Source organism: Telmatherina bonti (assembly GCF_933228915.1).
Source record: "Telmatherina bonti genome assembly, chromosome: 17".
Taxonomy (NCBI): Eukaryota; Metazoa; Chordata; class Actinopteri; order Atheriniformes; family Telmatherinidae; genus Telmatherina; species Telmatherina bonti.
Window position 1 is genome coordinate 39,362,900 of NC_136615.1, and position 144,179 is coordinate 39,507,078.

Consider the following 144,179-nt stretch of genomic DNA (forward strand, 5'->3'; position numbering starts at 1 on the left):
AGAATCTCCCGTTCCACCACATCATGATGAGAATCTCCCGTTCCACCACATCATGATGAGAATCTCCCGTTCCACCTCATCACCATGAGAATCTCCCGTTCCACCTCATCACCATGAGAATCTCCCGTTCCACCACATCATGATGAGAATCTCCCGTTCCACCTCATCACCATGAGAATCTCCCGTTCCACCACATCACCATGAGAATCTCCCGTTCCACCACATCATGATGAGAATCTCCCGTTCCACCACATCACCATGAGAATCTCCCGTTCCACCACATCATGAGAATCTCCCATTCCACCACATCATGATGAGAATCTCCCGTTCCACCTCATCACCATGAGAATCTCCCGTTCCACCACATCATAATGAGAATCTCCCGTTCCACCTCATCACCATGAGAATCTCCCGTTCCACCATATCACCATGAGAATCTCCCGTTCCACCACATCATGATGAGAATCTCCCATTCCACCACATCATGATGAGAATCTCCCGTTCCACCTCATCACCATGAGAATCTCCCGTTCCACCACATCACCATGAGAATCTCCCGTTCCACCACATCATGATGAGAATCTCCCGTTCCACCACATCATGATGAGAATCTCCCGTTCCACCACATCATGATGAGAATCTCCCGTTCCACCACAACATGATGAGAATCTCCCATTCCACCTCATCAACATGAGAATCTCCCGTTCCACCACATCATGATGAGAATCTCCCGTTCCACCTCATCACCATGAGAATCTCCCGTTCCACCACATCACCATGAGAATCTCCCGTTCCACCTCATCATGATGAGAATCTCCCGTTCCACCACATCATGATGAGAATCTCCCGTTCCACCACAACATGATGAGAATCTCCCGTTCCACCTCATCAACATGAGAATCTCCCGTTCCACCTCATCACCATGAGAATCTCCCGTTCCACCTCATCATGATGAGAATCTCCCGTTCCACCTCATCATGATGAGAATCTCCCGTTCCACCACATCATGATGAGAATCTCCCGTTCCACCTCATCACCATGAGAATCTCCCGTTCCACCACATCATGATGAGAATCTCCCGTTCCACCACATCATGATGAGAATCTCCCGTTCCACCTCATCACCATGAGAATCTCCCGTTCCACCACATCATGATGAGAATCTCCCGTTCCACCACATCATGATGAGAATCTCCCGTTCTACCTCATCATGATGAGAATCTCCCGTTCCACCACATCATAATGAGAATCTCCCGTTCCACCTCATCACCATGAGAATCTCCCGTTCCACCATATCACCATGAGAATCTCCCGTTCCACCACATCATGATGAGAATCTCCCGTTCCACCTCATCACCATGAGAATCTCCCGTTCCACCACATCACCATGAGAATCTCCCGTTCCACCTCATCATGATGAGAATCTCCCGTTCCACCACATCATGATGAGAATCTCCCGTTCCACCACAACATGATGAGAATCTCCCGTTCCACCTCATCAACATGAGAATCTCCCGTTCCACCTCATCACCATGAGAATCTCCCGTTCCACCTCATCATGATGAGAATCTCCCGTTCCACCTCATCACCATGAGAATCTCCCGTTCCACCACATCATGATGAGAATCTCCCGTTTCACCACATCATGATGAGAATCTCCCGTTCCACCTCATCACCATGAGAATCTCCCGTTCCACCACGTCATGATGAGAATCTCCCGTTCCACCACATCATGATGAGAATCTCCCGTTCCACCTCATCACCATGAGAATCTCCCGTTCCACCACATCATGATGAGAATCTCCCGTTCCACCACATCATGATGAGAATCTCCCGTTCTACCTCATCATGATGAGAATCTCCCGTTCCACCTCATCACCATGAGAATCTCCCGTTCCACCTCATCACCATGAGAATCTCCCGTTCCACCACATCACCATGAGAATCTCCCGTTCCACCTCATCATGATGAGAATCTCCCGTTCCACCTCATCACCATGAGAATCTCCCGTTCCAACTCATCACCATGAGAATCTCCCGTTCCACCTCATCACCATGAGAATCTCCCGTTCCACCACATCACCATGAGAATCTCCCGTTCCACCTCATCACCATGAGAATCTCCCGTTCCACCACATCACCATGAGAATCTCCCGTTCCACCACATCATGATGAGAATCTCCCGTTCCACCACATCACCATGAGAATCTTCCGTTCCACCACATCATGATGAGAATCTCCCATTCCACCACATCATGATGAGAATCTCCCGTTCCACCTCATCACCATGAGAATCTCCCGTTCCACCACATCATAATGAGAATCTCCCGTTCCACCTCATCACCATGAGAATCTCCCGTTCCACCACATCACCATGAGAATCTCCCGTTCCACCTCATCACCATGAGAATCTCCCGTTCCACCACATCATGATGAGAATCTCCCGTTCCACATCATCACCATGAGAATCTCCCGTTCCACCACATCATGATGAGAATCTCCCGTTCCACCTCATCACCATGAGAATCTCCCGTTCCACCTCATAACCATGAGAATCTCCCATTCCACCACATCATGATGAGAATCTCCCGTTCCACCACATCATGATGAGAATCTCCCGTTCCACATCATCACCATGAGAATTTCCCGTTCCACCACATCATCACCATGAGAATTTCCCGTTCCACCACATCATGATGAGAATCTCCCGTTCCACCACATCATGATGAGAATCTCCCGTTCCACCTCATCACCATGAGAATCTCCCGTTCCACCTCATCACCATGAGAATCTCCCGTTCCACCTCATAACCATGAGAATCTCCCGTTCCACCACATCATGATGAGAATCTCCCGTTCCACCACATCATGATGAGAATCTACCGTTCCACATCATCACCATGAGAATCTCCCGTTCCACCACATCATGATGAGAATCTCCCGTTCCACCTCATCACCATGAGAATCCCCCGTTCCACCTCATCACCATGAGAATCTCCCGTTCCACCTCATCACCATGAGAATCTCCCGTTCCACCACATCATGATGAGAATCTCCCGTTCCACCACATCATGATGAGAATCTCCCGTTCCACCTCATCATGATGAGAATCTCCCGTTCCACCACATCATGATGAGAATCTCCCGTTCCACCTCATCACCATGAGAATCTCCCGTTCCACCACATCATGATGAGAATCTCCCGTTCCACCTCATCACCATGAGAATCTCCCGTTCCACCTCATCATGATGAGAATCTCCCGTTCCACCACATCATGATGAGAATCTCCCGTTTCACATCATCACCATGAGAATCTCCCATTCCACCACATCATGATGAGAATCTCCCGTTCCACCACATCATGACGAGAATCTCCCGTTCCACCTCATCACCATGAGAATCTCCCGTTCCACCTCATCACCATGAGAATCTCCCGTTCCACCTCATCACCATGAGAATCTCCCGTTCCACCACATCATGATGAGAATCTCCCGTTCCACCACATCATGATGAGAATCTACCGTTCCACATCATCACCATGAGAATCTCCCGTTCCACCACATCATGATGAGAATCTCCCGTTCCACCACATCTTGATGAGAATCTCCCGTTCCACCTCATCACCATGAGAATCTCCCGTTCCACCTCATCACCATGAGAATCTCCCGTTCCACCTCATCACCATGAGAATCTCCCGTTCCACCTCATCACCATGAGAATCTCCCGTTCCACCACATCATGATGAGAATCTCCCGTTCCACCACATCATGATGAGAATCTCCCGTTCCACCTCATCATGATGAGAATCTCCCGTTCCACCTCATCACCATGAGAATCTCCCGTTCCACCACATCATGATGAGAATCTCCCGTTCCACCTCATCACCATGAGAATCTCCCGTTCCACCTCATCATGATGAGAATCTCCCGTTCCACCTCATCATGATGAGAATCTCCCGTTCCACCACATCATGATGAGAATCTCCCGTTCCACCACATCATGATGAGAATCTCCCGTTCCACCACATCATGATGAGAATCTCCCGTTCCACCACATCATAATGAGAATCTCCCGTTCCACCACATCATGATGAGAATCTCCCGTTCCACCACATCACCATGAGAATCTCCCGTTCCACCTCATCACCATGAGAATCTCCCGTTCCACCACATCATGATAAGAATCTCCCGTTCCACCACATCATGATGAGAATCTCCCGTTCCACATCATCACCATGAGAATCTCCCGTTCCACCACATCATGATGAGAATCTCCCGTTCCACCACATCATGACGAGAATCTCCCGTTCCACCTCATCACCATGAGAATCTCCCGTTCCACCTCATCACCATGAGAATCTCCCGTTCCACCTCATAACCATGAGAATCTCCCGTTCCACCACATCATGATGAGAATCTCCCGTTCCACATCATCACCATGAGAATTTCCCGTTCCACCACATCATGATGAGAATCTCCCGTTCCACCACATCATTATGAGAATCTCCCGTTCCACCTCATCACCATGAGAATCTCCCGTTCCACCTCATCACCATGAGAATCTCCCGTTCCACCTCATCACCATGAGAATCTCCCGTTCCACCACATCACCATGAGAATCTCCCGTTCCACCACATCATGATGAGAATCTCCCGTTCCACCACATCATGATGAGAATCTCCCGTTCCACCACATCATGATGAGAATCTCCCGTTCCACCACAACATGATGAGAATCTCCCATTCCACCTCATCAACATGAGAATCTCCCGTTCCACCACATCATGATGAGAATCTCCCGTTCCACCTCATCACCATGAGAATCTCCCGTTCCACCACCACACCATGAGAATCTCCCGTTCCACCTCATCATGATGAGAATCTCCCGTTCCACCACATCATGATGAGAATCTCCCGTTCCACCACAACATGATGAGAATCTCCCGTTCCACCTCATCAACATGAGAATCTCCCGTTCCACCTCATCACCATGAGAATCTCCCGTTCCACCTCATCATGATGAGAATCTCCCGTTCCACCTCATCATGATGAGAATCTCCCGTTCCACCACATCATGATGAGAATCTCCCGTTCCACCTCATCACCATGAGAATCTCCCGTTCCACCACATCATGATGAGAATCTCCCGTTCCACCACATCATGATGAGAATCTCCCGTTCCACCTCATCACCATGAGAATCTCCCGTTCCACCACATCATGATGAGAATCTCCCGTTCCACCACATCATGATGAGAATCTCCCGTTCTACCTCATCATGACGAGAATCTCCCGTTCCACCTCATCACCATGAGAATCTCCCGTTCCACCTCATCACCATGAGAATCTCCCGTTCCACCACATCACCATGAGAATCTCCCGTTCCACCTCATCATGATGAGAATCTCCCGTTCCACCTCATCACCATGAGAATCTCCCGTTCCACCTCATCACCATGAGAATCTCCCGTTCCACCTCATCACCATGAGAATCTCCCGTTCCACCACATCATGATGAGAATCTCCCGTTCCACCTCATCACCATGAGAATCTACCGTTCCACCACATCACCATGAGAATCTCCCGTTCCACCACATCATGATGAGAATCTCCCGTTCCACCACATCACCATGAGAATCTCCCGTTCCACCACATCATGAGAATCTCCCATTCCACCACATCATGATGAGAATCTCCCGTTCCACCTCATCACCATGAGAATCTCCCGTTCCACCACATCATAATGAGAATCTCCCGTTCCACCTCATCACCATGAGAATCTCCCGTTCCACCATATCACCATGAGAATCTCCCGTTCCACCACATCATGATGAGAATCTCCCGTTCCACCTCATCACCATGAGAATCTCCCGTTCCATCACATCACCATGAGAATCTCCCGTTCCACCTCATCATGATGAGAATCTCCCGTTCCACCACTTCATGATGAGAATCTCCCGTTCCACCACAACATGATGAGAATCTCCCGTTCCACCTCATCAACATGAGAATCTCCCGTTCCACCTCATCACCATGAGAATCTCCCGTTCCACCTCATAATGATGAGAATCTCCCGTTCCACCTCATCACCATGAGAATCTCCCGTTCCACCACATCATGATGAGAATCTCCCGTTCCACCACATCATGATGAGAATCTCCCGTTCCACCTCATCACCCTGAGAATCTCCCGTTCCACCACATCATGATGAGAATCTCCCGTTCCACCACATCATGATGAGAATCTCCCGTTCCACCTCATCACCATGAGAATCTCCCGTTCCACCACATCATGATGAGAATCTCCCGTTCCACCACATCATGATGAGAATCTCCCGTTCTACCTCATCATGATGAGAATCTCCCGTTCCACCTCATTACCATGAGAATCTCCCGTTCCACCTCATCACCATGAGAATCTCCCGTTCCACCACATCACCATGAGAATCTCCCGTTCCACCTCATCATGATGAGAATCTCCCGTTCCACCTCATCACCATGAGAATCTCCCGTTCCAACTCATCACCATGAGAATCTCCCGTTCCACCTCATCACCATGAGAATCTCCCGTTCCACCACATCACCATGAGAATCTCCCGTTCCACCTCATCACCATGAGAATCTCCCGTTCCACCACATCACCATGAGAATCTCCCGTTCCACCACATCATGATGAGAATCTCCCGTTCCACCACATCACCATGAGAATCTTCCGTTCCACCACATCATGATGAGAATCTCCCATTCCACCACATCATGATGAGAATCTCCCGTTCCACCTCATCACCATGAGAATCTCCCGTTCCACCACATCATAATGAGAATCTCCCGTTCCACCTCATCACCATGAGAAGCTCCCGTTCCACCACATCACCATGAGAATCTCCCGTTCCACCTCATCACCATGAGAATCTCCCGTTCCACCTCATCACCATGAGAATCTCCCGTTCCACCACATCATGATGAGAATCTCCCGTTCCACATCATCACCATGAGAATCTCCCGTTCCACCACATCATGATGAGAATCTCCCGTTCCACCTCATCACCATGAGAATCTCCCGTTCCACCTCATAACCATGAGAATCTCCCGTTCCACCACATCATGATGAGAATCTCCCGTTCCACCACATCATGATGAGAATCTCCCGTTCCACATCATCACCATGAGAATTTCCCGTTCCACCACATCATCACCATGAGAATTTCCCGTTCCACCACATCATGATGAGAATCTCCCGTTCCACCACATCATGATGAGAATCTCCCGTTCCACCTCATCACCATGAGAATCTCCCGTTCCACCTCATCACCATGAGAATCTCCCGTTCCACCTCATAACCATGAGAATCTCCCGTTCCACCACATCATGATGAGAATCTCCCGTTCCACCACATCATGATGAGAATCTACCGTTCCACATCATCACCATGAGAATCTCCCGTTCCACCACATCATGATGAGAATCTCCCGTTCCACCTCATCACCATGAGAATCCCCCGTTCCACCTCATCACCATGAGAATCTCCCGTTCCACCACATCATGATGAGAATCTCCCGTTCCACCACATCATGATGAGAATCTCCCGTTCCACCTCATCATGATGAGAATCTCCCGTTCCACCACATCATGATGAGAATCTCCCGTTCCACCTCATCACCATGAGAATCTCCCGTTCCACCACATCATGATGAGAATCTCCCGTTCCACCTCATCACCATGAGAATCTCCCGTTCCACCGCATCATGATGAGAATCTCCCGTTCCACATCATCACCATGAGAATCTCCCGTTCCACCACATCACCATGAGAATCTCCCGTTCCACCTCATCATGATGAGAATCTCCCGTTCCACCTCATCACCATGAGAATCTCCCGTTCCAACTCATCACCATGAGAATCTCCCGTTCCACCTCATCACCATGAGAATCTCCCGTTCCACCACATCACCATGAGAATCTCCCGTTCCACCTCATCACCATGAGAATCTCCCGTTCCACCACATCACCATGAGAATCTCCCGTTCCACCACATCATGATGAGAATCTCCCGTTCCACCACATCACCATGAGAATCTTCCGTTCCACCACATCATGATGAGAATCTCCCATTCCACCACATCATGATGAGAATCTCCCGTTCCACCTCATCACCATGAGAATCTCCCGTTCCACCACATCATAATGAGAATCTCCCGTTCCACCTCATCACCATGAGAATCTCCCGTTCCACCACATCACCATGAGAATCTCCCGTTCCACCTCATCACCATGAGAATCTCCCGTTCCACCTCATCACCATGAGAATCTCCCGTTCCACCACATCATGATGAGAATCTCCCGTTCCACATCATCACCATGAGAATCTCCCGTTCCACCACATCATGATGAGAATCTCCCGTTCCACCTCATCACCATGAGAATCTCCCGTTCCACCTCATAACCATGAGAATCTCCCGTTCCACCACATCATGATGAGAATCTCCCGTTCCACCACATCATGATGAGAATCTCCCGTTCCACATCATCACCATGAGAATTTCCCGTTCCACCACATCATCACCATGAGAATTTCCCGTTCCACCACATCATGATGAGAATCTCCCGTTCCACCACATCATGATGAGAATCTCCCGTTCCACCTCATCACCATGAGAATCTCCCGTTCCACCTCATCACCATGAGAATCTCCCGTTCCACCTCATAACCATGAGAATCTCCCGTTCCACCACATCATGATGAGAATCTCCCGTTCCACCACATCATGATGAGAATCTACCGTTCCACATCATCACCATGAGAATCTCCCGTTCCACCACATCATGATGAGAATCTCCCGTTCCACCTCATCACCATGAGAATCCCCCGTTCCACCTCATCACCATGAGAATCTCCCGTTCCACCACATCATGATGAGAATCTCCCGTTCCACCACATCATGATGAGAATCTCCCGTTCCACCTCATCATGATGAGAATCTCCCGTTCCACCACATCATGATGAGAATCTCCCGTTCCACCTCATCACCATGAGAATCTCCCGTTCCACCACATCATGATGAGAATCTCCCGTTCCACCACATCATGATGAGAATCTCCCGTTCCACCACATCATGATGAGAATCTCCCGTTCCACCTCATCACCATGAGAATCTCCCGTTCCACCACATCATGATGAGAATCTCCCGTTCCACCACATCATGATGAGAATCTCCCGTTCCACCTCATCATGATGAGAATCTCCCGTTCCACCACATCATAATGAGAATCTCCCGTTCCACCTCATCACCATGAGAATCTCCCGTTCCACCATATCACCATGAGAATCTCCCGTTCCACCACATCATGATGAGAATCTCCCGTTCCACCTCATCACCATGAGAATCTCCCGTTCCATCACATCACCATGAGAATCTCCCGTTCCACCTCATCATGATGAGAATCTCCAGTTCCACCACATCATGATGAGAATCTCCCGTTCCACCACAACATGATGAGAATCTCCCGTTCCACCTCATCAACATGAGAATCTCCCGTTCCACCTCATCACCATGAGAATCTCCCGTTCCACCTCATCATGATGAGAATCTCCCGTTCCACCACATCATGATGAGAATCTCCCGTTCCACCTCATCACCCTGAGAATCTCCCGTTCCACCACATCATGATGAGAATCTCCCGTTCCACCACATCATGATGAGAATCTCCCGTTCCACCTCATCACCATGAGAATCTCCCGTTCCACCACATCATGATGAGAATCTCCCGTTCCACCACATCATGATGAGAATCTCCCGTTCTACCTCATCATGATGAGAATCTCCCGTTCCACCTCATTACCATGAGAATCTCCCGTTCCACCTCATCACCATGAGAATCTCCCGTTCCACCACATCACCATGAGAATCTCCCGTTCCACCTCATCATGATGAGAATCTCCCGTTCCACCTCATCACCATGAGAATCTCCCGTTCCAACTCATCACCATGAGAATCTCCCGTTCCACCTCATCACCATGAGAATCTCCCGTTCCACCACATCACCATGAGAATCTCCCGTTCCACCTCATCACCATGAGAATCTCCCGTTCCACCACATCACCATGAGAATCTCCCGTTCCACCACATCATGATGAGAATCTCCCGTTCCACCACATCACCATGAGAATCTTCCGTTCCACCACATCATGATGAGAATCTCCCATTCCACCACATCATGATGAGAATCTCCCGTTCCACCTCATCACCATGAGAATCTCCCGTTCCACCACATCATGATGAGAATCTCCCGTTCCACATCATCACCATGAGAATTTCCCGTTCCACCACATCATCACCATGAGAATTTCCCGTTCCACCACATCATGATGAGAATCTCCCGTTCCACCACATCATGATGAGAATCTCCCGTTCCACCTCATCACCATGAGAATCTCCCGTTCCACCTCATCACCATGAGAATCTCCCGTTCCACCTCATAACCATGAGAATCTCCCGTTCCACCATATCATGATGAGAATCTCCCGTTCCACCACATCATGATGAGAATCTACCGTTCCACATCATCACCATGAGAATCTCCCGTTCCACCACATCATGATGAGAATCTCCCGTTCCACCTCATCACCATGAGAATCCCCCGTTCCACCTCATCACCATGAGAATCTCCCGTTCCACCACATCATGATGAGAATCTCCCGTTCCACCACATCATGATGAGAATCTCCCGTTCCACCTCATCATGATGAGAATCTCCCGTTCCACCACATCATGATGAGAATCTCCCGTTCCACCTCATCACCATGAGAATCTCCCGTTCCACCACATCATGATGAGAATCTCCCGTTCCACCTCATCACCATGAGAATCTCCCGTTCCACCTCATCATGATGAGAATCTCCCGTTCCACCTCATCACCATGAGAATCTCCCGTTCCACCACATCACCATGAGAATCTCCCGTTCCACCTCATCATGATGAGAATCTCCCGTTCCACCTCATCACCATGAGAATCTCCCGTTCCAACTCATCACCATGAGAATCTCCCGTTCCACCTCATCACCATGAGAATCTCCCGTTCCACCACATCACCATGAGAATCTCCCGTTCCACCTCATCACCATGAGAATCTCCCATTCCACCACATCACCATGAGAATCTCCCGTTCCACCACATCATGATGAGAATCTCCCGTTCCACCACATCACCATGAGAATCTTCCGTTCCACCACATCATGATGAGAATCTCCCATTCCACCACATCATGATGAGAATCTCCCGTTCCACCTCATCACCATGAGAATCTCCCGTTCCACCACATCATAATGAGAATCTCCCGTTCCACCTCATCACCATGAGAATCTCCCGTTCCACCACATCACCATGAGAATCTCCCGTTCCACCTCATCACCATGAGAATCTCCCGTTCCACCTCATCACCATGAGAATCTCCCGTTCCACCACATCATGATGAGAATCTCCCGTTCCACATCATCACCATGAGAATCTCCCGTTCCACCACATCATGATGAGAATCTCCCGTTCCACCTCATCACCATGAGAATCTCCCGTTCCACCTCATAACCATGAGAATCTCCCGTTCCACCACATCATGATGAGAATCTCCCGTTCCACCACATCATGATGAGAATCTCCCGTTCCACATCATCACCATGAGAATTTCCCGTTCCACCACATCATCACCATGAGAATTTCCCGTTCCACCACATCATGATGAGAATCTCCCGTTCCACCACATCATGATGAGAATCTCCCGTTCCACCTCATCACCATGAGAATCTCCCGTTCCACCTCATCACCATGAGAATCTCCCGTTCCACCTCATAACCATGAGAATCTCCCGTTCCACCACATCATGATGAGAATCTCCCGTTCCACCACATCATGATGAGAATCTACCGTTCCACATCATCACCATGAGAATCTCCCGTTCCACCACATCATGATGAGAATCTCCCGTTCCACCTCATCACCATGAGAATCCCCCGTTCCACCTCATCACCATGAGAATCTCCCGTTCCACCACATCATGATGAGAATCTCCCGTTCCACCACATCATGATGAGAATCTCCCGTTCCACCTCATCATGATGAGAATCTCCCGTTCCACCACATCATGATGAGAATCTCCCGTTCCACCTCATCACCATGAGAATCTCCCGTTCCACCACATCATGATGAGAATCTCCCGTTCCACCACATCATGATGAGAATCTCCCGTTCCACCACATCATGATGAGAATCTCCCGTTCCACCTCATCACCATGAGAATCTCCCGTTCCACCACATCATGATGAGAATCTCCCGTTCCACCACATCATGATGAGAATCTCCCGTTCTACCTCATCATGATGAGAATCTCCCGTTCCACCACATCATAATGAGAATCTCCCGTTCCACCTCATCACCATGAGAATCTCCCGTTCCACCATATCACCATGAGAATCTCCCGTTCCACCACATCATGATGAGAATCTCCCGTTCCACCTCATCACCATGAGAATCTCCCGTTCCATCACATCACCATGAGAATCTCCCGTTCCACCTCATCATGATGAGAATCTCCCGTTCCACCACATCATGATGAGAATCTCCCGTTCCACCACATCATGATGAGAATCTCCCGTTCCACCACATCATGACGAGAATCTCCCGTTCCACCTCATCACCATGAGAATCTCCCGTTCCACCTCATCACCATGAGAATCTCCCGTTCCACCTCATCACCATGAGAATCTCCCGTTCCACCACATCATGATGAGAATCTCCCGTTCCACCACATCATGATGAGAATCTCCCGTTCCACCTCATCACCATGAGAATCTCCCGTTCCACCACATCATGATGAGAATCTCCCGTTCCACCACATCATGATGAGAATCTCCCGTTCCACCTCATCACCATGAGAATCTCCCGTTCCACCTCATCACCATGAGAATCTCCCGTTCCACCTCATAACCATGAGAATCTCCCGTTCCACCACATCATGATGATAATCTCCCGTTCCACCACATCATGATGAGAATCTACCGTTCCACATCATCACCATGAGAATCTCCCGTTCCACCACATCATGATGAGAATCTCCCGTTCCACCACATCTTGATGAGAATCTCCCGTTCCACCTCATCACCATGAGAATCTCCCGTTCCACCTCATCACCATGAGAATCTCCCGTTCCACCTCATCACCATGAGAATCTCCCGTTCCACCTCATCATGATGAGAATCTCCCGTTCCACCTCATCACCATGAGAATCTCCCGTTCCACCACATCATGATGAGAATCTCCCGTTCCACCTCATCACCATGAGAATCTCCCGTTCCACCTCATCATGATGAGAATCTCCCGTTCCACCTCATCATGATGAGAATCTCCCGTTCCACCACATCATGATGAGAATCTCCCGTTCCACCACATCATGATGAGAATCTCCCATTCCACCACATCATGATGAGAATCTCCCGTTCCACCACATCATAATGAGAATCTCCCGTTCCACCACATCATGATGAGAATCTCCCGTTCCACCACATCACCATGAGAATCTCCCGTTCCACCTCATCACCATGAGAATCTCCCGTTCCACCACATCATGATAAGAATCTCCCGTTCCACCACATCATGATGAGAATCTCCCGTTCCACATCATCACCATGAGAATCTCCCGTTCCACCACATCATGATGAGAATCTCCCGTTCCACCACATCATGACGAGAATCTCCCGTTCCACCTCATCACCATGAGAATCTCCCGTTCCACCTCATCACCATGAGAATCTCCCGTTCCACCTCATAACCATGAGAATCTCCCGTTCCACCACATCATGATGAGAATCTCCCGTTCCACCACATCATGATGAGAATCTCCCGTTCCACATCATCACCATGAGAATCTCCCGTTCCACCACATCATGATGAGAATCTCCCGTTCCACCACATCATTATGAGAATCTCCCGTTCCACCTCATCACCATGAGAATCTCCCGTTCCACCTCATCACCATGAGAATCTCCCGTTCCACCTCATCACCATGAGAATCTCCCGTTCCACCACAGCATGATGAGAATCTCCCGTTCCACCACATCATGATGAGAATCTCCCGTTCCACCTCATCACCATGAGAATCTCCCGTTCCACCACATCATGATGAGAATCTCCTGTTCCACCTCATCACCATGAGAATCTCCCGTTCCACCACATCATGATGAGAATCTCCCGTTCCACCACATCATGATGAGAATCTCCCGTTCCACCTCATCACCATGAGAATCTCCCGTTCCACCTCATCACCATGAGAATCTCCCGTTCCACCTCATAACCATGAGAATCTCCCGTTCCACCACATCATGATGAGAATCTCCCGTTCCACCACATCATCATGAGAATCTACCGTTCCACATCATCACCATGAGAATCTCCCGTTCCACCACATCATGATGAGAATCTCCCGTTCCACCTCATCACCATGAGAATCTCCCGTTCCACCTCATCACCATGAGAATCTCCCGTTCCACCTCATAACCATGAGAATCTCCCGTTCCACCACATCATGATGAGAATCTCCCGTTCCACCACATCATGATGAGAATCTACCGTTCCACATCATCACCATGAGAATCTCCCGTTCCACCACATCATGATGAGAATCTCCCGTTCCACCACATCATGATGAGAATCTCCCGTTCCACCACATCATAATGAGAATCTCCCGTTCCACCACATCATGATGAGAATCTCCCGTTCCACCACATCACCATGAGAATCTCCCGTTCCACCTCATCACCATGAGAATCTCCCGTTCCACCACATCATGATGAGAATCTCCCGTTCCACCACATCATGATGAGAATCTCCCGTTCCACATCATCACCATGAGAATCTCCCGTTCCACCACATCATGATGAGAATCTCCCGTTCCACCACATCATGACGAGAATCTCCCGTTCCACCTCATCACCATGAGAATCTCCCGTTCCACCTCATCACCATGAGAATCTCCCGTTCCACCTCATAACCATGAGAATCTCCCGTTCCACCACATCATGATGAGAATCTCCCGTTCCACCACATCATGATGAGAATCTCCCGTTCCACATCATCACCATGAGAATTTCCCGTTCCACCACATCATGATGAGAATCTCCCGTTCCACCACATCATTATGAGAATCTCCCGTTCCACCTCATCACCATGAGAATCTCCCGTTCCACCTCGTCACCATGAGAATCTCCCGTTCCACCACATCATGATGAGAATCTCCCGTTCCACCACATCATGATGAGAATCTCCCGTTCCACCTCATCACCATGAGAATCTCCCGTTCCACCACATCATGATGAGAATCTCCCGTTCCACCTCATCACCATGAGAATCTCCTGTTCCACCACATCACGATGAGAATCTCCCGTTCCACCACATCATGATGAGAATCTCCCGTTCCACCTCATCACCATGAGAATCTCCCGTTCCACCTCATCACCATGAGAATCTCCCGTTCCACCTCATAACCATGAGAATCTCCCGTTCCACCACATCATGATGAGAATCTCCCGTTCCACCACATCATGATGAGAATCTACCGTTCCACATCATCACCATGAGAATCTCCGGTTCCACCACATCATGATGAGAATCTCCCGTTCCACCACATCTTGATGAGAATCTCCCGTTCCACCTCATCACCATGAGAATCTCCCGTTCCACCTCATCACCATGAAAATCTCCCGTTCCACCACATCATGATGAGAATCTCCCGTTCCACCACATCATGATGAGAATCTCCCGTTCCACCTCATCACCATGAGAATCTCCCGTTCCACCACATCATGATGAGAATCTCCCGTTCCACCTCATCACCATGAGAATCTACCGTTCCACCACATCATGATGAGAATCTCCCTTTCCACCACATCATGATGAGAATCTCCCGTTCCACCTCATCACCATGAGAATCTCCCGTTCCACCTCATCACCATGAGAATCTCCCGTTCCACCTCATCATGATGAGAATCTCCCGTTCCACCACATCATGATGAGAATCTCCCGTTCCACCACATCATGATGAGAATCTCCCGTTCCACCTCATCACCATGAGAATCTCCCGTTCCACCTCATCACCATGAGAATCTCCCGTTCCACCTCATCACCATGAGAATCTCCCGTTCCACCTCATAACCATGAGAATCTCCCGTTCCACCACATCATGATGAGAATCTCCCGTTCCACCACATCATGATGAGAATCTACCGTTCCACATCATCACCATGAGAATCTCCCGTTCCACCACATCATGATGAGAATCTCCCGTTCCACCACATCTTGATGAGAATCTCCCGTTCCACCTCATCACCATGAGAATCTCCCGTTCCACCTCATCACCATGAGAATCTCCCGTTCCACCTCATCACCATGAGAATCTCCCGTTCCACCACATCATGATGAGAATCTCCCGTTCCACCACATCATGATGAGAATCTCCCGTTCCACCTCATCACCATGAGAATCTCCCGTTCCACCACATCATGATGAGAATCTCCCGTTCCACCTCATCACCATGAGAATCTCCCGTTCCACCACATCATGATGAGAATCTCCCGTTCCACCTCATCACCATGAGAATCTCCCGTTCCACCTCATCATGATGAGAATCTCCCGTTCCACCTCATCATGATGAGAATCTCCCGTTCCACCTCATCATGATGAGAATCTCCCGTTCCACCACATCATGATGAGAATCTCCCGTTCCACCTCATCACGATGAGTATCTCCCGTTCCACCTCATCACGATGAGTATCTCCTGTTCCACCTCATCACCATGAGAATCTCCCGTTCCACCTCATCACCATGAGAATCTCCTGTTCCACCACATCACCATGAGAATCTCCCGTTCCACCTCATCATGATGAGAATCTCCCGTTCCACCTCATCACCATGAGAATCTCCCGTTCCACCTCATCATGATGAGAATCTCCCGTTCCACCACATCATGATGAGAATCTCCGGTTCCACCTCATCACCATGAGAATCTCCCATTCCACCACATCATGATGAGAATCTCCCGTTCCACCACATCATGATGAGAATCTCCCGTTCCACCTCATCATGATGAGAATCTCCCGTTCCACCTCATCACCATGAGAATCTCCCGTTCCACCTCATCATGATGAGAATCTCCCGTTCCACCACATCATGATGAGAATCTCCCGTTCCACCACATCATGATGAGAATCTCCCGTTCCACCACATCACCATGAGAATCTCCCGTTCCACCTCATCACCATGAGAATCTCCCGTTCCACCTCATCACCATGAGAATCTCCCGTTCCACCTCATCACCATGAGAATCTCCCGTTCCACCTCATCACCATGAGAATCTCCCGTTCCACCTCATCACCATGAGAATCTCCCGTTCCACCACATCATGATGAGAATCTCCCGTTCCACCACATCATGATGAGAATCTCCCGTTCCACCTCATCACCATGAGAATCTCCCGTTCCACCACATCATGATGAGAATCTCCCGTTCCACCTCATCACCATGAGAATCTCCCGTTCCACCACATCATGATGAGAATCTCCCGTTCCACCTCATCACCATGAGAATCTCCCGTTCCACCTCATCATGATGAGAATCTCCCGTTCCACCTCATCATGATGAGAATCTCCCGTTCCAACTCATCATGATGAGAATCTCCCGTTCCACCACATCATGATGAGAATCTCCCGTTCCACCACATCATGATGAGAATCTCCCGTTCCACCTCATCACGATGAGAATCTCCTGTTCCACCTCATCACCATGAGAATCTCCCGTTCCACCTCATCACCATGAGAATCTCCTGTTCCACCACATCACCATGAGAATCTCCCGTTCCACCTCATCATGATGAGAATCTCCCGTTCCACCTCATCACCATGAGAATCTCCCGTTCCACCTCATCATGATGAGAATCTCCCGTTCCACCACATCATGATGAGAATCTCCGGTTCCACCTCATCACCATGAGAATCTCCCATTCCACCACATCATGATGAGAATCTCCCGTTCCACCACATCATGATGAGAATCTCCCGTTCCACCTCATCATGATGAGAATCTCCCGTTCCACCTCATCACCATGAGAATCTCCCGTTCCACCTCATCATGATGAGAATCTCCCGTTCCACCACATCATGATGAGAATCTCCCGTTCCACCACATCATGATGAGAATCTCCCGTTCCACCTCATCACCATGAGAATCTCCCGTTCCACCTCATCACCATGAGAATCTCCTGTTCCACCTCATAACCATGAGAATCTCCCGTTCCACCACATCATGATGAGAATCTCCTGTTCCACCACATCATGATGAGAATCTACCGTTCCACCTCATCACCATGAGAATCTCCCGTTCCACCTCATCACCATGAGAATCTCCCGTTCCACCTCATCACCATGAGAATCTCCCGTTCTACCTCATCATGATGAGAATCTCCCGTTCCACCTCATTACCATGAGAATCTCCCGTTCCACCTCATCACCATGAGAATCTCCCGTTCCACCACATCACCATGAGAATCTCCCGTTCCACCTCATCATGATGAGAATCTCCCGTTCCACCTCATCACCATGAGAATCTCCCGTTCCAACTCATCACCATGAGAATCTCCCGTTCCACCTCATCACCATGAGAATCTCCCGTTCCACCACATCACCATGAGAATCTCCCGTTCCACCTCATCACCATGAGAATCTCCCGTTCCACCACATCACCATGAGAATCTCCCGTTCCACCACATCATGATGAGAATCTCCCGTTCCACCACATCACCATGAGAATCTTCCGTTCCACCACATCATGATGAGAATCTCCCATTCCACCACATCATGATGAGAATCTCCCGTTCCACCTCATCACCATGAGAATCTCCCGTTCCACCACATCATGATGAGAATCTCCCGTTCCACATCATCACCATGAGAATTTCCCGTTCCACCACATCATCACCATGAGAATTTCCCGTTCCACCACATCATGATGAGAATCTCCCGTTCCACCACATCATGATGAGAATCTCCCGTTCCACCTCATCACCATGAGAATCTCCCGTTCCACCTCATCACCATGAGAATCTCCCGTTCCACCTCATAACCATGAGAATCTCCCGTTCCACCATATCATGATGAGAATCTCCCGTTCCACCACATCATGATGAGAATCTACCGTTCCACATCATCACCATGAGAATCTCCCGTTCCACCACATCATGATGAGAATCTCCCGTTCCACCTCATCACCATGAGAATCCCCCGTTCCACCTCATCACCATGAGAATCTCCCGTTCCACCACATCATGATGAGAATCTCCCGTTCCACCACATCATGATGAGAATCTCCCGTTCCACCTCATCATGATGAGAATCTCCCGTTCCACCACATCATGATGAGAATCTCCCGTTCCACCTCATCACCATGAGAATCTCCCGTTCCACCACATCATGATGAGAATCTCCCGTTCCACCTCATCACCATGAGAATCTCCCGTTCCACCTCATCATGATGAGAATCTCCCGTTCCACCTCATCACCATGAGAATCTCCCGTTCCACCACATCACCATGAGAATCTCCCGTTCCACCTCATCATGATGAGAATCTCCCGTTCCACCTCATCACCATGAGAATCTCCCGTTCCAACTCATCACCATGAGAATCTCCCGTTCCACCTCATCACCATGAGAATCTCCCGTTCCACCACATCACCATGAGAATCTCCCGTTCCACCTCATCACCATGAGAATCTCCCATTCCACCACATCACCATGAGAATCTCCCGTTCCACCACATCATGATGAGAATCTCCCGTTCCACCACATCACCATGAGAATCTTCCGTTCCACCACATCATGATGAGAATCTCCCATTCCACCACATCATGATGAGAATCTCCCGTTCCACCTCATCACCATGAGAATCTCCCGTTCCACCACATCATAATGAGAATCTCCCGTTCCACCTCATCACCATGAGAATCTCCCGTTCCACCACATCACCATGAGAATCTCCCGTTCCACCTCATCACCATGAGAATCTCCCGTTCCACCTCATCACCATGAGAATCTCCCGTTCCACCACATCATGATGAGAATCTCCCGTTCCACATCATCACCATGAGAATCTCCCGTTCCACCACATCATGATGAGAATCTCCCGTTCCACCTCATCACCATGAGAATCTCCCGTTCCACCTCATAACCATGAGAATCTCCCGTTCCACCACATCATGATGAGAATCTCCCGTTCCACCACATCATGATGAGAATCTCCCGTTCCACATCATCACCATGAGAATTTCCCGTTCCACCACATCATCACCATGAGAATTTCCCGTTCCACCACATCATGATGAGAATCTCCCGTTCCACCACATCATGATGAGAATCTCCCGTTCCACCTCATCACCATGAGAATCTCCCGTTCCACCTCATCACCATGAGAATCTCCCGTTCCACCTCATAACCATGAGAATCTCCCGTTCCACCACATCATGATGAGAATCTCCCGTTCCACCACATCATGATGAGAATCTACCGTTCCACATCATCACCATGAGAATCTCCCGTTCCACCACATCATGATGAGAATCTCCCGTTCCACCTCATCACCATGAGAATCCCCCGTTCCACCTCATCACCATGAGAATCTCCCGTTCCACCACATCATGATGAGAATCTCCCGTTCCACCACATCATGATGAGAATCTCCCGTTCCACCTCATCATGATGAGAATCTCCCGTTCCACCACATCATGATGAGAATCTCCCGTTCCACCTCATCACCATGAGAATCTCCCGTTCCACCACATCATGATGAGAATCTCCCGTTCCACCACATCATGATGAGAATCTCCCGTTCCACCACATCATGATGAGAATCTCCCGTTCCACCTCATCACCATGAGAATCTCCCGTTCCACCACATCATGATGAGAATCTCCCGTTCCACCACATCATGATGAGAATCTCCCGTTCTACCTCATCATGATGAGAATCTCCCGTTCCACCACATCATAATGAGAATCTCCCGTTCCACCTCATCACCATGAGAATCTCCCGTTCCACCATATCACCATGAGAATCTCCCGTTCCACCACATCATGATGAGAATCTCCCGTTCCACCTCATCACCATGAGAATCTCCCGTTCCATCACATCACCATGAGAATCTCCCGTTCCACCTCATCATGATGAGAATCTCCCGTTCCACCACATCATGATGAGAATCTCCCGTTCCACCACATCATGATGAGAATCTCCCGTTCCACCACATCATGACGAGAATCTCCCGTTCCACCTCATCACCATGAGAATCTCCCGTTCCACCTCATCACCATGAGAATCTCCCGTTCCACCTCATCACCATGAGAATCTCCCGTTCCACCACATCATGATGAGAATCTCCCGTTCCACCACATCATGATGAGAATCTCCCGTTCCACCTCATCACCATGAGAATCTCCCGTTCCACCACATCATGATGAGAATCTCCCGTTCCACCACATCATGATGAGAATCTCCCGTTCCACCTCATCACCATGAGAATCTCCCGTTCCACCTCATCACCATGAGAATCTCCCGTTCCACCTCATAACCATGAGAATCTCCCGTTCCACCACATCATGATGATAATCTCCCGTTCCACCACATCATGATGAGAATCTACCGTTCCACATCATCACCATGAGAATCTCCCGTTCCACCACATCATGATGAGAATCTCCCGTTCCACCACATCTTGATGAGAATCTCCCGTTCCACCTCATCACCATGAGAATCTCCCGTTCCACCTCATCACCATGAGAATCTCCCGTTCCACCTCATCACCATGAGAATCTCCCGTTCCACCTCATCATGATGAGAATCTCCCGTTCCACCTCATCACCATGAGAATCTCCCGTTCCACCACATCATGATGAGAATCTCCCGTTCCACCTCATCACCATGAGAATCTCCCGTTCCACCTCATCATGATGAGAATCTCCCGTTCCACCTCATCATGATGAGAATCTCCCGTTCCACCACATCATGATGAGAATCTCCCGTTCCACCACATCATGATGAGAATCTCCCATTCCACCACATCATGATGAGAATCTCCCGTTCCACCACATCATAATGAGAATCTCCCGTTCCACCACATCATGATGAGAATCTCCCGTTCCACCACATCACCATGAGAATCTCCCGTTCCACCTCATCACCATGAGAATCTCCCGTTCCACCACATCATGATAAGAATCTCCCGTTCCACCACATCATGATGAGAATCTCCCGTTCCACATCATCACCATGAGAATCTCCCGTTCCACCACATCATGATGAGAATCTCCCGTTCCACCACATCATGACGAGAATCTCCCGTTCCACCTCATCACCATGAGAATCTCCCGTTCCACCTCATCACCATGAGAATCTCCCGTTCCACCTCATAACCATGAGAATCTCCCGTTCCACCACATCATGATGAGAATCTCCCGTTCCACCACATCATGATGAGAATCTCCCGTTCCACATCATCACCATGAGAATCTCCCGTTCCACCACATCATGATGAGAATCTCCCGTTCCACCACATCATTATGAGAATCTCCCGTTCCACCTCATCACCATGAGAATCTCCCGTTCCACCTCATCACCATGAGAATCTCCCGTTCCACCTCATCACCATGAGAATCTCCCGTTCCACCACAGCATGATGAGAATCTCCCGTTCCACCACATCATGATGAGAATCTCCCGTTCCACCTCATCACCATGAGAATCTCCCGTTCCACCACATCATGATGAGAATCTCCTGTTCCACCTCATCACCATGAGAATCTCCCGTTCCACCACATCATGATGAGAATCTCCCGTTCCACCACATCATGATGAGAATCTCCCGTTCCACCTCATCACCATGAGAATCTCCCGTTCCACCTCATCACCATGAGAATCTCCCGTTCCACCTCATAACCATGAGAATCTCCCGTTCCACCACATCATGATGAGAATCTCCCGTTCCACCACATCATCATGAGAATCTACCGTTCCACATCATCACCATGAGAATCTCCCGTTCCACCACATCATGATGAGAATCTCCCGTTCCACCTCATCACCATGAGAATCTCCCGTTCCACCTCATCACCATGAGAATCTCCCGTTCCACCTCATAACCATGAGAATCTCCCGTTCCACCACATCATGATGAGAATCTCCCGTTCCACCACATCATGATGAGAATCTACCGTTCCACATCATCACCATGAGAATCTCCCGTTCCACCACATCATGATGAGAATCTCCCGTTCCACCACATCATGATGAGAATCTCCCGTTCCACCACATCATAATGAGAATCTCCCGTTCCACCACATCATGATGAGAATCTCCCGTTCCACCACATCACCATGAGAATCTCCCGTTCCACCTCATCACCATGAGAATCTCCCGTTCCACCACATCATGATGAGAATCTCCCGTTCCACCACATCATGATGAGAATCTCCCGTTCCACATCATCACCATGAGAATCTCCCGTTCCACCACATCATGATGAGAATCTCCCGTTCCACCACATCATGACGAGAATCTCCCGTTCCACCTCATCACCATGAGAATCTCCCGTTCCACCTCATCACCATGAGAATCTCCCGTTCCACCTCATAACCATGAGAATCTCCCGTTCCACCACATCATGATGAGAATCTCCCGTTCCACCACATCATGATGAGAATCTCCCGTTCCACATCATCACCATGAGAATTTCCCGTTCCACCACATCATGATGAGAATCTCCCGTTCCACCACATCATTATGAGAATCTCCCGTTCCACCTCATCACCATGAGAATCTCCCGTTCCACCTCGTCACCATGAGAATCTCCCGTTCCACCACATCATGATGAGAATCTCCCGTTCCACCACATCATGATGAGAATCTCCCGTTCCACCTCATCACCATGAGAATCTCCCGTTCCACCACATCATGATGAGAATCTCCCGTTCCACCTCATCACCATGAGAATCTCCTGTTCCACCACATCACGATGAGAATCTCCCGTTCCACCACATCATGATGAGAATCTCCCGTTCCACCTCATCACCATGAGAATCTCCCGTTCCACCTCATCACCATGAGAATCTCCCGTTCCACCTCATAACCATGAGAATCTCCCGTTCCACCACATCATGATGAGAATCTCCCGTTCCACCACATCATGATGAGAATCTACCGTTCCACATCATCACCATGAGAATCTCCGGTTCCACCACATCATGATGAGAATCTCCCGTTCCACCACATCTTGATGAGAATCTCCCGTTCCACCTCATCACCATGAGAATCTCCCGTTCCACCTCATCACCATGAAAATCTCCCGTTCCACCACATCATGATGAGAATCTCCCGTTCCACCACATCATGATGAGAATCTCCCGTTCCACCTCATCACCATGAGAATCTCCCGTTCCACCACATCATGATGAGAATCTCCCGTTCCACCTCATCACCATGAGAATCTACCGTTCCACCACATCATGATGAGAATCTCCCTTTCCACCACATCATGATGAGAATCTCCCGTTCCACCTCATCACCATGAGAATCTCCCGTTCCACCTCATCACCATGAGAATCTCCCGTTCCACCTCATCATGATGAGAATCTCCCGTTCCACCACATCATGATGAGAATCTCCCGTTCCACCACATCATGATGAGAATCTCCCGTTCCACCTCATCACCATGAGAATCTCCCGTTCCACCTCATCACCATGAGAATCTCCCGTTCCACCTCATCACCATGAGAATCTCCCGTTCCACCTCATAACCATGAGAATCTCCCGTTCCACCACATCATGATGAGAATCTCCCGTTCCACCACATCATGATGAGAATCTACCGTTCCACATCATCACCATGAGAATCTCCCGTTCCACCACATCATGATGAGAATCTCCCGTTCCACCACATCTTGATGAGAATCTCCCGTTCCACCTCATCACCATGAGAATCTCCCGTTCCACCTCATCACCATGAGAATCTCCCGTTCCACCTCATCACCATGAGAATCTCCCGTTCCACCACATCATGATGAGAATCTCCCGTTCCACCACATCATGATGAGAATCTCCCGTTCCACCTCATCACCATGAGAATCTCCCGTTCCACCACATCATGATGAGAATCTCCCGTTCCACCTCATCACCATGAGAATCTCCCGTTCCACCACATCATGATGAGAATCTCCCGTTCCACCTCATCACCATGAGAATCTCCCGTTCCACCTCATCATGATGAGAATCTCCCGTTCCACCTCATCATGATGAGAATCTCCCGTTCCACCTCATCATGATGAGAATCTCCCGTTCCACCACATCATGATGAGAATCTCCCGTTCCACCTCATCACGATGAGTATCTCCCGTTCCACCTCATCACGATGAGTATCTCCTGTTCCACCTCATCACCATGAGAATCTCCCGTTCCACCTCATCACCATGAGAATCTCCTGTTCCACCACATCACCATGAGAATCTCCCGTTCCACCTCATCATGATGAGAATCTCCCGTTCCACCTCATCACCATGAGAATCTCCCGTTCCACCTCATCATGATGAGAATCTCCCGTTCCACCACATCATGATGAGAATCTCCGGTTCCACCTCATCACCATGAGAATCTCCCATTCCACCACATCATGATGAGAATCTCCCGTTCCACCACATCATGATGAGAATCTCCCGTTCCACCTCATCATGATGAGAATCTCCCGTTCCACCTCATCACCATGAGAATCTCCCGTTCCACCTCATCATGATGAGAATCTCCCGTTCCACCACATCATGATGAGAATCTCCCGTTCCACCACATCATGATGAGAATCTCCCGTTCCACCACATCACCATGAGAATCTCCCGTTCCACCTCATCACCATGAGAATCTCCCGTTCCACCTCATCACCATGAGAATCTCCCGTTCCACCTCATCACCATGAGAATCTCCCGTTCCACCTCATCACCATGAGAATCTCCCGTTCCACCTCATCACCATGAGAATCTCCCGTTCCACCACATCATGATGAGAATCTCCCGTTCCACCACATCATGATGAGAATCTCCCGTTCCACCTCATCACCATGAGAATCTCCCGTTCCACCACATCATGATGAGAATCTCCCGTTCCACCTCATCACCATGAGAATCTCCCGTTCCACCACATCATGATGAGAATCTCCCGTTCCACCTCATCACCATGAGAATCTCCCGTTCCACCTCATCATGATGAGAATCTCCCGTTCCACCTCATCATGATGAGAATCTCCCGTTCCAACTCATCATGATGAGAATCTCCCGTTCCACCACATCATGATGAGAATCTCCCGTTCCACCACATCATGATGAGAATCTCCCGTTCCACCTCATCACGATGAGAATCTCCTGTTCCACCTCATCACCATGAGAATCTCCCGTTCCACCTCATCACCATGAGAATCTCCTGTTCCACCACATCACCATGAGAATCTCCCGTTCCACCTCATCATGATGAGAATCTCCCGTTCCACCTCATCACCATGAGAATCTCCCGTTCCACCTCATCATGATGAGAATCTCCCGTTCCACCACATCATGATGAGAATCTCCGGTTCCACCTCATCACCATGAGAATCTCCCATTCCACCACATCATGATGAGAATCTCCCGTTCCACCACATCATGATGAGAATCTCCCGTTCCACCTCATCATGATGAGAATCTCCCGTTCCACCTCATCACCATGAGAATCTCCCGTTCCACCTCATCATGATGAGAATCTCCCGTTCCACCACATCATGATGAGAATCTCCCGTTCCACCACATCATGATGAGAATCTCCCGTTCCACCTCATCACCATGAGAATCTCCCGTTCCACCTCATCACCATGAGAATCTCCTGTTCCACCTCATAACCATGAGAATCTCCCGTTCCACCACATCATGATGAGAATCTCCTGTTCCACCACATCATGATGAGAATCTACCGTTCCACATCATCATCATGAGAATCTCCCGTTCCACCACCTCATGATGAGAATCTCCCGTTCCACCACATCATGATGAGAATCTCCCGTTCCATCACATCATGATGAGAATCTCCCGTTCCACCTCATCATGATGAGAATCTCCTGTTCCACCTCATCACCATGAGAATCTCCCGTTCCACCTCATCACCATGAGAATCTCCTGTTCCACCACATCACCATGAGAATCTCCCGTTCCACCACATCATGATGAGAATCTCCCGTTCCACCACATCACCATGAGAATCTCCCGTTCCACCACATCATGATGAGAATCTCCCATTCCACCACATCATGATGAGAATCTCCCGTTCCACCTCATCACCATGAGAATCTCCAGTTCCACCACATCATAATGAGAATCTCCCGTTCCACCACATAATGATGAGAATCTCCCGTTCCACATCATCACCATGAGAATCTCCCGTTCCACCACATCATGATGAGAATCTCCCGTTCCACCACATCATGACGAGAATCTCCCGTTCCACCTCACCACCATGAGAATCTCCCGTTCCACCACATCACCATGAGAATCTCCCGTTCCACCTCATAACCATGAGAATCTCCCGTTCCACCACATCATGATGAGAATCTCCCGTTCCACCACATCATGATGAGAATCTCCCGTTCCACCTCATCACCATGAGAATCTCCCATTCCACCACATCATGATGAGAATCTCCCGTTCCACCTCATCACCATGAGAATCTCCCGTTCCACCACATCATGATGAGAATCTCCCGTTCCACCTCATCACCATGAGAATCTCCCGTTCCACCTCATCATGATGAGAATCTCCCGTTCCACCTCATCATGATGAGAATCTCCCGTTCCACCTCATTATGATGAGAATCTCCCGTTCCACCTCATCATGATGAGAATCTCCCATTCCACCACATCATGATGAGAATCTCCCGTTCCACCTCATCACCATGAGAATCTCCCGTTCCACCACATCATGATGAGAATCTCCCGTTCCACCTCATCACCATGAGAATCTCCCGTTCCACCACATCATAATGAGAATCTCCCGTTCCACCACATCATGATGAGAATCTCCCGTTCCACCACATCACCATGAGAATCTCCCGTTCCACCTCATCACCATGTGAATCTCCCGTTCCACCACATCATGATGAGAATCTCCCGTTCCACCACATCATGATGAGAATCTCCCGTTCCACATCATCACCATGAGAATCTCCCGTTCCACCACATCATGATGAGAATCTCCCGTTCCACCACATCATGACGAGAATCTCCCGTTCCACCTCATCACCATGAGAATCTCCCGTTCCACCTCATCACCATGAGAATCTCCCGTTCCACCTCATAACCATGAGAATCTCCCGTTCCACCACATCATGATGAGAATCTCCCGTTCCACCACATCATGATGAGAATCTCCCGTTCCACCACATCATGATGAGAATCTCCCGTTCCACCTCATCACCATGAGAATCTCCCGTTCCACCTCATCACCATGAGAATCTCCCGTTCCACCACATCATGATGAGAATCTCCCGGTCCACCACATCATGATGAGAATCTCCCGTTCCACCTCATCACCATGAGAATCTCCCGTTCCACCACATCATGATGAGAATCTCCCGTTCCACCACATCATGATGAGAATCTCCCTTTCCACCACATCATGATGAGAATCTCCCGTTCCACCTCATCATGCTGAGAATCTCCCGTTCCACCTCATCACCATGAGAATCTCCCGTTCCACCTCATCATGATGAGAATCTCCCGTTCCACCACATCATGAGAATCTACCGTTCCACATCATCACCATGAGAATCTCCCGTTCCACCACATCATGATGAGAATCTCCCGTTCCACCACATCATGATGAGAATCTCCCGTTCCACCTCATCACCATGAGAATCTCCCGTTCCACCTCATCACCATGAGAATCTCCCGTTCCACCTCATCACCATGAGAATCTCCCGTTCCACCTCATCACCATGAGAATCTCCTGTTCCACCTCATCATGATGAGAATCTCCCGTTCCAGCTCATCACCATGAGAATCTCCCGTTCCACCTCATCACCATGAGAATCTCCCGTTCCACCTCATCACCATGAGAATCTCCCGTTCCACCACATCATGATGAGAATCTCCCCTTCCACCACATCATGATGAGAATCTCCCGTTCCACCTCATCACCATGAGAATCTCCCGTTCCACCACATCATGATGAGAATCTCCCGTTCCACCTCATCACCATGAGAATCTCCCGTTCCACCACATCATGATGAGAATCTCCCGTTCCACCTCATCACCATGAGAATCTCCCGTTCCACCTCATCATGATGAGAATCTCCCGTTCCACCACATCATGATGAGAATCTCCCGTTCCACCTCATCATGATGAGAATCTCCCGTTCCACCTCATCATGATGAGAATCTCCCGTTCCACCTCATCATGATGAGAATCTCCCGTTCCACCACATCATGATGAGAATCTCCCGTTCCACCACATCATGATGAGAATCTCCCGTTCCACCTCATCATGATGAGAATCTCCTGTTCCACCTCATCACCATGAGAATCTCCCGTTCCACCTCATCACCATGAGAATCTCCTGTTCCACCACATCACCATGAGAATCTCCCGTTCCACCTCATCATGATGAGAATCTCTCGTTCCACCTCATCACCATGAGAATCTCCCGTTCCACCTCATCATGATGAGAATCTCCCGTTCCACCACATCATGATGAGAATCTCCCGTTCCACCACATCATGATGAGAATCTCCCGTTCCACCACATCATGATGAGAATCTCCCGTTCCACCTCATCACCATGAGAATCTCCCGTTCCACCTCATCACCATGAGAATCTCCCGTTCCACCACATCACCATGAGAATCTCCCGTTCCACCACATCACCATGAGAATCTCCCGTTCCACCTCATCACCATGAGAATCTCCCATTCCACCACATCATGATGAGAATCTCCCGTTCCACCACATCATGAGAATCTCCCGTTCCACCTCATCACCATGAGAATCTCCCGTTCCACCTCATCACCATGAGAATCTCCCGTTCCACCTCATAACCATGAGAATCTCCCGTTCCACCACATCATGATGAGAATCTCCCGTTCCACCACACCATGATGAGAATCTCCCGTTCCACCTCATCACCATGAGAATCTCCCGTTCCACCTCATCATGATGAGAATCTCCCGTTCCACCTCATCACCATGAGAATCTCCCGTTCCACCTCATCACCATGAGAATCTCCCGTTCCACCTCATCACCATGAGAATCTCCCGTTCCACCTCATCACCATGAGAATCTCCTGTTCCACCTCATCATGATGAGAATCTCCCGTTCCAGCTCATCACCATGAGAATCTCCCGTTCCACCTCATCACCATGAGAATCTCCCGTTCCACCTCATCACCATGAGAATCTCCCGTTCCACCACATCATGATGAGAATCTCCCCTTCCACCACATCATGATGAGAATCTCCCGTTCCACCTCATCACCATGAGAATCTCCCGTTCCACCACATCATGATGAGAATCTCCCGTTCCACCTCATCACCATGAGAATCTCCCGTTCCACCACATCATGATGAGAATCTCCCGTTCCACCTCATCACCATGAGAATCTCCCGTTCCACCTCATCATGATGAGAATCTCCCGTTCCACCACATCATGATGAGAATCTCCCGTTCCACCTCATCATGATGAGAATCTCCCGTTCCACCTCATCATGATGAGAATCTCCCGTTCCACCTCATCATGATGAGAATCTCCCGTTCCACCACATCATGATGAGAATCTCCCGTTCCACCACATCATGATGAGAATCTCCCGTTCCACCTCATCATGATGAGAATCTCCTGTTCCACCTCATCACCATGAGAATCTCCCGTTCCACCTCATCACCATGAGAATCTCCTGTTCCACCACATCACCATGAGAATCTCCCGTTCCACCTCATCATGATGAGAATCTCTCGTTCCACCTCATCACCATGAGAATCTCCCGTTCCACCTCATCATGATGAGAATCTCCCGTTCCACCACATCATGATGAGAATCTCCCGTTCCACCACATCATGATGAGAATCTCCCGTTCCACCACATCATGATGAGAATCTCCCGTTCCACCTCATCACCATGAGAATCTCCCGTTCCACCTCATCACCATGAGAATCTCCCGTTCCACCACATCACCATGAGAATCTCCCGTTCCACCACATCACCATGAGAATCTCCCGTTCCACCTCATCACCATGAGAATCTCCCATTCCACCACATCATGATGAGAATCTCCCGTTCCACCACATCATGAGAATCTCCCGTTCCACCTCATCACCATGAGAATCTCCCGTTCCACCTCATCACCATGAGAATCTCCCGTTCCACCTCATAACCATGAGAATCTCCCGTTCCACCACATCATGATGAGAATCTCCCGTTCCACCACACCATGATGAGAATCTCCCGTTCCACCTCATCACCATGAGAATCTCCCGTTCCACCTCATCATGATGAGAATCTCCCGTTCCACCTCATCACCATGAGAATCTCCCGTTCCACCTCATAACCATGAGAATCTCCCGTTCCACCACATCATGATGAGAATCTCCCGTTCCACCACATCATGATGAGAATCTCCCGTTCCACCTCATCACCATGAGAATCTCCCGTTCCACCTCATCATGATGAGAATCTCCCGTTCCACCTCATCACCATGAGAATCTCCCGTTCCACCACATCACCATGAGAATCTCTTGTTCCACCTCATCATGATGAGAATCTCCCGTTCCACCTCATCATGATGAGAATCTCCCGTTCCACCTCATCACCATGAGAATCTCCTGTTCCACCTCATCATGATGAGAATCTCCCGTTCCACCACACCATGATGAGAATCTCCCGTTCCACCTCATCACCATGAGAATCTCCCGTTCCACCTCATCATGATGAGAATCTCCCGTTCCACCTCATCACCATGAGAATCTCCCGTTCCACCTCATAACCATGAGAATCTCCCGTTCCACCACATCATGATGAGAATCTCCCGTTCCACCACATCATGATGAGAATCTCCCGTTCCACCTCATCACCATGAGAATCTCCTGTTCCACCTCATCACCATGAGAATCTCCCGTTCCACCTCATCATGATGAGAATCTCCCGTTCCACCTCATCACCATGAGAATCTCCCGTTCCACCACATCACCATGAGAATCTCTTGTTCCACCTCATCATGATGAGAATCTCCCGTTCCACCTCATCATGATGAGAATCTCCCGTTCCACCTCATCACCATGAGAATCTCCTGTTCCACCTCATCATGATGAGAATCTCCCGTTCCACCTCATTATATTGAGAATCTACCTTTCTGCCACATCGTGATGAGAATCTTCCGTTTTACCATATCCCAAAGCTGCATAATGGACTGAGATGTGGTGAATGGGGTGGCCATTGAAGTACAATGAACTCAAAGTTTTTCTATGTTAGAGTCCAGGAAATTCATCACCAGGAAGTTAGTAACTTTTTGTTTATACAGTCCACCTTTTTGTCTAGTTTTTCTATAATCTGCTTTGCTGCACTGTTGTTGATGCCACTGTTGCTGGCTGTGGTATCAAATTTGAAGAGGTTTACGGTCAATCCTCTGAAACATCATCTTCATCCACCAGCACCCCTGTCTACTGAGACATCCTCTGCCTCCACCTCTAGTTTTTCTGTCTACTCATCAAATTTCATACACATACTCCTCTAGTCATCCTGAAATGATATCTGGAATATAGTAATGATTGGGGAAAGTAGGCCTGGTTTGTGAGCGGATGAAAATGGTTCCACCTCCAAATTAGGATAATCAGTGAATATTTTGATGAATTTGCCCCTCCATGAGTCACCAACTTTCTTTGGTGGAGGGGTTTATGTTTCCTAAAGATCCTTGTAGTTATGTTGGCAGGGACTTTATGCCCCTGGTAGGGTCACTATTGGAAATGCTGACTATTACTAATGTGAAATTCCTCAATTAATTGTTGAAACTCGATAATTATTTTGAACCTTGAATTTCCCCTTGGGGGATAAATAAAGCATTTTTGATTTGATTTAATTTGATTTTTGAGTTTTGTATAAAATGATGTGGATGAATGACATCGTTGTTTTCCCATGATATAAATTTCAATGATTTCCTTTTTATTGTGAAATCTGGATTATTTCCAGATTGGTGAATTAGTAGGAGGTGAAGCAGTGGAGCCTTTAATTTGGAGTGTTTCCCACCATGCTGTCAGAGCAGAAGCTATGGAAACATTTTTGAAACAGGTCTTGTGCCTAATTGCTTGACTGATAGATGGGAGATCTGTAAGTTTTATATCTGAGAAAGAACAGTGGATTTAGTTAAGTTAATAGTGTAATTGGAGAGTGTTGAGAATGATTTTATAACTGTCTCGCATTCATGTAAAGATGAATGAGGTTTCTGAAGGAGGATCAACACATCATCTGAATGGAGGATTATTTTGTGTTTTGTAGATAATGATGTGATTCCTTTAATATTATTGTTTTGACAAGTGGCTCTAAGAAAATTGCAAAGAGTGATGGCGAGAGGGGGCATCCTTGTCTGAAGCGTGAATTGTTGGGAAATGATTCCATTAGTCATGATTGTGGCTGTTGGTGAGGTTTAGAGGGCCCTAACCCAGTTAAAGAATGACTCTCCAAATCTGAATATATGTAAAGTTGCAAAAAGAAATGACCAGTTAACTCTGTCAGATGCCTTCTGTGCATCTAATGAGAAAATAATTGTTTGATGTGTTTGGTCTGTTGTGACTTTAGTTAGTTTCTGGAGATGTCAATATGGAAGTATGGACTTCAGCATAATTTCAGTGTATTTTTGGATGGGAGAATGTAATTTGGGTCAAGTTTCTCTACAAAATTCCTTAAACTGTCAATGTCAACAATTAAAAAGGGTTGTGAGTCCAATTAGGTCAAGTTGACCAGTGCCTCATAGTAAAAACCCACAGTAGTTTCAGTACCAACTGGAACACCGTTTTGATCACTACTGTACCTGTTCTCGGTGAATCCTGACCCCTTTCCCTAGGTTTCCTGTTTCCCTAGCATTTTCCTAATTTCCATCCTCATGGCTCTTCTTCATGTTTTGGATCTTGGACTGTTCTTGGATTCTGATTTTGGACTTATCCTGTTTGTCTCTGGTGAGAAGAGTTATTCCTCCTTTAACATTTGATTCAAATACTCTGTGTGCCACTCTGCTAAGCTTATCGTCTTCAGCTGCTTTCTTTTGTGGATTTCTTCTTCAAGGAAGGATTGTTTCCATTCCTCTGAAGAACTGGCTGCCAGCGTCCTGGGCTCCTGTCTTTGTGAATTATTCTACCTGATCCTGAGCTTTGATTTGTTTTTGGGTTCCACTCTCTGAGGCGTTACATTTTAATTTGATCCAGGTGTGTTGAAGCATGAATACATGGAAAACCTGCTGCCCTTGGAGAACCAAGTTTATTACCTGGTCTCGGTCCTATTATGCTAATTCAAGTTTTCTGAGCTTTCTACAGTGTTACAGTGTTGAATCTCATCAGATATGTGAACAGCACCGTGTTTTATCACCTAAACGCAGGTTTGAGTTTTCCAGCACACCCTCCGTTCGGTTTCCATGGCGACAAAAATGCATTGTTTTAGAGAGTTTTTTCTACTTCGAGATTCTAGTTACATCCCAGGGAGAGGACTCAGTGATTGGTCATCTTCTCTAGGATGTGCACGTTCACGAGAAGAAAACCACGCTCACCTTCACGGCTCAGTATAAGAGGGAAGAAGCTAAAGCGATGGTTAACATTCTTAATGCTAACATGTCGCACAAGAAATGTTTAGACAGTGCATGAGCTGAAGCTAACTGCTGCTAACATGACCGTGCTAAAACCATCCTGGTGATAATCTATGTAAAACAATAGATCTATAAGGAGGGATGTTATAAACGTGATGAGTCATCTCTGATGACCATGCTAAAAACATCCAGGTGATTAGCCACTTTAAAACAAGATGTAAACGGGGAAAAAAGTGATCATCACCGTAGTTCTAATTGCCGGCCTGTCCCATTTAATAGGACAACACAAAGCTAGGTCTTCTTTCAATCAGACATGGTCTTCAGAATGATTTATCACTTCTGGACCGGCGAATTTGTTGTCCATGCTGTCTAAACTTTCCATAAATTTTAAATATTATTTTCAGAGTACTTGTGGGACACAAAAACATTCCCAAACATGGCATGACACGCTGAACTTCCACATACTGTGTGTGTTGCATCACAGCTTTCTGTGGCAAAGAAGTCTGTCGGGAGTTCCAACCTGACATTATTCACATCTGTAGCAACACAGTTATCTCTTAGAACCTTCATAGTCCATGTATGCAGTAAAGGTTAGGATTATAGATGTTACAGAACTTGATTATTTTAAATATTTTTACAGCAATCTATGAAGAACTATATTTACATGTTTGTATTGACCAGGAAGCCAGGCTACTGCTGTGACTGCCAGTGCTGGTAGAGACAAACAAATGAAAACCTTTGGGACAGTTCTCGTCCCCTCCAGCCAAGCCGTCCACATCAGGACTAAAACCAGCAGAAAGGCCACGCATAGATTATTATAAAACTTTTACTTTTATAAGTTATGTTGTTGTGGGAAAAAAAGTAAACAAAGTGCACTCAGCACTACAAACTTTTATTTTTTAGGGTATGTCAGTGAGCTGATGAGGCTTTTCTTCATGCTGCATCTGTGGAGGAGCTGAAGAAGTTCCAGTTCCAGAAGACCTCAGTGCTCAGTATAGGAGAGGCCACCAAAGGCAGAAGTCATCATGAGGCGGTTGTCACGTTTCAGTAGAGTGCCAGCTGGAACCCGGCGTAGCTCCGTCCTGATCAGGAAACTCCTGGAGTATCTGGAACCCGGCGTAGCTCCGTCCTGATCAGGAAACTCCTGGAGTATCTGGAACCCGTTGTAGCTCCGTCCTGATCAGGAAACTCCTGGAGTATCTGGAACCCGTTGTAGCTCCGTCCTGATCAGGAAACTCCTGGAGTATCTGGAACCCGGCGTAGCTCCGTCCTGATCAGGAAACTCCTGGAGTATCTGGAACCCGGCGTAGCTCCGTCCTGATCAGGAAACTCCTGGAGTATCTGGAACCCGTTGTAGCTCCGTCCTGATCAGGAAACTCCTGGAGTATCTGGAACCCGTTGTAGCTCCGTCCTGATCAGGAAACTCCTGGAGTATCTGGAACCCGTTGTAGCTCCGTCCTGATCAGGAAACTCCTGGAGTATCTGGAACCCGTTGTAGCTCCGTCCTGATCAGGAAACTCCTGGAGTATCTGGAACCCGTTGTAGCTCCGTCCTGATCAGGAAACTCCTGGAGTATCTGGAACCCGTTGTAGCTCCGTCCTGATCAGGAAACTCCTGGAGTATCTGGAACCCGGCGTAGCTCCGTCCTGATCAGGAAACTCCTGGAGTATCTGGAACCCGGCGTAGCTCCGTCCTGATCAGGAAACTCCTGGAGTATCTGGAACCCGTTGTAGCTCCGTCCTGATCAGGAAACTCCTGGAGTATCTGGAACCCGGCGGAGCTCCGTCCTGATCAGGAAACTCCTGGAGTAGCTGGAACCCGGCGGAGCTCCGTCCTGATCAGGAAACTCCTGGAGTATCTGGAACCCGGCGGAGCTCCGTCCTGATCAGGAAACTCCTGGAGTATCTGGAACCCGGCGTAGCTCCGTCCTGATCAGGAAACTCCTGGAGTATCTGGAACCCGGCGTAGCTCCGTCCTGATCAGGAAACTCCTGGAGTATCTGGAACCCGGCGGAGCTCCGTCCTGATCAGGAAACTCCTGGAGTATCTGGAACCCGTTGTAGCTCCGTCCTGATCAGGAAACTCCTGGAGTATCTGGAACCCGGCGTAGCTCCGTCCTGATCAGGAAACTCCTGGAGTATCTGGTCTACAACACATGACAAGATGACCATCCTGGTGTGTCGTCCCAGGGATTTCCAGCACCAGTAACAAAGCTGCAGTCCGCAGGACACCCACAGCCTTTGCAGGGGAAGAATATTATACCAGGTGTTGGGAAGCGATCCTGGTTGGAGCACATTGTATATATTTTATTTATCTTGTTAATTTTGTTCACTTGGAAAAGAAAAACTCTGTTCTACTGTTTTACTGTGAAACTGCAGTAAAATGTTGACAAAAGTGACGGGTTTCCCTGGTATTGTACAGGAAAGGAAAACTTTATGTTTCACTGAACTCACTCTGCCTCAGTTCTCCTGAGTTGGTCCATAGTCTGCTGTGTATGTATTGTTTATGTTTTGTCGTGTGTAAATGTTGATGCAGTTGGTTTCTAGTCCTGGACGGTCAGTCCTGCAAACTGGTGGGCTTTGGACCTGGTTCATACATCTTCTAACCTTTGTATATCCAAGAAAAAAATAAATACATGTCAGTTTTTTAAATAGTTTTAGATTCTAAATTATATTAAAACATGTCTGTGACACAATAGTTGCATTGTCATTGCAACAACTTGTGGTAGATGGTGGCTGAGCCCAAATGTCCACACTATTCTCCAGTGCTTGCGGCATTTGCTAAGGATGTCTAATGTCCAGAGAGAAAAAAGTAGTGCACTCAAAATTACCCACAATGCATCTTGAAAGGTAGTGAGCATCGATGGTTGCTAGACGGGTCAATATGAATCACAATGAACTGCATTATTACCATATCCTTTTCTTGTTGCTGAGTTGTTCAGTTTTCAGGGACCAATTCGGGCCGGAACATGTATAACTGTTGACATAATTGAGTAGCTACTCTGGTTTGTTTACCAGTTCTGTAAACAAAACAGCTTATGTGCGCGCCCTGACAATACTCCTAGCAGCTGACCAATCAGACGCAGCCTGCTGGACAGAGGGCGGAGCTTTCTCTGTTCGCCTGTTTCTGGCAGAGGCTGATCTGACCAATCAGACGCAGCCTGCTGGACAGAGGGCGGAGCTTTCTCTGTTCGCCTGTTTCTGGCTGAGGGTGATCTGACCAATCAGACGCAGCCTGTAGGACAGAGGGCGGAGCTTTCTCTGTTCGCCTGTTTCTGGCTGAGGCTGAGCTGACCAATCAGACGCAGCCTGCTGGACAGAGGGCGGAGCTTTCTCTGTTCGCCTGTTTCTGGCTGAGGCTGATCTGACCAATCAGACGCAGCCTGCTGGACAGAGGGCGGAGCTTTCTCTGTTCGCCTGTTTCTGGCTGAGGCTGATCTGACCAATCAGACGCAGCCTGCTGGACAGAGGGCGGAGCTTTCTCTGTTCGCCTGTTTCTGGCTGAGGCTGATCTGACCAATCAGACGCAGCCTGCTGGACAGAGGGCGGAGCTTTCTCTGTTCGCCTGTTTCTGGCTGAGGCTGATCTGACCAATCAGACGCAGCCTGCTGGACAGAGGGCGGAGCTTTCTCTGTTCGCCTGTTTCTGGCTGAGGCTGATCTGACCAATCAGACGCAGCCTGTAGGACAGAGGGCGGAGCTTTCTCTGTTCGCCTGTTTCTGGCTGAGGCTGATCTGACCAATCAGACGCAGCCTGTAGGACAGAGGGCGGAGCTTTCTCTGTTCGCCTGTTTCTGGCTGAGGCTGAGCTGACCAATCAGACGCAGCCTGTAGGACAGAGGGCGGAGCTTTCTCTGTTCGCCTGTTTCTGGCTGAGGCTGATCTGACCAATCAGACGCAGCCTGTAGGACAGAGGGCGGAGCTTTCTCTGTTCGCCTGTTTCTGGCTGAGGCTGAGCTGACCAATCAGACGCAGCCTGTAGGACAGAGGGCGGAGCTTTCTCTGTTCGCCTGTTTCTGGCTGAGGCTGATCTGACCAATCAGACGCAGCCTGTAGGACAGAGGGCGGAGCTTTCTCTGTTCGCCTGTTTCTGGCTGAGGCTGATCTGACCAATCAGACGCAGCCTGTAGGACAGAGGGCGGAGCTTTCTCTGTTCGCCTGTTTCTGGCTGAGGCTGAGCTGACCAATCAGACGCAGCCTGTAGGACAGAGGGCGGAGCTTTCTCTGTTCGCCTGTTTCTGGCTGAGGCTGAGCTGACCAATCAGACGCAGCCTGTAGGACAGAGGGCGGAGCTTTCTCTGTTCGCCTGTTTCTGGCTGAGGCTGAGCTGACCAATCAGACGCAGCCTGTAGGACAGAGGGCGGAGCTTTCTCTGTTCGCCTGTTTCTGGCTGAGGCTGATCTGACCAATCAGACGCAGCCTGTAGGACAGAGGGCGGAGCTTTCTCTGTTCGCCTGTTTCTGGCTGAGGCTGATCTGTGAGAATCATTACAAAATAAGTGAGGGGGTTTGTGAAAAATGCTTGATTATTTCTTGCCCTTCTGGACTTGCTTATAAAAATAAATTAGACTGAAATCTGCATATTATAGCCACTTTAAGGAAAGATTACATTTCCAATGTGGATGTGCCATTTAACAAAATGAAAGTATAACTTTTAGAATGTAAGAAATCACTCAAAATGGCCAGTTTAGTCTTGGGTTTCTGGCCGAAACTGTCTTGACCAGTGTCTGTGTGTACACCGTTGGGTCCACGGGGCTGGATGAGGTGTTGGCCAGGGAGGGTGTTGCATTGAGGGTTTGGACGCCATTATACTCATTGTAATTCTAGTTTTTACTATTTTTTTACATTTGCATGTCCATTCGTTGTAAATCTTACTGGTGTTGTTTTTTTTAGCTCAATAGTTGGACTCCAGTGAGTATCAAATTACTGGACCATCTAAACATGGCAGTCACATCTCATGACAACACAATGCCAGTCAGGGTTTCCAGGTAATTTTTATTATGAGAAGGTAGAACTCCTGTCCATCAACCATCTTCATTCATATATATTTAGAAACAGAATTGGTAAACAGTTATGTGTCATTGTGGTTCCCAACCTGGAGTCCATGAACCCCCATGGGGTCCTCAAAGGTGGTATGGGTGGCTAAAATAAACTATGTCAGTCAGTTCTAAAAACTGCATGAATATATATCATTAAAATGGATGTTCCACCCTGTGTTAACTTCCTTAGTTTGACACTGCCACTCGCACCCCCTATAGGCTATTGGCAGACTCCTTACTGAGAGGCTATGTATGGAATAGGAGATGACCCAGCATAAATTGGTCTGCACTTCAGTGTGGTGAGAGGGTTGCAGGATAGGCTTGTTTGGAATTCAAGCTGTATCACTGGGCATTTGTTTAAAAAAATCTGAGGTGTTGGTTTGATGTTAACAATGTTGCTTGGAAAGGCACAGAGCAGAAGCTGTTGAAGTTGAAGGACATCCTTTTGAGCTCTAAAAAGTGTGGTTTGTATTACAGCCCAATTATATCGCATATGCTTCACGTTTTCAGGGCTGCTGAGAAATATTTAAAAGATGACTCATTAAAAACCCAAATCATCAGTATATTGAATTTCCCTTTGGGGATTAATAAAGTATTTTTCATTTTTCATTCATTTTCATTCATTATTCATCCTAAATTTTTGCCACAGAGCAAATATAACGCCTTATTTTAGATATATGATGGTATTAAGTCCAGATCCATATTGTCTGTATGTCTGCACATAATGATTGTTATTATGTAATTGAACTATTATTGTTATTGAATCTAAGCTAAAAACTTAATTTGGAAAAAAGGTGGAACAGGTGCTCAGTAAGGGTTTGTTGTCACAGAACTTCAGTGATTGTTAATATTACGGCAATTTCTTTGGGTACGACTTCAGAAAACTACACCCTCCGATAAAAGTTCTCCATTATTGTAATGTTATTGCTGGAAAAATCTAATGAGATTTATTAATCTAAAATAGGAATGAAAACTATATGTCACAGTTTTCTTGCTAGAGAGAATGTGGGGTGGTCTGTGTAGAGGGGAGAGTTTAGGTAGTTTATGTATTTATGTAACAATTTTTTACGATTTGACGGGGCGTCGCGCCCTCTTGCCCCTGCCTAAAGCCAGCCTCGCGTAGAAGCAGAAAGTAAAAGTCCTGTCTGGCAGCTCTTTCCAACCGGCCACTAAACCGGCTCCAGTGCAGGTAGATGAGCCTGTTAGTGAAAACACCTGTTCTAAATGCATCAGTTGATCCAAAATCATTGCAGAAATTATACTTTATTTTTACTTCTACTTTTACTTTACACACCTCTGCCAGTTTTAGAAATTAATAATATCGTGTAAGTTTCAATAAAATACATTTTGGCCACCATTTTGGTTTTGTTTCCCTATGTGGGAAGATTTTTGTAAGACAGTGTTTCTGTTGAAAAACTTTGAAAGTTCTATTAATTTTTTTCTTGAAAAGTGAACATGACAAATTCAACACTCGTTCAAATACTTAGAAGTCCTCTTCCCAAAACTGCTTTAAAAAAAAACAAAAAACAACAACTTGCACTGTTCGCAAATATTTCAGTCAGCTATATTCCCAATAAAAATGATGACTTATGTGATTATTTAAACTGTTGGATGGCATGATGTTACTGCACTTATGGGTAAAAGATTTTTTTTTTTTTTTTTTTTACCATATCCTAGATATTTGGAACCTAAGGGTTTTATTTAAAGGTCAGTTTTCAATGTTCTGATAATTACAAATAAAATTGATGAGGTCAGTTCCTTTCTTTGAACAGTGAGATTGATCATTTATTCCCCTTTTTGGTCATTGGTAGAAAAGTAAGTTTATCTCTCAATAACTTTTTATAAAAACATGGGGGTTTTGTTTTCTGGTTCTTTGCTCCTATAGTTCAATCAGCTTGAGTCTTGAATTAAAAATGCCAAAAATTTTAATAATTCAAATTATTTTAACACTTTAAAAGGCCTCCATACAGTATATTTTGGGTGTCCAAATTTTATGTTAAAGTTAGTCTTAGTTTATTCCACAAATAAAATTGCCCCTCTTCCAACTGACATTTAATGGGATAAAGAACTTGAATCATTACATACTTATTTAGTAGTTCTGTTCAGGACTGAAGCTGACTGAAAGATCTGAATAAAGAAACTTTAAACTTTTTTTGGGAGGATCATTTTGTTCAGTAACGCCCTACTGATGATATTTATTTAGCATAAGTGGTGCCAGAGCAATCTTTATCCTTTTATAATTAATGTATTTTAATTCAATATATATTCATTTATGATAACATTCCAACCTGTTTGGTCTTTCTTGGACTTCATAATGTTGTTTGCTACTCAGTTTTTTCTCTAACAAACAAAATAATCAAACAAGAACTGTATTATAATAATATAATAATAATATACTATACCTCAGGAAGGGGCACTTGTAGGTTTCTATTTGTGAAATAAATGAGATTTTGTATAAATTTTCTTTGTGCCACTTTGTGTTGATCTTTGAAAAAATGTTTTAATATAATACATTTAAGCTTGTGGTTGTAAAGTATTTCTGCGTGACACTGTATACGGAAATAAATTATATTTGTTTTGTTTTTCCATAACTGTATAATTTAAATAATTACATGTTTGGTATTTCTGAATAGAATAAAATGGACTGAAAGATGTGAAAAGAAAAAAGGGGAAACATTAATTTGTTGCGTATCAGTAACAGTTCTTCGGTTCATGAATTACTTTGAAACGACTCTAAATCTGACGTTACATCACGTCACTTGTACACTCCTAGTGTAGAAAGTATTTGGTCCTTTCTGGGTCAAGCGTCCATCCATCTGTGTTTATGATGAAGTCCTGTTATACCCCACCTGTGCGTGTTTTTCCTGCCAAAGCTCTGCCAACTGCATCCGGGATGCAAACGTACTTGCCTTTGAGCCAAGGCACATTTTGTGTTGCTTCTGGTCCAGATTAAGGTCACACTGAACTGGATGGTAAATGTGGATGATTCCCGGTTCTTGAGTGCGCAGCGGTTTCAAACCAGAGTTAATAACTTTGGTGAAGAAGTCAACGTCCTCTAAACCCCAGCCTAAGATGGAGGTGTCAAAGCCCCCGGTCCGCAGCAGATCACTTTTGAAAACGCATGTGATTCCAAAGCCGTAATCTCTCCAGAAGCCACTTTTTCTAGTCAGCACAAATTTGTTTTGCTTTGGGGCCTTTTGGCTGTAGACTACCTTGGGATTGTACTGGCTGAAGAGGATGGGGAAGTAGACCTGGTTCCCCTGAACAGCGTTTTCTCTGCAGCGCTGCAAGGCGTCACCACTGAAGATGAGATCAACGTCGCAGAAGAAGAGCAGTGTGTCGTTGTGGAGCTGAGACGAGCCCAGCTCCAGAGCCAACCCTCGGGAAAAGTTGCCTGTCATAGGGATGACAGATAGGTCGGCTTTAGAATGTTTTCTGGTGTAATCCCTGACTAATTGAAGGTGCTTTTGTTTGTTCTCCTTGCCCTTGTCCACCAGAATGATGGAGAGCTTGACATTTTGTTTGGGTATTAGACAGACTTTCTCATAGTTCTCCATGAAGCTGGCGAAGGTGTCGTATCGACCTGCCAATGGGACGAGAATATGAACCTTTCTCTGACTTTGCTCCCGCATTTCCTGAGTTGATTCATAAAACTGAAATGGTGACAGAAAGTTCAAGGAGTTGGACAAGAAAGACAGAGATTTGAACTCGGAGTTAATGGCTGCCACAAGTTCAGTCACTTCTAAAGGTTTGGTTTCACTAAAGAATGGCTGGCTGAAGGACTGCTGGAGGTACGCATGGCGCCTCACCGGAACCGTGACTTTGCGTCCCTTGTGCTTCTTGTACAGAAGCAGTAAGTCTAAGATGTACTCTACACCATGTACTGGATCCACCCTGTAATACCCATACTGGACTTCCTTAAAGTCAATGACACGACCTCGAGTTTTTGATTTGTCATTAATCATTTCCATAACCTGCAGGATTACTTCTTCCAGAGCAGTCCGTAGCGAGCTGCCAAGGCTTTGCCGGGCCATCTTGTTTTCATGAGGAGAATAAAGATAGCGGCCTGTCAGGTAGTCCCACTCGATGACATCACTTCTCTGTTTTGGCTGGTAGCGCAACAAAGAAGGAGGAGACCCCAGCTGTTTGTCCTCCCACAGAACTTCAGAGTCACTGAGGTAGCTCATAACTAGTGCTTCCCTGTGTAGCTGGATGGTGCGATAGCGGAGCTTGGAGATGTCCTGGCTGAGCATGAAGCTATGCAGCCGGTACTGGTAGGCCGGCTTCTTGTTGGGGTGCAACGTGATGGCATTCTGGATTTTGCTGCTGTGCAGTTCTTCAATGAAACCTTTCTTGTGTTCGTAGTTCTCATAGAATAACTGCTGCATCTGTGGAAAGAAGAGAATAAACAACCTTCATCATACCCCTCACCACACAAGATGTCATCACATTATATTTTAAACTGAGCGGTGAGGTCCAAGGGCGTAGCCATCATTTTAGAAGTAAGGGGGACAAATTGCTGAGATCAATAAACTGATTTATCATCCTCTCGCTTTCAATCAATCAATGAAAACCTTATTGTAGAGCACTTTCACATACCACCAGGTAACCTGCTGTACAGGTAAAATAAAATAAATCAACATTAATAGCATAAAAATAAAAACAGTTGAAAGACAATAAGTTCAAAAGACAATAAAAGACAGAAAAGACCTTGTGGTCCTGCTCTCTGCAGATAAAAGTCAACGTAATCAGATGAGTTTTTAAAAGAGACTTCATCTATCCTTAGCGGTTAAAGAACCACATAAATACAAACAGCACAGGACCCAGAAACCAACTTTAGTTCTTTAGGATGATATATTATCAAACTCTAAAGTCAAAATCTAGAATCTAAAGCTGCTAAACTGGTTGAGTTGACAGAGAATGACCCTGGAGCGTCTACAGGGAGAGGAGGCAGATTATTATGGTCCAAATGACGAGACTGAAAACAAAACGTTCCTCTTTAAATATATCAGTGTAAAATTCATCAGTTCAACAGCATATGATGAGCAATCCCTGCTGCCTGATACAGCAGTCAGATTATATTTGCAAATGAATGGATAATAAACAAGTATTGTCTCTGAAATGACAGATAAACTACATCTGTGTGAGTATTTCCTTATTGAACCGATGGAATCAAAGACAACAGGCTCGCCTAAAAAACTATATTCCAAAATAATATCATGAGCTCTACAATTAATTTTACACTCAAGCAGAAACAGTAATGTAAGATAAATAAATAACATGTTAATGTTTGGGGGGGGAAATCCATAAACAAAATAAAAATGAATGAACTACATACATACAGTAGTAAAAGTAAAATTGTTGTCGAATTTAATCCCAAAATCTCTTTGATGCCAAAAATATTTCCTCTTCGTCTAACAGAGTCGTTCTACGGCAGGACTTTAGATATAATTCCTCCTGCTGTGAAGACCGTCCATGTCCATCCTGCTGCTGGTCTCTGGACCACTGTCTCCACCCTGCTGCTGGTCTCTGGACCACTGTCTCCATCCTGCTGGTCTCTGGACCACTGTCTCCACCCTGCTGGTCTCTGGACCACTGTCTCCACCCTGCTGCTGGTCTCTGGACCACTGTCTCCACCCTGCTGGTCTCTGGACCACTGTCTCCATCCTGCTGGTCTCTGGACCACTGTCTCCACCCTGCTGGTCTCTGGACCACTGTCTCCACCCTGCTGGTCTCTGGACCACTGTCTCCATCCTGCTGGTCTCTGGACCACTGTCTCCACCCTGCTGGTCTCTGGACCACTGTCTCCATCCTGCTGGTCTCTGGACCACTGTCTCCACCCTGCTGGTCTCTGGACCACTGTCTCCACCCTGCTGGTCTCTGGACCACTGTCTCCACCCTGCTGGTCTCTGGACCACTGTCTCCATCCTGCTGGTCTCTGGACCACTGTCTCCACCCTGCTGGTCTCTGGACCACTGTCTCCACCCTGCTGGTCTCTGGACCACTGTCTCCACCCTGCTGGTCTCTGGACCACTGTCTCCACCCTGCTGGTCTCTGGACCACTGTCTCCATCCTGCTGGTCTCTGGACCACTGTCTCCACCCTGCTGGTCTCTGGACCACTGTCTCCACCCTGCTGGTCTCTGGACCACTGTCTCCACCCTGCTGGTCTCTGGACCACTGTCTCCATCCTGCTGGTCTCTGGACCACTGTCTCCATCCTGCTGGTCTCTGGACCACTGTCTCCATCCTGCTGGTCTCTGGACCACTGTCTCCATCCTGCTTCTGGTCTCTGGACCACTGTCTCCACCCTGCTGGTCTCTGGACCACTGTCTCCACCCTGCTGCTGGTCTCTGGACCACTGTCTCCACCCTGCTGGTCTCTGGACCACTGTCTCCACCCTGCTGGTCTCTGGACCACTGTCTCCACCCTGCTGGTCTCTGGACCACTGTCTCCATCCTGCTGGTCTCTGGACCACTGTCTCCACCCTGCTGGTCTCTGGACCATTGTCTCCATCCTGCTGGTCTCTGGACCACTGTCTCCATCCTGCTGGTCTCTGGACCACTGTCTCCATCCTGCTGGTCTCTGGACCACTGTCTCCACCCTGCTGCTGGTCTCTGGACCACTGTCTCCATCCTGCTGGTCTCTGGACCACTGTCTCCACCCTGCTGGTCTCTGGACCACTGTCTCCATCCTGCTGGTCTCTGGACCACTGTCTCCATCCTGCTGGTCTCTGGACCACTGTCTCCATCCTGCTGGTCTCTGGACCACTGTCTCCACCCTGCTGCTGGTCTCTGGACCACTGTCTCCACCCTGCTGCTGGTCTCTGGACCACTGTCTCCATCCTGCTGGTCTCTGGACCACTGTCTCCATCCTGCTGGTCTCTGGACCACTGTCTCCATCCTGCTGGTCTCTGGACCACTGTCTCCATCCTGCTGGTCTCTGGACCACTGTCTCCACCCTGCTGGTCTCTGGACCACTGTCTCCATCCTGCTGGTCTCTGGACCACTGTCTCCATCCTGCTGCTGGTCTCTGGACCACTGTCTCCATCCTGCTGCTGGTCTCTGGACCACTGTCTCCACCCTGCTGGTCTCTGGACCACTGTCTCCATCCTGCTGGTCTCTGGACCACTGTCTCCACCCTGCTGGTCTCTGGACCACTGTCTCCATCCTGCTGGTCTCTGGACCACTGTCTCCATCCTGCTGGTCTCTGGACCACTGTCTCCATCCTGCTGCTGGTCTCTGGACCACTGTCTCCATCCTGCTGGTCTCTGGACCACTGTCTCCACCCTGCTGCTGGTCTCTGGACCACTGTCTCCACCCTGCTGGTCTCTGGACCACTGTCTCCACCCTGCTGGTCTCTGGACCACTGTCTCCATCCTGCTGGTCTCTGGACCACTGTCTCCATCCTGCTGGTCTCTGGACCACTGTCTCCATCCTGCTGCTGGTCTCTGGACCACTGTCTCCACCCTGCTGGTCTCTGGACCACTGTCTCCATCCTGCTGGTCTCTGGACCACTGTCTCCACCCTGCTGCTGGTCTCTGGACCACTGTCTCCACCCTGCTGGTCTCTGGACCACTGTCTCCATCCTGCTGGTCTCTGGACCACTGTCTCCATCCTGCTGGTCTCTGGACCACTGTCTCCATCCTGCTGGTCTCTGGACCACTGTCTCCATCCTGCTGCTGGTCTCTGGACCACTGTCTCCACCCTGCTGGTCTCTGGACCACTGTCTCCACCCTGCTGGTCTCTGGACCACTGTCTCCATCCTGCTGGTCTCTGGACCACTGTCTCCATCCTGCTGCTGGTCTCTGGACCACTGTCTCCATCCTGCTGCTGGTCTCTGGACCACTGTCTCCACCCTGCTGCTGGTCTCTGGACCACTGTCTCCATCCTGCTGGTCTCTGGACCACTGTCTCCATCCTGCTGGTCTCTGGACCACTGTCTCCATCCTGCTGGTCTCTGGACCACTGTCTCCATCCTGCTGGTCTCTGGACCACTGTCTCCATCCTGCTGGTCTCTGGACCACTGTCTCCATCCTGCTGGTCTCTGGACCACTGTCTCCATCCTGCTGGTCTCTAGACCACTGTCTCCATCCTGCTGGTCTCTGGACCACTGTCTCCATCCTGCTGGTCTCTGGACCACTGTCTCCATCCTGCTGCTGGTCTCTGGACCACTGTCTCCATCCTGCTGCTGGTCTCTGGACCACTGTCTCCATCCTGCTGGTCTCTGGACCACTGTCTCCACCCTGCTGGTCTCTGGAACACTGTCTCCATCCTGCTGCTGGTCTCTGGACCACTGTCTCCATCCTGCTGGTCTCTGGACCACTGTCTCCACCCTGCTGGTCTCTGGACCACTGTCTCCACCCTGCTGGTCTCTGGACCACTGTCTCCTTCCTGCTGCTGGTCTCTGGACCACTGTCTCCATCCTGCTGGTCTCTGGACCACTGTCTCCATCCTGCTGCTGGTCTCCGGACCACTGTCTCCATCCTGCTGGTCTCTGGACCACTGTCTCCATCCTGCTGGTCTCTAGACCACTGTCTCCATCCTGCTGCTGGTCTCTGGACCACTGTCTCCATCCTGCTGGTCTCTGGACCACTGTCTCCATCCTGCTGCTGGTCTCTGGACCACTGTCTCCTTCCTGCTGCTGGTCTCTGGACCAGTGTCTCCACCCTGCTGCTGGTCTCTGGACCACTATCTCCACCCTGCTGCTGGTCTCTGGACCACTGTCTCCATCCTTCTGGTCTCTGGACCACTGTCTCCATCCTGCTGGTCTCTGGACCACTGTCTCCACCCTGCTGATGGTCTCTGGACCACTGTCTCCATCCTGCTGGTCTCTGGACCACTGTCTCCACCCTGCTGGTCTCTGGACCACTGTCTCCACCCTGCTGGTCTCTGGACCACTGTCTCCATCCTGCTGGTCTCTGGACCACTGTCTCCATCATGCTGGTCTCTGGACCACTGTCTCCACCCTGCTGCTGGTCTCTGGACCACTGTCTCCATCCTGCTGGTCTCTGGACCACTGTCTCCATCCTGCTGGTCTCTGGACCACTGTCTCCATCCTGCTGGTCTCTAGACCACTGTCTCCATCCTGCTGGTCTCTGGACCACTGTCTCCATCCTGCTGGTCTCTGGACCACTGTCTCCATCCTGCTGGTCTCTGGACCACTGTCTCCACCCTGCTGGTCTCTGGACCACTGTCTCCTTCCTGCTGCTGGTCTCTGGACCACTGTCTCCATCCTGCTGCTGGTCTCTGGACCACTGTCTCCATCCTGCTGCTGGTCTCTGTACCACTGTCTCCATCCTGCTGCTGGTCTCTGGACCACTGTCTCCATCCTGCTGGTCTCTGGACCACTGTCTCCATCCTGCTGGTCTCTAGACCACTGTCTCCATCCTGCTGCTGGTCTCTGGACCACTGTCTCCATCCTGCTGCTGGTCTCTGGACCACTGTCTCCATCCTGCTGCTGGTCTCTGGACCACTGTCTCCTTCCTGCTGGTCTCTGGACCACTGTCTCCATCCTGCTGGTCTCTGGACCACTGTCTCCATCCTGCTGGTCTCTGGACCACTGTCTCCATCCTGCTGGTCTCTGGACCACTGTCTCCATCCTGCTGGTCTCTGGACCACTGTCTCCATCCTGCTGCTGGTCTCTGGACCACTGTCTCCTTCCTGCTGCTGGTCTCTGGACCACTGTCTCCACCCTGCTGCTGGTCTCTGGACCACTATCTCCACCCTGCTGCTGGTCTCTGGACCACTGTCTCCATCCTGCTGGTCTCTGGACCACTGTCTCCATCCTGCTGCTGGTCTCTGGACCACTGTCTCCACCCTGCTGGTCTCTGGACCACTGTCTCCATCCTGCTGGTCTCTGGACCACTGTCTCCACCCTGCTGGTCTCTGGACCACTGTCTCCATCCTGCTGGTCTCTGGACCACTGTCTCCATCCTGCTGCTGGTCTCTGGACCACTGTCTCCATCCTAGTGCTGGTCTCTGGACCACTGTCTCCATCCTGCTGGTCTCTGGACCACTGTCTCCACCCTGCTGGTCTCTGGACCAGTGTCTCCATCCTGCTGCTGGTCTCTGGACCACTGTCTCCATCCTGCTGGTCTCTGGACCACTGTCTCCACCCTGCTGGTCTCTGGACCACTGTCTCCACCCTGCTGGTCTCTGGACCACTGTCTCCATCCTGCTGCTGGTCTCTGGACCACTGTCTCCACCCTGCTGGTCTCTGGACCACTGTCTCCACCCTGCTGGTCTCTGGACCACTGTCTCCATCCTGCTGGTCTCTGGACCACTGTCTCCATCCTGCTGGTCTCTGGACCACTGTCTCCATCCTGCTGGTCTCTGGACCACTGTCTCCACCCTGCTGGTCTCTGGACCACTGTCTCCATCCTGCTGGTCTCTGGACCACTGTCTCCACCCTGCTGGTCTCTGGACCACTGTCTCCACCCTGCTGCTGGTCTCTGGACCACTGTCTCCATCCTGCTGGTCTCTGGACCACTGTCTCCATCCTGCTGGTCTCTGGACCACTGTCTCCATCCTGCTGGTCTCTGGACCACTGTCTCCATCCTGCTGGTCTCTGGACCACTGTCTCCATCCTGCTGGTCTCTGGACCACTGTCTCCACCCTGCTGGTCTCTGGACCACTGTCTCCACCCTGCTGGTCTCTGGACCACTGTCTCCATCCTGCTGGTCTCTGGACCACTGTCTCCACCCTGCTGGTCTCTGGACCACTGTCTCCATCCTGCTGGTCTCTGGACCACTGTCTCCATCCTGCTGGTCTCTGGACCACTGTCTCCATCCTGCTGGTCTCTGGTCCACTGTCTCCACCCTGCTGGTCTCTGGACCACTGTCTCCACCCTGCTGGTCTCTGGACCACTGTCTCCATCCTGCTGGTCTCTGGACCACTGTCTCCACCCTGCTGGTCTCTGGACCACTGTCTCCACCCTGCTGCTGGTCTCTGGACCACTGTCTCCACCCTGCTGGTCTCTGGACCACTGTCTCCACCCTGCTGGTCTCTGGACCACTGTCTCCATCCTGCTGGTCTCTGGACCACTGTCTCCATCCTGCTGGTCTCTGGACCACTGTCTCCACCCTGCTGGTCTCTGGACCACTGTCTCCACCCTGCTGCTGGTCTCTGGACCACTGTCTCCACCCTGCTGCTGGTCTCTGGACCACTGTCTCCACCCTGCTGGTCTCTGGACCACTGTCTCCATCCTGCTGGTCTCTGGACAACTGTCTCCATCCTGCTGGTCTCTGGACCACTGTCTCCATCCTGCTGCTGGTCTCTGGACCACTGTCTCCATCCTGCTGGTCTCTGGACCACTGTCTCCATCCTGCTGCTGGTCTCTGGACCACTGTCTCCACCCTGCTGGTCTCTGGACCAGTGTCTCCACCCTGCTGGTCTCTGGACCACTGTCTCCATCCTGCTGGTCTTTGGACCACTGTCTCCATCCCTGCAGCTGGTCTCTGGACCACTGTCTCCATCCTGCTGGTCTCTGGACCACTGTCTCCATCCTGCTGGTCTCTGGACCACTGTCTCCATCCTGCTGGTCTCTGGACCACTGTCTCCACCCTGCTGGTCTCTGGACCACTGTCTCCATCCTGCTGCTGGTCTCTGGACCACTGTCTCCTTCCTGCTGCTGGTCTCTGGACCACTGTCTCCACCCTGCTGCTGGTCTCTGGACCACTATCTCCACCCTGCTGCTGGTCTCTGGACCACTGTCTCCATCCTGCTGGTCTCTGGACCACTGTCTCCATCCTGCTGCTGGTCTCTGGACCACTGTCTCCACCCTGCTGGTCTCTGGACCACTGTCTCCATCCTGCTGGTCTCTGGACCACTGTCTCCACCCTGCTGGTCTCTGGACCACTGTCTCCATCCTGCTGGTCTCTGGACCACTGTCTCCATCCTGCTGCTGGTCTCTGGACCACTGTCTCCATCCTAGTGCTGGTCTCTGGACCACTGTCTCCATCCTGCTGGTCTCTGGACCACTGTCTCCACCCTGCTGGTCTCTGGACCAGTGTCTCCATCCTGCTGCTGGTCTCTGGACCACTGTCTCCATCCTGCTGGTCTCTGGACCACTGTCTCCACCCTGCTGGTCTCTGGACCACTGTCTCCACCCTGCTGGTCTCTGGACCACTGTCTCCATCCTGCTGCTGGTCTCTGGACCACTGTCTCCACCCTGCTGGTCTCTGGACCACTGTCTCCACCCTGCTGGTCTCTGGACCACTGTCTCCATCCTGCTGGTCTCTGGACCACTGTCTCCATCCTGCTGGTCTCTGGACCACTGTCTCCATCCTGCTGGTCTCTGGACCACTGTCTCCACCCTGCTGGTCTCTGGACCACTGTCTCCACCCTGCTGGTCTCTGGACCACTGTCTCCATCCTGCTGGTCTCTGGACCACTGTCTCCACCCTGCTGGTCTCTGGACCACTGTCTCCACCCTGCTGCTGGTCTCTGGACCACTGTCTCCATCCTGCTGGTCTCTGGACCACTGTCTCCATCCTGCTGGTCTCTGGACCACTGTCTCCATCCTGCTGGTCTCTGGACCACTGTCTCCATCCTGCTGGTCTCTGGACCACTGTCTCCATCCTGCTGGTCTCTGGACCACTGTCTCCACCCTGCTGGTCTCTGGACCACTGTCTCCACCCTGCTGGTCTCTGGACCACTGTCTCCATCCTGCTGGTCTCTGGACCACTGTCTCCACCCTGCTGGTCTCTGGACCACTGTCTCCATCCTGCTGGTCTCTGGACCACTGTCTCCATCCTGCTGGTCTCTGGACCACTGTCTCCATCCTGCTGGTCTCTGGACCACTGTCTCCACCCTGCTGGTCTCTGGACCACTGTCTCCACCCTGCTGCTGGTCTCTGGACCACTGTCTCCACCCTGCTGGTCTCTGGACCACTGTCTCCACCCTGCTGGTCTCTGGACCACTGTCTCCATCCTGCTGGTCTCTGGACCACTGTCTCCATCCTGCTGGTCTCTGGACCACTGTCTCCACCCTGCTGGTCTCTGGACCACTGTCTCCACCCTGCTGCTGGTCTCTGGACCACTGTCTCCACCCTGCTGCTGGTCTCTGGACCACTGTCTCCACCCTGCTGGTCTCTGGACCACTGTCTCCATCCTGCTGGTCTCTGGACAACTGTCTCCATCCTGCTGGTCTCTGGACCACTGTCTCCATCCTGCTGCTGGTCTCTGGACCACTGTCTCCATCCTGCTGGTCTCTGGACCACTGTCTCCATCCTGCTGCTGGTCTCTGGACCACTGTCTCCACCCTGCTGGTCTCTGGACCAGTGTCTCCACCCTGCTGGTCTCTGGACCACTGTCTCCATCCTGCTGGTCTTTGGACCACTGTCTCCATCCCTGCAGCTGGTCTCTGGACCACTGTCTCCATCCTGCTGGTCTCTGGACCACTGTCTCCATCCTGCTGGTCTCTGGACCACTGTCTCCATCCTGCTGGTCTCTGGACCACTGTCTCCACCCTGCTGGTCTCTGGACCACTGTCTCCATCCTGCTGGTCTCTGGACCACTGTCTCCATCCTGCTGGTCTCTGGACCACTGTCTCCACCCTGCTGGTCTCTGGACCACTGTCTCCATCCTGCTGCTGGTCTCTGGACCACTGTCTCCATCCTGCTGGTCTCTGGACCACTGTCTCCATCCTGCTGGTTTCCGGACCACTGTCTCCACCCTGCTGGTCTCTGGACCACTGTCTACATCCTGCTGGTCTCTGGACCACTGTCTCCATCCTGCTGGTCTCTGGACCACTGTCTACATCCTGCTGGTCTCTGGACCACTGTCTCCATCCTGCTGGTCTCTGGACCACTGTCTCCATCCTGCTGGTCTCTGGACCACTGTCTCCATCCTGCTGGTCTCTGTACCACTGTCTACATCCTGCTGGTCTCTGGACCACTGTCTCCATCCTGGTGGTCTCTGGACCACTGTCTACATCCTGCTGGTCTCTGGACCACTGTCTCCATCCTGGTGGTCTCTGGACCACTGTCTCCATCCCTGCAGCTGGTCTCTGGACCACTGTCTCCATCCTGCTGGTCTCTGGACCACTGTCTCCATCCTGCTGGTCTCTGGACCACTGTCTCCATCCCTGCAGCTGGTCTCTGGACCACTGTCTCCATCCTGCTGGTCTCTGGACCACTGTCTCCATCCTGCTGGTCTCTGGACCACTGTCTCCACCCTGCTGGTCTCTGGACCACTGTCTCCATCCTGCTGGTCTCTGGACCACTGTCTCCATCCTGCTGGTCTCTGGACCACTGTCTCCATCCCTGCTGCTGGTCTCTGGACCACTGTCTCCATCCTGCTGGTCTCTGGACCACTGTCTCCATCCCTGCTGCTGGTCTCTGGACCACTGTCTCCATCCTGCTGGTCTCTGGACCACTGTCTCCATCCTGCTGGTCTCTGGACCACTGTCTACATCCTCCTGGTGTCTGGACCACTGTCTCCATCCTGCTGGTCTCTGGACCACTGTCTCCATCCTGCTGGTCTCTGGACCACTGTCTCCACCATGCTGTTCTCTGGACCACTGTGTCCATCCTGCTGGTCTCTGGACCACTGTCTCCATCCTGCTGGTCTCTGGACCACTGTCTCCACCATGCTGTTCTCTGGACCACTGTGTCCATCCTACTGGTCTCTGGACCACTGTCTACATCCTGCTGGTCTCTGGACCACTGTCTCCATCCTGCTGGTCTCTGGACCACTGTCTACATCCTCCTGGTGTCTGGACCACTGTCTCCATCCTGCTGGTCTCTGGACCACTGTCTCCATCCTGCTGGTCTCTGGACCACTGTCTCCATCCTGCTGGTCTCTGGACCACTGTCTACATCCTCCTGGTGTCTGGACCACTGTCTCCATCCTGCTGGTCTCTGGACCACTGTCTCCATCCTGCTGGTCTCTGGACCACTGTCTCCACCATGCTGTTCTCTGGACCACTGTGTCCATCCTGCTGGTCTCTGGACCACTGTCTCCACCATGCTGTTCTCTGGACAACTGTGTCCATCCTACTGGTCTCTGGACCACTGTCTACATCCTGCTGGTCTCTGGACCACTGTCTCCATCCTGCTGGTCTCTGGACCACTGTCTCCACCATGCTGGTCTCTGGACCACTGTCTCCATCCTGCTGGTCTCTGGACCACTGTCTCCACCCTGCTGGTCTCTGGACCACTGTCTCCATCCCTGCTGCTGGTCTCTGGACTACTGTCTCCACCCTGCTGGTCTCTGGACCACTGTCTCCATCCTGCTGGTCTCTGGACCACTGTGTCCATCCTACTGGTCTCTGGACCACTGTCTCCATCCTGCTGGTCTCTGGACCACTGTCTCCACCCTGCTGGTCTCTGGACCACTGTCTCCATCCTGCTGCTGGTCTCTGGACCACTGTCTCCATCCTGCTGGTCTCTGGACCACTGTCTCCATCCCTGCTGCTGGTCTCTGGACTACTGTCTCCACCCTGCTGGTCTCTGGACCACTGTCTCCATCCTGCTGGTCTCTGGACCACTGTCTCCATCCTGCTGGTCTCTGGACCACTGTCTCCATCCTGCTGGTCTCTGGACCACTGTCTCCATCCTGCTGCTGGTCTCTGGACCACTGTCTCCACCCTGCTGGTCTCTGGACCACTGTCTCCACCCTGCTGGTCTCTGGACCACTGTCTCCATCCTGCTGGTCTCTGGACCACTGTCTCCATCCTGCTGCTGGTCTCTGGACCACTGTCTCCATCCTGCTGCTGGTCTCTGGACCACTGTCTCCACCCTGCTGCTGGTCTCTGGACCACTGTCTCCATCCTGCTGGTCTCTGGACCACTGTCTCCATCCTGCTGGTCTCTGGACCACTGTCTCCACCCTGCTGGTCTCTGGACCAGTGTCTCCATCCTGCTGCTGGTCTCTGGACCACTGTCTCCATCCTGCTGGTCTCTGGACCACTGTCTCCACCCTGCTGGTCTCTGGACCAGTGTCTCCACCCTGCTGGTCTCTGGACCAGTGTCTCCACCCTGCTGGTCTCTGGACTAGTGTCTCCACCCTGCTGGTCTCTGGACCACTGTCTCCATCCTGCTGCTGGTCTCTGGACCACTGTCTCCATCCTGCTGCTGGTCTCTGGACCACTGTCTCCATCCTGCTGGTCTCTGGACCACTGTCTCCACCCTGCTGGTCTCTGGAACACTGTCTCCATCCTGCTGGTCTCTGGACCACTGTCTCCACCCTGCTGGTCTCTGGACCACTGTCTCCATCCTGCTGGTCTCTGGACCACTGTCTCCATCCTGCTGCTGGTCTCTGGACCACTGTCTCCATCCTAGTGCTGGTCTCTGGACCACTGTCTCCATCCTGCTGGTCTCTGGACCACTGTCTCCACCCTGCTGGTCTCTGGACCAGTGTCTCCATCCTGCTGCTGGTCTCTGGACCACTGTCTCCATCCTGCTGGTCTCTGGACCACTGTCTCCACCCTGCTGGTCTCTGGACCACTGTCTCCACCCTGCTGGTCTCTGGACCACTGTCTCCATCCTGCTGCTGGTCTCTGGACCACTGTCTCCACCCTGCTGGTCTCTGGACCACTGTCTCCACCCTGCTGGTCTCTGGACCACTGTCTCCATCCTGCTGGTCTCTGGACCACTGTCTCCATCCTGCTGGTCTCTGGACCACTGTCTCCATCCTGCTGGTCTCTGGACCACTGTCTCCACCCTGCTGGTCTCTGGACCACTGTCTCCACCCTGCTGGTCTCTGGACCACTGTCTCCATCCTGCTGGTCTCTGGACCACTGTCTCCACCCTGCTGGTCTCTGGACCACTGTCTCCACCCTGCTGCTGGTCTCTGGACCACTGTCTCCATCCTGCTGGTCTCTGGACCACTGTCTCCATCCTGCTGGTCTCTGGACCACTGTCTCCATCCTGCTGGTCTCTGGACCACTGTCTCCATCCTGCTGGTCTCTGGACCACTGTCTCCATCCTGCTGGTCTCTGGACCACTGTCTCCACCCTGCTGGTCTCTGGACCACTGTCTCCACCCTGCTGGTCTCTGGACCACTGTCTCCATCCTGCTGGTCTCTGGACCACTGTCTCCACCCTGCTGGTCTCTGGACCACTGTCTCCATCCTGCTGGTCTCTGGACCACTGTCTCCATCCTGCTGGTCTCTGGACCACTGTCTCCATCCTGCTGGTCTCTGGTCCACTGTCTCCACCCTGCTGGTCTCTGGACCACTGTCTCCACCCTGCTGGTCTCTGGACCACTGTCTCCATCCTGCTGGTCTCTGGACCACTGTCTCCACCCTGCTGGTCTCTGGACCACTGTCTCCACCCTGCTGCTGGTCTCTGGACCACTGTCTCCACCCTGCTGGTCTCTGGACCACTGTCTCCACCCTGCTGGTCTCTGGACCACTGTCTCCATCCTGCTGGTCTCTGGACCACTGTCTCCATCCTGCTGGTCTCTGGACCACTGTCTCCACCCTGCTGGTCTCTGGACCACTGTCTCCACCCTGCTGCTGGTCTCTGGACCACTGTCTCCACCCTGCTGCTGGTCTCTGGACCACTGTCTCCACCCTGCTGGTCTCTGGACCACTGTCTCCATCCTGCTGGTCTCTGGACAACTGTCTCCATCCTGCTGGTCTCTGGACCACTGTCTCCATCCTGCTGCTGGTCTCTGGACCACTGTCTCCATCCTGCTGGTCTCTGGACCACTGTCTCCATCCTGCTGCTGGTCTCTGGACCACTGTCTCCACCCTGCTGGTCTCTGGACCAGTGTCTCCACCCTGCTGGTCTCTGGACCACTGTCTCCATCCTGCTGGTCTTTGGACCACTGTCTCCATCCCTGCAGCTGGTCTCTGGACCACTGTCTCCATCCTGCTGGTCTCTGGACCACTGTCTCCATCCTGCTGGTCTCTGGACCACTGTCTCCATCCTGCTGGTCTCTGGACCACTGTCTCCACCCTGCTGGTCTCTGGACCACTGTCTCCATCCTGCTGCTGGTCTCTGGACCACTGTCTCCTTCCTGCTGCTGGTCTCTGGACCACTGTCTCCACCCTGCTGCTGGTCTCTGGACCACTATCTCCACCCTGCTGCTGGTCTCTGGACCACTGTCTCCATCCTGCTGGTCTCTGGACCACTGTCTCCATCCTGCTGCTGGTCTCTGGACCACTGTCTCCACCCTGCTGGTCTCTGGACCACTGTCTCCATCCTGCTGGTCTCTGGACCACTGTCTCCACCCTGCTGGTCTCTGGACCACTGTCTCCATCCTGCTGGTCTCTGGACCACTGTCTCCATCCTGCTGCTGGTCTCTGGACCACTGTCTCCATCCTAGTGCTGGTCTCTGGACCACTGTCTCCATCCTGCTGGTCTCTGGACCACTGTCTCCACCCTGCTGGTCTCTGGACCAGTGTCTCCATCCTGCTGCTGGTCTCTGGACCACTGTCTCCATCCTGCTGGTCTCTGGACCACTGTCTCCACCCTGCTGGTCTCTGGACCACTGTCTCCACCCTGCTGGTCTCTGGACCACTGTCTCCATCCTGCTGCTGGTCTCTGGACCACTGTCTCCACCCTGCTGGTCTCTGGACCACTGTCTCCACCCTGCTGGTCTCTGGACCACTGTCTCCATCCTGCTGGTCTCTGGACCACTGTCTCCATCCTGCTGGTCTCTGGACCACTGTCTCCATCCTGCTGGTCTCTGGACCACTGTCTCCACCCTGCTGGTCTCTGGACCACTGTCTCCACCCTGCTGGTCTCTGGACCACTGTCTCCATCCTGCTGGTCTCTGGACCACTGTCTCCACCCTGCTGGTCTCTGGACCACTGTCTCCACCCTGCTGCTGGTCTCTGGACCACTGTCTCCATCCTGCTGGTCTCTGGACCACTGTCTCCATCCTGCTGGTCTCTGGACCACTGTCTCCATCCTGCTGGTCTCTGGACCACTGTCTCCATCCTGCTGGTCTCTGGACCACTGTCTCCATCCTGCTGGTCTCTGGACCACTGTCTCCACCCTGCTGGTCTCTGGACCACTGTCTCCACCCTGCTGGTCTCTGGACCACTGTCTCCATCCTGCTGGTCTCTGGACCACTGTCTCCACCCTGCTGGTCTCTGGACCACTGTCTCCATCCTGCTGGTCTCTGGACCACTGTCTCCATCCTGCTGGTCTCTGGACCACTGTCTCCATCCTGCTGGTCTCTGGACCACTGTCTCCACCCTGCTGGTCTCTGGACCACTGTCTCCACCCTGCTGCTGGTCTCTGGACCACTGTCTCCACCCTGCTGGTCTCTGGACCACTGTCTCCACCCTGCTGGTCTCTGGACCACTGTCTCCATCCTGCTGGTCTCTGGACCACTGTCTCCATCCTGCTGGTCTCTGGACCACTGTCTCCACCCTGCTGGTCTCTGGACCACTGTCTCCACCCTGCTGCTGGTCTCTGGACCACTGTCTCCACCCTGCTGCTGGTCTCTGGACCACTGTCTCCACCCTGCTGGTCTCTGGACCACTGTCTCCATCCTGCTGGTCTCTGGACAACTGTCTCCATCCTGCTGGTCTCTGGACCACTGTCTCCATCCTGCTGCTGGTCTCTGGACCACTGTCTCCATCCTGCTGGTCTCTGGACCACTGTCTCCATCCTGCTGCTGGTCTCTGGACCACTGTCTCCACCCTGCTGGTCTCTGGACCAGTGTCTCCACCCTGCTGGTCTCTGGACCACTGTCTCCATCCTGCTGGTCTTTGGACCACTGTCTCCATCCCTGCAGCTGGTCTCTGGACCACTGTCTCCATCCTGCTGGTCTCTGGACCACTGTCTCCATCCTGCTGGTCTCTGGACCACTGTCTCCATCCTGCTGGTCTCTGGACCACTGTCTCCACCCTGCTGGTCTCTGGACCACTGTCTCCATCCTGCTGGTCTCTGGACCACTGTCTCCATCCTGCTGGTCTCTGGACCACTGTCTCCACCCTGCTGGTCTCTGGACCACTGTCTCCATCCTGCTGCTGGTCTCTGGACCACTGTCTCCATCCTGCTGGTCTCTGGACCACTGTCTCCATCCTGCTGGTTTCCGGACCACTGTCTCCACCCTGCTGGTCTCTGGACCACTGTCTACATCCTGCTGGTCTCTGGACCACTGTCTCCATCCTGCTGGTCTCTGGACCACTGTCTACATCCTGCTGGTCTCTGGACCACTGTCTCCATCCTGCTGGTCTCTGGACCACTGTCTCCATCCTGCTGGTCTCTGGACCACTGTCTCCATCCTGCTGGTCTCTGTACCACTGTCTACATCCTGCTGGTCTCTGGACCACTGTCTCCATCCTGGTGGTCTCTGGACCACTGTCTACATCCTGCTGGTCTCTGGACCACTGTCTCCATCCTGGTGGTCTCTGGACCACTGTCTCCATCCCTGCAGCTGGTCTCTGGACCACTGTCTCCATCCTGCTGGTCTCTGGACCACTGTCTCCATCCTGCTGGTCTCTGGACCACTGTCTCCATCCCTGCAGCTGGTCTCTGGACCACTGTCTCCATCCTGCTGGTCTCTGGACCACTGTCTCCATCCTGCTGGTCTCTGGACCACTGTCTCCACCCTGCTGGTCTCTGGACCACTGTCTCCATCCTGCTGGTCTCTGGACCACTGTCTCCATCCTGCTGGTCTCTGGACCACTGTCTCCATCCCTGCTGCTGGTCTCTGGACCACTGTCTCCATCCTGCTGGTCTCTGGACCACTGTCTCCATCCCTGCTGCTGGTCTCTGGACCACTGTCTCCATCCTGCTGGTCTCTGGACCACTGTCTCCATCCTGCTGGTCTCTGGACCACTGTCTACATCCTCCTGGTGTCTGGACCACTGTCTCCATCCTGCTGGTCTCTGGACCACTGTCTCCATCCTGCTGGTCTCTGGACCACTGTCTCCACCATGCTGTTCTCTGGACCACTGTGTCCATCCTGCTGGTCTCTGGACCACTGTCTCCATCCTGCTGGTCTCTGGACCACTGTCTCCACCATGCTGTTCTCTGGACCACTGTGTCCATCCTACTGGTCTCTGGACCACTGTCTACATCCTGCTGGTCTCTGGACCACTGTCTCCATCCTGCTGGTCTCTGGACCACTGTCTACATCCTCCTGGTGTCTGGACCACTGTCTCCATCCTGCTGGTCTCTGGACCACTGTCTCCATCCTGCTGGTCTCTGGACCACTGTCTCCATCCTGCTGGTCTCTGGACCACTGTCTACATCCTCCTGGTGTCTGGACCACTGTCTCCATCCTGCTGGTCTCTGGACCACTGTCTCCATCCTGCTGGTCTCTGGACCACTGTCTCCACCATGCTGTTCTCTGGACCACTGTGTCCATCCTGCTGGTCTCTGGACCACTGTCTCCACCATGCTGTTCTCTGGACCACTGTGTCCATCCTACTGGTCTCTGGACCACTGTCTACATCCTGCTGGTCTCTGGACCACTGTCTCCATCCTGCTGGTCTCTGGACCACTGTCTCCACCATGCTGGTCTCTGGACCACTGTCTCCATCCTGCTGGTCTCTGGACCACTGTCTCCACCCTGCTGGTCTCTGGACCACTGTCTCCATCCCTGCTGCTGGTCTCTGGACTACTGTCTCCACCCTGCTGGTCTCTGGACCACTGTCTCCATCCTGCTGGTCTCTGGACCACTGTGTCCATCCTACTGGTCTCTGGACCACTGTCTCCATCCTGCTGGTCTCTGGACCACTGTCTCCACCCTGCTGGTCTCTGGACCACTGTCTCCATCCTGCTGCTGGTCTCTGGACCACTGTCTCCATCCTGCTGGTCTCTGGACCACTGTCTCCATCCCTGCTGCTGGTCTCTGGACTACTGTCTCCACCCTGCTGGTCTCTGGACCACTGTCTCCATCCTGCTGGTCTCTGGACCACTGTCTCCATCCTGCTGGTCTCTGGACCACTGTCTCCATCCTGCTGGTCTCTGGACCACTGTCTCCATCCTGCTGCTGGTCTCTGGACCACTGTCTCCACCCTGCTGGTCTCTGGACCACTGTCTCCACCCTGCTGGTCTCTGGACCACTGTCTCCATCCTGCTGGTCTCTGGACCACTGTCTCCATCCTGCTGCTGGTCTCTGGACCACTGTCTCCATCCTGCTGCTGGTCTCTGGACCACTGTCTCCACCCTGCTGCTGGTCTCTGGACCACTGTCTCCATCCTGCTGGTCTCTGGACCACTGTCTCCATCCTGCTGGTCTCTGGACCACTGTCTCCACCCTGCTGGTCTCTGGACCAGTGTCTCCATCCTGCTGCTGGTCTCTGGACCACTGTCTCCATCCTGCTGGTCTCTGGACCACTGTCTCCACCCTGCTGGTCTCTGGACCAGTGTCTCCACCCTGCTGGTCTCTGGACCAGTGTCTCCACCCTGCTGGTCTCTGGACTAGTGTCTCCACCCTGCTGGTCTCTGGACCACTGTCTCCATCCTGCTGCTGGTCTCTGGACCACTGTCTCCATCCTGCTGCTGGTCTCTGGACCACTGTCTCCATCCTGCTGGTCTCTGGACCACTGTCTCCACCCTGCTGGTCTCTGGAACACTGTCTCCATCCTGCTGGTCTCTGGACCACTGTCTCCACCCTGCTGGTCTCTGGACCACTGTCTCCATCCTGCTGGTCTCTGGACCACTGTCTCCATCCTGCTGCTGGTCTCTGGACCACTGTCTCCATCCTAGTGCTGGTCTCTGGACCACTGTCTCCATCCTGCTGGTCTCTGGACCACTGTCTCCACCCTGCTGGTCTCTGGACCAGTGTCTCCATCCTGCTGCTGGTCTCTGGACCACTGTCTCCATCCTGCTGGTCTCTGGACCACTGTCTCCACCCTGCTGGTCTCTGGACCACTGTCTCCACCCTGCTGGTCTCTGGACCACTGTCTCCATCCTGCTGCTGGTCTCTGGACCACTGTCTCCACCCTGCTGGTCTCTGGACCACTGTCTCCACCCTGCTGGTCTCTGGACCACTGTCTCCATCCTGCTGGTCTCTGGACCACTGTCTCCATCCTGCTGGTCTCTGGACCACTGTCTCCATCCTGCTGGTCTCTGGACCACTGTCTCCACCCTGCTGGTCTCTGGACCACTGTCTCCACCCTGCTGGTCTCTGGACCACTGTCTCCATCCTGCTGGTCTCTGGACCACTGTCTCCACCCTGCTGGTCTCTGGACCACTGTCTCCACCCTGCTGCTGGTCTCTGGACCACTGTCTCCATCCTGCTGGTCTCTGGACCACTGTCTCCATCCTGCTGGTCTCTGGACCACTGTCTCCATCCTGCTGGTCTCTGGACCACTGTCTCCATCCTGCTGGTCTCTGGACCACTGTCTCCATCCTGCTGGTCTCTGGACCACTGTCTCCACCCTGCTGGTCTCTGGACCACTGTCTCCACCCTGCTGGTCTCTGGACCACTGTCTCCATCCTGCTGGTCTCTGGACCACTGTCTCCACCCTGCTGGTCTCTGGACCACTGTCTCCATCCTGCTGGTCTCTGGACCACTGTCTCCATCCTGCTGGTCTCTGGACCACTGTCTCCATCCTGCTGGTCTCTGGTCCACTGTCTCCACCCTGCTGGTCTCTGGACCACTGTCTCCACCCTGCTGGTCTCTGGACCACTGTCTCCATCCTGCTGGTCTCTGGACCACTGTCTCCACCCTGCTGGTCTCTGGACCACTGTCTCCACCCTGCTGCTGGTCTCTGGACCACTGTCTCCACCCTGCTGGTCTCTGGACCACTGTCTCCACCCTGCTGGTCTCTGGACCACTGTCTCCATCCTGCTGGTCTCTGGACCACTGTCTCCATCCTGCTGGTCTCTGGACCACTGTCTCCACCCTGCTGGTCTCTGGACCACTGTCTCCACCCTGCTGCTGGTCTCTGGACCACTGTCTCCACCCTGCTGCTGGTCTCTGGACCACTGTCTCCACCCTGCTGGTCTCTGGACCACTGTCTCCATCCTGCTGGTCTCTGGACAACTGTCTCCATCCTGCTGGTCTCTGGACCACTGTCTCCATCCTGCTGCTGGTCTCTGGACCACTGTCTCCATCCTGCTGGTCTCTGGACCACTGTCTCCATCCTGCTGCTGGTCTCTGGACCACTGTCTCCACCCTGCTGGTCTCTGGACCAGTGTCTCCACCCTGCTGGTCTCTGGACCACTGTCTCCACCCTGCTGGTCTCTGGACCAGTGTCTCCACCCTGCTGGTCTCTGGACCACTGTCTCCATCCTGCTGCTGGTCTCTGGACCACTGTCTCCATCCTGCTGGTCTCTGGACCACTGTCTCCATCCTGCTGGTCTCTGGACCACTGTCTCCACCCTGCTGGTCTCTGGACCACTGTCTCCATCCTGCTGGTCTCTGGACCACTGTCTCCATCCTGCTGGTCTCTGGACCAGTGTCTCCATCCTGCTGCTGGTCTCTGGACCACTGTCTCCATCCTGCTGGTCTCTGGACCACTGTCTCCACCCTGCTGGTCTCTGGACCACTGTCTCCACCCTGCTGGTCTCTGGACCACTGTCTCCATCCTGCTGCTGGTCTCTGGACCACTGTCTCCACCCTGCTGGTCTCTGGACCACTGTCTCCACCCTGCTGGTCTCTGGACCACTGTCTCCATCCTGCTGGTCTCTGGACCACTGTCTCCATCCTGCTGGTCTCTGGACCACTGTCTCCATCCTGCTGGTCTCTGGACCACTGTCTCCACCCTGCTGGTCTCTGGACCACTGTCTCCACCCTGCTGGTCTCTGGACCACTGTCTCCATCCTGCTGGTCTCTGGACCACTGTCTCCACCCTGCTGGTCTCTGGACCACTGTCTCCACCCTGCTGCTGGTCTCTGGACCACTGTCTCCATCCTGCTGGTCTCTGGACCACTGTCTCCATCCTGCTGGTCTCTGGACCACTGTCTCCATCCTGCTGGTCTCTGGACCACTGTCTCCATCCTGCTGGTCTCTGGACCACTGTCTCCATCCTGCTGGTCTCTGGACCACTGTCTCCACCCTGCTGGTCTCTGGACCACTGTCTCCACCCTGCTGGTCTCTGGACCACTGTCTCCATCCTGCTGGTCTCTGGACCACTGTCTCCACCCTGCTGGTCTCTGGACCACTGTCTCCATCCTGCTGGTCTCTGGACCACTGTCTCCATCCTGCTGGTCTCTGGACCACTGTCTCCATCCTGCTGGTCTCTGGTCCACTGTCTCCACCCTGCTGGTCTCTGGACCACTGTCTCCACCCTGCTGGTCTCTGGACCACTGTCTCCATCCTGCTGGTCTCTGGACCACTGTCTCCACCCTGCTGGTTTCTGGACCACTGTCTCCACCCTGCTGCTGGTCTCTGGACCACTGTCTCCACCCTGCTGGTCTCTGGACCACTGTCTCCACCCTGCTGGTCTCTGGACCACTGTCTCCATCCTGCTGGTCTCTGGACCACTGTCTCCATCCTGCTGGTCTCTGGACCACTGTCTCCACCCTGCTGGTCTCTGGACCACTGTCTCCACCCTGCTGCTGGTCTCTGGACCACTGTCTCCACCCTGCTGCTGGTCTCTGGACCACTGTCTCCACCCTGCTGGTCTCTGGACCACTGTCTCCATCCTGCTGGTCTCTGGACAACTGTCTCCATCCTGCTGGTCTCTGGACCACTGTCTCCATCCTGCTGCTGGTCTCTGGACCACTGTCTCCATCCTGCTGGTCTCTGGACCACTGTCTCCATCCTGCTGCTGGTCTCTGGACCACTGTCTCCACCCTGCTGGTCTCTGGACCAGTGTCTCCACCCTGCTGGTCTCTGGACCACTGTCTCCATCCTGCTGGTCTTTGGACCACTGTCTCCATCCCTGCAGCTGGTCTCTGGACCACTGTCTCCATCCTGCTGGTCTCTGGACCACTGTCTCCATCCTGCTGGTCTCTGGACCACTGTCTCCATCCTGCTGGTCTCTGGACCACTGTCTCCACCCTGCTGGTCTCTGGACCACTGTCTCCATCCTGCTGGTCTCTGGACCACTGTCTCCATCCTGCTGGTCTCTGGACCACTGTCTCCACCCTGCTGGTCTCTGGACCACTGTCTCCATCCTGCTGCTGGTCTCTGGACCACTGTCTCCATCCTGCTGGTCTCTGGACCACTGTCTCCATCCTGCTGGTTTCCGGACCACTGTCTCCACCCTGCTGGTCTCTGGACCACTGTCTACATCCTGCTGGTCTCTGGACCACTGTCTCCATCCTGCTGGTCTCTGGACCACTGTCTACATCCTGCTGGTCTCTGGACCACTGTCTCCATCCTGCTGGTCTCTGGACCACTGTCTCCATCCTGCTGGTCTCTGGACCACTGTCTCCATCCTGCTGGTCTCTGTACCACTGTCTACATCCTGCTGGTCTCTGGACCACTGTCTCCATCCTGGTGGTCTCTGGACCACTGTCTACATCCTGCTGGTCTCTGGACCACTGTCTCCATCCTGGTGGTCTCTGGACCACTGTCTCCATCCCTGCAGCTGGTCTCTGGACCACTGTCTCCATCCTGCTGGTCTCTGGACCACTGTCTCCATCCTGCTGGTCTCTGGACCACTGTCTCCATCCCTGCAGCTGGTCTCTGGACCACTGTCTCCATCCTGCTGGTCTCTGGACCACTGTCTCCATCCTGCTGGTCTCTGGACCACTGTCTCCACCCTGCTGGTCTCTGGACCACTGTCTCCATCCTGCTGGTCTCTGGACCACTGTCTCCATCCTGCTGGTCTCTGGACCACTGTCTCCATCCCTGCTGCTGGTCTCTGGACCACTGTCTCCATCCTGCTGGTCTCTGGACCACTGTCTCCATCCCTGCTGCTGGTCTCTGGACCACTGTCTCCATCCTGCTGGTCTCTGGACCACTGTCTCCATCCTGCTGGTCTCTGGACCACTGTCTACATCCTCCTGGTGTCTGGACCACTGTCTCCATCCTGCTGGTCTCTGGACCACTGTCTCCATCCTGCTGGTCTCTGGACCACTGTCTCCACCATGCTGTTCTCTGGACCACTGTGTCCATCCTGCTGGTCTCTGGACCACTGTCTCCATCCTGCTGGTCTCTGGACCACTGTCTCCACCATGCTGTTCTCTGGACCACTGTGTCCATCCTACTGGTCTCTGGACCACTGTCTACATCCTGCTGGTCTCTGGACCACTGTCTCCATCCTGCTGGTCTCTGGACCACTGTCTCCACCATGCTGGTCTCTGGACCACTGTGTCCATCCTACTGGTCTCTGGACCACTGTCTCCATCCTGCTGGTCTCTGGACCACTGTCTCCACCCTGCTGGTCTCTGGACCACTGTCTCCATCCTGCTGCTGGTCTCTGGACCACTGTCTCCATCCTGCTGGTCTCTGGACCACTGTCTCCATCCCTGCTGCTGGTCTCTGGACCACTGTCTCCATCCTGCTGGTTTCCGGACCACTGTCTCCACCCTGCTGGTCTCTGGACCACTGTCTACATCCTGCTGGTCTCTGGACCACTGTCTCCATCCTGCTGGTCTCTGGACCACTGTCTACATCCTGCTGGTCTCTGGACCACTGTCTCCATCCTGCTGGTCTCTGGACCACTGTCTCCATCCTGCTGGTCTCTGGACCACTGTCTCCATCCTGCTGGTCTCTGGACCACTGTCTCCATCCTGCTGGTCTCTGGACCTCTGTCTACATCCTGCTGGTCTCTGGACCACTGTCTCCATCCTGGTGGTCTCTGGACCACTGTCTCCATCCTGCTGGTCTCTGGACCACTGTCTCCATCCTGCTGGTCTCTGGACCACTGTCTCCATCCTGCTGCTGGTCTCTGGACCACTGTCTCCACCCTGCTGGTCTCTGGACCACTGTCTCCATCCCTGCTGCTGGTCTCTGGACCACTGTCTCCATCCTGCTGGTCTCTGGACCACTGTCTCCATCCCTGCTGCTGGTCTCTGGACCACTGTCTCCATCCTGCTGGTCTCTGGACCACTGTCTCCATCCCTGCTGCTGGTCTCTGGACCACTGTCTCCATCCTGCTGGTCTCTGGACCACTGTCTCCACCCTGCTGGTCTCTGGACCACTGTCTCCATCCTGCTGGTCTCTGGACCACTGTCTCCACCCTGCTGCTGGTCTCTGGACCACTGTCTACATCCTCCTGGTGTCTGGACCACTGTCTCCATCCTGCTGGTCTCTGGACCACTGTCTCCATCCTGCTGGTCTCTGGACCACTGTCTCCATCCTGCTGGTCTCTGGACCACTGTCTCCATCCTGCTGGTTTCTGGACCACTGTCTCCACCATGCTGTTCTCTGGACCACTGTGTCCATCCTGCTGGTCTCTGGACCACTGTCTCCATCCTGCTGGTCTCTGGACCACTGTCTCCATCCTGCTGGTCTCTGGACCACTGTGTCCATCCTGCTGGTCTCTGGACCACTGTCTCCATCCCTGCTGCTGGTCTCTGGACCACTGTCTCCATCCTGCTGGTTTCCGGACCACTGTCTCCACCCTGCTGGTCTCTGGACCACTGTCTACATCCTGCTGGTCTCTGGACCACTGTCTCCATCCTGCTGGTTTCCGGACCACTGTCTCCATCCTGCTGGTCTCTGGACCACTGTCTACATCCTGCTGGTCTCTGGACCACTGTCTCCATCCTGCTTGTCTCTGGACCACTGTCTACATCCTGCTGGTCTCTGGACCACTGTCTCCATCCTGCTGGTCTCTGGACCACTGTCTCCATCCTGCTGGTCTCTGGACCACTGTCTCCATCCTGCTGGTCTCTGGACCACTGTCTACATCCTGCTGGTCTCTGGACCACTGTCTCCATCCTGGTGGTCTCTGGACCACTGTCTACATCCTGATGGTCTCTGGACCACTGTCTCCATCCTGCTGGTCTCTGGACCACTGTCTCCATCCTGCTGCTGGTCTCTGGACCACTGTCTCCACCCTGCTGGTCTCTGGACCACTGTCTCCATCCTGCTGGTCTCTGGACCACTGTCTCCATCCTGCTGGTCTCTGGACCACTGTCTCCATCCCTGCTGCTGGTCTCTGGACCACTGTCTCCATCCTGCTGGTCTCTGGACCACTGTCTCCATCCTGCTGGTCTCTGGACCTCTGTCTACATCCTGCTGGTCTCTGGACCACTGTCTCCATCCTGGTGGTCTCTGGACCACTGTCTCCATCCTGCTGGTCTCTGGACCACTGTCTCCATCCTGCTGGTCTCTGGACCACTGTCTCCATCCTGCTGCTGGTCTCTGGACCACTGTCTCCACCCTGCTGGTCTCTGGACCACTGTCTCCATCCCTGCTGCTGGTCTCTGGACCACTGTCTCCATCCTGCTGGTCTCTGGACCACTGTCTCCATCCCTGCTGCTGGTCTCTGGACCACTGTCTCCATCCTGCTGGTCTCTGGACCACTGTCTCCATCCCTGCTGCTGGTCTCTGGACCACTGTCTCCATCCTGCTGGTCTCTGGACCACTGTCCCCACCCTGCTGGTCTCTGGACCACTGTCTCCATCCTGCTGGTCTCTGGACCACTGTCTCCACCCTGCTGCTGGTCTCTGGACCACTGTCTACATCCTCCTGGTGTCTGGACCACTGTCTCCATCCTGCTGGTCTCTGGACCACTGTCTCCATCCTGCTGGTCTCTGGACCACTGTCTCCATCCTGCTGGTCTCTGGACCACTGTCTCCATCCTGCTGGTTTCTGGACCACTGTCTCCACCATGCTGTTCTCTGGACCACTGTGTCCATCCTGCTGGTCTCTGGACCACTGTCTCCATCCTGCTGGTCTCTGGACCACTGTCTCCATCCTGCTGGTCTCTGGACCACTGTGTCCATCCTGCTGGTCTCTGGACCACTGTCTCCATCCCTGCTGCTGGTCTCTGGACCACTGTCTCCATCCTGCTGGTTTCCGGACCACTGTCTCCACCCTGCTGGTCTCTGGACCACTGTCTACATCCTGCTGGTCTCTGGACCACTGTCTCCATCCTGCTGGTTTCCGGACCACTGTCTCCACCCTGCTGGTCTCTGGACCACTGTCTACATCCTGCTGGTCTCTGGACCACTGTCTCCATCCTGCTTGTCTCTGGACCACTGTCTACATCCTGCTGGTCTCTGGACCACTGTCTCCATCCTGCTGGTCTCTGGACCACTGTCTCCATCCTGCTGGTCTCTGGACCACTGTCTCCATCCTGCTGGTCTCTGGACCACTGTCTACATCCTGCTGGTCTCTGGACCACTGTCTCCATCCTGGTGGTCTCTGGACCACTGTCTACATCCTGATGGTCTCTGGACCACTGTCTCCATCCTGCTGGTCTCTGGACCACTGTCTCCATCCTGCTGCTGGTCTCTGGACCACTGTCTCCACCCTGCTGGTCTCTGGACCACTGTCTCCATCCTGCTGGTCTCTGGACCACTGTCTCCATCCTGCTGGTCTCTGGACCACTGTCTCCATCCCTGCTGCTGGTCTCTGGACCACTGTCTCCATCCTGCTGGTCTCTGGACCACTGTCTCCATCCCTGCTGCTGGTCTCTGGACCACTGTCTCCATCCTGCTGGTCTCTGGACCACTGTCTCCATCCTGCTGGTCTCTGGACCACTGTCTACATCCTCCTGGTGTCTGGACCACTGTCTCCATCCTGCTGGTCTCTGGACCACTGTCTCCATCCTGCTGGTCTCTGGACCACTGTCTCCACCATGCTGTTCTCTGGACCACTGTGTCCATCCTGCTGGTCTCTGGACCACTGTCTCCATCCTGCTGGTCTCTGGACCACTGTCTCCATCCTGCTGGTCTCTGGACCACTGTCTCCACCATGCTGTTCTCTGGACCACTGTGTCCATCCTACTGGTCTCTGGACCACTGTCTACATCCTGCTGGTCTCTGGACCACTGTCTCCATCCTGCTGGTCTCTGGACCACTGTCTCCACCATGCTGGTCTCTGGACCACTGTGTCCATCCTACTGGTCTCTGGACCACTGTCTACATCCTGCTGGTCTCTGGACCACTGTCTCCACCCTGCTGGTCTCTGGACCACTGTCTCCATCCTGCTGGTCTCTGGACCACTGTCTCCACACTGCTGGTCTCTGGACCACTGTCTCCATCCTGCTGGTCTCTGGACCACTGTCTCCATCCCTGCTGCTGGCCTCTGGACCACTGTCTCCATCCCTGCTGCTGGTCTCTGGACCACTGTCTCCATCCTGCTGGTCTCTGGACCACTGTCTCCATCCTGCTGGTCTCTGGACCACTGTCTCCATCCTGCTGGTCTCTGGACCACTGTCTCCACCCTGCTGCTGGTCTCTTGACCACTGTCTCCATCCTGCTGGTCTCTGGACCACTGTCTCCATCCCTGCTGCTGGTCTCTGGACCACTGTCTCCATCCTGCTGGTCTCTGGACCACTGTCTCCATCCTGCTGGTCTCTGGACCACTGTCTCCATCCTGATGGTCTCTGGACCACTGTCTCCATCCCTGCTGGTCTCTGGACCACTGTCTCCATCCTGCAGCTGGTCTCTGGACCACTGTCTCCATCCCTGCAGCTGGTCTCTGGACCACTGTCTCCATCCTGCTGGTCTCCTGACCACTGTCTACATCCTGCTGGTCTCTGGACCACTGTCTCCATCCTGGTGGTCTCTGGACCACTGTCTCCACCCTGCTGGTCTCTGGACCACTGTCTCCATCCTGCTGGTCTCTGGACCACTGTCTCCATCCTGCTGGTCTCTGGACCACTGTCTCCACCCTGCTGGTCTCTGGACCACTGTCTCCATCCTGCTGGTCTCTGGACCACTGTCTCCATCCTGCTGGTCTCTGGACCACTGTCTCCATCCCTGCTGCTGGTCTCTGGACCACTGTCTCCATCCTGCTGGTCTCTGGACCACTGTCTCCATCCCTGCTGCTGGTCTCTGGACCACTGTCTCCATCCTGCTGGTCTCTGGACCACTGTCTCCATCCTGCTGGTCTCTGGACCACTGTCTACATCCTCCTGGTGTCTGGACCACTGTCTCCATCCTGCTGGTCTCTGGACCACTGTCTCCATCCTGCTGGTCTCTGGACCACTGTCTCCACCATGCTGTTCTCTGGACCACTGTGTCCATCCTGCTGGTCTCTGGACCACTGTCTCCATCCTGCTGGTCTCTGGACCACTGTCTCCATCCTGCTGGTCTCTGGACCACTGTCTCCACCATGCTGTTCTCTGGACCACTGTGTCCATCCTGCTGGTCTCTGGACCACTGTCTACATCCTGCTGGTCTCTGGACCACTGTCTCCATCCTGCTGGTCTCTGGACCACTGTCTCCACCATGCTGGTCTCTGGACCACTGTGTCCATCCTACTGGTCTCTGGACCACTGTCTACATCCTGCTGGTCTCTGGACCACTGTCTCCACCCTGCTGGTCTCTGGACCACTGTCTCCATCCTGCTGGTCTCTGGACCACTGTCTCCACACTGCTGGTCTCTGGACCACTGTCTCCATCCTGCTGGTCTCTGGACCACTGTCTCCATCCCTGCTGCTGGCCTCTGGACCACTGTCTCCATCCTGCTGCTGGTCTCTGGACCACTGTCTCCATCCCTGCTGCTGGTCTCTGGACCACTGTCTCCATCCTGCTGCTGGTCTCTGGACCACTGTCTCCATCCCTGCTGGTCTCTGGACCACTGTCTCCATCCTGCTGGTCTCTGGACCACTGTCTCCATCCTGCTGGTCTCTGGACCACTGTCTCCATCCTGCTAGTGTCTGGACCACTGTCTCCATCTTGCTGCTGGTCTCTGGACCACTGTCTCCATCCTGCTGCTGGTCTCTGGACCACTGTCTCCATCCTGCTGGTCTCTGGACCACTGTCTCCATCCTGCTGGTCTCTGGACCACTGTCTCCACCCTGCTGGTCTCTGGACCACTGTCTCCTCCCTGCTGCTGGTCTCTGGACCACTGTCTCCATCCTGCTGGTCTCTGGACCACTGTATCAATCCTGCTGCTGGTCTCTGGACCACTGTCTCCTCCCTGCTGCTGGTTTCTGGACCACTGTCTCCATCCTGCTGGTCTCTGGACCACTGTCTCCACCCTGCTGGTCTCTGGACCACTGTCTCCACCCTGCTGGTCTCTGGACCACTGTCTCCATCCTGCTGGTCTCTGGACCACTGTCTCCATCCCCACTGCTGGTCTCTGGACCACTGTCTCCATCCTGCTGGTCTCTGGACCACTGTCTCCACCCTGCTGGTCTCTGGACCACTGTCTCCATCCTGCTGGTCTCTGGACCACTGTCTCCATCCTGCTGGTCTCTGGACCACTGTCTCCACCCTGCTGGTCTCTGGACCACTGTCTCCATCCTGCTGGTCTCTGGACCACTGTCTCCACCCTGCTGGTCTCTGGACCACTGTCTCCATCCTGCTGGTCTCTGGACCACTGTCTCCATCCCCACTGCTGGTCTCTGGACCACTGTCTCCACCCTGCTGGTCTCTGGACCACTGTCTCCATCCTGCTGGTCTCTGGACCACTGTCTCCACCCCGCTGGTCTCCGGACCACTGTCTCCATCCTGCTGTTCTCTGGACCACTGTCTCCATCCTGCTGGTCTCTGGACCACTGTCTCCATCCTGCTGGTCTCTGGACCACTGTCTCCATCCTGCTGGTCTCTGGACCACTGTATCCACCCTGCTGGTCTCTGGACCACTGTCTCCACCCTGCTGGTCTCTGGACCACTGCCTCCATCCTGCTGGTCTCTGGACCACTGTCTCCATCCCTGCTGCTGGTCTCTGGACCACTGTCTCCATCCTGCTGGTCTCTGGACCACTGTCTCCACCCTGCTGGTCTCTGGACCACTGTCTCCATCCTGCTGGTCTCTGGACCACTGTCTCCATCCTGCTGGTCTCTGGACCACTGTCTCCATCCTGCTGGTCTCTGGACCACTGTCTCCACCCTGCTGGTCTCTGGACCACTGTCTCCATCCTGCTGGTCTCTGGACCACTGTCTCCATCCTGCTGGTCTCTGGACCACTGTCTCCATCCTGCTGGTCTCTGGACCACTGTCTCCACCCTGCTGGTCTCTGGACCACTGTCTCCATCCTGCTGGTCTCTGGACCACTGTCTCCATCCTGCTGGTCTCTGGACCACTGTCTCCATCCCTGCTGCTGGTCTCTGGACCACTGTCTCCATCCTGCTGGTCTCTGGACCACTGTCTCCATCCCTGCTGCTGGTCTCTGGACCACTGTCTCCATCCTGCTGGTCTCTGGACCACTGTCTCCATCCTGCTGGTCTCTGGACCACTGTCTCCACCCTCCTGGTCTCTGGACCACTGTGTCCATCCTACTGGTCTCTGGACCACTGTCTCCATCCTGCTGGTCTCTGGACCACTGTCTCCATCCTGCTGGTCTCTGGACCACTGTGTCCATCCTACTGGTCTCTGGACCACTGTCTACATCCTGCTGGTCTCTGGACCACTGTCTCCACCCTGCTGTTCTCTGGACCACTGTGTCCATCCTACTGGTCTCTGGACCACTGTCTCCACCATGCTGTTCTCTGGACCACTGTGTCCATCCTACTGGTCTCTGGACCACTGTCTCCATCCTGCTGGTCTCTGGACCACTGTCTCCATCCTGCTGGTCTCTGGGCCACTGTCTCCACCAAGCTGTTCTCTGGACCACTGTGTCCATCCTACTGGTCTCTGGACCACTGTCTACATCCTGCTGGTCTCTGGACCACTGTCTCCATCCTGCTGGTCTCTGGACCACTGTCTCCACCATGCTGGTCTCTGGACCACTGTGTCCATCCTACTGGTCTCTGGACCACTGTCTACATCCTGCTGGTCTCTGGACCACTGTCTCCACCCTGCTGGTCTCTGGACCACTGTCTCCACCCTGCTGGTCTCTGGACCACTGTCTCCATCCTGCTGGTCTCTGGACCACTGTCTCCATCCTGCTGGTCTCTGGACCACTGTCTCCATCCCTGCTGCTGGTCTCTGGACCACTGTCTCCATCCTGCTGGTCTCTGGACCACTGTCTCCATCCTGCTGGTCTCTGGACCACTGTCTCCACCCTGCTGGTCTCTGGACCACTGTCTCCATCCCTGCTGCTGGTCTCTGGACCACTGTCTCCATCCTGCTGGTCTCTGGACCACTGTCTCCATCCCTGCTGCTGGTCTCTGGACCACTGTCTCCATCCCTGCTGCTGGTCTCTGGACCACTGTCTCCATCCTGCTGGTCTCTGGACCACTGTCTCCATCCCTGCTGCTGGTCTCTGGACCACTGTCTCCATCCTGCTGCTGGTCTCTGGACCACTGTCTCCATCCTGCTGGTCTCTGGACCACTGTCTCCATCCTGCTGGTCTCTGGACCACTGTCTCCATCCTGCTGGTCTCTGGACCACTGTCTCCACCCTGCTGGTCTCTGGACCACTGTCTCCATCCTGCTGGTCTCTGTACCACTGTCTCCATCCTGCTGCTGGTCTCTGGACCACTGTCTCCACCCTGCTGGTCTCTGGACCACTGTCTCCATTCTGCTGGTCTCTGGACCACTGTCTCCATCCTGCTGGTCTCTGGACCACTGTCTCCATCCCTGCTGCTGGTCTCTGGACCACTGTCTCCATCCTGCTGGTCTCTGGACCACTGTCTCCATCCCTGCTGCTGGTCTCTGGACCACTGTCTCCATCCTGCTGGTCTCTGGACCACTGTATCCATCCTGCTGGTCTCTGGACCACTGTCTCCACCCTGCTGGTCTCTGGACCACTGTCTCCATCCTGCTGGTCTCTGGACCACTGTCTCCACCCTGCTGGTCTCTGGACCACTGTCTCCACCCTGCTGGTCTCTGGACCACTGTCTACATCCTGCTGGTGTCTGGACCACTGTCTCCATCCTGCTGGTCTCTGGACCACTGTCTCCATCCTGCTGGTCTCTGGACCACTGTCTCCACCATGCTGTTCTCTGGACCACTGTCTCCATCCTGCTGGTCTCTGGACCACTGTCTCCATCCTGCTGGTCTCTGGACCACTGTCTCCACCAAGCTGTTCTCTGGACCACTGTGTCCATCCTACTGGTCTCTGGACCACTGTCTACATCCTGCTGGTCTCTGGACCACTGTCTCCATCCTGCTGGTCTCTGGACCACTGTCTCCACCATGCTGGTCTCTGGACCACTGTGTCCATCCTACTGGTCTCTGGACCACTGTCTCCACCCTGCTGGTCTCTGGACCACTGTCTCCATCCTGCTGGTCTCTGGACCACTGTCTCCATCCTGCTGGTCTCTGGACCACTGTCTCCATCCCTGCTGCTGGTCTCTGGACCACTGTCTCCATCCTGCTGGTCTCTGGACCACTGTCTCCACCCTGCTGGTCTCTGGACCACTGTCTCCATCCCTGCTGCTGGTCTCTGGACCACTGTCTCCATCCTGCTGGTCTCTGGACCACTGTCTCCATCCTGCTGGTCTCTGGACCACTGTCTCCATCCTGCTGGTCTCTGGACCACTGTCTCCATCCTGCTGGTCTCTGGACCACTGTCTCCATCCTGCTGGTCTCTGGACCACTGTCTCCATCCCTGCAGCTGGTCTCTGGACCACTGTCTCCATCCCTGCTGCTGGTCTCTGGACCACTGTCTCCATCCCTGCTGCTGGTCTCTGGACCACTGTCTCCATCCCTGCTGCTGGTCTCTGGACCACTGTCTCCACCCTGCTGGTCTCTGGACAACTGTCTCCATCCTGCTGGTCTCTGGACCACTGTCTCCATCCCTGCTGCTGGTCTCTGGACCACTGTCTCCATCCTGCTGGTCTCTGGACCACTGTCTCCATCCTGCTGGTCTCTGGACCACTGTCTCCACCCTGCTGCTGGTCTCTGGACCACTGTCTCCACCCTGCTGGTCTCTGGACCACTGTCTCCATCCTGCTGGTCTCTGGACCACTGTCTCCATCCTGCTGGTCTCTGGACCACTGTCTCCATCCTGCTGGTCTCTGGACCACTGTCTCCACCCTGCTGGTCTCTGGACCACTGTCTCCATCCTGCTGCTGGTCTCTGGACCACTGTCTCCATCCTGCTGGTCTCTGGACCACTGTCTCCACCCTGCTGCTGGTCTCTGGACCACTGTCTCCATCCTGCTGGTCTCTGGACCACTGTCTCCATCCTGCTGGTCTCTGGACCACTGTCTCCACCATGCTGGTCTCTGGACCACTGTGTCCATCCTACTGGTCTCTGGACCACTGTCTACATCCTGCTGGTCTGTGGACCACTGTCTCCACCCTGCTGCTGGTCTCTGGACCACTGTCTCCACCCTGCTGGTCTCTGGACCACTGTCTCCATCCTGCTGGTCTCTGGACCACTGTCTCCACCCTGCTGGTCTCTGGACCACTGTCTCCACCAAGCTGTTCTCTGGACCACTGTGTCCATCCTACTGGTCTCTGGACCACTGTCTACATCCTGCTGGTCTCTGGACCACTGTCTCCATCCTGCTGGTCTCTGGACCACTGTCTCCACCATGCTGGTCTCTGGACCACTGTGTCCATCCTACTGGTCTCTGGACCACTGTCTACATCCTGCTGGTCTCTGGACCACTGTCTCCACCCTGCTGGTCTCTGGACCACTGTCTCCATCCTGCTGGTCTCTGGACCACTGTCTCCATCCTGCTGGTCTCTGGACAACTGTCTCCATCCCTGCTGCTGGTCTCTGGACCACTGTCTCCATCCTGCTGGTCTCTGGACCACTGTCTCCATCCTGCTGGTCTCTGGACCACTGTCTCCACCCTGCTGGTCTCTGGACCACTGTCTCCATCCCTGCTGCTGGTCTCTGGACCACTGTCTCCATCCTGCTGGTCTCTGGACCACTGTCTCCATCCTGCTGGTCTCTGGACCACTGTCTCCACCCTGCTGGTCTCTGGACCACTGTCTCCATCCTGCTGGTCTCTGGACCACTGTCTCCATCCTGCTGCTGGTCTCTTGACCACTGTCTCCATCCTGCTGGTCTCTGGACCACTGTCTCCATCCCTGCTGCTGGTCTCTGGACCACTGTCTCCATCCTGCTGGTCTCTGGACCACTGTCTCCATCCCTGCTGGTCTCTGGACCACTGTCTCCATCCTGCTGGTTTCTGGACCACTGTCTCCATCCTGCTGGTCTCTGGACCACTGTCTCCATCCCTGCTGGTCTCTGGACCACTGTCTCCATCCTGCTGTTTGTCTCTGGACCACTGTCTCCACCCTGCTGGTCTCTGGACCACTGTCTCCATCCTGCTGGTCTCTGGACCACTGTCTCCACCCTGCTGGTCTCCGGACCACTGTCTCCATCCCTGCTGCTGGTCTCTGGACCACTGTCTCCATCCCTGCTGCTGGTCTCTGGACCACTGTCTCCATCCTGCTGGTCTCTGGACCACTGTCTCCATCCTGCTGGTCTCTGGACCACTGTCTCCACCCTGCTGGTCTCTGGACCACTGTCTCCACTCTGCTGGTCTCTGGACCACTGCCTCCATCCTGCTGGTCTCTGGACCACTGTCTCCATCCTGCTGGTCTCTGGACAACTGTCTCCACCCTGCTGGTCTCTGGACCACTGTCTCCATCCTGCTGGTCTCTGGACCACTGTCTCCATCCTGCTGGTCTCTGGACCACTGTCTCCATCCTGCTGGTCTCTGGACCACTGTCTCCACCCTGCTGGTCTCTGGACCACTGTCTCCATCCTGCTGGTCTCTGGACCACTGTCTCCATCCTGCTGCTGGTCTCTGGACCACTGTCTCCACCCTGCTGGTCTCTGGACCACTGTCTCCATTCTGCTGGTCTCTTGACCACTGTCTCCATTCTGCTGGTCTCTGGACCACTGTCTCCATCCTGCTGGTCTCTGGACCACTGTCTCCATCCCTGCTGCTGGTCTCTGGACCACTGTCTCCATCCTGCTGGTCTCTGGACCACTGTCTCCATCCCTGCTGCTGGTCTCTGGACCACTGTCTCCATCCTGCTGGTCTCTGGACCACTGTCTCCATCCTGCTGGTCTCTGGACCACTGTCTCCACCCTGCTGGTCTCTGGACCACTGTCTCCATCCTGCTGGTCTCTGGACCACTGTCTCCACCCTGCTGGTCTCTGGACCACTGTCTCCACCCTGCTGGTCTCTGGACCACTCTCTACATCCTGCTGGTGTCTGGACCACTGTCTCCACCCTGCTGTTCTCTGGACCACTGTGTCCATCCTACTGGTCTCTGGACCACTGTCTCCATCCTGCTGGTCTCTGGACTACTGTCTCCATCCTGCTGGTCTCTGGACCACTGTCTCCACCAAGCTGTTCTCTGGACCACTGTGTCCATCCTACTGGTCTCTGGACCACTGTCTACATCCTGCTGGTCTCTGGACCACTGTCTCCATCCTGCTGGTCTCTGGACCACTGTCTCCACCATGCTGGTCTCTGGACCACTGTGTCCATCCTACTGGTCTCTGGACCACTGTCTCCACCCTGCTGGTCTCTGGACCACTGTCTCCATCCTGCTGGTCTCTGGACCACTGTCTCCATCCTGCTGGTCTCTGGACCACTGTCTCCATCCCTGCTGCTGGTCTCTGGACCACTGTCTCCACCATGCTGGTCTCTGGACCACTGTGTCCATCCTACTGGTCTCTGGACCACTGTCTCCACCCTGCTGGTCTCTGGACCACTGTCTCCATCCTGCTGGTCTCTGGACCACTGTCTCCACCCTGTTGGTCTCTGGACCACTGTCTCCATCCCTGCTGCTGGTCTCTGGACCACTGTCTCCATCCTGCTGGTCTCTGGACCACTGTCTCCATCCTGCTGGTCTCTGAACCACTGTCTCCATCCTGCTGGTCTCTGGACCACTGTCTCCATCCTGCTGGTCTCTGGACCACTGTCTCCATCCCTGCAGCTGGTCTCTAGACCACTGTCTCCATCCCTGCTGCTGGTCTCTGGACCACTGTCTCCATCCCTGCTGCTGGTCTCTGGACCATTGTCTCCACCCTGCTGGTCTCTGGACCACTGTCTCCATCCTGCTGGTCTCTGGACCACTGTCTCCATCCTGCTGGTCTCTGGACCACTGTCTCCACCCTGCTGGTCTCTGGACCACTGTCTCCATCCTGCTGCTGGTCTCTGGACCACTGTCTCCACCCTGCTGGTCTCTGGACCACTGTCTCCACCCTGCTGCTGGTCTCTGGACCACTGTCTCCATCCTGCTGGTCTCTGGACCACTGTCTCCACCCTGCTGCTGGTCTCTGGACCACTGTCTCCACCCTGCTGGTCTCTGGACCACTGTCTCCACCCTGCTGCTGGTCTCTGGACCACTGTCTCCATCCTGCTGCTGGTCTCTGGACCACTGTCTCCATCCTGCTGGTCTCTGGACCACTGTCTCCACCCTGCTGCTGGTCTCTGGACCACTGTCTCCATCCTGCTGGTCTCTGGACCACTGTCTCCATCCCTGCTGCTGGTCTCTGGACCACTGTCTCCATCCTGCTGGTCTCTGGACCACTGTCTCCACCCTGCTGCTGGTCTCTGGACCACTGTCTCCATCCTGCTGCTGGTCTCTGGACCACTGTCTCCATCCTGCTGGTCTCTGGACCACTGTCTCCATCCTGCTGGTCTCTGGACCACTGTCTCCACCCTGCTGGTCTCTGGACCACTGTCTCCATCCTGCTGCTGGTCTCTGGACCACTGTCTCCACCCTGCTGGTCTCTGGACCACTGTCTCCACCCTGCTGCTGGTCTCTGGACCACTGTCTCCATCCTGCTGCTGGTCTCTGGACCACTGTCTCCATCCTGCTGGTCTCTGGACCACTGTCTCCACCCTGCTGCTGGTCTCTGGACCACTGTCTCCATCCTGCTGGTCTCTGGACCACTGTCTCCACCCTGCTGCTGGTCTCTGGACCACTGTCTCCACCATGCTGGTCTCTGGACCACTGTCTCCACCATGCTGGTCTCTGGACCACTGTCTCCATCCCTGCTGCTGGTCTCTGGACCACTGTCTCCATCCTGCTGGTCTCTGGACCACTGTCTCCACCCTGCTGGTCTCTGGACCACTATCTCCATCCTGCTGGTCTCTGGACCACTGTGTCCATCCTGCTGGTCTCTGGACCACTGTCTCCATCCTGCTGGTCTCTGGACCACTGTCTCCATCCTGCTGGTCTCTGGACCACTGTCTCCACCCTGCTGGTCTCTGGACCACTGTCTCCATCCTGCTGCTGGTCTCTGGACCACTGTCTCCATCCTGCTGCTGGTCTCTGGACCACTGTCTCCACCATGCTGGTCTCTGGACCACTGTCTCCACCATGCTGGTCTCTGGACCACTGTCTCCATCCCTGCTGCTGGTCTCTGGACCACTGTCTCCATCCTGCTGGTCTCTGGACCACTGTCTCCACCCTGCTGGTCTCTGGACCACTATCTCCATCCTGCTGGTCTCTGGACCACTGTGTCCATCCTGCTGGTCTCTGGACCACTGTCTCCATCCTGCTGGTCTCTGGACCACTGTCTCCATCCTGCTGGTCTCTGGACCACTGTCTCCACCCTGCTGGTCTCTGGACCACTGTCTCCACCCTGCTGGTCTCTGGACCACTGTCTCCATCCTGCTGGTCTCTGGACCACTGTCTCCACCCTGCTGGTCTCTGGACCACTGTCTCGACCCTGCTGGTCTCTGGACCACTGTCTCCATCCTGCTGGTCTCTGGACCACTGTCTCCACCCTGCTGCTGGTCTCTGGACTACTGTCTCCATCCTGCTGCTGGTCTCTGGACCACTGTCTCCATCCTGCTGGTCTCTGGACCACTGTCTCCATCCTGCTGGTCTGTGGACCACTGTCTCCACCCTGCTGCTGGTCTCTGGACCACTGTCTCCACCCTGCTGGTCTCTGGACCACTGTCTCCATCCTGCTGGTCTCTGGACCACTGTCTCCATCCTGCTGGTCTCTGGACCACTGTCTCCACCCTGCTGGTCTCTGGACCACTGTCTCCATCCTGCTGTTGGTCTCTGGACCACTGTCTCCATCCTGCTGCTGGTCTCTGGACCACTGTCTCCACCATGCTGGTCTCTGGACCACTGTCTCTACCATGCTGGTCTCTGGACCACTGTCTCCATCCTGCTGGTCTCTGGACCACTGTCTCCATCCTGCTGGTCTATGGACCACTGTCTCCATCCTGCTGGTCTCTGGACCACTGTCTCCATCCTGCTGGTCTCTGGACCACTGTCTCCATCCCTGCTGCTGGTCTCTGGACCACTGTCTCCATCCCTGCTGCTGGTCTCTGGACCACTGTCTCCATCCCTGCTGCTGGTCTCTGGACCACTGTCTCCATCCCTGCTGCTGGTCTCTGGACCACTGTCTCCTCCCTGCTGCTGGTCTCTGGACCACTGTCTCCATCCTGCTGGTCTCTGGACCACTGTCTCCATCCTGCTGGTCTCTGGACCACTGTCTCCATCCTGATGGTCTCTGGACCACTGTCTCCACCCTGCTGGTCTCTGGACCACTGTCTCCATCCTGCTGGTCTCTGGACCACTGTCTACATCCTGCTGGTCTCTGGACCACTGTCTCCATCCTGCTGGTCTCTGGACCACTGTCTCCATCCTGCTGGTCTCTGGACCACTGTCTCCACCCTGCTGGTCTCTGGACCACTGTCTACATCCTGCTGGTCTCTGGACCACTGTCTCCACCCTGCTGGTCTCTGGACCACTGTCTACATCCTGCTGGTCTCTGGACCACTGTCTACATCCTGCTGGTCTCTGGACCACTGTCTCCATCCTGCTGGTCTCTGGACCACTGTCTCCATCCTGCTGGTCTCTGGACCACTGTCTCCACCCTGCTGGTCTCTGGACCACTGTCTACATCCTGCTGGTCTCTGGACCACTGTCTACATCCTGCTGGTCTCTGGACCACTGTCTACATCCTGCTGGTCTCTGGACCACTGTCTACATCCTGCTGGTCTCTGGACCACTGTCTCCACCCTGCTGGTCTCTGGACCACTGTCTACATCCTGCTGGTCACTGGACCACTGTCTCCATCCTGCTGGTCTCTGGACCACTGTCTCCACCATGCTGGTCTCTGGACCACTGTCTCCATCCTGCTGGTCTCTGGACCACTGCCTACATCCTGCTGGTCTCTGGACCACTGTCTACATCCTGCTGGTCTCTGGACCACTGTCTCCACCCTGCTGGTCTCTGGACCACTGTCTCCATCCTGCTGGTCTCTGGACCACTGTCTCCATCCTGCTGGTCTCTGGACCACTATCTCCACCCTGCTGGTCTCTGGACCACTGTCTACATCCTGCTGGTCTCTGGACCACTGTCTCCATCCTGCTGGTCTCTGGACCACTGTCTCCATCCTGCTGGTCTCTGGACCACTGTCTCCACCCTGCTGGTCTCTGGACCACTGTCTCCACCCTGCTGGTCTCTGGACCACTGTCTCCATCCTGCTGGTCTCTGGACCACTGTCTCCATCCTGCTGGTCTCTGGACCACTGTCTCCACCCTGCTGGTCTCTGGACCACTGTCTACATCCTGCTGGTCTCTGGACCACTGTCTCCATCCCTGCTGGTCTCTGGACCACTGTCTACATCCTGCTGGTCTCTGGACCACTGTCTCCATCCTGCTGGTCTCTGGACCACTGTCTCCATCCCTGCTGCTGGTCTCTGGACTACTGTCTCCATCCTGCTGCTGGTCTCTGGACCACTGTCTCCATCCTGCTGCTGGTCTCTGGACCACTGTCTCCATCCTGCTGGTCTCTGGACCACTGTCTCCATCCTGCTGGTCTCTGGACCACTGTCTCCATCCTGCTGGTCTGTGGACCACTGTCTCCACCCTGCTGGTCTCTGGACCACTGTCTACATCCTGCTGGTCTCTGGACCACTGTCTACATCCTGCTGGTCTCTGGACCACTGTCTCCATCCTGCTGGTCTCTGGACCACTGTCTCCACCCTGCTGGTCTCTGGACCACTGTCTCCATCCTGCTGCTGGTCTCTGGACCACTGTCTCCATCCTGCTGGTCTCTGGACCACTGTCTCCACCCTGCTGGTCTCTGGACCACTGTGTCCATCCTGCTGGTCTCTGGACCACTGTCTCCATCCTGCTGGTCTCTGGACCACTGTCTCCACCCTGCTGGTCTCTGGACCACTGTCTCCATCCTGCTGGTCTCTGGACCACTGTCTCCATCCTGCTGGTCTCTGGACCACTGTCTCCACCCTGCTGGTCTCTGGACCACTGTCTCCACCCTGCTGGTCTCTGGACCACTGTCTCCATCCTGCTGGTCTCTGGACCACTGTCTCCACCCTGCTGGTCTCTGGACCACTGTCTCCATCCTGCTGGTCTCTGGACCACTGTCTCCATCCTGCTGCTGGTCTCTGGACCACTGTCTCCATCCTGCTGCTGGTCTCTGGACCACTGTCTCCACCCTGCTGGTCTCTGGACCACTGTCTCCACCCTGCTGGTCTCTGGACCACTGTCTACATCCTGCTGGTCTCTGGACCACTGTCTCCACCCTGCTGGTCTCTGGACCACTGTCTCCATCCTGCTGGTCTCTGGACCACTGTCTCCATCCTGCTGGTCTCTGGACCACTGTCTCCATCCTGCTGGTCTCTGGACCACTGTCCCCACCCTGCTGGTCTCTGGACCACTGTCTCCATCCTGCTGCTGGTCTCTGGACCACTGTCTCCACCCTGCTGGTCTCTGGACCACTGTCTCCACCCTGCTTGTCTCTGGACCACTGTCTCCATCCTGCTGGTCTATGGACCACTGTCTCCATCCTGCTGGTCTCTGGACCACTGTCCCCACCCTTCTGGTCTCTGGACCACTGTCTCCACCCTGCTGGTCTCTGGACCACTGTCTCCATCCCTGCTGCTGGTCTCTGGACCACTGTCTCCATCCCTGCTGCTGGTCTCTGGACCACTGTCTCCACCCTGCTTGTCTCTGGACCACTGTCTCCATCCTGCTGGTCTCTGGACCACTGTCTCCATCCTGCTGGTCTCTGGACCACTGTCTCCATCCTGCTGGTCTGTGGACCACTGTCTCCACCCTGCTGCTGGTCTCTGGACCACTGTCTCCATCCTGCTGTTCTCTGGACCACTGTCTCCATCCCTGCTGCTGGTCTCTGGACCACTGTCTCCATCCCTGCTGCTGGTCTCTGGACCACTGTCTCCATCCTGCTGCTGGTCTCTGGACCACTGTCTCCATCCTGCTGGTCTCTGGACCACTGTCTCCATCCTGCTGGTCTCTGGACCACTGTCTCCACCCTGCTGGTCTCTGGACCACTGTCTCCATCCTGCTGCTGGTCTCTGGACCACTGTCTCCATCCTGCTGCTGGTCTCTGGACCACTGTCTCCACCATGCTGGTCTCTGGACCACTGTCTCCATCCCTGCTGCTGGTCTCTGGACCACTGTCTCCATCCTGCTGGTCTCTGGACCACTGTCTCCACCCTGCTGGTCTCTGGACCACTGTCTCCACCCTGCTGGTCTCTGGACCACTGTCTCCACCCTGCTGGTCTCTGGACCACTGTCTCCATCCTGCTGGTCTCTGGACCACTGTCTCCATTCTCCTGCTGGTCTCTGGACCACTGTCTCCATTCTCCTGCTGGTCTCTGGACCACTGTCTCCATTCTCCTGCTGGTCTCTGGACCACTGTCTCCATTCTCCTGCTGGACTCTGGACCACTGTCTCCATTCTCCTGCTGGTCTCTGGACCACTGTCTCCATCCTGCTGGTCTCTGGACCACTGTCTCCACCCTGCTGGTCTCTGGACCACTGTCTCCATCCTGCTGGTCTCTGGACCACTGTCTCCACCCTGCTGGTCTCTGGACCACTGTCTCCATCCTGCTGGTCTCTGGACCACTGTCTCCATCCTGCTGGTCTCTGGACCACTGTCTCCACCATGCTGGTCTCTGGACCACTGTCTCCATCCTGCTGGTCTCTGGACCACTGTCTCCACCCTGCTGGTCTCTGGACCACTGTCTCCATCCTGCTGGTCTCTGGACCACTGTCTCCACCCTGCTGCTGGTCTCTGGACCACTGTCTCCATCCTGCTGGTCTCTGGACCACTGTCTCCACCCTGCTGGTCTCTGGACCACTGTCTCCATCCTGCTGGTCTCTGGACCACTGTCTCCACCCTGCTGGTCTCTGGACCACTGTCTCCATCCTGCTGCTGGTCTCTGGACCACTGTCTCCACCCTGCTGGTCTCTGGACCACTGTCTTCACCCTGCTGGTCTCTGGACCACTGTCTCCACCATGCTGGTCTCTGGACCACTGTCTCCATCCCTGCTGCTGGTCTCTGGACCACTGTCTCCATCCTGCTGGTCTCTGGACCACTGTCTCCACCCTGCTGGTCTCTGGACCACTATCTCCATCCTGCTGGTCTCTGGACCACTGTGTCCATCCTGCTGGTCTCTGGACCACTGTCTCCATCCTGCTGGTCTCTGGACCACTGTCTCCATCCTGCTGGTCTCTGGACCACTGTCTCCACCCTGCTGGTCTCTGGACCACTGTCTCCACCCTGCTGGTCTCTGGACCACTGTCTCCATCCTGCTGGTCTCTGGACCACTGTCTCCACCCTGCTGGTCTCTGGACCACTGTCTCGACCCTGCTGGTCTCTGGACCACTGTCTCCATCCTGCTGGTCTCTGGACCACTGTCTCCACCCTGCTGCTGGTCTCTGGACTACTGTCTCCATCCTGCTGCTGGTCTCTGGACCACTGTCTCCATCCTGCTGGTCTCTGGACCACTGTCTCCATCCTGCTGGTCTGTGGACCACTGTCTCCACCCTGCTGCTGGTCTCTGGACCACTGTCTCCACCCTGCTGGTCTCTGGACCACTGTCTCCATCCTGCTGGTCTCTGGACCACTGTCTCCATCCTGCTGGTCTCTGGACCACTGTCTCCACCCTGCTGGTCTCTGGACCACTGTCTCCATCCTGCTGTTGGTCTCTGGACCACTGTCTCCATCCTGCTGCTGGTCTCTGGACCACTGTCTCCACCATGCTGGTCTCTGGACCACTGTCTCTACCATGCTGGTCTCTGGACCACTGTCTCCATCCTGCTGGTCTCTGGACCACTGTCTCCATCCTGCTGGTCTATGGACCACTGTCTCCATCCTGCTGGTCTCTGGACCACTGTCTCCATCCTGCTGGTCTCTGGACCACTGTCTCCATCCCTGCTGCTGGTCTCTGGACCACTGTCTCCATCCCTGCTGCTGGTCTCTGGACCACTGTCTCCATCCCTGCTGCTGGTCTCTGGACCACTGTCTCCATCCCTGCTGCTGGTCTCTGGACCATTGTCTCCACCCTGCTGGTCTCTGGACCACTGTCTCCATCCTGCTGGTCTCTGGACCACTGTCTCCATCCTGCTGGTCTCTGGACCACTGTCTCCATCCTGATGGTCTCTGGACCACTGTCTCCACCCTGCTGGTCTCTGGACCACTGTCTCCATCCTGCTGGTCTCTGGACCACTGTCTACATCCTGCTGGTCTCTGGACCACTGTCTCCATCCTGCTGGTCTCTGGACCACTGTCTCCATCCTGCTGGTCTCTGGACCACTGTCTCCACCCTGCTGGTCTCTGGACCACTGTCTACATCCTGCTGGTCTCTGGACCACTGTCTCCACCCTGCTGGTCTCTGGACCACTGTCTACATCCTGCTGGTCTCTGGACCACTGTCTACATCCTGCTGGTCTCTGGACCACTGTCTCCATCCTGCTGGTCTCTGGACCACTGTCTCCATCCTGCTGGTCTCTGGACCACTGTCTCCACCCTGCTGGTCTCTGGACCACTGTCTACATCCTGCTGGTCTCTGGACCACTGTCTACATCCTGCTGGTCTCTGGACCACTGTCTACATCCTGCTGGTCTCTGGACCACTGTCTACATCCTGCTGGTCTCTGGACCACTGTCTCCACCCTGCTGGTCTCTGGACCACTGTCTACATCCTGCTGGTCTCTGGACCACTGTCTCCATCCTGCTGGTCTCTGGACCACTGTCTCCACCATGCTGGTCTCTGGACCACTGTCTCCATCCTGCTGGTCTCTGGACCACTGCCTACATCCTGCTGGTCTCTGGACCACTGTCTACATCCTGCTGGTCTCTGGACCACTGTCTCCACCCTGCTGGTCTCTGGACCACTGTCTCCATCCTGCTGGTCTCTGGACCACTGTCTCCATCCTGCTGGTCTCTGGACCACTATCTCCACCCTGCTGGTCTCTGGACCACTGTCTACATCCTGCTGGTCTCTGGACCACTGTCTCCATCCTGCTGGTCTCTGGACCACTGTCTCCATCCTGCTGGTCTCTGGACCACTGTCTCCACCCTGCTGGTCTCTGGACCACTGTCTCCACCCTGCTGGTCTCTGGACCACTGTCTCCATCCTGCTGGTCTCTGGACCACTGTCTCCATCCTGCTGGTCTCTGGACCACTGTCTCCACCCTGCTGGTCTCTGGACCACTGTCTACATCCTGCTGGTCTCTGGACCACTGTCTCCATCCCTGCTGGTCTCTGGACCACTGTCTACATCCTGCTGGTCTCTGGACCACTGTCTCCATCCTGCTGGTCTCTGGACCACTGTCTCCATCCCTGCTGCTGGTCTCTGGACTACTGTCTCCATCCTGCTGCTGGTCTCTGGACCACTGTCTCCATCCTGCTGCTGGTCTCTGGACCACTGTCTCCATCCTGCTGGTCTCTGGACCACTGTCTCCATCCTGCTGGTCTCTGGACCACTGTCTCCATCCTGCTGGTCTGTGGACCACTGTCTCCACCCTGCTGGTCTCTGGACCACTGTCTACATCCTGCTGGTCTCTGGACCACTGTCTACATCCTGCTGGTCTCTGGACCACTGTCTCCATCCTGCTGGTCTCTGGACCACTGTCTCCACCCTGCTGGTCTCTGGACCACTGTCTCCATCCTGCTGCTGGTCTCTGGACCACTGTCTCCATCCTGCTGGTCTCTGGACCACTGTCTCCACCCTGCTGGTCTCTGGACCACTGTGTCCATCCTGCTGGTCTCTGGACCACTGTCTCCATCCTGCTGGTCTCTGGACCACTGTCTCCACCCTGCTGGTCTCTGGACCACTGTCTCCATCCTGCTGGTCTCTGGACCACTGTCTCCATCCTGCTGGTCTCTGGACCACTGTCTCCACCCTGCTGGTCTCTGGACCACTGTCTCCACCCTGCTGGTCTCTGGACCACTGTCTCCATCCTGCTGGTCTCTGGACCACTGTCTCCACCCTGCTGGTCTCTGGACCACTGTCTCCATCCTGCTGGTCTCTGGACCACTGTCTCCATCCTGCTGCTGGTCTCTGGACCACTGTCTCCATCCTGCTGCTGGTCTCTGGACCACTGTCTCCACCCTGCTGGTCTCTGGACCACTGTCTCCACCCTGCTGGTCTCTGGACCACTGTCTACATCCTGCTGGTCTCTGGACCACTGTCTCCACCCTGCTGGTCTCTGGACCACTGTCTCCATCCTGCTGGTCTCTGGACCACTGTCTCCATCCTGCTGGTCTCTGGACCACTGTCTCCATCCTGCTGGTCTCTGGACCACTGTCTCCATCCTGCTGGTCTCTGGACCACTGTCCCCACCCTGCTGGTCTCTGGACCACTGTCTCCATCCTGCTGCTGGTCTCTGGACCACTGTCTCCACCCTGCTGGTCTCTGGACCACTGTCTCCACCCTGCTTGTCTCTGGACCACTGTCTCCATCCTGCTGGTCTATGGACCACTGTCTCCATCCTGCTGGTCTCTGGACCACTGTCCCCACCCTTCTGGTCTCTGGACCACTGTCTCCACCCTGCTGGTCTCTGGACCACTGTCTCCATCCCTGCTGCTGGTCTCTGGACCACTGTCTCCATCCCTGCTGCTGGTCTCTGGACCACTGTCTCCACCCTGCTTGTCTCTGGACCACTGTCTCCATCCTGCTGGTCTCTGGACCACTGTCTCCATCCTGCTGGTCTCTGGACCACTGTCTCCATCCTGCTGGTCTGTGGACCACTGTCTCCACCCTGCTGCTGGTCTCTGGACCACTGTCTCCATCCTGCTGTTCTCTGGACCACTGTCTCCATCCCTGCTGCTGGTCTCTGGACCACTGTCTCCATCCCTGCTGCTGGTCTCTGGACCACTGTCTCCATCCTGCTGCTGGTCTCTGGACCACTGTCTCCATCCTGCTGGTCTCTGGACCACTGTCTCCATCCTGCTGGTCTCTGGACCACTGTCTCCACCCTGCTGGTCTCTGGACCACTGTCTCCATCCTGCTGCTGGTCTCTGGACCACTGTCTCCATCCTGCTGCTGGTCTCTGGACCACTGTCTCCACCATGCTGGTCTCTGGACCACTGTCTCCATCCCTGCTGCTGGTCTCTGGACCACTGTCTCCATCCTGCTGGTCTCTGGACCACTGTCTCCACCCTGCTGGTCTCTGGACCACTGTCTCCACCCTGCTGGTCTCTGGACCACTGTCTCCACCCTGCTGGTCTCTGGACCACTGTCTCCATCCTGCTGGTCTCTGGACCACTGTCTCCATTCTCCTGCTGGTCTCTGGACCACTGTCTCCATTCTCCTGCTGGTCTCTGGACCACTGTCTCCATTCTCCTGCTGGTCTCTGGACCACTGTCTCCATTCTCCTGCTGGACTCTGGACCACTGTCTCCATTCTCCTGCTGGTCTCTGGACCACTGTCTCCATCCTGCTGGTCTCTGGACCACTGTCTCCACCCTGCTGGTCTCTGGACCACTGTCTCCATCCTGCTGGTCTCTGGACCACTGTCTCCACCCTGCTGGTCTCTGGACCACTGTCTCCATCCTGCTGGTCTCTGGACCACTGTCTCCATCCTGCTGGTCTCTGGACCACTGTCTCCACCATGCTGGTCTCTGGACCACTGTCTCCATCCTGCTGGTCTCTGGACCACTGTCTCCACCCTGCTGGTCTCTGGACCACTGTCTCCATCCTGCTGGTCTCTGGACCACTGTCTCCACCCTGCTGCTGGTCTCTGGACCACTGTCTCCATCCTGCTGGTCTCTGGACCACTGTCTCCACCCTGCTGGTCTCTGGACCACTGTCTCCATCCTGCTGGTCTCTGGACCACTGTCTCCACCCTGCTGGTCTCTGGACCACTGTCTCCATCCTGCTGCTGGTCTCTGGACCACTGTCTCCACCCTGCTGGTCTCTGGACCACTGTCTTCACCCTGCTGGTCTCTGGACCACTGTCTCCATCCTGCTGGTCTCTGGACCACTGTCTCCACCCTGCTGGTCTCTGGACCACTGTCTCCATCCTGCTGGTCTCTGGACCACTGTCTCCATCCTGCTGGTCTCTGGACCACTGTCTCCATCCTGCTGGTCTCTGGACCACTGTCTCCACCCTGCTGGTCTCTGGACCACTGTCTCCATTCTGCTGCTGGTCTCTGGACCACTGTGTCCATCCTGCTGGTCTCTGGACCACTGTCTCCATCCCTGCTGGTCTCTGGACCACTGTGTCCATCCCTGCTGGTCTCTGGACCACTGTCTCCATCCTGCTGGTCTCTGGACCACTGTCTCCACCATGCTGGTCTCTGGACCACTGTCTCCATCCTGCTGGTCTCTGGACCACTGTCTCCATCCCTGCTGGTCTCTGGACCACTGTCTCCACCCTGCTGGTCTCTGGACCACTGTCTCCATCCCTGCTGGTCTCTGGACCACTGTGTCCATCCCTGCTGGTCTCTGGACCACTGTCTCCACCAAGCTGGTCTCTGGACCACTGTCTCCACCATGCTGGTCTCTGGACCACTGTCTCCATCCTGCTGGTCTCTGGACCACTGTCTCCACCCTGCTGGTCTCTGGACCACTGTCTACATCCTGCTGGTCTCTGGACCACTGTCTCCATCCTACTGGTCTCTGGACCACTGTCTCCATCCTGCTGGTCTCTGGACCACTGTCTCCACCATGCTGGTCTCTGGACCACTGTCTCCATCCTGCTGGTCTCTGGACCACTGTCTCCACCATGCTGGTCTCTGGACCACTGTCTCCATCTTGCTGGTCTCTGGACCACTGTCTCCATCCTGCTGGTCTCTGGACCACTGTCTCCATCCTGCTGGTCTCTGGACCACTGTCTCCATCCTGCTGGTCTCTGGACCACTGTCTCCATCCTGCTGGTCTCTGGACCACTGTCTCCACCCTGCTGGTCTCTGGACCACTGTCTCCATCCTGCTGGTCTCTGGACCACTGTCTCCACCCTGCTGGTCTCTGGACCACTGTCTCCATCCTGCTGGTCTCTGGACCACTGTCTCCATCCTGCTGGTCTCTGGACCACTGTCTCCATCCCTGCTGGTCTCTGGACCACTGTCTCCATCCTGCTGGTCTCTGGACCACTGTCTCCATCCTGCTGGTCTCTGGACCACTGTCTCCACCCTGCTGGTCTCTGGACCACTGTCTCCATCCTGCTGGTCTCTGGACCACTGTCTCCATCCTGCTGCTGGTCTCTGGACCACTGTCTCCACCCTGCTGGTCTCTGGACCACTGTCTCCATCCTGCTGGTCTCTGGACCACTGTCTCCATCCTGCTGGTCTCTGGACCACTGTCTCCATCCTGCTGGTCTCTGGACCACTGTCTCCATCCTGCTGGTCTCTGGACCACTGTCTCCATCCTGCTGGTCTCTGGACCACTGTCTCCACCCTGCTGCTGGTCTCTGGACCACTGTCTCCACCCTGCTGCTGGTCTCTGGACCACTGTCTCCATCCTGCTGGTCTCTGGACCACTGTCTCCATCCTGCTGCTGGTCTCTGGACCACTGTCTCCACCATGCTGGTCTCTGGACCACTGTCTCCATCCTGCTGGTCTCTGGACCACTGTCTCCATCCTGCTGGTCTCTGGACCACTGTCTCCACCCTGCTGCTGGTCTCTGGACCACTGTCTCCACCCTGCTGCTGGTCTCTGGACCACTGTCTCCATCCTGCTGGTCTCTGGACCACTGTCTCCATCCTGCTGCTGGTCTCTGGACCACTGTCTCCACCCTGCTGCTGGTCTCTGGACCACTGTCTCCACCCTGCTGCTGGTCTCTGGACCACTGTCTCCATCCTGCTGGTCTCTGGACCACTGTCTCCATCCTGCTGGTCTCTGGACCACTGTCTCCACCCTGCTGGTCTCTGGACCACTGTCTCCATTCTGCTGCTGGTCTCTGGACCACTGTCTCCATCCTGCTGGTCTCTGGACCACTGTCTCCATCCTGCTGGTCTCTGGACCACTGTCTCCATCCTGCTGGTCTCTGGACCACTGTCTCCATCCCTGCTGGTCTCTGGACCACTGTCTCCACCCTGCTGGTCTCTGGACCACTGTCTACATCCTGCTGGTCTCTGGACCACTGTCTCCATCCTGCTGGTCTCTGGACCACTGTCTCCATCCTGCTGGTCTCTGGACCACTGTCTCCATCCTGCTGGTCTCTGGACCACTGTCTCCATCCTGCTGGTCTCTGGACCACTGTCTCCACCATGCTGGTCTCTGGACCACTGTCTCCATCCTGCTGGTCTCTGGACCACTGTCTCCACCCTGCTGGTCTCTGGACCACTGTCTCCATCCTGCTGGTCTCTGGACCACTGTCTCCATCCTGCTGGTCTCTGGACCACTGTCTCCATCCTGCTGCTGGTCTCTGAACCACTGTCTCCATCCTGCTGGTCTCTGGACCACTGTCTCCACCCTGCTGGTCTCTGGACCACTGTCTCCACCCTGCTGGTCTCTGGACCACTGTCTCCATCCTGCTGGTCTCTGGACCACTGTCTCCACCCTGCTGGTCTCTGGACCACTGTCTCCATCCTGCTGGTCTCTGGACCACTGTCTCCACCCTGCTGGTCTCTGGACCACTGTCTCCATCCTGCTGGTCTCTGGACCACTGTCTCCACCCTGCTGGTCTCTGGACCACTGTCTCCATCCTGCTGGTCTCTGGACCACTGTCTCCACCCTGCTGGTCTCTGGACCACTGTCTCCATCCTGCTGCTGGTCTCTGGACCACTGTCTCCACCCTGCTGGTCTCTGGACCACTGTCTCCACCCTGCTGGTCTCTGGACCACTGTCTCCATCCTGCTGGTCTCTGGACCACTGTCTCCATCCTGCTGGTCTCTGGACCACTGTCTCCATCCTGCTGGTCTCTGGACCACTGTCTCCATCCCTGCTGGTCTCTGGACCACTGTCTCCACCCTGCTGGTCTCTGGACCACTGTCTCCATCCCTGCTGGTCTCTGGACCACTGTCTCCATCCCTGCTGCTGGTCTCTGGACCACTGTCTGCACCCTGCTGGTCTCCATGGTAACAGGGAACAGGGAAACATCTTAGAAAATGATCTATATGATGTAAATAAAGGAAGTGGTATATGAAGGCTTTCAGTTCTTTACAACATGTTTAAAGTGGCCCTAGAACACACATTTTAGGCTCATTTATTATAACATAAATTATAATAAATAATTTGCCAGAAGGGCAAAAAATAATCAAGCATTTTTCACAAACCCATTCATTAATTTTATATTGATCCTCCCAGATGTGCATCTGCCAGAAACAAGCAGAAAGGGACGGCTCCACCGGAAGGCCCCATGCAGGCTGGGAGACTGCTGGGAGTGGATGTGCTACTTCTAACTAAAATGCTCACTGGAAATAACGTCTGCACCAAACATCCAGTCGGACATGTTTGAGTCTGAATCGAGAGCGAAAAACTCAGCAACATATCTGGTAAATACTCCGAAATAACCTTGTTTGTCACGTTTTACTCGCCTTTTCTCATCATAAATGTCCGTTAGAAGGCTCCATGTGTCAGCTGTACCACAATGCCATCTACATCTACTGTTTCACCGGGATGTGTTTAGCTTAATGGAAGCCAAATGGAGAGACGTGTTGGAAAACTCATAGTAGAAAGAGTAAAGAGCTCTTCAGGTTTGGTCTGCAGACTCATCCCCAGCTCTTTAGAACTTGTTTGGTCCTACACAAGGCATACACATTCAACAAACCGAACTCAGCCTGTCAGGTTTTCCAGAAGTTGGATGGAAACTATGAAGGAGAAAAACTATTCTGCATGAACACCAGATACATCGCTCATTTCTGCGTGAAAAGATGAACTCAGTCCTCACCTCATAAGACCAAACACACTGCGTTCCTCCGAAACGACGCACACAACGGCCCACCTCCACATCCTCATGAGTGGTGTACATCTCTGTGAGACAGGTGCTGATGTGAGGGACCATCTGGCGCAGCACCTCTCTGCTGAAGATCATCCCTGGACCTCCCATGCAGAAGTTCTCTCCAGGCTCCAAGGCCAGTCGGCCCAGCTCCTCAGGCATCCCCAGACCCGTCTGGCCCAGGTAATACGACTTACTGCTGTTCAGCGAGCGCAGGAACTCCTCCATCTTTTCTCCTGGTGGAGGGAAATGAGGGGAATCAGCTTGTTATTGGTGTTTCACGGCTTTCTTGGTGGAAAAATGTCTCAGACTTCATTTCAAACAGAAAACAAGCAGGAACTTTGGGAAAGGATGCTTGGAAAGGTCCTGCTGTATGATGCAGCCGGGACATGTCACACAGGAGAAAAGCAGTACTTTAGACTGTATAACATAGTACTTTCAGACAGTAGAAGTATTTCAGACTGTATAACGTAGTACTTTCAGGCAGTAGAAGTATTTCAGACTGTATAACGTAGTACTTTCAGACAGTAGAAGTACTTTAGACTGTATAACGTAGTACTTTCAGACAGTAGAAGTATTTCAGACTGTATGACTTAGTACTTTCAGACAGTAGAAGTATTTCAGACTGTATAACTTAGTACTTTCAGACAGTAGAAGTATTTCAAACTGTATAACGTAGTACTTTCAGACAGTAGAAGTATTTCAGACTGTATGACTTAGTACTTTCAGACAGTAGAAGTATTTCAGACTGTATAACTTAGTACTTTCAGACAGTAGAAGTATTTCAGACTGTATAACGTAGTACTTTCAGACAGTAGAAGTAATTCAGACTGTATAACGTAGTACTTTCAGACAGTAGAAGTATTTCAGACTGTATAACGTAGTACTTTCAGACAGTAGAAGTACTTTAGACTGTATAACGTAGTACTTTCAGACAGTAGAAGTATTTCAGACTGTATGACTTAGTACTTTCAGACAGTAGAAGTATTTCAGACTGTATAACTTAGTACTTTCAGACAGTAGAAGTATTTCAGACTGTATAACGTAGTACTTTCAGACAGTAGAAGTATTTCAGACTGTATAACGTAGTACTTTCAGACAGTAGACGTATTTCAGACTGTATAACGTAGTACTTTCAGACAGTAGAAGTATTTCAAACTGTATAACTTAGTACTTTCAGACAGTAGAAGTATTTCAGACTGTATAACATAGTACTTTCAGACAGTAGAAGTACTTTAGACTGTATAACATAGTACTTTCAGACAGTAGAAGTACTTTAGACTGTATAACATAGTACATTCAGGCAGTAGAAGTATTTCAGACTGTATAACATAGTACTTTCAGACAGTAGAAGTACTTTAGACTGTATAACATAGTACATTCAGACAGTAGAAGTATTTCAGACTGTATAACTTAGTACTTTCAGACAGTAGAAGTATTTCAGACTGTATAACATAGTACTTTCAGACAGTAGAAGTATTTCAGACTGTATAACGTAGTACTTTCAGACAGTAGAAGTATTTCAGACTGTATAACGTAGTACTTTCAGACAGTAGAAGTATTTCAGACTGTATAACTTAGTACTTTCAGACAGTAGAAGTATTTCAGACTGTATAACTTAGTACTTTCAGACAGTAGAAGTATTTCAGACTGTATAACATAGTACTTTCAGACAGTAGAAGTATTTCAGACTGTATAACGTAGTACTTTCAGACAGTAGAAGTATTTCAGACTGTATAACATAGTACTTTCAGACAGTAGAAGTATTTCAGACTGTATAACGTAGTACTTTCAGACAGTAGAAGTATTTCAGACTGTATAACGTAGTACTTTCAGACAGTAGAAGTATTTCAAACTGTATAACTTAGTACTTTCAGACAGTAGAAGTATTTCAGACTGTATAACTTAGTACTTTCAGACAGTAGAAGTATTTCAGACTGTATAACATAGTACTTTCAGACAGTAGAAGTATTTCAGACTGTATAACGTAGTACTTTCAGACAGTAGAAGTATTTCAAACTGTATAACTTAGTACTTTCAGACAGTAGAAGTATTTCAGACTGTATAACATAGTACTTTCAGACAGTAGAAGTATTTCAGACTGTATAACGTAGTACTTTCAGACAGTAGAAGTATTTCAGACTGTATAACGTAGTACTTTCAGACAGTAGAAGTATTTCAGACTGTATAACATAGTACTTTCAGACAGTAGAAGTATTTCAGACTGTATAACTTAGTACTTTCAGACAGTAGAAGTATTTCAGACTGTATAACGTAGTACTTTCAGACAGTAGAAGTATTTCAGACTGTATAACATAGTACTTTCAGACAGTAGAAGTATTTCAGACTGTATAACGTAGTACTTTCAGACAGTAGAAGTATTTCAGACTGTATAACATAGTACTTTCAGACAGTAGAAGTATTTCAGACTGTATAACGTAGTACTTTCAGGCAGTAGAAGTATTTCAGACTGTATAACGTAGTACTTTCAGACAGTAGAAGTATTTCAGACTGTATAACGTAGTACTTTCAGACAGTAGAAGTATTTCAGACTGTATAACTTAGTACTTTCAGGCAGTAGAAGTATTTCAGACTGTATAACGTAGTACTTTCAGACAGTAAAAGTGTTTCAGACTGTATAACGTAGTACTTTCAGACAGTAGAAGTATTTCAGACTGTATAACATAGTACTTTCAGACAGTAGAAGTATTTCAGACTGTATAACTTAGTACTTTCAGGCAGTAGAAGTATTTCAGACTGTATAACGTAGTACTTTCAGACAGTAGAAGTATTTCAGACTGTATAACATAGTACTTTCAGACAGTAGAAGTATTTCAGACTGTATAACATAGTACTTTCAGACAGTAGAAGTATTTCAGACTGTATAACGTAGTACTTTCAGACAGTAGAAGTATTTCAAACTGTATAACTTAGTACTTTCAGACAGTAGAAGTATTTCAGACTGTATAACATAGTACTTTCAGACAGTAGAAGTATTTCAGACTGTATAACGTAGTACTTTCAGACAGTAGATGTATTTCAGACTGTATAACATAGTACTTTCAGACAGTAGAAGTATTTCAGACTGTATAACGTACTTTCAGGCAGTAGAAGTATTTCAGACTGTATAACGTAGTACTTTCAGACAGTAGAAGTATTTCAGACTGTATAACGTAGTACTTTCAGACAGTAGAAGTATTTCAGACTGTATAACTTAGTACTTTCAGGCAGTAGAAGTATTTCAGACTGTATAACGTAGTACTTTCAGACAGTAGAAGTATTTCAGACTGTATAACGTAGTACTTTCAGACAGTAGAAGTATTTCAGACTGTATAACGTAGTACTTTCAGACAGTAGAAGTATTTCAGACTGTATAACGTAGTACTTTCAGACAGTAGAAGTATTTCAGACTGTATAACGTAGTACTTTCAGACAGTAGAGGTATTTCAGACTGTATAACGTAGTACTTTCAGACAGTGAAGTATTTCAGACTGTATAACATAGTACTTTCAGACAGTAGAAGTATTTCAAACTGTATAACTTAGTACTTTCAGACAGTAGAAGTACTTTAGACTGTATAACATAGTACTTTCAGACAGTAGAAGTATTTCAGACTGTATAACGTAGTACTTTCAGACAGTAGAAGTATTTCAGACTGTATAACATAGTACTTTCAGACAGTAGAAGTACTTTAGACTGTATAACATAGTACTTTCAGACAGTAGAAGTACTTTAGACTGTATAACATAGTACATTCAGACAGTAGAAGTATTTCAGACTGTATAACTTAGTACTTTCAGACAGTAGAAGTATTTCAGACTGTATAACATAGTACTTTCAGACAGTAGAAGTATTTCAGACTGTATAACGTAGTACTTTCAGACAGTAGAAGTATTTCAGACTGTATAACGTAGTACTTTCAGACAGTAGAAGTATTTCAGACTGTATAACATAGTACTTTCAGACAGTAGAAGTATTTCAGACTGTATAACTTAGTACTTTCAGACAGTAGAAGTATTTCAGACTGTATAACGTAGTACTTTCAGACAGTAGAAGTATTTCAGACTGTATAACTTAGTACTTTCAGACAGTAGAAGTATTTCAGACTGTATAACGTAGTACTTTCAGACAGTAGAAGTATTTCAGACTGTATAACATAGTACTTTCAGACAGTAGAAGTATTTCAGACTGTATAACTTAGTACTTTCAGACAGTAGAAGTATTTCAGACTGTATAACGTAGTACTTTCAGACAGTAGAAGTATTTCAGACTGTATAACATAGTACTTTCAGACAGTAGAAGTATTTCAGACTGTATAACGTAGTACTTTCAGACAGTAGAAGTATTTCAGACTGTATAACGTAGTACTTTCAGACAGTAGAAGTATTTCAGACTGTATAACGTAGTACTTTCAGACAGTAGAAGTATTTCAGACTGTATAACATAGTACTTTCAGACAGTAGAAGTATTTCAGACTGTATAACGTAGTACTTTCAGACAGTAGAAGTATTTCAGACTGTATAACGTAGTACTTTCAGACAGTAGAAGTATTTCAGACTGTATAACTTAGTACTTTCAGACAGTAGAGGTATTTCAGACTGTATAACGTAGTACTTTCAGACAGTGAAGTATTTCAGACTGTATAACATAGTACTTTCAGACAGTAGAAGTATTTCAGACTGTATAACTTAGTACTTTCAGACAGTAGAAGTACTTTAGACTGTATAACATAGTACTTTCAGACAGTAGAAGTATTTCAGACTGTATAACGTAGTACTTTCAGACAGTAGAAGTATTTCAGACTGTATAACATAGTACTTTCAGACAGTAGAAGTACTTTAGACTGTATAACATAGTACTTTCAGACAGTAGAAGTACTTTAGACTGTATAACATAGTACATTCAGACAGTAGAAGTATTTCAGACTGTATAACTTAGTACTTTCAGACAGTAGAAGTATTTCAGACTGTATAACATAGTACTTTCAGACAGTAGAAGTATTTCAGACTGTATAACGTAGTACTTTCAGACAGTAGAAGTATTTCAGACTGTATAACGTAGTACTTTCAGACAGTAGAAGTATTTCAGACTGTATAACTTAGTACTTTCAGACAGTAGAAGTATTTCAGACTGTATAACTTAGTACTTTCAGACAGTAGAAGTATTTCAGACTGTATAACATAGTACTTTCAGACAGTAGAAGTATTTCAGACTGTATAACGTAGTACTTTCAGACAGTAGAAGTATTTCAGACTGTATAACATAGTACTTTCAGACAGTAGAAGTATTTCAGACTGTATAACGTAGTACTTTCAGACAGTAGAAGTATTTCAGACTGTATAACGTAGTACTTTCAGACAGTAGAAGTATTTCAAACTGTATAACTTAGTACTTTCAGACAGTAGAAGTATTTCAGACTGTATAACTTAGTACTTTCAGACAGTAGAAGTATTTCAGACTGTATAACATAGTACTTTCAGACAGTAGAAGTATTTCAGACTGTATAACGTAGTACTTTCAGACAGTAGAAGTATTTCAAACTGTATAACTTAGTACTTTCAGACAGTAGAAGTATTTCAGACTGTATAACATAGTACTTTCAGACAGTAGAAGTATTTCAGACTGTATAACGTAGTACTTTCAGACAGTAGAAGTATTTCAGACTGTATAACGTAGTACTTTCAGACAGTAGAAGTATTTCAGACTGTATAACATAGTACTTTCAGACAGTAGAAGTATTTCAGACTGTATAACTTAGTACTTTCAGACAGTAGAAGTATTTCAGACTGTATAACGTAGTACTTTCAGACAGTAGAAGTATTTCAGACTGTATAACATAGTACTTTCAGACAGTAGAAGTATTTCAGACTGTATAACGTAGTACTTTCAGACAGTAGAAGTATTTCAGACTGTATAACATAGTACTTTCAGACAGTAGAAGTATTTCAGACTGTATAACGTAGTACTTTCAGGCAGTAGAAGTATTTCAGACTGTATAACGTAGTACTTTCAGACAGTAGAAGTATTTCAGACTGTATAACGTAGTACTTTCAGACAGTAGAAGTATTTCAGACTGTATAACTTAGTACTTTCAGGCAGTAGAAGTATTTCAGACTGTATAACGTAGTACTTTCAGACAGTAGAAGTATTTCAGACTGTATAACGTAGTACTTTCAGACAGTAGAAGTATTTCAGACTGTATAACATAGTACTTTCAGACAGTAGAAGTATTTCAGACTGTATAACTTAGTACTTTCAGGCAGTAGAAGTATTTCAGACTGTATAACGTAGTACTTTCAGACAGTAGAAGTATTTCAGACTGTATAACATAGTACTTTCAGACAGTAGAAGTATTTCAGACTGTATAACATAGTACTTTCAGACAGTAGAAGTATTTCAGACTGTATAACGTAGTACTTTCAGACAGTAGAAGTATTTCAAACTGTATAACTTAGTACTTTCAGACAGTAGAAGTATTTCAGACTGTATAACATAGTACTTTCAGACAGTAGAAGTATTTCAGACTGTATAACGTAGTACTTTCAGACAGTAGAAGTATTTCAGACTGTATAACATAGTACTTTCAGACAGTAGAAGTATTTCAGACTGTATAACGTAGTACTTTCAGGCAGTAGAAGTATTTCAGACTGTATAACGTAGTACTTTCAGACAGTAGAAGTATTTCAGACTGTATAACGTAGTACTTTCAGACAGTAGAAGTATTTCAGACTGTATAACTTAGTACTTTCAGGCAGTAGAAGTATTTCAGACTGTATAACGTAGTACTTTCAGACAGTAGAAGTATTTCAGACTGTATAACGTAGTACTTTCAGACAGTAGAAGTATTTCAGACTGTATAACGTAGTACTTTCAGACAGTAGAGGTATTTCAGACTGTATAACGTAGTACTTTCAGACAGTGAAGTATTTCAGACTGTATAACATAGTACTTTCAGACAGTAGAAGTATTTCAAACTGTATAACTTAGTACTTTCAGACAGTAGAAGTACTTTAGACTGTATAACATAGTACTTTCAGACAGTAGAAGTATTTCAGACTGTATAACGTAGTACTTTCAGACAGTAGAAGTATTTCAGACTGTATAACATAGTACTTTCAGACAGTAGAAGTACTTTAGACTGTATAACATAGTACTTTCAGACAGTAGAAGTACTTTAGACTGTATAACATAGTACATTCAGACAGTACAAGTATTTCAGACTGTATAACTTAGTACTTTCAGACAGTAGAAGTATTTCAGACTGTATAACATAGTACTTTCAGACAGTAGAAGTATTTCAGACTGTATAACGTAGTACTTTCAGACAGTAGAAGTATTTCAGACTGTATAACGTAGTACTTTCAGACAGTAGAAGTATTTCAGACTGTATAACTTAGTACTTTCAGACAGTAGAAGTATTTCAGACTGTATAACTTAGTACTTTCAGACAGTAGAAGTATTTCAGACTGTATAACGTAGTACTTTCAGACAGTAGAAGAATTTTAGACTGTATAACGTAGTACTTTCAGACAGTAGAAGTATTTCAGACTGTATAACGTAGTACTTTCAGACAGTAGAATTATTTCAGACTGTATAACATAGTACTTTCAGACAGTAGAAGTATTTCAGACTGTATAACGTAGTACTTTCAGACAGTAGAAGTATTTCAGACTGTATAACGTAGTACTTTCAGACAGTAGAAGTATTTCAGACTGTATAACATAGTACTTTCAGACAGTAGAAGTATTTCAGACTGTATAACTTAGTACTTTCAGGCAGTAGAAGTATTTCAGACTGTATAACGTAGTACTTTCAGACAGTAGAAGTATTTCAGACTGTATAACATAGTACTTTCAGACAGTAGAAGTATTTCAGACTGTATAACATAGTACTTTCAGACAGTAGAAGTATTTCAGACTGTATAACGTAGTACTTTCAGACAGTAGAAGTATTTCAAACTGTATAACTTAGTACTTTCAGACAGTAGAAGTATTTCAGACTGTATAACATAGTACTTTCAGACAGTAGAAGTATTTCAGACTGTATAACGTAGTACTTTCAGACAGTAGAAGTATTTCAGACTGTATAACATAGTACTTTCAGACAGTAGAAGTATTTCAGACTGTATAACGTAGTACTTTCAGGCAGTAGAAGTATTTCAGACTGTATAACGTAGTACTTTCAGACAGTAGAAGTATTTCAGACTGTATAACGTAGTACTTTCAGACAGTAGAAGTATTTCAGACTGTATAACTTAGTACTTTCAGGCAGTAGAAGTATTTCAGACTGTATAACGTAGTACTTTCAGACAGTAGAAGTATTTCAGACTGTATAACGTAGTACTTTCAGACAGTAGAAGTATTTCAGACTGTATAACGTAGTACTTTCAGACAGTAGAGGTATTTCAGACTGTATAACGTAGTACTTTCAGGCAGTAGAAGTATTTCAGACTGTATAACGTAGTACTTTCAGACAGTAGAAGTATTTCAGACTGTATAACGTAGTACTTTCAGACAGTAGAAGTATTTCAGACACATCTTAACTGTTTACCTCTGATATAAACGTCATCGTCCGCCCTCATGAACCACTCGTACTTCTCCAGGTAATGGTCATGGATGTACTTCAGCATCATGAATGACTTCTTTTGAGGTGGGTAGGAATCATCCACCGCTGCCAGGGAAACCACTGGCATGGGGACTGGCACGCGGACAGAACCAGAACCAGCGCTGGAGAAGAACTCCACCTTCCCCGGTATGGAGGCTGCCCAGGTTTGGTGCGCGGCCACGGCGCGAGAGGCCAGGTACTTTTTGGCTGTCATGACGCCGACATAGAGGAACTGTTTGGGTCTGATCTTCATCCCGGCGTGTCCACTGCTGTTGGCCGTGATGAAGAGCCGTTCCTCCTCTTCACTGTCCGGCTCCCCGACGACCACCGAGCCGGACTCACTGCGGGACCAACACGCCGCGGACTTCCTCCTCTTGCTTTCTGTGATCCGAGGAACGATGAGCCAGGACGAGGCCATGTATCCGAGGAAGACTCCAAGGAGAAGGGTGCTCCAGGGCCTCCGGCTCTTCATCTGTGGTGTTGTGATGAAGCTGCAGCTACAGGAGAAGATGTGAATGTTGTCTGGAGGCTGCTGACGTGTCCGACCAGCCTGCATCAGAAGCCGCAGACTGCAGGCGGCAAGCTGCGGAGCTAAGGCCCGAATCCGGGCTTCCACCTCCGGGACTCATTTCTGATGATCCCGGCAGGCTGGCTGGTTGTTCCAGAGGAGGTTCCAGCGGCAGACAGCTTCTCCTAAGAGGACATCTCCGTCTTCAGTCTGCTGGTGATGTGCCTTTCGCGGACTAACAGGCTCCCAGAGACGATTCTCATGGTGGAGCCGACTCAGACTGGGAAAAAAGCTTAGAATTGGTGAATATCACGTGTCAACAATGATTCCGGTCATTTTAAACAAAGACAGAAGCTTCCAGCACTTCGATGCAGTTAGAAATATATTCACAGATTTCAGCTTTTCCGAGTTAAAAACTCATCAACGGAACATTGTTTCTACAAAACGGACTCAACACTGTAATCTGAACCAGGTAGACTCCCTCAGACAGACCCGTCCTCCGACCTGAGACACCGAACCGGGACTCCATGCAGACCTGCTGCTGCGCCACGCTAAGGGACCGTCTGCAAAGTGCAAAACCGAAAAATATGAAAAGGAAATATTCAATAACTACAATAAGACATGTTGCAGTGTTATCAGACTCACAGGGTAAATAAACCATCACATCTGGATCATACTACAACTTTTACATTGGTAAAATATGCATAAATGTATTTGGGGGGGGGGGGGGGGGGGGGGCATTTTTTGAATAATTTAAATAATTATAAAATTATGAATGAGAAGAAAGCCAACAAGGAACACTGGAATGAAAACAGCCGCACAACAAAAGGGAGAAATGAAACAAAAGAAAATTGAGGAAGGAGGAAGGATAGCAAGGTCTCTGCGAAATGGAGTGAGCCAACTCTTCTATACCAAACTGAAACAAACACACCTTATTTCTGGGATCATAACCGAAGTCTGAACAAGAATGTTCTGAAAGTGATCAAGTCAGAATTCAGCAAGAGGAAAAGAATTCATGACAATGTCTTCAATCATCAATGAATGTGACAGTCAGTTTAACAGTATTCCTGGACACACCCTGCAGGTTGATCCCTTCGGTGTTCACATGCATCCAGGAACAGGAATCAGCATTCTGCTACAACAAGCCAGAAAGAAATCCGCCTGACCTTCTACCTGCTGGTTGCATCCAAACTTCCTGCTCAGACCAGGAGACTTCTTTATTATTCCCTCCCTCTACCTGGAGATGGTAGGAGTGCCCCTCCCTTCCAGTCTGTCAGACGCTCACTACAGAACACTCAACACCCCCCTCACATTCTGGCTGATGTGACTCCCCTACTGCCCCGGGATCACTGACGGCCTTTTTTAAAGCTACCTGGGAATTTATCCACTTTGGAGGGGTCTGTTGTTGGGGGATTAGAAAAGGCATGCATCAGCCAAATCCCATGAAAACAAGGGACACAAACGACCATGTGGGGAGATGGTTTGGTTTCGTCAAGCAGTCTGAAACAGAAGAAGCAGCTGACACCAGCGACATTCACCAGAAAAATGTACGGGACTTTGCAAGGCAGGTACAGAGAACATGTCGTGTGTCACCGTCTCTGAAAAGCTACCGTACTTCTCCAACAAGGGGTCTACAATGACAGCAGAATCCTAGGAAGGTTGGACAAGAGAGAACAAATGTTCCTGTTCCACAAGGAGCAGAATCAGCTGGAAAGACCAGCGCGGAACAGAAGACCACGGACGGGAAGAACGGCAGCAAAGCAGCCACAAATCATAAGACCCAGTTTACAGAGGAGCTGATTCATTTCTATACTCTGCAATGTAACAGCCTTAGAAACAGCAGAGTTTTTATATTGTACTTTTTTTTAAAGCGATAAGAGTTTTTTTGTTCATATAGGTTGAAGCCAAGTGAGGCCGTGGTGGCTGTTGTGAGAACAGATGACCAGAAGGGAAAGGTCTCACTCAGACACAGTTTGAGGCCTCGTGAGCTGCTCATCGGAGAGGGAAGCTTGTTTATGTTGGGAAACAGGTTGGTTTGTGCTGCAAAGGTTTTAAACCAGATTTTGTTGTAAAAAGAAAGTTGAGAGTTAAAAACGACTACTTTTCTTTTCAAGGTAATTGAAAGGTATTAGAGTAATTCTCAATGCAGAGGATACTGCTGGTCGACTGTACCAATTAAATCCCAACACCATGGGTGCTGTAGGTACGGCCAGGCAAGGGTTAAAAAGTACAGCTCTTACAGGCAGTGTGATGTTCTCTAACTGAACAGTCCAAACTTTCATCTACATTTATTCTTGATTTTCATTTTCCATGATGTGATGTCTGATAATATTTCTTCATCTCAATGTTGGCGAGATGTAAACTTAAAGGGTTCCTCTGATGGTATTTGGAGTTTTCTGAGCTTTCTACAGTGTTACAGTGTTGAATCCTCATCAGACATGTGAACGACACTGTTTTTTTTATCACTTCTATCACTTTTATCACAGTTTGAGTTCCAGCACGCTCTCCGTTCGGTTTCCATGGCAACGAAAAACGCATCGTTTTAGAGTTTTTTCTACGTGGAAATCCTTGTGACGTCCCGGGGGATAAGGTTTGGTGATTGGTTACCTTCTACTGGTTAACAAGGGCATGTACAAATACATCAGGCGGGTGGAAAACGTGGGATAAAGTTATTTCCAACGATGGCTGGTGAGTTTACCAAAGAGAGACATCCTGCTGCATTCGTTGCTGTGGGTTGCTGTTTTCCACTTCGTTTTCAGGCTCTGATTCAGGTTCCAACATGTAGGGCTGGATGCTATGTGTTGACATTGTAGTTTGTTTTCTTATTGAGTTCATATGAGCCTTATCCTTCTGTTTATGAGACGTTACAATGACGGTGAAAGCAGGTGCGGTGCGCGCTCCCGATGTAGTGCAGTGGCGGGAGGCGGGGCTTAATGCGGAAGAGTCTCCATCCACTCGTTTTGCCCGCAGGCTGATCTGACAGCCTACGGAGAGGGTCGGTCTGAAGTAAATAAAGCCATTTGTGACAATAACTCCATCAATCCCAGCCCTTCTGGTCTCAGAAATAAAAATAAATTAGCCTGAAATGAACATAATAGTTCCACTTTAACGTTAACTTGTTTGGGTTACATTTTATTTCAGAAATATACTTTATTTTCTGTAGATGAAAAACAAGTTTTTCCTGGTTCTTCAAGGTAAACAAACGTTTTCCTCACAAACTCTTTCTACAGATCACATGTGATGACTAAGATGGAATTATTGGATTTGTCAACATGAAAATGTGCTCTGGAAGTTTGTGGTGAGTCTGAATGTGCTCTTTGCAGGAGCTTCTGAAGGTTATTCATACAAGTCCAAAAACACAAGTACCTGTTCTGAAATTATTTGAGGTTAACATCGATAACTACATCATGGAAATGGAAATGCTTGAGAGAGCTGCAGGTTACCACAATCATCTGAAAACCATAGCAAGGAAAGAAAATGTGCTGGTGTGAATAGATGCAGGTCTAAACTTTAAGAACACATTATATGAGTGAAGCAAACACCTCAGAACATAAAGGATAAAAGATGTCATGTCTCAGCCCGAGACGTGAAGATTGAAGAAACGCATTGTTACTGTGTATTTACAGGTCTTCCTAAATAAACACCTGCAGCTAATTTAGAACGCGAGACTTCTCTAAAACCAGCACAGTGGACCACATGGGTCCAGTTCTGAGGTCTTCACACTGCTTGTCCATCAGAGGACAGACTTTAAGTTCTGTTGCTGGTCTATAAAGCTCTGAATGCTTTAGGACTAAAACACATCAGAGATCTCCTGGTCATAAAGATCAGCTGAAACACTCAGGTTAAGGACCCTCCTGATCTATGCTGCATCATCTATGACCTGATTTTTCTGTAACCCTAGAGTGCTTTTCTATTATATCCATGTCTGAGAACTAAATCTCTAAAAATATGAAAAATGTTTCCAATATAAGTGTTTGGTTTTGCATACATGAGACCCCTTAGCTGAAACTGTGAAATGACAAATGATGAAAAGGAAATAGTTGTTTTTGACAGGTAAAAAACCACTTCCTTACAAATGCCAGAAAGTCAGAGTTCAAAGGCCAAATGATGTCATGTGGGAACCATGTCATGTGACCGGAACCATGTCATGTTCATGATGTTGTTTATGTCATAATGACAACTACAAAACAAACAAACAAACAAAGAAAACTGGAAGTTATGTGGAAGCAAGGTAAAATATTTAGGCATTTTTTTCCATAGCGACAGCTGTAGTATGATCCAGATGAGAGTGGTTGTTTGTACTGGAAGTTTGGTGACACGACTTCAAATCATACTGTAGTTATTACCAATTTTATACGAATTTAAATGATTAAAAAAAACATACCAAAAACATATGTAGGCATTTTTCCACAGTGAGAACTGGAGTAGATCCAGATGAGATGAAGTATTGTGGCACTGCAACATGTCATTTTCTAGTTATTGAATATTTCCTTTTCATATTTTTTTTTTTGGTTTTGCACTTTGCAGACGGTCCCTAAGCGTGGCGCAGCAGCAGGTCTGCACGGAGTCCCGGTTCGGTGTCTCGGGTCTGCACGGAGTCCCAGTTCGGTGTCTCGGGTCTGCACGGAGTCCCGGTTCGGTGTCTCGGGTCTGCACGGAGTCCCAGTTCGGTGTCTCGGGTCTGCACGGAGTCCCGGTTCGGTGTCTCGGGTCTGCACGGAGTCCCGGTTCGGTGTCTCGGGTCTGCACGGAGTCCCAGTTCGGTGTCTCGGGTCTGCACGGAGTCCCAGTTCGGTGTCTCCGGTCTGCACGGAGTCCCGGTTCGGTGTCTCCGGTCTGCACGGAGTCCCGGTTCGGTGTCTCGGGTCTGCACGGAGTCCCGGTTCGGTGTCTCGGGTCTGCACGGAGTCCCGGTTCGGTGTCTCCGGTCTGCACGGAGTCCCGGTTCGGTGTCTCCGGTCTGCACGGAGTCCCGGTTCGGTGTCTCGGGTCTGCACGGAGTCCCAGTTCGGTGTCTCCGGTCTGCACGGAGTCCCAGTTCGGTGTCTCCGGTCTGCACGGAGTCCCGGTTCGGTGTCTCCGGTCTGCACGGAGTCCCAGTTCGGTGTCTCCGGTCTGCACGGAGTCCCGGTTCGGTGTCTCGGGTCTGCACGGAGTCCCAGTTCGGTGTCTCCGGTCTGCACGGAGTCCCGGTTCGGTGTCTCCGGTCTGCACGGAGTCCCAGTTCGGTGTCTCCGGTCTGCTCGGAGTCCCAGTTCGGTGTCTCGGGTCTGCACGGAGTCCCGGTTCGGTGTCTCCGGTCTGCACGGAGTCCCAGTTCGGTGTCTCCGGTCTGCACGGAGTCCCAGTTCGGTGTCTCCGGTCTGCACGGAGTCCCGGTTCGGTGTCTCCGGTCTGCACGGAGTCCCGGTTCGGTGTCTCCGGTCTGCACGGAGTCCCGGTTCGGTGTCTCCGGTCTGCACGGAGTCCCGGTTCGGTGTCTCGGGTCTGCACGGAGTCCCAGTTCGGTGTCTCCGGTCTGCACGGAGTCCCGGTTCGGTGTCTCCGGTCTGCTCGGAGTCCCAGTTCGGTGTCTCGGGTCTGCACGGAGTCCCGGTTCGGTGTCTCCGGTCTGCACGGAGTCCCGGTTCGGTGTCTCCGGTCTGCACGGAGTCCCAGTTCGGTGTCTCCGGTCTGCTCGGAGTCCCAGTTCGGTGTCTCGGGTCTGCACGGAGTCCCGGTTCGGTGTCTCCGGTCTGCACGGAGTCCCAGTTCGGTGTCTCCGGTCTGCACGGAGTCCCGGTTCGGTGTCTCCGGTCTGCACGGAGTCCCGGTTCGGTGTCTCCGGTCTGCACGGAGTCCCGGTTCGGTGTCTCCGGTCTGCACGGAGTCCCGGTTCGGTGTCTCCGGTCTGCACGGAGTCCCGGTTCGGTGTCTCCGGTCTGCACGGAGTCCCGGTTCGGTGTCTCCGGTCTGCACGGAGTCCCGGTTCGGTGTCTCCGGTCTGCACGGAGTCCCGGTTCGGTGTCTCGGGTCTGCACGGAGTCCCGGTTCGGTGTCTCCGGTCTGCACGGAGTCCCGGTTCGGTGTCTCGGGTCTGCACGGAGTCCCGGTTCGGTGTCTCGGGTCTGCACGGAGTCCCAGTTCGGTGTCTCCGGTCTGCACGGAGTCCCGGTTCGGTGTCTCGGGTCTGCACGGAGTCCCAGTTCGGTGTCTCCGGTCTGCACGGAGTCCCAGTTCGGTGTCTCCGGTCTGCAAGGAGTCCCAGTTCGGTGTCTCCGGTCTGCACGGAGTCCCGGTTCGGTGTCTCGGGTCTGCACGGAGTCCCAGTTCGGTGTCTCGGGTCTGCTCGGAGTCCCGGTTCGGTGTCTCCGGTCTGCACGGAGTCCCGGTTCGGTGTCTCCGGTCTGCACGGAGTCCCAGTTCGGTGTCTCCGGTCTGCACGGAGTCCCGGTTCGGTGTCTCCGGTCTGCACGGAGTCCCGGTTCGGTGTCTCGGGTCTGCACGGAGTCCCAGTTCGGTGTCTCCAGTCTGCACGGAGTCCCGGTTCGGTGTCTCCAGTCCAGACCACAGGACGGAACCACAGACCGGAACCACAAGACGGAACCACAGGACGGAACCGCAGACCGGAACCACAAGACGGAACCACAGGACGGAACCACAGACCGGAACCACAGGACGGAACCACAGGACGGAACCACAGACCGGAACCACAGGACGGAACCACAGACCGGAACCATAAGACAGAACCCAAGACCGGAACCACAGGACGGAACCAGAGACCGGAACCAGACACTGGAACCAGAAACCGGAACCAGAGACCGGAACCAGAGGACGGAACCAGAGACCGGAACCAGAGACCGGAACTAGACACTGGAACCCGAAACTGGTACCAGAGCCAGGAACCATACACCGGAACCAGAAACCGGAATCAGAAACCGGAACCAGAGGTTGGAACCAGAGGACGGAACCAGAGACCGGAACCAGAGGACGGAACCAGAGCACGGAACCAGAGACCGGAACTAGACACTGGAACCCGAAACCGGTACCAGAGACCGGAACCAGACACCGGAACCAGAAACCGGAATCAGAAACCGGAACCAGAGACCGGAACCAGACACTGGAACCAGACACCGGAACCAGAGGACGGAACCAGAGACCTGAACCAGAGACCTGAAACAGAGACCGGAATCAGACACCGGAACCAGAGACCGGAACCAGACACCGGAACCAGAAACCGGAACCAGAGGACGGAACCAGAGACTGGAACCAGAAACCGGAACCAGAGACCAGAACCAGAGGAAGGAACCAGAGGATGGAACCACAGACCGGAACCAGAGACCTGGAACCACAGACCGGAACCAAAGACCGGAACCAGAGGATGGAACCAGAGACTGGAATCACAGACCGGAACCAGAGACCGGAACCACAGACTGGGACCACAGATCGGAACCAGAGACAGGAACCAGACACCGGAACCAGAGGACGAAACCAGAGACCGGAACCAGACACTGGAACCAGAAACCGGAACCAGAGATGGGAAGCAGAGGACGGAACCAGAAACTGGAACCCAAAACCAGTACCAGAAACCGGAACCAGAGGTTGGAACCAGAGACCGGAACCAGACACTGGAACCAGACACCGGAACCAGAAACCGGAACCAGACACTGGAACCAGACACCGGAACCAGAAACCGGAACCAGAGACCTGGAACCACAGACCGGAACCAGACACCGGAACCAGACACTGGAACCACAGACCGGGACCAGAGGGCGGGACCAGAGACCGGAAACACAGACCGGGCCAAAGGACAGAACCAGAGACCGGAACCACAGACCGGAACCAGAGACCTGGAACCACAGACCGGAACCAGACACCGGAACCAGACACTGGAACCAGACACCGGAACCAGAGACCGGAACCACAGACCGGGACCAGAGGACGGAACCAGAGACCGGAACCACAGACCGGGACCAAAGAACAGAACCAGAGACCGGAACCACAGACCGGAACCAGAGACCTGGAACCACAGACCGGAACCAGACACCGGAACCAGAGAACGGAACCACAGACCGGAACCAGAGACCGGAACCACAGAACGGGACCACAGACCGGAACCAGAGACCGGAACCAGAGGACGGAACCAGAGACCGGAACCAGAGACTGGAACCAGAAACCGGAACCAGAGGTTGGAACCAGATACCGGAACCAGACACTGGAACCAGACACCGGAACCAGACACTGGAACCAGACACCGGAACCAGAAACCGGAACCACAGACCGGAACCAGACACCGGAACCAGACACTGGAACCACAGACCGGGACCAGAGGACGGGACCAGAGACCGGAACCACAGACCGGGACCAGAGGGCGGGACCAGAGACCGGAAACACAGACCGGGCCAAAGGACAGAACCAGAGACCGGAACCACAGACCGGAACCAGAGACCTGGAACCACAGACCGGAACCAGACACCGGAACCAGACACTGGAACCAGACACCGGAACCAGAGACCGGAACCACAGACCGGGACCAGAGGACGGAACCAGAGACCGGAACCACAGACCGGGACCAAAGAACAGAACCAGAGACCGGAACCACAGACCGGAACCAGAGACCTGGAACCACAGACCGGAACCAGACACCGGAACCAGAGAACGGAACCACAGACCGGAACCAGAGACCGGAACCACAGAACGGGACCACAGACCGGAACCAGAGACCGGAACCAGAGGACGGAACCAGAGACCGGAACCAGAGACTGGAACCAGAAACCGGAACCAGAGGTTGGAACCAGATACCGGAACCAGACACTGGAACCAGACACCGGAACCAGACACTGGAACCAGACACCGGAACCAGAAACCGGAACCACAGACCGGAACCAGACACCGGAACCAGACACTGGAACCACAGACCGGGACCAGAGGACGGGACCAGAGACCGGAACCACAGACCGGGCCAAAGGACAGAACCAGAGACCGGAACCACAGACCGGAACCAGACACCGGAACCAGACACTGGAACCAGACACCGGAACCAGAGGACGGAACCAGAGACCGGAACCACAGACCGGGACCAGAGGACGGAACCAGAGACCGGAACCACAGACCGGGACCAAAGGACAGAACCAGAGACCGGAACCGCAGACCGGAACCAGAGACCTGGAACCACAGACCGGAACCAGAGAACGGAACCAGAGGACGGAACCAGAGACCGGAATCACAGACCGGAACCAGAGACCGGAACCACAGAACGGGACCACAGACCGGAACCAGAGACCGGAACCAGAGGACGGAACCAGAGACCGGAATCACAGACCGGAACCAGAGACCGGAACTACAGACCGGGACCACAGACCGGAACCAGAGACCGGAACCAGAGGACAGAACCAGAGACCGGAACCAGACACTGGAACCAGAAACTGGAACCAGAGACTGGAACCAGAGGACGGAACCAGAGACCGGAACCAGAGGACGGAACCAAAGACCGGAACCAGAGGACGGAACCAGAGCACGGAACCAGAGACCGGAACTAGACACTGGAACCCGAAACCGGTACCAGACACCGGAACCAGAAACCGGAACCAGAGACCTGAACCAGAGACCTGAAACAGAGACCGGAATCAGACACCGGAACCAGAGACCGGAACCAGAAACTGGAGCCATAGACCGGAACCAGAGGACGAAACCAGAGACCGGAACCAGACACTGGAACCAGAAACCGGAACCAGAGACCAGAACCAGAGGACGGAACCAGAGGACGGAACCACAGACAGGAACCAGAGACCGGAACCAGAGGACAGAACCAGAGACCGGAACCAGAGACTGGAACTAGACACTGGAACCCAAAACCGGTACCAGAGACCGGAACCAGCCACCGGAACCAGAAACCGGAATCAGAAACCGGAACCAGAGGTTGGAACCAGAGGATGGAAGCAGAGACCGGAACCAGAGACTGGAACTAGACACTGGAACCCAAAACCGGTACCAGAGACCGGAACCAGCCACCGGAACCAGAAACCGGAATCAGAAACCGGAACCAGAGGTTGGAACCAGAGACCGGAACTAGACACTGGAACCCGAAACCGGTACCAGAGACCGGAACCAGACACCGGAACCAGAAACCGGAATCAGAAACCGGAACCAGAGGTTGGAAACGGAGACCGGAACCAGACACTGGAACTAGACACCGGAACCAGAAACCTGAACCAGAGACCTGAAACAGAGACCGGAATCAGACACCGGAACCAGAGACCGGAACCAGCAACCGGAACCAGAGGACGGAACCATAGACCGGAACCAGAGGACGGAACCAGAGACCGGAACCAGATACTGGAACCAGAGACCGGAACCAGACACTGGAACCAGAGACCGGAACCAGACACTGGAACCAGAAACCGGAACCAGAGGACGGAACCAGAGACCGGAACCAGACACTGGAACCAGAAACCGGAACCAGAGACGGGAACCAGAGGATGGAACCACAGACCGGAACCAGAGACCGGAACTAGACACTGGAACCCAAAACCGGTACCAGAGACCGGAACCAGCCACCGGAACCAGAAACCGGAATCAGAAACCGGAACCAGAGGTTGGAACCAGAGGACGGAACCAGAGGACGGAACCAGAGACCGGAACTAGACACTGGAACCCGAAACCGGTACCAGAGACCGGAACCAGACACCGGAACCAGAGGTTGGAACCGGAGACCGGAACCAGACACTGGAACCAGACACTGGAACCAGAGGACGGAACCAGAGACCTGAACCAGAGACCTGAAACAGAGACCGGAATCAGACACCGGAACCAGAGACCGGAACCAGACACCGGAACCAGAAACCGGAACCAGAGGACGGAACCATAGACCGGAACCAGAGACAGGAACCAGAGGACGGAACCAGAGACCGGAACCAGACACTGGAACCAGAAACCGGAACCAGAGACCAGAACCAGAGGACGGAACCAGAGGACGGAACCACAGACAGGAACCAGAGACCGGAACCAGAGGACAGAACCAGAGACCGGAACCAGAGACTGGAACTAGACACTGGAACCCAAAACCGGTACCAGAGACCGGAACCAGCCACCGGAACCAGAAACCGGAATCAGAAACCGGAACCAGAGGTTGGAACCAGAGGATGGAAGCAGAGACCGGAACCAGAGGACGGAACCAGAGACCGGAACTAGACACTGGAACCCGAAACCGGTACCAGAGACCGGAACCAGACACTGGAACCAGACACCGGAACCAGAGGACGGAACCAGAGACCTGAACCAGTGACCGGAATCAGACACCGGAACCAGAGACCGGAACCAGACACCGGAACCAGAGGACGGAACCATAGACCGGAACCAGAGACAGGAACCAGAGGACGGAACCAGAGACCGGAACCAGACACTGGAACCAGAAACCGGAACCAGAGACCAGAACCAGAGGACGGAACCAGAGGACGGAACCACAGACAGGAACCAGAGACCGGAACCAGAGGACAGAACCAGAGACCGGAACCAGAGACTGGAACTAGACACTGGAACCCAAAACCGGTACCAGAGACCGGAACCAGCCACCGGAACCAGAAACCGGAATCAGAAACCGGAACCAGAGGTTGGAACCAGAGGATGGAAGCAGAGACCGGAACCAGAGGACGGAACCAGAGACCGGAACTAGACACTGGAACCCGAAACCGGTACCAGAGACCGGAACCAGACACCGGAACCAGAAACCGGAATCAGAAACCGGAACCAGAGGTTGGAAACGGAGACCGGAACCAGACACTGGAACTAGACACCGGAACCAGAGACCTGAACCAGAGACCTGAAACAGAGACCGGAATCAGACACCGGAACCAGAGACCGGAACCAGCAACCGGAACCAGAGGACGGAACCATAGACCGGAACCAGAGGACGGAACCAGAGACCGGAACCAGACACTGGAACCAGAGACCGGAACCAGAGGATGGAACCAGAGACCGGAACCAGACACTGGAACCAGAAACCGGAACCAGAGGATGGAACCAGAGACCGGAACCAGACACTGGAACCAGAAACCGGAACCAGAGACGGGAACCAGAGGATGGAACCACAGACCGGAACCAGAGACCGGAACTAGACACTGGAACCCAAAACCGGTACCAGAGACCGGAACCAGCCACCGGAACCAGAAACCGGAATCAGAAACCGGAACCAGAGGTTGGAACCAGAGGACGGAACCAGAGACCGGAACTAGACACTGGAACCCGAAACCGGTACCAGAGACCGGAACCAGACACCGGAACCAGAGGTTGGAACCGGAGACCGGAACCAGACACTGGAACCAGACACCGGAACCAGAGGACGGAACCAGAGACCTGAACCAGAGACCTGAAACAGAGACCGGAATCAGACACCGGAACCACAGACCGGAACCAGATACAGGAACCAGAGACCGGAACCACAGGACAGAACCAGAGACCAGACTCACAGACCGGACACAGAGACCGGAACCAAAGGACTGAACCAGATACCGGAACCACAGGACGGAACCAAACACCGGAACCAGAGACCGAAACCAAAGGACGGAACCACAGACTGGAACCAGACACCGGAACCAGAGACCGGAACCAGATACAGGAACCAGAGGACGGAACCAGAGACCGGAAGCAGACACTGGAACCCGAAACCGGTACCAGAGACCGGAACCAGAAACCGGGACCAGACACCGGAACCAGAGACCGGAACCAGAGACCGGAATCACAGACTGGAACCAGAGATCAGAACCACAGACCGGGACCACAGACCGGAACCAGAGACCGGAACCAGAGGACAGAACCACAGACCGGAACCAGACACCGGAACCAGAAACCGGAACCAGAAACTGGAACCAGAGGATGGAACCACAGACCGGAACCAGAGGACGGAACCAAAGACCGGAACCAGAAACCGGAACCAGAGGACGGAACCATAGACCGGAACCAGACACTGGAACCAGAGACCGGAACCAGAGACTGGAACCAGACACCGGAACCAGAAACCGGGACCAGAGACCTGAACAAGGGACTTGAATCAGACACCGGAACCAGAGACCGGAATCCGACACCGGAACCAGAGACCGGAACCAGAGGTTGGAACCAGACACCGGAACCAGACACTGGAACCAGACACCGGAACCAGAGGACGGAACCAGAGGACGGAACCACAGACCGGGACCATAGACCGGAACCAGACACCGGAACCAGACACCGGAACCAGAGACCGGAACCACACACCGGGACCAAAGGACAGAACCAGAGACCGGAACCACAGACTGGAACCAGAAACCAGAACCAGAGGACGGAACCACAGACCGGAACCAGAGACCTGGAACCACAGACCGGAACCAGACACCGAAAACCAGAGACAAGAACCAGAGGACGGAACCAGAGACCGGAATCACAGACCGGAACCATAGACCGGAACCACAGACCGGGACCACAGACCGGAACCAGAGACCGGAACCAGAAGACGGAACCAGAGACCGGAACCAGAGACTGGAACCAGAAACCGGAACCAGACACCGGAACCAGAGACCAGAACCAGAGGACCGGAACCAGATACCGGAATCACAGACCGGAACCAGAGACCAGAACCACAGACCGGGACCACACACCGGAACCAGAGACCGGAACCAGAGGACGGAACCAGAGACCGGAACCAGAGGACGGAACCAGAGACCGGAACCAGAGACGGGAACCAGAGCACGGAACCAGAGACTGGAACACGAAACCGGTACTAGAGACAGGAACCAGACACCGGAACTAGAAACCGGAATCAGAAACCGGAACCAGAGGTTGCAACCAGAGACCCGAACCAGACACTAGAACCAGACACCGGAACCAGAGGACGGAACCAGAGACCGGAACCAGAGACCGGGACCAAAGGACAGAATCAGAGACCGGAACCACAGACTGGAACCAGAGACTGGAACCAGAGACCAGAACCAGAGGACGGAACCACAGACCTGGAACCAGAGACCTGGAACCACAGACCGGACACAGAGACCGGAACCAGAGAGCGGAACCAAAGGACGGAACCACAGACCGGAACCAGAGACCAGAACCAGAGACCGGAACCAGAGGACGGAACCAAAGACTGGAACCAGACACTGGAACCAGATACCGGAACCAGAGACTGGAACCAGAGGACGGAACCACAGACCGGGACCACAGACCGGGACCACAGACCGGAACCAGAGACCGGAACCAGAAGACGGAACCAGAGACCGGAACCAGAGACTGGAACCAGAAACCGGAACCAGACACCGGAACCAGAGACCAGAACCAGAGGACCGGAACCAGATACCGGAACCACAGGACAGATCCAGAGACCAGACCAACAGACCGGACACAGAGACCGGAACCAGAGAGCGGAACCAAAGGACGGAACCACAGACCGGAACCAGAGAACAGAACCAGAGACCGGAACCAGAGGACGGAACCAAAGACTGGAACCAGACACTGGAACCAGATACCGGAACCAGAGACTGGAACCAGAGGACGGAACCAGAGACCGGAACCAGAGGACGGAACCAGAGACCGGAACCAGAGGACGGAACCAGAGACTGGAACCAGAGGACGGAACCAGAGACCGGAACCAGAGGTTGGAACCAGACACCGGAACCAGACACTGGAACCAGACACCGGAACCAGAGGACGGAACCATAGACCGGAACCACAGACTGGGACCACAGACCGGAACCAGAGACCGGAAACACAGACCGGGACCACAGACCGGAACCAGAGACCGGAACCAGAGACCGGAACCAGAGGACGGAACCAGAGACCGGAACTAGACACTGGAACCCGAAACCGGTACCAGAGACCGGAACCAGACACCGGAACCAGAAACTGGAACCAGAGGACGGAACCAGAGACCGGAAACAGAGACGGGAACCAGAGGACGGAAACAGAGACCGGAAACAAAGACCGGAACCAGACAAACCGGAACCAGAGGACGGAACCATAGACCGCAACCAGACACTGGAACCAGACACCAGAACCAGAGACCGGAACCACAGACCGGAGCCAGAGAGCCGAAACAGAGACCGGAACCAGAGGACGGAACTAGAGACCGGAACCACAGACCGGGACCAGAGGACAGAACCAGAGGATGGAACCACAGAACTGAACCAGAGACCTGGAACCACAGACCGGGACCAGAGACGGGAACCAGAGGACGGAACCAGAAACCGGAACCAGAGACCAGAACCACAGACCGGAACCACAGACTGGAACCACAGACTGCAACCAGAGTCCGGAACCAGAGACCGGAACCACAGGACGGAACCAGAGACCGGAACCAGACACTGGAACCAGAAACCGGAACCAGAGACCAGAACCAGAGGACGGAACCAGAGGATGGAACCAAAGACCGGAACCAGAGACCTGGAACCACAGACCGGAACCAGAGACCGGAACCAGAGGACGGAACCAGAGACCGGAACCAGAGACTGGAACCAGAAACCGGAACCAGACACCGGAACCAGAGACCAGAACCAGAGGACGGAACCAGATACCAGAATCACAGACCGGAACCAGAGACCAGAACCACAGACCGGGACCACAGACCGGAACCAGAGACCGGAACCAGATGGCGGAACTAGAGACGGGAACCAGAGGACGGAACCAGAGACCGGAACTAGACACTGGAACCCGAAACCGGTACCAGAGACCGGAACCAGACACTGGAACCAGAAACCGGAATCCAGAGACCGGAACAACAGGACGGAACCAGAGACCGGAACCAGAGGACGGAACCAGAGACCGGAACCAGAGACGGTAACCAGAGCACGGAACCAGAGACTGGAACCCGAAACCGGTACCAGAGACCGGAACCAGACACCGGAACCAGAAACCGGAATCAGAAACCGGAACCAGAGGTTGCAACCAGAGACCGGAACCAGACACTGGAACCAGACACCGGAACCAGAGGACGGAACCAGAGACCGGAACCAGAGACTGGAACCAGAAACCGGAACCAGACACCGGAACCAGAGACCAGAACCAGAGGACGGAACCAGATACTGGAATCACAGACCGGAACCAGAGACCAGAACCACAGACCGGGACCACAGACCGGAACCAGAGACCGGAACCAGAGACCGGAACCAGAGGACGGAACTAGAGACGGGAACCAGAGGACGGAACCAGAGACCGGAACCCGAAACCGGTACCAGAGACCGGAACCAGACACTGGAACCAGAAACCGGAACCAGAGACCGGAACCACAGGACGGAACCCGAAACCGGTACCAGAGACCGGAACCAGACACCGGAACCAGAAACCGGAATCAGAAACCGGAACCAGAGGTTGCAACCAGAGACCGGAACCAGACACTGGAACCAGACACCGGAACAAGAGGACGGAACCAGAGACCGGAACCAGAGACCGGGACCAAAGGACAGAATCAGAGACCGGAACCACAGACTGGAACCAGAGAACAGAACCAGAGGACGGAACCATAGACCGGAACCAGAGACCTGGAACCACAGACCGGAACCAGATACAGGAACCAGAGACCGGAACCACAGGACAGAACCAGAGACCAGACTCACAGACCGGACACAGAGACCGGAACCAAAGGACTGAACCAGATACCGGAACCACAGGACGGAACCAAACACCGGAACCAGAGACCGAAACCAAAGGACGGAACCACAGACTGGAACCAGACACCGGAACCAGATACAGGAACCAGAGGACGGAACCAGAGACCGGAACTAGACACTGGAACCCGAAACCGGTACCAGAGACCGGAACCAGAAACCGGGACCAGACACCGGAACCAGAGACCGGAACCAGAGGACGGAACCAGAGACCGGAATCACAGACTGGAACCAGAGATCGGAACCACAGACCGGGACCACAGACCGGAACCAGAGACCGGAACCAGAGGACAGAACCACAGACCGGAACCAGACACCGGAACCAGAAACCGGAACCAGAAACTGGAACCAGAGGATGGAACCAGAGACCGGAAACCAGAGGACGGAACCAAAGACCGGAACCAGAAACCGGAACCAGAGGACGGAACCATAGACCGGAACCAGACACTGGAACCAGAGACCGGAACCAGAGACTGGAACCAGACACCGGAACCAGAAACCGGGACCAGAGACCTGAACAAGGGACTTGAATCAGACACCGGAACCAGAGACCGGAATCCGACACCGGAACCAGAGACCGGAACCAGAGGTTGGAACCAGACACCGGAACCAGACACTGGAACCAGACACCGGAACCAGAGGACGGAACCACAGACCGGGACCATAGACCGGAACCAGACACTGGAACGAGACACCGGAACCACAGACCGGAACTAGACACTGGAACCCGAAACCGGTACCAGAGACCGGAACCAGACACTGGAACCAGACACCGGAACCAGAGGACGGAACCAGAGACCTGAACCAGTGACCGGAATCAGACACCGGAACCAGAGACCGGAACCAGACACCGGAACCAGAGGACGGAACCATAGACCGGAACCAGAGACAGGAACCAGAGGACGGAACCAGAGACCGGAACCAGACACTGGAACCAGAAACCGGAACCAGAGACCAGAACCAGAGGACGGAACCAGAGGACGGAACCACAGACAGGAACCAGAGACCGGAACCAGAGGACAGAACCAGAGACCGGAACCAGAGACTGGAACTAGACACTGGAACCCAAAACCGGTACCAGAGACCGGAACCAGCCACCGGAACCAGAAACCGGAATCAGAAACCGGAACCAGAGGTTGGAACCAGAGGATGGAAGCAGAGACCGGAACCAGAGGACGGAACCAGAGACCGGAACTAGACACTGGAACCCGAAACCGGTACCAGAGACCGGAACCAGACACCGGAACCAGAAACCGGAATCAGAAACCGGAACCAGAGGTTGGAAACGGAGACCGGAACCAGACACTGGAACTAGACACCGGAACCAGAGACCTGAACCAGAGACCTGAAACAGAGACCGGAATCAGACACCGGAACCAGAGACCGGAACCAGCAACCGGAACCAGAGGACGGAACCATAGACCGGAACCAGAGGACGGAACCAGAGACCGGAACCAGACACTGGAACCAGAGACCGGAACCAGAGGATGGAACCAGAGACCGGAACCAGACACTGGAACCAGAAACCGGAACCAGAGGATGGAACCAGAGACCGGAACCAGACACTGGAACCAGAAACCGGAACCAGAGACGGGAACCAGAGGATGGAACCACAGACCGGAACCAGAGACCGGAACTAGACACTGGAACCCAAAACCGGTACCAGAGACCGGAACCAGCCACCGGAACCAGAAACCGGAATCAGAAACCGGAACCAGAGGTTGGAACCAGAGGACGGAACCAGAGACCGGAACTAGACACTGGAACCCGAAACCGGTACCAGAGACCGGAACCAGACACCGGAACCAGAGGTTGGAACCGGAGACCGGAACCAGACACTGGAACCAGACACCGGAACCAGAGGACGGAACCAGAGACCTGAACCAGAGACCTGAAACAGAGACCGGAATCAGACACCGGAACCACAGACCGGAACCAGATACAGGAACCAGAGACCGGAACCACAGGACAGAACCAGAGACCAGACTCACAGACCGGACACAGAGACCGGAACCAAAGGACTGAACCAGATACCGGAACCACAGGACGGAACCAAACACCGGAACCAGAGACCGAAACCAAAGGACGGAACCACAGACTGGAACCAGACACCGGAACCAGAGACCGGAACCAGATACAGGAACCAGAGGACGGAACCAGAGACCGGAAGCAGACACTGGAACCCGAAACCGGTACCAGAGACCGGAACCAGAAACCGGGACCAGACACCGGAACCAGAGACCGGAACCAGAGACCGGAATCACAGACTGGAACCAGAGATCAGAACCACAGACCGGGACCACAGACCGGAACCAGAGACCGGAACCAGAGGACAGAACCACAGACCGGAACCAGACACCGGAACCAGAAACCGGAACCAGAAACTGGAACCAGAGGATGGAACCACAGACCGGAACCAGAGGACGGAACCAAAGACCGGAACCAGAAACCGGAACCAGAGGACGGAACCATAGACCGGAACCAGACACTGGAACCAGAGACCGGAACCAGAGACTGGAACCAGACACCGGAACCAGAAACCGGGACCAGAGACCTGAACAAGGGACTTGAATCAGACACCGGAACCAGAGACCGGAATCCGACACCGGAACCAGAGACCGGAACCAGAGGTTGGAACCAGACACCGGAACCAGACACTGGAACCAGACACCGGAACCAGAGGACGGAACCAGAGGACGGAACCACAGACCGGGACCATAGACCGGAACCAGACACCGGAACCAGACACCGGAACCAGAGACCGGAACCACACACCGGGACCAAAGGACAGAACCAGAGACCGGAACCACAGACTGGAACCAGAAACCAGAACCAGAGGACGGAACCACAGACCGGAACCAGAGACCTGGAACCACAGACCGGAACCAGACACCGAAAACCAGAGACAAGAACCAGAGGACGGAACCAGAGACCGGAATCACAGACCGGAACCATAGACCGGAACCACAGACCGGGACCACAGACCGGAACCAGAGACCGGAACCAGAAGACGGAACCAGAGACCGGAACCAGAGACTGGAACCAGAAACCGGAACCAGACACCGGAACCAGAGACCAGAACCAGAGGACCGGAACCAGATACCGGAATCACAGACCGGAACCAGAGACCAGAACCACAGACCGGGACCACACACCGGAACCAGAGACCGGAACCAGAGGACGGAACCAGAGACCGGAACCAGAGGACGGAACCAGAGACCGGAACCAGAGACGGGAACCAGAGCACGGAACCAGAGACTGGAACACGAAACCGGTACTAGAGACAGGAACCAGACACCGGAACTAGAAACCGGAATCAGAAACCGGAACCAGAGGTTGCAACCAGAGACCCGAACCAGACACTAGAACCAGACACCGGAACCAGAGGACGGAACCAGAGACCGGAACCAGAGACCGGGACCAAAGGACAGAATCAGAGACCGGAACCACAGACTGGAACCAGAGACTGGAACCAGAGACCAGAACCAGAGGACGGAACCACAGACCTGGAACCAGAGACCTGGAACCACAGACCGGACACAGAGACCGGAACCAGAGAGCGGAACCAAAGGACGGAACCACAGACCGGAACCAGAGACCAGAACCAGAGACCGGAACCAGAGGACGGAACCAAAGACTGGAACCAGACACTGGAACCAGATACCGGAACCAGAGACTGGAACCAGAGGACGGAACCACAGACCGGGACCACAGACCGGGACCACAGACCGGAACCAGAGACCGGAACCAGAAGACGGAACCAGAGACCGGAACCAGAGACTGGAACCAGAAACCGGAACCAGACACCGGAACCAGAGACCAGAACCAGAGGACCGGAACCAGATACCGGAACCACAGGACAGATCCAGAGACCAGACCAACAGACCGGACACAGAGACCGGAACCAGAGAGCGGAACCAAAGGACGGAACCACAGACCGGAACCAGAGAACAGAACCAGAGACCGGAACCAGAGGACGGAACCAAAGACTGGAACCAGACACTGGAACCAGATACCGGAACCAGAGACTGGAACCAGAGGACGGAACCAGAGACCGGAACCAGAGGACGGAACCAGAGACCGGAACCAGAGGACGGAACCAGAGACTGGAACCAGAGGACGGAACCAGAGACCGGAACCAGAGGTTGGAACCAGACACCGGAACCAGACACTGGAACCAGACACCGGAACCAGAGGACGGAACCATAGACCGGAACCACAGACTGGGACCACAGACCGGAACCAGAGACCGGAAACACAGACCGGGACCACAGACCGGAACCAGAGACCGGAACCAGAGACCGGAACCAGAGGACGGAACCAGAGACCGGAACTAGACACTGGAACCCGAAACCGGTACCAGAGACCGGAACCAGACACCGGAACCAGAAACTGGAACCAGAGGACGGAACCAGAGACCGGAAACAGAGACGGGAACCAGAGGACGGAAACAGAGACCGGAAACAAAGACCGGAACCAGACAAACCGGAACCAGAGGACGGAACCATAGACCGCAACCAGACACTGGAACCAGACACCAGAACCAGAGACCGGAACCACAGACCGGAGCCAGAGAGCCGAAACAGAGACCGGAACCAGAGGACGGAACTAGAGACCGGAACCACAGACCGGGACCAGAGGACAGAACCAGAGGATGGAACCACAGAACTGAACCAGAGACCTGGAACCACAGACCGGGACCAGAGACGGGAACCAGAGGACGGAACCAGAAACCGGAACCAGAGACCAGAACCACAGACCGGAACCACAGACTGGAACCACAGACTGCAACCAGAGTCCGGAACCAGAGACCGGAACCACAGGACGGAACCAGAGACCGGAACCAGACACTGGAACCAGAAACCGGAACCAGAGACCAGAACCAGAGGACGGAACCAGAGGATGGAACCAAAGACCGGAACCAGAGACCTGGAACCACAGACCGGAACCAGAGACCGGAACCAGAGGACGGAACCAGAGACCGGAACCAGAGACTGGAACCAGAAACCGGAACCAGACACCGGAACCAGAGACCAGAACCAGAGGACGGAACCAGATACCAGAATCACAGACCGGAACCAGAGACCAGAACCACAGACCGGGACCACAGACCGGAACCAGAGACCGGAACCAGATGGCGGAACTAGAGACGGGAACCAGAGGACGGAACCAGAGACCGGAACTAGACACTGGAACCCGAAACCGGTACCAGAGACCGGAACCAGACACTGGAACCAGAAACCGGAATCCAGAGACCGGAACAACAGGACGGAACCAGAGACCGGAACCAGAGGACGGAACCAGAGACCGGAACCAGAGACGGTAACCAGAGCACGGAACCAGAGACTGGAACCCGAAACCGGTACCAGAGACCGGAACCAGACACCGGAACCAGAAACCGGAATCAGAAACCGGAACCAGAGGTTGCAACCAGAGACCGGAACCAGACACTGGAACCAGACACCGGAACCAGAGGACGGAACCAGAGACCGGAACCAGAGACTGGAACCAGAAACCGGAACCAGACACCGGAACCAGAGACCAGAACCAGAGGACGGAACCAGATACTGGAATCACAGACCGGAACCAGAGACCAGAACCACAGACCGGGACCACAGACCGGAACCAGAGACCGGAACCAGAGACCGGAACCAGAGGACGGAACTAGAGACGGGAACCAGAGGACGGAACCAGAGACCGGAACCCGAAACCGGTACCAGAGACCGGAACCAGACACTGGAACCAGAAACCGGAACCAGAGACCGGAACCACAGGACGGAACCCGAAACCGGTACCAGAGACCGGAACCAGACACCGGAACCAGAAACCGGAATCAGAAACCGGAACCAGAGGTTGCAACCAGAGACCGGAACCAGACACTGGAACCAGACACCGGAACAAGAGGACGGAACCAGAGACCGGAACCAGAGACCGGGACCAAAGGACAGAATCAGAGACCGGAACCACAGACTGGAACCAGAGAACAGAACCAGAGGACGGAACCATAGACCGGAACCAGAGACCTGGAACCACAGACCGGAACCAGATACAGGAACCAGAGACCGGAACCACAGGACAGAACCAGAGACCAGACTCACAGACCGGACACAGAGACCGGAACCAAAGGACTGAACCAGATACCGGAACCACAGGACGGAACCAAACACCGGAACCAGAGACCGAAACCAAAGGACGGAACCACAGACTGGAACCAGACACCGGAACCAGATACAGGAACCAGAGGACGGAACCAGAGACCGGAACTAGACACTGGAACCCGAAACCGGTACCAGAGACCGGAACCAGAAACCGGGACCAGACACCGGAACCAGAGACCGGAACCAGAGGACGGAACCAGAGACCGGAATCACAGACTGGAACCAGAGATCGGAACCACAGACCGGGACCACAGACCGGAACCAGAGACCGGAACCAGAGGACAGAACCACAGACCGGAACCAGACACCGGAACCAGAAACCGGAACCAGAAACTGGAACCAGAGGATGGAACCAGAGACCGGAAACCAGAGGACGGAACCAAAGACCGGAACCAGAAACCGGAACCAGAGGACGGAACCATAGACCGGAACCAGACACTGGAACCAGAGACCGGAACCAGAGACTGGAACCAGACACCGGAACCAGAAACCGGGACCAGAGACCTGAACAAGGGACTTGAATCAGACACCGGAACCAGAGACCGGAATCCGACACCGGAACCAGAGACCGGAACCAGAGGTTGGAACCAGACACCGGAACCAGACACTGGAACCAGACACCGGAACCAGAGGACGGAACCACAGACCGGGACCATAGACCGGAACCAGACACTGGAACGAGACACCGGAACCACAGACCGGAACCACAGACCGGGACCAAAGGACAGAACCAGAGACCGGAACCACAGACTGGAACCAGAGACCTGGAACCACAGACCGGAACCAGACACCGAAAACCAGAGACCGGAACCAGAGGACGGAACCAGAGACCGGAATCACAGACCGGAACCATAGACCGGAACCACAGACCGGGACCACAGACCGGAACCAGAGACCGGAACCAGAAGACGGAACCAGAGACCGGAACCAGAGACTGGAACCAGAAACCGGAACCAGACACCGGAACCAGAGACCAGAACCAGAGGACCGGAACCAGATACCGGAATCACAGACCGGAACCAGAGACCAGAACCACAGACCGGGACCACACACCGGAACCAGAGACCGGAACCAGAGGACGGAACCAGAGACCGGAACCAGAGGACGGAACCAGAGACCGGAACCAGAGACGGGAACCAGAGCACGGAACCAGAGACTGGAACACGAAACCGGTACTAGAGACAGGAACCAGACACCGGAACTAGAAACCGGAATCAGAAACCGGAACCAGAGGTTGCAACCAGAGACCGGAACCAGACACTAGAACCAGACACCGGAACCAGAGGACGGAACCAGAGACCGGAACCAGAGACCGGGACCAAAGGACAGAATCAGAGACCGGAACCACAGACTGGAACCAGAGACTGGAACCAGAGACCAGAACCAGAGGACGGAACCACAGACCTGGAACCAGAGACCTGGAACCACAGACCGGACACAGAGACCGGAACCAGAGAGCGGAACCAAAGGACGGAACCACAGACCGGAACCAGAGACCAGAACCAGAGACCGGAACCAGAGGACGGAACCAAAGACTGGAACCAGACACTGGAACCAGATACCGGAACCAGAGACTGGAACCAGAGGACGGAACCACAGACCGGGACCACAGACCGGGACCACAGACCGGAACCAGAGACCGGAACCAGAAGACGGAACCAGAGACCGGAACCAGAGACTGGAACCAGAAACCGGAACCAGACACCGGAACCAGAGACCAGAACCAGAGGACCGGAACCAGATACCGGAACCACAGGACAGATCCAGAGACCAGACCAACAGACCGGACACAGAGACCGGAACCAGAGAGCGGAACCAAAGGACGGAACCAAGGACCGGAACCAGAGAACAGAACCAGAGACCGGAACCAGAGGACGGAACCAAAGACTGGAACCAGACACTGGAACCAGATACCGGAACCAGAGACTGGAACCAGAGGACGGAACCAGAGACCGGAACCAGAGGACGGAACCAGAGACCGGAACCAGAGGACGGAACCAGAGACTGGAACCAGAGGACGGAACCAGAGACCGGAACCAGAGGTTGGAACCAGACACCGGAACCAGACACTGGAACCAGACACCGGAACCAGAGGACGGAACCATAGACCGGAACCACAGACCGGGACCACAGACCGGAACCAGAGACCGGAACCAGAGACCGGAAACACAGACCGGGACCACAGACCGGAACCAGAGACCGGAACCAGAGACCGGAACCAGAGGACGGAACCAGAGACCGGAACTAGACACTGGAACCCGAAACCGGTACCAGAGACCGGAACCAGACACCGGAACCAGAAACTGGAACCAGAGGACGGAACCAGAGACCGGAAACAGAGACGGGAACCAGAGGACGGAAACAGAGACCGGAAACAGAGACCGGAACCAGACAAACCGGAACCAGAGGACGGAACCATAGACCGCAACCAGACACTGGAACCAGACACCAGAACCAGTGACCGGAACCACAGACCGGAGCCAGAGAGCCGAAACAGAGACCGGAACCAGAGGACGGAACTAGAGACCGGAACCACAGACCGGGACCAGAGGACAGAACCAGAGGATGGAACCACAGAACTGAACCAGAGACCTGGAACCACAGACCGGGACCAGAGACGGGAACCAGAGGACGGAACCAGAAACCGGAACCAGAGACCAGAACCAAAGACCGGAACCACAGACTGGAACCACAGACTGCAACCAGAGTCCGGAACCAGAGACCGGAACCACAGGACGGAACCAGAGACCAGAACCAGAGGACGGAACCAGAGGATGGAACCAAAGACCGGAACCAGAGACCTGGAACCACAGACCGGAACCAGAGACCGGAACCAGAGGACGGAACCAGAGACCGGAATCACAGACCGGAACCAGAGACCGGAACCAGAGGACGGAACCAGAGGACGGAACCAGAGACTGGAACCAGACACTGGAACCAGAAACCGGAACCAGAGACCGGAACCAGAGGACGGAACCAGAGACCGGAACCAGAGAACGGAACCAGAGACCGGAACCAGAGACGGGAACCAGAGCACGGAACCAGAGACTGGAACCCGAAACCGGTACCAGAGACCGGAACCAGACACCGGAACCAGAAACCGGAATCAGAGGTTGGAACCAGAGACCGGAACCAGACACCGGAACCAGACACCGGAACCAGAGGACGGAACCAGAGACCGGAACCAGAGACCGGAATCAGACACCGGAACCAGAGACCGGAACCAGACACCGGAACCAGAGGACGGAACCAGAGACCGGAACCAGACACCGGAACCAGAAACCTGAACCAGAGGACGGAACCATAGACCGGAACCAGACACTGGAACCAGAGACCGGAACCAGAGACTGGAACCAGACACCGGAACCAGAAACCGGAACCAGAGACCGGAACCACAGACCGGGACCACAGACCGGAACCAGACACCGGAACCAGAGACCGGAACCAGAGACCGGAACCAGACACCGGAACCAGAGACCGGAACCAGAGGACGGAACCAGACACCGGAACCAGAAACCGGAACCAGAGGTTGGAACCAGAGACCGGAACCAGACACTGGAACCAGACACCGGAACCAGAGGACGGAACCAGAGACCGGAACCACAGACTGGAACCACAGACTGCAACCAGAGTCCGGAACCAGAGACCGGAACCACAGGACGGAACCAGAGACCGGAACCAGACACTGGAACCAGAAACCGGAACCAGAGACCAGAACCAGAGGACGGAACCAGAGGATGGAACCACAGACCGGAACCAGAGACCTGGAACCACAGACCGGAACCAGAGACCGGAACCAGAGGACGGAACCAGAGACCGGAATCACAGACCGGAACCAGAGACCGGAACCAAAGACCGGGACCACAGACCGGAACCAGAGACAGGAACCAGACACCGGAACCAGAAACCGGAACCAGAGACCGGAACCAGAGGACGGAACCAGAGACCGGAACCAGAGACCGGAACCAGAGCACGGAACCAGAGACTGGAACCCGAAACCGGTACCAGAGACCGGAACCAGACACCGGAACCAGACACCGGAACCAGAGGACGGAACCAGAGACCGGAACCAGAGACCGGAATCAGACACCGGAACCAGAGACCGGAACCAGACACTGGAACCAGACACCGGAACCAGAGGACGGAACCAGAGACCGGAACCAGAGACCGGAATCAGACACCGGAACCAGAGACCGGAACCAGAGGACGGAACCAGAGACCGGAACCAGACACTGGAACCAGAGACCGGAACCAGACACCGGAACCAGAAACCGGAACCAGAGACCGGAACCACAGACCGGGACCACAGACCGGAACCAGACACCGGAACCAGAGACCGGAACCAGAAACCGGAACCAGAGACCGCAACCAGAGACCGGAACCACAGACCGGGACCACAGACCGGAACCAGAGACCGGAACCAGACACCGGAACCAGAGGACGGCACCAGAGACCGGAACCAGAGACCGGGACCACAGACCGGAACCAGAGACCGGAACCAGACACCGGAACCAGAGGACGGCACCAGAGACCGGAACCAGAGACCGGAACCAGACACCGGAACCAGAGACCGGAACCAGAGACCGGAATCACAGACCGGAACCATAGACCGGAACCACAGACTGGGACCACAGACCGGAACCAGAGACCGGAACCAGAGGACGGAACCAGAGACCGGAACAAGAGGACGGAACCAGAGACCGGAAGCAGAGACTGGAACCAGAGGACGGAACCAGAGACTGGAACCAGACACCGGAACCAGAGGACGGAACCAGAGACCGGAACCAGAGACCGGAATCAGACACCGGAATAAGAGACCGGAACCAGACACCGGAACCAGAAACTGGAACCAGAGGACGGAACCATAGACCGGAACCAGACACTGGAACCAGAGACCGGAACCAGAGACTGGAACCACACACCGGAACCAGAAACCGGAACCAGAGACCGGAACCAGAGACCGGGACCACAGACCGGAACCAGAGACCGGAACCAGACACCGGAACCAGAGGACGGCACCAGAGACCGGAACCAGAGACCGGAACCAGAAACCGGAACCAAAGACCGGAACCAGAGACCAGAACCAGAGACCGGAATCACAGACCGGAACCAGAGACCGGAACCACAGACCGGGACCACAGACCGGAACCAGAGACCGGAACCAGAGGACGGAACCAGAGACCGGAAGCAGACACAGGAACCAGAAACCGGAACCAGAGACTGGAACCAGAGGACGGAACCAGAGACCGGAACCAGAGGACGGAACCAGAGACCGGAACCAGAGACCGGAACAAGAGGACGGAACCAGAGACCGGAACTAGACACTGGAACCCGAAACCGGTACCAGAGACCGGAACCAGACACCGGAACCAGAGGACGGAACCATAGACCGGAACCAGAGACAGGAACCAGAGGACGGAACCAGACACCGGAACCAGAGGTTGGAACCAGAGACCGGAACCAGACACTGGAACCAGACACCGGAACCAGAGGACGGAACCAGAGACCGGAACCAGACACTGGAACCAGACACCGTAACCAGAGACCTGAACCAGAGACCGGAACCAGAAACCGGAACCAGAGGACGGAACCATAGACCGGAACCAGACACTGGAACCAGAGACCGGAACCAGAGACTGGAACCAGACACCGGAACCAGAAACCGGAACCAGAGACCTGAACCAGAGACTGGAATCAGACACCGGAACCAGAGACCGGAATCAGACACCGGAACCAGAAACCGGAACCAGAGGATGGAACCAGAGACCGGAACCAGACACTGGAACCAGAGACCGGAACCAGAGACTGGAACCAGAATCCGGAACCAGAGACCTGAACCAGAGACTGGAATCAGACACCGGAACCAGAGATCGGAATCAGACACCGGAACCAGAAACCGGAACCAGAGACCGGAACCAGACACCGGAACCAGAGGACGGAACCAGAGACCGGATTCACAGACCGGAACCAGAGACCGGAACCACAGACCGGGACCACAGACCGGAACCAGAGACCGGAACCAGAGACTGGAACCAGAGACCAGAACCAGAGGACGGAACCAGAGACCGGAACCACAGACCGGAACCAGAGACCTGGAACCTCAGACCGGAACCAGACACCGGAACCACAGACCGGGACCACAGACCGGAACCAGAGACCGGAACCAGACACCGGAACCAGAGGACGGAACCAGAGACCGGATTCACAGACCGGAACCAGAGACCGGAACCACAGACCGGGACCACAGACCGGAACCAGAGACCGGAACCAGAGACTGGAACCAGAAACCGGAACCAGACACCGGAACCAGAGACCGGAACCAGAGGACGGAACCAGAGACCGGAATCAGACACCGGAACCAGAGACCGGAACCAGACACCGGAACCAGAGGACGGAACCAGAGACCGGAACCAGACACCGGAACCAGAAACCTGAACCAGAGGACGGAACCATAGACCGGAACCAGACACTGGAACCAGAGACCGGAACCAGAGACTGGAACCAGACACCGGAACCAGAAACCGGAACCAGAGACCGGAACCACAGACCGGGACCACAGACCGGAACCAGACACCGGAACCAGAGACCCGAACCAGAGACCGGAACCAGACACCGGAACCAGAGACCGGAACCAGAGGACGGAACCAGACACCGGAACCAGAAACCGGAACCAGAGGTTGGAACCAGAGACCGGAACCAGACACTGGAACCAGACACCGGAACCAGAGGACGGAACCAGAGACCGGAACCACAGACTGGAACCACAGACTGCAACCAGAGTCCGGAACCAGAGACCGGAACCACAGGACGGAACCAGAGACCGGAACCAGACACTGGAACCAGAAACCGGAACCAGAGACCAGAACCAGAGGACGGAGCCAGAGGATGGAACCACAGACCGGAACCAGAGACCTGGAACCACAGACCGGAACCAGAGACCGGAACCAGAGGACGGAACCAGAGACCGGAATCACAGACCGGAACCAGAGACCGGAACCAAAGACCGGGACCACAGACCGGAACCAGAAACAGGAACCAGACACCGGAACCAGAAACCGGAACCAGAGACCGGAACCAGAGGACGGAACCAGAGACCGGAACCAGAGACCGGAACCAGAGCACGGAACCAGAGACTGGAACCCGAAACCGGTACCAGAGACCGGAACCAGACACCGGAACCAGAAACCGGAATCAGAGGTTGGAACCAGAGACCGGAACCAGACACTGGAACCAGACACCGGAACCAGAGGACGGAACCAGAGACCGGAACCAGAGACCGGAATCAGACACCGGAACCAGAGACCGGAACCAGACACTGGAACCAGACACCGGAACCAGAGGACGGAACCAGAGACCGGAACCAGAGACCGGAATCAGACACCGGAACCAGAGACCGGAACCAGAGGACGGAACCAGAGACCGGAACCAGACACCGGAACCAGAGGACGGAACCATAGACCGGAACCAGACACTGGAACCAGAGACCGGAACCAGACACCGGAACCAGAAACCGGAACCAGAGACCGGAACCACAGACCGGGACCACAGACCGGAACCAGACACCGGAACCAGAGACCGGAACCAGAAACCGGAACCAGAGACCGCAACCAGAGACCGGAACCACAGACCGGGACCACAGACCGGAACCAGAGACCGGAACCAGACACCGGAACCAGAGGACGGCACCAGAGACCGGAACCAGAGACCGGGACCACAGACCGGAACCAGAGACCGGAACCAGACACCGGAACCAGAGGACGGCACCAGAGACCGGAACCAGAGACCGGAACCAGACACCGGAACCAGAGACCGGAACCAGAGACCGGAATCACAGACCGGAACCAGAGACCGGAACCACAGACCGGGACCACAGACCGGAACCAGAGACCGGAACCAGAGGACGGAACCAGAGACCGGAACAAGAGGACGGAACCAGAGACCGGAAGCAGAGACTGGAACCAGAGGACGGAACAAGAGGACGGAACCAGAGACTGGAACCAGACACCGGAACCAGAGGACGGAACCAGAGACCGGAACCAGAGACCGGAATCAGACACCGGAACAAGAGACCGGAACCAGACACCGGAACCAGAAACTGGAACCAGAGGACGGAACCATAGACCGGAACCAGACACTGGAACCAGAGACCGGAACCAGAGACTGGAACCACACACCGGAACCAGACACCGGAACCAGAGACCGGAACCAGAGACCGGGACCACAGACCGGAACCAGAGACCGGAACCAGACACCGGAACCAGAGGACGGCACCAGAGACCGGAACCAGAGACCGGAACCAGAAACCGGAACCAAAGACCGGAACCAGAGACCAGAACCAGAGACCGGAATCACAGACCGGAACCAGAGACCGGAACCACAGACCGGGACCACAGACCGGAACCAGAGACCGGAACCAGAGGACGGAACCAGAGACCGGAAGCAGACACAGGAACCAGAAACCGGAACCAGAGACTGGAACCAGAGGACGGAACCAGAGACCGGAACCAGAGGACGGAACCAGAGACCGGAACCAGAGACCGGAACAAGAGGACGGAACCAGAGACCGGAACTAGACACTGGAACCCGAAACCGGTACCAGAGACCGGAACCAGACACCGGAACCAGAGGACGGAACCATAGACCGGAACCAGAGACAGGAACCAGAGGACGGAACCAGACACCGGAACCAGAGGTTGGAACCAGAGACCGGAACCAGACACTGGAACCAGACACCGGAACCAGAGGACGGAACCAGAGACCGGAACCAGACACTGGAACCAGACACCGTAACCAGAGACCTGAACCAGAGACCGGAACCAGAAACCGGAACCAGAGGACGGAACCATAGACCGGAACCAGACACTGGAACCAGAGACCGGAACCAGAGACTGGAACCAGACACCGGAACCAGAAACCGGAACCAGAGACCTGAACCAGAGACTGGAACCAGAAACCGGAACCAGAGGATGGAACCAGAGACCGGAACCAGACACTGGAACCAGAGACCGGAACCAGAGACTGGAACCAGAATCCGGAACCAGAGACCTGAACCAGAGACCGGAACCAGAAACCGGAACCAGAGACCGCAACCAGAGACCGGAACCAGACACTGGAACCAGACACCGGAACCAGAGACCGGAACCAGACACCGGAACCAGAGGACGGCACCAGAGACCGGAACCAGAGACCGGGACCACAGACCGGAACCAGAGACCGGAACCAGACACCGGAACCAGAGGACGGCACCAGAGACCGGAACCAGAGACCGGAACCAGACACCGGAACCAGAGACCGGAACCAGAGACCGGAATCACAGACCGGAACCAGAGACCGGAACCACAGACCGGGACCACAGACCGGAACCAGAGACCGGAACCAGAGGACGGAACCAGAGACCGGAACAAGAGGACGGAACCAGAGACCGGAAGCAGAGACTGGAACCAGAGGACGGAACAAGAGGACGGAACCAGAGACTGGAACCAGACACCGGAACCAGAGGACGGAACCAGAGACCGGAACCAGAGACCGGAATCAGACACCGGAACAAGAGACCGGAACCAGACACCGGAACCAGAAACTGGAACCAGAGGACGGAACCATAGACCGGAACCAGACACTGGAACCAGAGACCGGAACCAGAGACTGGAACCACACACCGGAACCAGACACCGGAACCAGAGACCGGAACCAGAGACCGGGACCACAGACCGGAACCAGAGACCGGAACCAGACACCGGAACCAGAGGACGGCACCAGAGACCGGAACCAGAGACCGGAACCAGAAACCGGAACCAAAGACCGGAACCAGAGACCAGAACCAGAGACCGGAATCACAGACCGGAACCAGAGACCGGAACCACAGACCGGGACCACAGACCGGAACCAGAGACCGGAACCAGAGGACGGAACCAGAGACCGGAAGCAGACACAGGAACCAGAAACCGGAACCAGAGACTGGAACCAGAGGACGGAACCAGAGACCGGAACCAGAGGACGGAACCAGAGACCGGAACCAGAGACCGGAACAAGAGACCGGAACTAGACACTGGAACCCGAAACCGGTACCAGAGACCGGAACCAGACACCGGAACCAGAGGACGGAACCATAGACCGGAACCAGAGACAGGAACCAGAGGACGGAACCAGACACCGGAACCAGAGGTTGGAACCAGAGACCGGAACCAGACACTGGAACCAGACACCGGAACCAGAGGACGGAACCAGAGACCGGAACCAGACACTGGAACCAGACACCGTAACCAGAGACCTGAACCAGAGACCGGAACCAGAAACCGGAACCAGAGGACGGAACCATAGACCGGAACCAGACACTGGAACCAGAGACCGGAACCAGAGACTGGAACCAGACACCGGAACCAGAAACCGGAACCAGAGACCTGAACCAGAGACTGGAACCAGAAACCGGAACCAGAGGATGGAACCAGAGACCGGAACCAGACACTGGAACCAGAGACCGGAACCAGAGACTGGAACCAGAATCCGGAACCAGAGACCTGAACCAGAGACTGGAATCAGACACCGGAACCAGAGATCGGAATCAGACACCGGAACCAGAAACCGGAACCAGAGACCGGAACCAGACACCGGAACCAGAGGACGGAACCAGAGACCGGAACCACAGACCGGGACCAAAGGACAGAACCAGAGACCGGAACCACAGACTGGAACCAGAGACCAGAACCAGAGGACGGAACCAGAGACCGGAACCACAGACCGGAACCAGAGACCTGGAACCTCAGACCGAAACCAGACACCGGAACCAGAGACCGGAACCAGAGGACGGAACCAGAGACCGGAATCACAGACTGGAACCAGAGACCGGAACCACAGACCGGGACCACAGACCGGAACCAGAGACCGGAACCAGACACCGGAACCAGAGGACGGAACCAGAGACCGGATTCACAGACCGGAACCAGAGACCGGAACCACAGACCGGGACCACAGACCGGAACCAGAGACCGGAACCAGACACTGGAACCAGAAACCGGAACCAGACACCGGAACCAGAGACCGGAACCAGAGGACGGAACCAGAGACCGGAATCACAGACCGGAACCACAGACCGGAACCACAGACCGGGACCACAGACCGGAACCAGAGACCGGAACCAGACACTGGAACCAGAGACCGGAACCAGAGACCGGAACCAGAGGACGGAACCAGAGACCGGAACCAGAGGACGGAACCAGAGACCGGAACCATAGACCGGAACCAGACACTGGAACCAGAGACCGGAACCAGACACCGGAACCAGAAACCGGAACCATAGACCGGAATCAGAGACCGGAACCAGAGACTGGAACCAGACACCGGAACCAGAAACCGGAACCAGAGACCTGAACCAGAGACTGGAATCAGACACCGGAACCAGAGACCGGAATCAGACACCGGAACCAGACACCGGAACCAGAGGACGGAACCAGAGACCGGATTCACAGACCGGAACCAGAGACCGGAACCACAGACCGGGACCACAGACCGGAACCAGAGACCGGAACCAGACACTGGAACCAGAAACCGGAACCAGACACCGGAACCAGAGACCGGAACCAGAGGACGGAACCAGAGACCGGAATCACAGACCGGAACCAGAGACCGGAACCACAGACCGGGACCACAGACCGGAACCAGAGACCGGAACCAGACACTGGAACCAGAGACCGGAACCAGAGACCGGAACAAGAGGACGGAACCAGAGACCGGAACCAGAGGACGGAACCAGTGACCGGAACCATAGACCGGAACCAGACACTGTAACCAGAGACCGGAACCAGACACCGGAACCAGAAACCGGAACCATAGACCGGAATCAGAGACCGGAACCAGAGACTGGAACCAGAGGACGGAACCAGAGACCGGATTCACAGACCGGAACCAGAGACCGGAACCACAGACCGGGACCACAGACCGGAACCAGAGACCGGAACCAGACACTGGAACCAGAAACCGGAACCAGACACCGGAACCAGAGACCGGAACCAGAGGACGGAACCAGAGACCGGAATCACAGACCGGAACCACAGACCGGAACCACAGACCGGGACCACAGACCGGAACCAGAGACCGGAACCAGACACTGGAACCAGAGACCGGAACCAGAGACCGGAACCAGAGGACGGAACCAGAGACCGGAACCAGAGGACGGAACCAGAGACCGGAACCATAGACCGGAACCAGACACTGGAACCAGAGACCGGAACCAGACACCGGAACCAGAAACCGGAACCATAGACCGGAATCAGAGACCGGAACCAGAGACTGGAACCAGACACCGGAACCAGAAACCGGAACCAGAGACCTGAACCAGAGACTGGAATCAGACACCGGAACCAGAGACCGGAATCAGACACCGGAACCAGACACCGGAACCAGAGGACGGAACCAGAGACCGGATTCACAGACCGGAACCAGAGACCGGAACCACAGACCGGGACCACAGACCGGAACCAGAGACCGGAACCAGACACTGGAACCAGAAACCGGAACCAGACACCGGAACCAGAGACCGGAACCAGAGGACGGAACCAGAGACCGGAATCACAGACCGGAACCAGAGACCGGAACCACAGACCGGGACCACAGACCGGAACCAGAGACCGGAACCAGACACTGGAACCAGAGACCGGAACCAGAGACCGGAACAAGAGGACGGAACCAGAGACCGGAACCAGAGGACGGAACCAGTGACCGGAACCATAGACCGGAACCAGACACTGTAACCAGAGACCGGAACCAGACACCGGAACCAGAAACCGGAACCATAGACCGGAATCAGAGACCGGAACCAGATACTGGAACCAGACACCGGAACCAGAAACCGGAACCAGAGACCTGAACCAGAGAATGGAATCAGACACCGGAACCAGAGACCGGAATCAGACACCGGAACCAGAAACCGGAACCAGAGCCCGGAATCAGACACCGGAACCAGAAACCGGAACCAGAGACCGGAACCAGACACCGGAACCAGAGGACGGAACCAGACACCGGAACCAGACATCGGAACAGGAGGACGGAACCAGAGACCGGAACCAGACACTGGAACCAGAAACCGGAACCAGAGACCGGGACCAGAGGACGGAACCAGAGACCGGAACCAGAGGACGGAACCAGAGACCGGAACCAGAGACGGGAACCAGAGGACGGAACCAGAGACTGGAACCCGAAACCAGTACCAGAGACCGGAACCAGACACCGGAACCAGAGGTTGGAACCAGAGACCGGAACCAGACACTGGAACCAGACACCGGAACCAGAGGACGGAACCAGAGACCGGAACCAGACACTGGAACCAGACACCGTAACCAGAGACCTGAACCAGAGACCTTAACCAGAGAATGGAATCAGACACCGGAACCAGAAACCGGAACATGAGACCAGAATCAGACACCGGAACCAGAAACCGGAACCAGAGACCGGAACCAGAGGACGGAACCAGAGACCGGAACCACGGACCGGGACCAAAGGACAGAACCAGAGACCGGAACCACAGACTGGAACCAGAGACCAGAACCAGAGGACGGAACCAGAGGACGGAACCACAGACCGGAACCAGAGACCTGGAACCTCAGACCGGAACCAGACACCAGAACCAGAGACCGGAACCAGAGGACGGAACCAGAGACTGGAATCACAGACCGGAACCAGAGACCGGAACCACAGACCGGGACCACAGACCGGAACCAGAGACCGGAACCAGACACCGGAACCAGAGGACGGAACCAGAGACCGGATTCACAGACCGGAACCAGAGACCGGAACCACAGACCGGGACCACAGACCGGAACCAGAGACCGGAACCAGACACTGGAACCAGAAACCGGAACCAGACACCGGAACCAGAGACCGGAACCAGAGGACGGAACCAGAGACCGGAATCACAGACCGGGACCACAGACCGGAACCAGAGACCGGAACCAGACACTAGAACCAGAGACCGGAACCAGAGACCGGAACCAGAGGACGGAACCAGAGACCGGAACCATAGACCGGAACCAGACACTGGAACCAGACACCGGAACCAGAAACCGGAACCATAGACCGGAATCAGAGACCGGAACCAGAGACTGGAACCAGACACCGGAACCAGAAACCGGAACCAGAGACCTGAACCAGAGACTGGAATCAGACACCGGAACCAGAGACCGGAATCAGACACCGGAACCAGAAACCGGAACCAGAACCCGGAATCAGACACCGGAACCAGAAACCGGAACCAGAGACCGGAACCAGACACCGGAACCAGAGGACGGAACCAGAGACCCGAACCAGAGGACGGAACCAGAGACCGGAACCATAGACCGGAACCAGACACTGGAACCAGAGACCGGAACCAGACACCGGAACCAGAAACCGGAACCAGAGACCGGAACCAGACACCGGAACCAGAAACCGGAACCATAGACCGGAATCAGAGACCGGAACCAGAGACTGGAACCAGACACCGGAACCAGAAACCGGAACCAGAGACCTGAACCAGAGACTGGAATCAGACACCGGAACCAGAGACCGGAATCAGACACCGGAACCAGAAACCGGAACCAGAGACCGGAATCAGACACCGGAACCAGAAACCGGAACCAGAGACCGGAACCAGACACCGGAACCAGAGGACGGAACCAGACACCGGAACCACAGACCGGGACCAAAGGACAGAACCAGAGACCGGAACCACAGACTGGACCCAGAGACCAGAACCAGAGGACGGAACCAGAGGACGGAACCACAGACCGGAACCAGAGACCTGGAACCTCAGACCGGAACCAGAAACCGGAACCAAAGGCCGGAACCATAGACCGGAACCAGACACTGGAACCAGAAACCGGAACCAGAGACCAGAACCAGAGGACGGAACCAGAGGATGGAACAACAGACCGGAACCAGAGAACGGAACCAGAGGACGGAACCAGAGACTGGAACCAGACACCGGAACCAGAGGACGGAACCAGAGACCGGAACCAGACACTGGAACCAGAAACCGGAACCAGAGACCGGGACCAGAGGACGGAACCAGAGACCGGAACCAGAGGACGGAACCAGAGACCGGAACCAGAGACGGGAACCAGAGGACGGAACCAGAGACTGGAACCCGAAACCAGTACCAGAGACCGGAACCAGATACCGGAACCAGAGGTTGGAACCAGAGACCGGAACCAGACACTGGAACCAGACACCGGAACCAGAGGACGGAACCAGAGACCGGAACCAGACACTGGAACCAGACACCGTAACCAGAGACCTGAACCAGACACCGGAACCAGAGGTTGGAACCAGAGACCGGAACCAGACACTGGAACCAGACACCGGAACCAGAGGACGGAACCAGAGACCGGAACCAGACACTGGAACCAGAAACCGGAACCAGAGACCGGGACCAGAGGACGGAACCAGAGACCGGAACCAGACACCGGAACCAGAGGTTGGAACCAGAGACCGGAACCAGACACTGGAACCAGACACCGGAACCAGAGGACGGAACCAGAGACCGGAACCAGACACTGGAACCAGAAACCGGAAACAGAGACCGGGACCAGAGGACGGAACCAGAGACCGGAACCAGAGGACGGAACCAGAGACCGGAACCAGAGACGGGAACCAGAGGACGGAACCAGAGACTGGAACCCGAAACCGGAACCAGACACCGGAACCAGAGGTTGGAACCAGAGACCGGAACCAGACACTGGAACCAGACACCGGAACCAGAGGACGGAACCAGAGACCGGAACCAGACACCGGAACCAGAAACCGGAACCAGAGACCGGAACCAGACACCGGAACCAGAGGACGGAACCAGAGACCGGAACCACAGACCGGGACCAAAGGACAGAACCAGAGACCGGAACCACAGACTGGAACCAGAGACCTGGAACCTCAGACCGGAACCAGACACCGGAACCAGAGACCGGAACCAGAGGACGGAACCAGAGACCGGAATCACAGACCGGAACCAGAGACCGGAACCACAGACCGGGACCACAGACCGGAACCAGAGACCGGAACCAGACACCGGAACCAGAGGACGGAACCAGAGACCGGATTCACAGACCGGAACCAGAGACCGGAACCACAGACCGGGACCACAGACCGGAACCAGAAACCGGAACCAGAGACCTGAACCAGAGACTGGAATCAGACACCGGAACCAGAGACCGGAATCAGACACCGGAACCAGAAACCGGAACCAGAGACCGGAATCAGACACCGGAACCAGAAACCGGAACCAGAGACCGGAACCAGACACCGGAACCAGAGGACGGAACCAGACACCGGAACCACAGACCGGGACCAAAGGACAGAACCAGAGACCGGAACCACAGACTGGACCCAGAGACCAGAACCAGAGGACGGAACCAGAGGACGGAACCACAGACCGGAACCAGAGACCTGGAACCAGAGACCGGAACCAGAAACCGGAACCAAAGGCCGGAACCATAGACCGGAACCAGACACTGGAACCAGAAACCGGAACCAGAGACCAGAACCAGAGGACGGAACCAGAGGATGGAACAACAGACCGGAACCAGAGAACGGAACCAGAGGACGGAACCAGAGACTGGAACCAGACACCGGAACCAGAGGACGGAACCAGAGACCGGAACCAGACACTGGAACCAGAAACCGGAACCAGAGACCGGGACCAGAGGACGGAACCAGAGACCGGAACCAGAGGACGGAACCAGAGACCGGAACCAGAGACGGGAACCAGAGGACGGAACCAGAGACTGGAACCCGAAACCAGTACCAGAGACCGGAACCAGATACCGGAACCAGAGGTTGGAACCAGAGACCGGAACCAGACACTGGAACCAGACACCGGAACCAGAGGACGGAACCAGAGACCGGAACCAGACACTGGAACCAGACACCGTAACCAGAGACCTGAACCAGACACCGGAACCAGAGGTTGGAACCAGAGACCGGAACCAGACACTGGAACCAGACACCGGAACCAGAGGACGGAACCAGAGACCGGAACCAGACACTGGAACCAGAAACCGGAACCAGAGACCGGGACCAGAGGACGGAACCAGAGACCGGAACCAGACACCGGAACCAGAGGTTGGAACCAGAGACCGGAACCAGACACTGGAACCAGACACCGGAACCAGAGGACGGAACCAGAGACCGGAACCAGACACTGGAACCAGAAACCGGAAACAGAGACCGGGACCAGAGGACGGAACCAGAGACCGGAACCAGAGGACGGAACCAGAGACCGGAACCAGAGACGGGAACCAGAGGACGGAACCAGAGACTGGAACCCGAAACCGGAACCAGACACCGGAACCAGAGGTTGGAACCAGAGACCGGAACCAGACACTGGAACCAGACACCGGAACCAGAGGACGGAACCAGAGACCGGAACCAGACACCGGAACCAGAAACCGGAACCAGAGACCGGAACCAGACACCGGAACCAGAGGACGGAACCAGAGACCGGAACCACAGACCGGGACCAAAGGACAGAACCAGAGACCGGAAC

General features: G+C 53.2%; 1 protein-coding gene across 1 annotated transcript; it reads right to left on the minus strand.

Annotated features, from left to right (window-relative positions):
- Positions 1–42,763: 42,763 nt before the first annotated feature.
- Positions 42,764–103,878, minus strand: LOC306768189 (chondroitin sulfate synthase 3-like; the record flags this gene model as incomplete). The annotated part of the gene is made up of 3 exons (XM_079256420.1): positions 42,764–44,329; positions 94,755–95,038; positions 103,353–103,878. 3 exons carry the CDS (start codon positions 103,876–103,878, stop codon positions 42,764–42,766), a joined length of 2,376 nt encoding a protein of 791 aa, XP_079112546.1.
- Positions 103,879–144,179: the final 40,301 nt, after the last annotated feature.